Source organism: Periplaneta americana, chromosome 15 (genome assembly GCF_040183065.1).
Source record: "Periplaneta americana isolate PAMFEO1 chromosome 15, P.americana_PAMFEO1_priV1, whole genome shotgun sequence".
NCBI classification, from domain to species: domain Eukaryota; kingdom Metazoa; phylum Arthropoda; class Insecta; order Blattodea; family Blattidae; genus Periplaneta; species Periplaneta americana.
Genome location: NC_091131.1, coordinates 103,594,981 through 103,739,159, shown reverse-complemented (window position 1 = coordinate 103,739,159; position 144,179 = coordinate 103,594,981). Strand labels below are relative to the sequence as shown.

Genomic DNA, 144,179 nt, shown 5'->3' with positions numbered 1-144,179 from the left:
TTGAACAACGTTTATTGATAATATTCGTTTACATGGCAACAAGAATTGTTGTGATCATCATAATTTATATCGATTTAGTGCAAGTAGGCTATATCTTATTCTCTACAATATTGTCTATTGTCTACTAATAATAAAACTGTAACAAAATTTTTTCTGGTAATTTTCGCTTTTTCAAAAATAATTAGTGTTAACATGTATAACTAACTACCCTGAGCGCAAAAATCGAGTTTTTGACATTTTTGTCTGTCTGTCTATCTAAGTTTGTTACCTTTTCATGCGATAATTGCTGAACCGATTTGTATGAAAATTGGTGTCTCACTTAAGATTTAGATTATATGGCATTCAAATACTTTAAGAGGGAGTTATAAGGGGGCATGAATTATATAAATCGAAATATCTCAATTATTATTGATTTTAGTAAAATGTTACATAACAAAAGTAGATTTAAAAATGTTTCAAACAAGTTGTGTTCTGTGCAAAATTATGATGGGGCTGATATTTAACGAAAAGTATGAGTTTTAAAATGACTTTGTTTTTTGTGTCAATGCCGCCTGTCAGTATAATATTCGAATAATAAAGATACAAAAAAATGACTCTGCATTTATTGAAAAGGTCTATAATATTCTTCATACATCCCCAGAGAAACAAGTAGCATGGTGTCAAGTTTGGTGACCTGGAAGTCCAAGGGCGATAGATCAGATCAGTGACGGTAGCACATCCGATCTAACGATGTAGTGGATGGTCAATTCGGAAATGTCTACGAAGCAACCTTTGTACCATTATTATTGATTTTTTTTCTCAAGCTGCAGAATTCGAAACTGTTTATGTAGTGGAGTTACCATTTTTCAACAATGTTTTCCATAGTAGCATAAATAATGCATTTTTCGATACTTATAACTAGAGTCCTGCTTTTGGTTACTTTGAATAGAAGTTAGGTGCACGTCGAACATACTATGTAGATTCTCATGGTACGCAGAGCAAGTTTGCGGGTCAACAGTTCACTCTCCGATCTCTCCCCGTACGCTGCGGTATCGTGTGTTTACATCTATTCGTGTATTACTCGACCGAGGCCAGTGGAGTCTTGCAGCTCGAAGCGCCACCTTTAGCCTACTTCTCCTGCGTTCGTATAGCGTTATCGCGATAGTTCACATCACGCCCTCGTCTCCACTCACCTCGGTCGAGTTATACCTGTGTATATAAAGCCTGGTTCAGACGGTGCTAGTTTTTGTGATGGATTCCAAGGTGGCTGCGCTGATGGGTGCCCTGCGTGCTCACTTGCTGACTCCCGTGTTGCCTACGGTGATGGTAGTTGTTCACAAGGAGCTGGCTATTTTCACAGTTCAAATTAGAAAATCATCTGCTGTTTCATCTGTTGCCAACACTCATGGTCAAAAAGAAACTAAACCGTGAGTGGAAAACAACTGAAGTCCTACATTAACAGTAGTAAATTTCGCAATAAAGTAATTAAGCCATAAGTACAAAACAGCTATATTCTGATATTTAATTGTTATTTCTTAGAAACTAAAGAATATAGGAAAAAAAAAAAACAGGTTTAGTTGGAAAACAACGAACATGGCGACATGGTTTCAGTGGTGATATTATATGATCATCTTTGGATCCAGCCTGCAAACCATCACGAAAAATAGCAAGGAACCTACCCTCGAAATCCAGCAAGCTAGCCATCCAAGGAGCCACCAGAGCGCATTACATCCGGCAAGTGAGCACGCAGGCTACCCATCAGCGCAGCCACCTTGGAATCCATCACAGAAACACGCACCGTCTGAACGGGGCTTAAGTCTGTGAATAACGGGAATAGTAACTTACATTTGTACAAAATACCTCTTGGATTTAATAACAGTATTAACGAAGTATTCATTTAAAGGCAGCTTATATGCAATAAAAATAATTTTACCAGGGATAGAAAAAACTAAAAGATTTTCAAGAAGCAGCACCTTTATTTTCGGAAGCCATCACATTTTGCCCACACATGCAATGAGAAAACCATTCGAGCTAAGCTAAAGATACATTTACTGAAATATATTAAACAGAGTTAAATATCTGTGCAATACAAAAACACGCTCACAAAAACGCTCTGAAGTTATGAGGAAAATATCTTGAGATGCACAACAAATGTAACGATATTAACAAAGAAGTACATTCGAATTTCTTCCTATAACCGCTTTTGTTAACATTATGTAGGCCTATTAGTCGTAGTGACATAAAAGACATCGTCCACACCTGTGGAGTAACGGTCAGCGCGTCTGGCCACGAAACCAGGTGGCCCGGGTTCGAATCCCTGTCGGGGCAAGTTACCTGGTTGAGGTTTTTTTCCGGGGTTTTCCCTCAACCCAATACGAGCAAATACTGGGTAACTTTCGGTGCTGGACCCCGGACTCATTTCACCGGCATTATCACCTTCATTTCATTCAGACGCTAAATAACCTAGATGTTGATACAGCGTCGTAAAATAACCCAATAAAAAAAAGACATCGAAGTCTTTAACAAATTTGAATTCTATAAACAATTCAGGCACCACAAAAAAGTTTTAGTCGCCATGACTACATGCTGCCCAGAATTTGTCTATCCATTATTTTTACAATAAGTAAAACACATTAAGATAATTTAGATTTAATTAATAAATGAAAAATCATAAATGTCACACAAACTTGAACTAAAACAAATTATGAGTGCGTGTTTTACGAGTCTGTACACAATACAATCAATGGCTATAAACCTTTTAAGTGTTTAAAATGAAACATTTCTCCTTCGTTTCGATGAAATGAAACATTTCTCCTTCGTTTCGATAAAATACATGTTTTTCTTTCGTAATGAAGTGTTGGATATCAAATTCTTTTATTACAGCGCTAATATCTAACCCCTAGCTTTGCTTTGTTTTAGTATGTTCACTGAAGAGCAGATCTGAACTATGCAGTAGGCCGCGATCTATACTCCATACATACCTACGCTATTGCGGGTCGTTTTTAGGCTTTAGGTAACCAAACGCAGTACTCTACTCATAACTTTAAACTTTTGAGATTTTGACTATGTATCAAATGACGTAAACAATGTTAATTCATCATTAATTCTTACTTAATAATCATCACGGTGATTTTCATCCTTGTAAATACTAAGTAACTTGGTTAAATTATTATTCACTTGTTTAAAATGCGTCAATTGATAAGTTATATAAAAAATTACAGTTTATCTCTTTAGCATTGTTTCAGATTTAGTGCTCTCGAAAGTGTCTGTCAAGAGTGCCCGCTTATACAGGGACATCATTTTATTTTTACTTCAATTTTTATTGTACCGAAGTTTTTGAATGTACTTCACTCCCACCCCACTCCTATTCAGTTCCAATATTTAGCTTAAGAATTGCATGCAAAACAAAATGCTCACCTTTTTTTTTTTAAGATCAACTGTTGCAATGAGTTACCATGTAGTTCCCAGGTTCTGAAGTTCCCAGGTTCGATTCCCAAGTTGGGTTCTCGGAGAATTTTTCTTGAGAAAGAAAAGTTCCCTGGATGTCTAGAGTCTGGAAATTTATGTGATTGCGAGCGTATCGAATTATTAATTAAACAGTTTTAAAATGAAGTTATCAGGACTGTTACTAGACAGAGCCTGAACACATGTTTCAAGGTCACATTGTTGACAAAGCAACATCTGTGAACTGAACCAGAAAGCACTAAGAGATGCAAGAGAGTTAACAATGAAATAAAAAAAATACTTTATACAGAGTGAATCTTAATACATGGGACCTACGTCACCAGGGTGGAAGCCCTGATCACATATATAAGAGATTGCTCATCGTAATGTTAAAAACGTTAGCGTATGGAACAACCACCAGGATCACCACCGTCGATATAGAGCAATCGCTAGATGGAAGTACAGTTGCTTCTTGCAATTCAAATGGGAGTTATGACGTGACTCTCCTACTGTCGCTAGATGGCAGTATAGTAAACTTGATAAAAGTTGTTGCCGTCAAACCTATAAAGCTGAACAATCTGTTACATAGTGATCAAGGGTGGAGGACACACCAAAACGATGAAGGAAATGCTATATGAACATGTGTCCATTTGTACCACGTTTCAAAGTTATCGGTACAGTTACGTTGCAGTAATTATAGAAGAGCTTAACATTTAAGAAAATGATCAAAATGACCGTCTGTGGCTTGAATGCAAGCATGCAGTTGTCGTCGTGTAGAATCCTTTCAAATGTACCAGGTGTCGGTCGAATTTTTTGGCAGCCGTCTTGTATACAGTGACGAAGTATTTCACGGTGGGAATGGGTTCTGAGCGCACAAGTTCATTCAGATGACCCCACAAATAAAAATTCAGAAATGTGTTGAATGAACTACATATTTCCTAACAAATGGATAATATATACGTTACTGTAGGCACGTTAACAGAAAACCACAATTCTAAGTCACACAGAGATTGTGTGCACTCGATGTGGGTCTCTGGCGTCTCTCAGGCCACGCGAGTTTCATGTATTTATTTATTTATTTATTTATTTATTTATTTATTTATTTATTTATTTATTTATTTATTTAACCTGGTAGAGATAAGGCCATCAGACCTTCTCTTCCCCTCTGCCAGAGGATTACAACTACAATATTAAGAATGCAATTAAAATTATAATTACAATTAATATTAAATTTACAAATGCAATAAAAATCAAAGTAGTAAAAGATTAACTGATTAATAAAGGCTAGACAGTTTATTGTAGAAGTTAAGAAGAAAGCAATTTTTTTATTAAGTAAAAATTAAACCTACTCTACGAGAAATAAAATGCTTAATAAGTTTGTTTTTGAACACTGCTAAATTCCGACAGTCTCTGATGTCACTGGGTACGGTATTCCACAAGCGCGATAGCGAGATTGTGTATGATGATGAATACGATGATGTCTTATGTGTTGGTATGGCTAGTATGCGACTATTTTGAATGCGTGTGAAGAGATTATGATATGATGACAGGTAACTGAAATGGGAGGCAAGGTAGGTAGGTGTAGAGGTGTGAAGAACTTGGAAAAGGAGAACAAGGGAATGAACATTTCTACGTTCGTTAAGCCGTAGCCAGTTTAGAGTTTGGAAGGATGGGGTAATGTGGTCAGCGCGACGGATATCGCAGACGAAGCGAACACAAGAATTATGAACACGTTGTAATCTTTGCGACTGGTTGACATTGAGGTCAGTCAGTAGAAAATCACAATAATCAAAGTGGGGCATTACTAGTGTTTCCACTAGTATTTTTTTGAGTGATAGCGGGAGAAATTTTCAAATGCTGTTTAAGGAATGTAGTATGAAAAGTTGTGTGGATATAAAGGAAAAATTGAGACGGTGTCGGGTGTAGTTCCTGGGTAGCTCAGTTGGTATAGCGCTGGTACGTTCAACAAAAGGTCCCGGGATCGATACCCGGCCCCGGAACAATTTCTCCCTTGAAATTATTCAAATGGATAGGATACGCAGGTCACACTCGATGGTCTGGTCGTCCCCCAGACTTAAATCCATTGGACTTTTATTTGAAGGAGTGCGACGACGACATCCTGCATAATAACTCGGAAACGCGGTACAAATGGATACATGTTCATATAGTATTTTGCATTGTTTTGGTGTGTCCTTCCCCCTGGTGACGTGGGTCCCATATAGGCCTATTAAGATTCATCATCATCATCATCATCATCATCATTGGCGCTACAGCCCTTGGTGGGCCGTGGCCTCCCTGAGTAATTGTCGCCATCCGTCTCTATCTTGTGTAGCAGCCTTCCAATTCTTGCACCCCAACATTCTGGCATCCTCTTCCACTCCATCAGTCCACCGCAAGTGCGGTCGACCTCGTCTTCTCTGACCTCCCGGATTTGTTATTACAATTTTTTTGCAAGGTTCACTTGGGTCCATGCGTATTACATTATAGAGGCTTACAAATAACTTCTTCAACACCCATCCTCCATCGGAATAATGCACCGAAACTGTAGATCACTTGACAGTCACTGATGTCTCTTCTGTGCCACGACGGGAGGTAATACGTTAGGTACAGTAGGAAGATACTGATGACAGTTGTAAAGAAATGGAGAAATTACTACAGGAGCATGGAAGATCCCATAAAAACATCATCGTATTAACACCGTGCCTGTCTACACAAATTTCACCTGATCCCCTCCAGAATTCTAAACCGGATCTCCGTCCTGGAAAACCAACGATCAGATTGTGCGTTAATAGAGAATAATGCCAAAATACTAAATCCTTGAAGCAAGAAAATGTTATTTCAATAGTTTATTCTCTCATACCATGCTAGATTTTTAAACAGTGTTTTCATGCTCTCAGTAGGTAAATGGCTGGTATTAGTTGCGCGTCCTCCTTGTAGCGACATCCCCTGTGCTTCATCCTGTGGAACTCCAAATGACTTCGTTTATGTTTCCTTTCACAAAGTCCGGCTGGTATAAATATGGAGGACGCAAGGGAATTAGTTGTCTGTATTTGTATGATTTCCATTTAAGAACTTCCTAGTTCTTTGCATAGCAACGGTGTTTATTATTCACGACTTAAGCATTATTACGCTGTAAGTCCTTATTTTGAGTGTTGTAAGAATTTTTAAAGTTGTTTCCAACAAGATAAAATGGAACCTAAGGGACGTACTGCGTAGAACGCAGTAATGCAGTCAAGAGTTACTGAGTCTGGGCTCTCATTCCAAAACAGAAATAACCCTAATTATACAGTCACGTATAATTGCTTAGTTATGGCTTTCTCTCCAGCTTTGTGGAACCGTCTACGTGTCGCTTTTATAGGGATTACCAACTTGAATACGCATAGAGTAAAGATTAGTCGGTTACTATCAACTTGTAGGCATAATCGGGTAAGGCCTTCCAGAATTGTGGCATAGCCTACTTAAGTCTCTGCGGTGGCTGCGAGATTGTTGGACTATTGGCCTGTCACGCAGGCTGACGGGATACTAGCCACTGTTTAGAGGTGTCAGGGTTGCGGTAAGATACACATATTTCACAACACGTGGCAATTTTCCTAATAAATCTATCATACATTGGATTAGCGATAAGCTGATGGCAGTTATCCAATCTGCGTTGAGCCTGTTCAACTGTCAAATCATGAAGTACACATCTAAAACTTCTATATGGTTTTCTAAAATGTGACGATGTTTTGTATCTTTTGAAGCTCAAAGTTCTTCTGATAATTCCAAGCGAGCGCCATACAGCCAGTCAACCAGCTCTTTGACACTCGATTGACCTATGAGAATCTGATTAGGCTTATATTGATAATATGTAGCATGATGCTCTAAAATTAATAACCGAAAATTTTTTCCCTTACGTCCATTTTTATCATCTCTGCTTCGTTATTAAGACTGTACTCATACATATTTCTGTTCATTATTGAACAGTTATTAATTATAAACAATTTGCCATTAATTATTACAAATAATAGTTTTGAAAAGAGTTAATAAAATTATTAGGCCTATAACCTTAAGTTTAATGTTTAAAAACTATACTCATACAAATGTATATAACCTCAAATGTTTAGTTTTCTTCTCCAATTCATTTGCTTTATTCCTACAATCTCTGGTTCATTCAATTACGGTAAAACACATGCATTCTGCTATTGATTAATGGCGGTTCATTATGTTACTTACTTACTTACTGGCTTTTAAGAAACCCGGAGACTCATTGCCGCCCTCACATAAGCCCACCATTGTTCCCCATCCTGAGCAAGATTAATCCATTCTCTATCATCATATCCCACCTCCCTCAAATCCATTTTAATAATATCTTCTCATCTACGTCTCGGCCCCCCCCCAAAGGTCTTTTTCCCTCCGGCCTCCCAACGAACACTCTATATACATTTCTGGATTTGCCCATACGTGCTACATGCCCTGCCCATCTCAAACGTCTAGATTTAATGTTCCTAATTATGTCAGATGAAGAATACAATTCGTGCAGTTCTGTGTTGTGTAATTTTCTCCATTCTCCTGTAACTTCATCCCGCTTAGCCCCAAATATTTTCCTGATCACCTTATTCTCAAACACCCTTAACCTATGTTCCTCTCTCAAAGTGAGAGTCCAAGTTTCACAACCATAAAGAACAACCGGTTATATAACTGTTTTATAAATTCTAACTTTCAGATTTTGTGACAGCAGACTGGGCGATAAAAGCTCATTATGTTACTATAACCTGAAATTTTCAGTTGTTTTTAAATAAATTAAATTTAAGATATCCGCGTTGTTCTCCTTGCAATAAAGGTAATAAAATTTGTATGTTTTGCGAAGAAGAAAGAGGTAAGTCACTGCCATGAACATGAACATCATGATTATGTTATAAAAATTCCAATCAAAACTGTATCTTTCTCTCATTGGAATTATCTTACTGAATACAATTCGTGCTTGATATTTTCTCTGTGATAATTTAATTGAGCTTCTAAACTCACGTATGTTGTCATAAGACATTTTCTTCTTGACCTTCGGTGTCGAAAAAAATATCATGACAACATACATTCGTTAAGCTCAATTAAATTATCGAGAAACTATCTGCAATCGTTGTATTATAGAAGAAAATATACGCGTACTTTTAAGGATTTTCTTCCAAAACTGTGCGTGTATTTTCACTATTCCATAACTTAGGTTTTCCACGACGTTGTAAATCTTTACTGTCTCATCCATTATTAAAGCACTGGAACCTTCAACGTTCACTAACGGCACATTCACCCTCGAATTTACATATTTTTTTTTAGACATGGTAGGAACTTGAAATTTTTTTCTTTTTCTTTTTTCTTTTTAGGAGGATACTACTCTCAAATTTTATCACCTTTATTTTATATTCTTTATATATTAGGAATTGACGACTGTCACATGCTCAGGATACGCAGTAATAGTCATAGCGTCCTATAAATTGCAATGCCTAACTAAAGAAAACCATTAAAATCCTACAAAACGCCAAACTTAAAAAACTCGACATTACTTATGACTAGAGTCCTGCATTATCCTAGCAGTCCACAACAATACAGGTATATATGGAGTATAGATTGACGTCATCCGACGCTACTTAGTTCCTGTTTGCTGCTCAGTGAACATACGAAAACAAACACAACTAGGCGGTTGGAAATGAGTGCTACAATAGGATAATTTGGTAGCGAGCAAGTTAATAGGAAAGAAGAACATGTATTTTATCAGAAAGAAGGAGAAAATTTTCATTTGAAAGATTTAAAATGTTTAGTCATTAATCGTAGTATGTAGAGACTCGTAAAGCACGCACTCATAATATGTATATTATTTTAAATTTGTGCTGAAATTTATATTTTTTCATTAAAGTAACTAGATGTCTTTTACTTATTGCAAAATTCAGAGGTAGACAAATTCTGGGCGCCAGTTAGCCATGACGACTAAAAATTATGTGGCGCCTGAATTGCTTTGAGTTCAAAATTTTTCAAGACTTCGTTTTCTTTTATGTCACTACCACTAAAACATAATGTTAACAAAACCGGTTGTAGGAAGGAATTCGAATGTTTTTAAAATTAATATCGTTACATTTATTACGCCTGTAAAGATATTGTCTTCCATAGCTTCAGTGCGTCTCTGAGAGCGTGTGTTTGCTATGCATAGATATTTAATATTATTTAATATATTTTAGTAAATGTATCTTTATCTTAGCTCGAATTGTTTCCTCATTGTATGTCTGTACGAATTGTAAAGTGAGTAAGCTCCTGAAAGTAAAGGGGCTGGCTCCTGTTTTTTTGTCTCAAGTTTTGTCCATCCCTAGTAAAAATTATCTTTATTGCATATAAGCTGCCTTTAAATATATAGGCTACTTAGTTATTGATGTTACTAAATCCAAGTGGTATTCCTGTTGTTCGCCGACTTACACACACACAGGTACACGAATGAAGAGATGTAGACACACTGTAATGGTGCATGAGAGATGATTCCCTGGTTCACTAAGGCGTGATCTGTTGACTTGCAACTACCTCTCAATACGAATCTGAATCTGCATGATCGATGTACACCTAACTTACATTCCAAGTAACCAAACGCAGAACTCTACTTATGATTGTGAGACGACTTAAGCCAGGCCTAGACAACTCAACCTAGTTGTGACGTATGTGCAGCGAGTGCGAGGCTCGTACAGCTAGAGTCGACGGCAATTCGGAAGGCGGTTGTCTGCTAGCGTTTGCGTCGAGAGAGACAGATAGAGACAGCAAGGCAGCGTACAACGTTGCCACATCGTACTTCACGAGCACGTGCAATACAAATAGCTCAGGAGAGAATTTAAATTATCAAAAGACAATAATGACCTTAGCCGTTGATTACTGTAAGCATGACACCAAACAAACCCTGTTTCCTTCACTAACAATATTCTTTGCACGGTTCTCAATCCCACACCACATGCTTCTGCAGTCGTTTCTTGTGCGTTGGCAACGTTGCAGCAAGCATCAAGATGGCCGGCAGCGTTCTGCTCGTTAACGTTTTTAAAATAATTATACACCTTAAACACTATTTTCCGCGCCTGCCTGTGCAATACTTGTCTTTTTACAGTCTCTTCTTCCATTTATTTATGTTACATACACACAGTAAATGTTAGTTTTACTTATTCAATATACTGAAACACTCGCACGTGAACAAACGAACTCGGGAAGTGCTTGTTGTAGACTGATTCTGATTGGTTCTACTGTAGAAGCTTGTGACGTCACATACCAGAAATGCTACGGCGCATATAGAAGCTAACCGCCTTCCGAACTGCCGTCTAGTCTAGTGACGCCTTCTGAGTACACGTGTACGGTGTGGGGAATTCAGTTTAAAGCTTTGCGAGTGTTCAGTCATTGTAAGCTTCGAAAATAAACATCTTTGTAATGGCTTCTAATCAATCGGTGCCTAGTTTCTTGTCAGTATGGGAGAACGTTTCCTTTTTGTGTCGTGTGGTGAAGAGGCAAGGAAATACACTGAGTTAAAGTTTAATCTACAATGGCACTATTTTTCGTGCCTCGCAAGTGAATATGGCAAATATCAGGGAAATGAACGTGATGAGATGATAAAACAGTTAAAGGAGACTGCTGATCATCAAATTATCAAATATTCTGTTCGCTTGACCTTCAAAATTACGATACTCTATGTATAGCGAAAAATCTAAGGTAATTTACTGATGGAGATTTTGCTAAAGCTGTTATTGTGATGGCTGCAGAGAAAAATGTTCAAATCTTCTAGAAGAATTTGAAAGTGTAAGCTTGCCTTCAAAGACAAAAATGAGAATTTAAAAAAAATTCAGAAAATCATCGTAATAAAGTTCATCTGGTGTAAACTTATTAATGTTTAATGGTCACACTTTCTTGAAACAGGAAAGCAAAGAAAAATTTGTTTCAATATTGCAGTGAATATCATCATGTACTCTAATATAGTATATAGATGATTAGATTTACCTTAATAAAAGTGTTCTTCAGTTCATTTTTAAAAAGATAATTATTATAATTTAATCCTAATTAATTATTATTTATCCGTTACACAACTCCAAATAGTTTCTATACAATTAATTTTTCCAAGAAAAAGTAGAAATCTAGAATGCAGTACAGTATTTAGTTTCATTCAGCTTTCAATTCATCCCTAACTTATCAACCAATTGGCTTCATACATGTAAATACCAGTATTAGGCATTCACATTACTTTAAATTTAATTTGATCAGTATGAGAAACATTTATTATCGTGAAAAAGCAGTCACCATCGCAAGCCTCCGCTGTGCCCGCGGCAGCGAAACACGAGCGCAGCGGGCTTCAGAGCTGCCTGAGATGACGTCACAGGGCATCGAGTAGACGACCACTGACTTAAGCTTTAGCTTTCGCATAGTACCGGACATTGAGTGCAGGGGTATATATTATAAGCGCAAATCCGATCATTTTGCAGTGTTTTGAAAGGGTACATTTGAAATTAATTAAAAACGCACTTCTAAATGAATGATTTTAATTCCACATAGGCCCATTGCCATCGTAAGACTCTTTCCGAACACAAATTTAAAATGTTACCAATTTCAACTTAGCCAAAGTTTACAAAGGAAATTTCTGAATTGGGATTATAACCCCTCTAGTACGTAGATGAAGCAATGTTTTGGACTTTACTTCTGAAACATGATGCAGTCGGGAAAGCATGCATTTACTGAATTAATATCAGATGCCCTAGATAACTACTTACTAAAGAATTTTGTTGATTATTACATTTTAAATAAGTATCCAGAAAACGACGTTGCATTTCCGCCGAAATTATGTGGTAGACACATCATCTATTAGCGAATACTTCGTACCACTAACACCGTCGAAAGTTTTCATCGTCATTTTAAGACAAATTTATATGCATGAGAAACATAAAATCATTTAGTAATAGACGTACTGCAAAAGTACACGTTGAAACGCACCTGAAACTGAATAAATATGGTAGCCGAAGAGAAATGTCTATCAGTGCAAAAAATTTAACGGAATGTTCAATAAAATAGGCCTACAGAGAAAATAAAATCACATACTTAAGAAAGTCTAAACAATAAATATTATGTGCACTTTTTAGCTCAGGGATGGAGAACTTGTATTGTGAACAGAACATTCAGCATGAGTAACTACGTACAACAGCAACTGTAGCGGGAGAAGCTGAGCTCTCTGAGAGAGGCTGTTCCCCGTCGCTGTTTTAGCATAACTATTCAGTTTAGAACATTATGGTAAATTATACACATACAATATTTTTAAACGTACGTTGATATACAAGGTGCAATAAAAATATTTCCGAACTGCACTTGTATTTATTGTACCATTAAACATACATGTCCATGTCACTGAAAATCATTGTTTCTATGCCTGTTGAGTCAGTTTATCAAACAGCGTCAGATTGTCTTTAAGAACTGAGCTTCTGTATGTTGTGATTTTGTGCAAACTTGTCAAGGATCTATTACGATTTTTCCTGGAATCTCTGCATACACGCCTTATGGCTAGTCTTCTTCTCTGCCTTTCAAGTGATGCATTTAGTGTAGATTCCAGGCGTTTCTCTGGTTCTAGATAACTTCTTCGTTTCCTATGTCCTTTGTGTTGCCTACATTCAGGATAGTTCAGAAACTTATTGATTTCCCTTTATATTTCACACCCAGTCCTAAATCTGGTGACGCGGGAAGGAAAATATTGTGCACTTCTGACTGAGTTTACTGTGTACTTTTGTCTTGTTTATGGGTGTGCTTCTAGTTGATTTAATTGTGCGCTTTCGAATCATAAAAGCAGTAGTCGGCATAGATTGTCATGTAAAATGTAGCCCGTAATACATAGGAAAGGGGAAGGTAGGAGGGAAGAATACCCAAACTGTTTAACATTGAATGAACAAGTGATAGCAAAGGATAGGGAGATCAAGTCTTACTCCACCGACTTGCTTGTGTATTAAGAGATTGACTCGCGAGTCAAGAAATACCGACCACTGCATAAAAGGTTAAGATGTGCGCTTATGATGATCACCGAAGTGCAGAAACGTAACGGAAATTCTATACTTGCGCGCCATAATGGCGTTCGGAAGACGAGGAACTCTGTGCTTTTTAGGTTCTTGCATTAGAAAGAAGGGATTTCTTCAATGCCAAATTCGGTTCGCTTTTGTTTTTGGAACATACCTTTCATATAATTTTACAAGATCTTAGTGGACTATAGAAGCTTTTCTTGAAGTTGGGACAGAAAATTCCATTCTTCATCTAGGATTGAATGCGGACCATCCAGTCCACAATCTCTGACATAATATTGGTTTTGCATGCTACAAATTCATCGCATTGAAAACTCCCTTACTTGACTTTCTCTTCGAAGAGAGCCATGTTCAATATATTTATTGCCCTTCGAAATGCATTATGTTAATAGGCTTTCAACCCACAAATCTCAGATCCACCATTGACGGCTAGGTAAAACCTTAACATCTAATCAAGTGAAGAGTGAGATCCCAAAATGCGTGAAGTCAATTTTTGTGAAAGGACTGGGCTAGCTTTTTAATCAACTGATCAACCGACTGAGCGAATTTTCAAGTGACATGCCCAGCGACACAATCTTTTAGACAATAATTGGCGTTGTTTTGGAAGAAAACAAGCTTAAAATAGAATTATAGAGGTCTCAAAATAATCATATATATGAATCAGGGATTGCAAAAACAGCACATGTCACTATTTGTGGCGAAATGAGTTTATTCGAATTTCATGGACTGTTGATACAGGGCTATCATTCCATGCGGAAACCACATATGTCAGTATAGCCGTCTCACATTTGGAGACCTGTGAAATTCTGGAAGCGCGTAGAAAAAACTCCTGTCAAAGACATGTGCCGACACATTGGTTCCGATTCCAGACGGCAGACGACACAAGGATACAAAAATTGATCCCACTGAATGACAACCGTCTCAATTCTGGTGGGGAATATGTTGAAAAATAACTCAACAATTGCTATATCTGTTCCAATAAAACTTTCCATTAAATTTTGTTCTTTTTCTGTAAACGGCTCCAGGGTAACTTGCTTTTTTTTACGGCCCTCGTAATTGCGCTCCAGTGGCCAACATTTGTGTAAGCATTTCTTTTGACATTATTAAAATGATAGAAGAAAAAAGATTATTTTTTTTATCTGCCCCCCATGGGAATGTTTGCTTGTACGTACAAAGGAGAATACCATATTTACATTCTTCATTGGCATATCCAGGCAAAATCGTGCCAATTCAAAGAGAGAAGCTAGACGATATATGCAAACTAATGCGTTACATACCACATGAATATCTAGAATTTTACAATATTTTTCAGTGGCCTATTGTGGAAAAATAAGTTCATTTATATGCTGTATAAGTACACAGTAGGCCTATGCATATATTATGTCCCTAACTTGACAAATAAACTTTAATTGAACTATAGTACATTATACAACGAGCCTATAATGGTAGTAATTAAGACACGAGTATGTTTATGAAACGAGCGCAAGCTAGTTTCATAATTTTCATACGAGCGTCTTAATTACCATTATAGGCAAGTTTCATACGACTTTTTATGCTCGACCATATTTCTAACTTGAAATTATTCGTAAGTATTCATGTTATTCTTATCTGACTGGGGAGCGGAACTGGCCTTGTGCAATATCTCGTAAATTGTGAGATGTGCGCAGACGCGAAAGTATTGATATTTTCCGAGAAACAAATGTCATTGACCTTGATATAATCTAGAGAGTAAAATAAACATTAATCTTGATATAATCTTGAAATTGATTTAGACATTGAAAAACGAGATGATAAATTGAATTTATTTGAATATTATTTACAATTAACGCTAATTATTATAGTAACAGAACATAACCTTCTGCGACACTATTGGATTTCCAGCCTCCGTGACATTTCGCTAGTTGTCTTTCGATTGCATATCCGAGAATAATCGATACTTGCGCTTTCATATTGCTACAATGGCGTTTTCTGATTGGTGGAACACCTGAACTTTAATGAATAGGTGTACTTTAATGAGGTCCAATAAAGGGCTGCTACCAGGTGTATAATTACTACATTCCGGCACGGTCGAGCATACAAATTATTATGCTACAATTTTGATTTCTTGCAGAAACAGCATATGTGAAGCTAATATAGCCTATATTGATTTATTTCATTAACAATTCATTAGATTCCAATAAATTTGGTATAAAACGACACATTTATTAGGCTTCTGCCACAAGAAGCCAGTACTATAACCAATGATGTGGTCTACCACCAGTAATACCGTTTTTTGTGTATACTGAAAAATTTAGTTTTAATGACGTGTTGTTTCTGCATATATATATATATATATATATATATATATATATATATATATATATATATATACATATATATCATAAACATAGCCAAAATGGACTGAACGAATTTTGGGATCACACTCTTCTATTCCTAAGCTAAAGAGTCGAATGTGTTCGGATCTAGCGTGTAGATCTGAGTGTCAAGTTGAAAATCTCGGAAGTGGGTAAGCTTCGGTCGGCCGAGAGAGAAGAAAAAATAATTTCCATATACGGAATTTTAAGTGTTTCTAACTTCTTGCTTTCCGAAGAGTCCACTGACGGCCGCTCAATTAACTCTGATGAGAGGTTAACATACCTCCAGTTATGTTTTCTTTCTTAAACGGTATATGCTGAATAAGAATCAGAACTTGTGACAAATTATCTAATTAGTAAGCATAATAATTCACTTTCACTTTCCTTCGGTAGGGAAATCACTTGATCTCTAATTCTCCCTCTTCAACATATATGAATTGTAACAATTGGTTCGGTCATTTTCTGCGTTTTCCAGAGTCTGGGGATAATACGGGTTTCCGATGTTGATCTAGGTTCTAAGGACTTGAAGCTCCGACTCCGAGTTCGGACACATCAGTAGATAATGAGAACTTACTTACAAAATCGAAGTGTCGATAGCTTTTTCGACGTCCAGGAAGATACAGACTACGTGTTGACCACTAGTTACGGGCCTAGTTTATGTAATTACATCTAATTACATCAGCGGTGACCAAAGCGGGTGTAATGACAGACATTCAAACGGATACGAGGAGTTTCCTGTGCATTGCTATGTGTTTCATTCACGTACTGAAGGCAAGCAGTGGCGGTATGATGTCGCGCTACAAACTCTGTCTGTCTGTCTGTCTGTCTCTACAAGCAGTAAGAGGTGGTTTCGTAAAGAATGAGAAGGAGAACTTTTTTTGTTGTTCTGTCTGACAAAATGTAATATGTTTACTTTGCTCAACGGTTCAATTAGGAGTATTTAGAAACATTAATTGCCACGCTGAATAATGTATTATTATTATTATTATTATTATTATTAGTATTATTATTATTATTATTATTATTATTATTATTACTATTACTGACCACTAAGTATGTATGTTTTTCTATCATTCTTCTGTACGTGCATGAATATTGATATTTTTAGATCTTCTCCCTAGAAGGGTAAAATTATTAGGTTTTATCTCAGTTTTAATCTTCTTAATCTTTAGATGAGGGTAACTGTTTATTAGTTATTCATTTAATAATAATATTCTAGAAAAATTTATTCAGTATTATGTGCCAACGAACTGTTAAACGCCAGGAATTGACATGTCTTAAATCATAGCCAGGAAGAGAAAGATGAGATAAATAAATGTAAGGAAGCCAGCTACCTAATGTGGTTTGAAGTATCTCGTGCTCTAAAGCCTTTTAATAGAACAGAATTTCTCAAAAGGGTAATGATTGAAATAGCTTAAATAACTTGTCCATAAGAAATTTTTAATTTTGAAAAACTATGAATTTCTCGTCCAAATATCGAGAGAAGAATTTATAAAATTCCTGATTAAGTTATATTCAAGAGGAAGGTCAAAAAAAGAAACAACAAAAATCATATATTATTTATTGGCTCTTGATGACAGCAGTAACTTTACTGATACAGCAAAGATTGAGATTTTTATCCGCTCAAGATGTCGACCTTGTTGTCGAGTTGGTATAGCGCTGGCCTTCTATGCCCAAGGTTGCGGGTTCGATCCCGGGCCAGGTCGATGGCATTTAAATGTGCTTAAATGCGACAGGGTCATTTCAGTAGATTTACTGGCATGTAAAAGAACTCCTGCGGGACAAAATTCTGTCACATCCGGCGACGCTTATATAACCTCTGCAGTTGCGAGCGTCGTTAAATAAAACATAACATTAAAAAAACATAACATTAACCTTGATCAAGATGTCAGTACAGGAACCACCACTGGTTGTAGTTTTCATGCCAAGTACCTTTCCTGGTCTCCTTACTTCATAGGCTGTCTGTCTGTCGCATGTAGTAACTGCATTTCGAGTTTTGGTCACCGCTGAATTACATAAACGATAGAGTTGATAATGAATTGTATTGTGATGTTTTATGAAACAAAACTTCTTTAGATCTAATATTTTTTGTGTGAAATAAATTTAAAATTACTTTTTCAGGATTTTATTTGTATTTAATAAAGTGATTAGTTTTCAAATTTTCAGATATATATATTAGGCTATTTCTTGGTTTTGCAAAGCAATAACAAGTTCAGTCATCGATTCATAGCCGAAACAATTGAATCTTAGGCTGCTGTCATAATTGAGTAATACTGTATTGCTATTGCTACGTAAAAATGAGGCAATAGACGAAAAAAAATTGATCTATATTTGTTTCGGAATGTAATTTTTATGTCTTTATTTGTAGTTTTATTTGTTTAGGTCTCTTTTTGTTTTCATGAAAGTAAACTTACATGAAATACAAAATCATATGAACCTAACTACTGTGCAAGAAAATATTTCTGAATATAATTTTTGTTTCTTTTCCTTAGTTTTATTTGTTTCTTTATTTCTAATTTCTATTTATATCAAAATAAACTTGCAGGAAAAAAAAAACAAATCTAACTAAAAAAATATTTCAGAATGCAATGTTATTACTATATTTAGTTTTATTTAATTGGTTTATTATTTTTATTAATAGTGTCAGGATCATCACGTAAGTTTCCAGTGTTACTTTGTTAGATAAAACACACTTATTAGAAAATAAATAAACTGCACCGACAGAAGATTTTCTATAAATACTATTAATACGTAAATCGGACACACACTTCCAAATATATATTATAACAACTTGACTAAGTGTGTAAGTTGTAACCTGCTGTCATGACTGCTAGTTAGCAGACAGATTGAGGCATAGCTAGAAAAAGGAGCTCGCTTGACGGGAAAAGTATGAGGACGAATTGTTTACCCAATATACATCAAACTTACGTAGGCCTACGATAGCATTCTAGGGTTAACCGAAGATAATAGTTTAACATTTTAGTGGGATATGATAAAGCTGATAAAGCATATAATATTTGATTCTGAACACAGTTACGGCACAGTCTACTATATACAGTCGCGAAGCTTGAGGTGTTTTTTTTTTTTTTCAAATCTCGTAATAAAGCGCTCCAAGCGGTTAGCAACTAGAAACAATAGACTGTCCATGGTCGACTTTGGACTGTGTCGTATTTCTATCGAGTGCTAGCTCGTTGCGTATTTCACATTGATGCTTGTGAAATGTTCGTTATTGGTTGTAATGAAAATGTTAATGGCTAAAATATAATAATTTGAATAATAATATGGGTCAAGGAGGAGACGTTTGTAGTGCTATAAATTGTAGCAACAGTAAGAGAAAGAGGCCAGAGTTATCCTTTTTCCGATTTCCGAAAGATTCAGAAAGGTTCCTGGGTTTCCACAAGAATGCTGTGCAGAAACAAAACTCTTAACTTTGAAGTTCTTTGTGACTGTTAGAATACATTATATCCTTAAATTTCACAATGAAATGTTTGTCTAACCGAAAGGACATTAGATACCGGTTAAACTTCTGTCACTTGGGCTGCTAAATTTCCAGAGAAATAAAGGTTAGGTCTACTTTTTTTTCAGAGGATATGTTTTTAATTGTAGCTATTAATTTTGTTATTATTTTTATGTGTTATTTTACTAAAGACGTAGAAAAATTAAGTTTGTTTTAATGAAATTTATTGATCACGTTTTATTTTCAATTCTGGTGGGATTATTATTGCTTAGCCTACTTTTTTTTTTTCAAAGGACATGTTTTTAATTATAGCTGTTAATTTTGTTGTTATTTTTATTTTTGCTTTACTAGAGACGTAGAAAAAGTCTGTTACAATAAAATTTATTGATCACGTTTTATTTCCAATTCTGGTGTGATTATTATTGCTTAACCTCATCCCACTTTGTTAACTACGTAAGCCTACACTACAAGTACCGGTACGCGTAAGTTACTCCATTAATTCATATTTCCATTATTATTGTTGTAAAGGGAAATGCAAATTAACATTTATTGGTTTCATTGTTAATTATCGCTAATCTTGAATGAGTGAAGCTATTATAGTAAATTTCAGTTCGTTTTGCACAAACAAAAATTATATTACTTATTTCTTGCAGGTATCTTCGAGCTTATGGTGGAATTTAATATACTTCATTAAAATAATAAATTAACTTTATGCATTTAATATTTCAATAATGGAAGGAAGGTGTTAATTTTTCCAAAAGAACACAACGAAAGTGTAACATATTTTGTCGTCTGCTAGGAGAGAGATCTGCAATGATAAGGCGATAGTAGCGATCCTAGTGGTGGGCAACTACCCATGTTTGCATTTTTACTACATATTGAGCTTCGCGACTGTATATAGCAGACTGTGGTTACGGCATGAAGTTTGAAAGCTTTTCTAAGCCAGTGCTGTACGTTGCGCCCTCTATTACGAGATTCTATAACTTCTGTATTAAAGGCCAGAGTACGGCATCTCACTCAGAAACTGTTACGACCGAACTCTTTGGCTCTGTCTTGTGCTGCAGTCAGTGCTCTGGCTACAGTTAAATTTTTACGCCATCTTTCCTCAGACAGAGGAAACTGGTTTTCGTCGTTGACTCAGGCTTCTCTTTCTAAAATTAAAGGCAAGCGTTTAGGCTGCTGATCACTTTGCATGATAATATATTCCCGTTGTATGCTATCGAGTATGATCGTTGTTTTATCCAGATGGTAATGATAAATGCAGAAATGATGGGACAGACAGAGTAAATCGAAGTATCTCGGTACAGTCTGTTGCTAACAGCTTTTATCCGTTTATAATTTGGACTGGCCAATACAAGTCGCCAATAAAATAGCCGACTGTCTGTCTAGACGTTCAAACTATGCACCGTTGGACGATTTACGTTTCTTAAGTTAATTTTTCGTTTCTACTTTTACGAATTATTGAGATGATATTTTTGTGATGCCGCACTAATATTTTCCAGATGTTCCTGGAAACACTCATTTTCACCATTCCATTTGGTAGAAAAGTATATGTTTTTTTTTCCATGGTGTCTTTCCGTGTATTTGTTTGCAGAAATTGTGATACAGTTTTACACGTATTTTGTTCATATGCAGTGTCTACAAGTCAATTCAATGAGAAAGATATACTGTACATGTAATAAAATAATCAATTATTATAGACAGACAAACGGGTCTTTATTCTAAAGGCTCAAAATGCAGGGTCAAACAAGTGTAATTAATTTTTTTATTTAAAGTTTATAAAGTCAGTGATATGTAAGTGATACTACCTACATCCCGTTTTCGGAGAAATTAATTCATTACTTAATTACATCTTCTATCTAAAACCACTTACAACTAATACAATACAATTAAAGCTTAAAATGTCTTTCAAAATTTATGCAACGTTAGTCGTTACGGAAATACGGTAGGAATGTATCTTCATTCCTTGTAAAAGAATTAATATGTAGGCCTACAGATTTATGCCAACAAATATAGAAATTCAGAAAGAAATTAATAAACCGGTATATACATTCGTCCTTTAAAATTAATATAAACTTATCCATGATGAAAATACAATTTTTTTCTCTGCGTCACAATATATTCAGTTGTAATTTGCTCCTCGCCACAAATATTTATAATAAATGTAAAATTGTAACACCGGAACGATTAATGTTATGAAGGTTACCTGCCTTCACAGATAAACTAAAACTTGTGTAAGGTGGAACGCGAATAAGGTACAGTTTTGTGCAATGTGAACAAATTGTCTACTCCCGACGGATAGAATAGGTATTATGTTATTTATTTTGAATACGGTATTTTTGCGGAATCTGTTCAATGAAGACATGAAAAGCAATGTTTCAGATATTATCAGAAGCTACTTATGTAATGCGTAAAAACATTAATATCTTGTGTACTGTACTTTTATACTTTCATGGAGGCTGTAAAAGTTGTTGTATGTGCTATGCTAGCAGGATTTTTCCAAATTTCCATGCTGTCATCTCGCTCAAAGGAAAGAGACCATAAAAATGTATTACTTGAATCGGTACTAATAACTGGTCCGTTGACATGTTCGTTCATAAGCCATTAACATATTTTTTTACGTTGTGCACATTACAAACAATACAGCAGAACACACCCCCATGACACAACAGTGCACGATGCCATATGTCTGCTAATTCCCACCCTATAGGCTACATACTGCCATCACCTCTGCAAGCTAATGGAACCGGTGCGACACTGTTGGCGCATCAGAGACATCATTGAAATTTGGAACACCGTGATGCCATCAGATTGCTCAGCGCTGAGATTCGGAACACGCTGTTAGTTCGGAACACCATTTATTATAGGCTTAGTTCCAAGAAAAGATTGAGATTAACGGAAGATGAGTTACAGAAAAATAATGAACAGATTGGGAGTTCCAAAAAAGAAAACTTGGTTTGTAAAATAAAATGCGATAGACATACAGTTATAATATGTAACTTAAAAATTTGACGAAAAATCGGAAGAAAAAAAAATCTGATTAACGAAAATCTGCGTGGAATAATTGGAAACAGCAACTTGTTTTGAGATCTGATCGTTGATTCAATAAAGAGAGCTACAATACTTATCCAATAATCATAATAAAAATACAATAATTTTATTACTACTATTGTAATGTAACAGTGGTAGCATATATACATAATATACACACAGGACTTTTTTCAGCAGGAACGATCCGCAACGCGTTCTGATAAACTTTCAGAATTTTAATTGTTTCTAAACACATGTATTATAAGTATTTCAAAACTATGACTGCCTACATTTTAAATTCTCAGTTATGGCCCTGATCATATATGCGTACGAGTATGTGATAAGGGTTACAGGGTTATGCTCATTGACAACGTAAATCAAGGTTCATCTTTGGTTCATCCATCTGGTGCTGCCACCTTGTGTTAATGACACTTAGTCTCGAAGATCGAAGTTTTCTATTAGAATCGATAGTAGGTCAGAAGTTACGGTAACCACCGCAAGTGGAGTTTCTATGTGAACCGTTGCTTGCGATGTGAACGAGCATACAAGGAAATGTTCTCACGTTCTCTACCCAAGTATTCGCACTTTTAAAAATGAGCGAGGTTAATATGTTTCATGGGCGTTTCACCAGTTTTACACGATGAATAGTAAAATAACACTATTTCTCTCTTTCGCTCTTAAAAATAAAAAGTTAAAGGAAATATCGGTAATTGTGATGGGGGCAAAAACAGATCCTGTGGACAAGTGATACAAAAACTGGGGGATAAAACACGTGGCTGCTACGGTTGCCGCAACGACTGCAATGACAACTACGACGAGCAAAGACGCGCAAGATCTGCCCGACTGTCGGATCTTAGACGAAACAACTGATTTTTGCAGGCTGGCTGTTGGTAGAGAATAAAGATATTGGCTGTGAATTATGCAAGGAAGTTGCAAGTTTGGGAGTTGGAAGGAATAAGCAAGGTATATGAATATTTCAAAGCCATGGGCAAATGTTCAAATTTCAATATGGTAGGACTAAAGAACAGCAGATGTTTTCAGGTACTTAAAAGAAAATCACGATCATAAGAACAGTTCATCTCGCATTGCTGACGCTGAAATTATAGAATCTGCAAAAGAACGAAAACTGAAGGTAGCTTATTCAAAAGCACTTTGAACATGAGAAAGCAGTCACTTCCAGAACCTTCAACAGCATATAAAGTTGAAAATAAATCTGAGACTATCAACGACTTTGAATCAGAAACTGACCTCCAAGAATTGAATGATAATGACACAAGTCAAATTGTACAGCAGTGGCAAAAAAACCGGACCGATCCTTGTAGCTGATTTCAGAGCCTTGTTCACAGTGACAGCACGACAGACTGGTAACTAAGACTTTCGTGGTTCGAATCCTGCCCGGGAAGGAAACTTTTTTTGTTCCCTATTTAAATTCATTCCCAATAATTTTCGATTGCAGCAATATTTTACTACTTAATTAATTTATTATTCCCGGAACATGAATTTTACCAGCTTATTTTGTAATGGCTTTCGAAATGGGCTACGTCAGCAGTCGAAACTACAACAATTTCAATAGATTACTCGCTATCTTGTGAATGCGGGCGTGGCATGCGCAGTGGCTCATTTCGGGGACTTTGATTATTCCGTCGGTCTGGTTTTTTTTTGCCACTACTAGGCCTATACATTCTGCAAATACTTGTATCAACATAACAAATCATATTGGAACTGAAATGAAAAAATCGTTTTAAAGAAATAATAGAGTCAAACTGTGAGATTTCTCTTTTTATTGACAAAAACACTACTATTAGCCAGTTCTCATCATTAATAATATATGTACTATGCACAATGCAACCTGATATAGAGCAGCACTTGCATTTTTTTGACATTGTAGAGTTAGAAAAAGTATTTCTGCACAAGGTATTTTCTATAGCTTGACGAATTGGGTTTTCTTAGGAGTATTTTGAGAAAAATCTTGTTGCTATTGTCTGTGCTGGAGCAGGTGTCGTGTTGGGAATGAAGAAAATGAATAGTGTCTTTGATTAAGCAGCGTTATCCTCACGTTTGGGGTTGGCATTATGCCAACCATAGACTCAAGCTGTCTGTTGGTGACGTAAAAAATCTTTCAGGAACAAATTAAACACTTCCAGTTACTTCTTGACAAACTTTACATTCTCTAACATCAGTCACCCAAAAATGTCAGATGACTAGGCAAAGTAGCTGAAGTTCTTGACAAGGAAATCTTCAAAATGGAAAGAGTTTTAAGTATACACATTGAATGGCTTCTAGTTTTAGAACTGTTTTCGCATTGTGGAAAGTTTACGAAGTACTATTGACAGCAGCAAAGCGAGAAAAAAAAAGAGAATTCTGAAAGACTAATATATGAAAGTCTTTTGAATAAAATAACAAGCGTTGATTTTGTTTTGGATCTTAGATTGATGTGTGATGATTTGCAAGATTTGTCGGAGCTTAAAGGAAACATTCAACACTGGAAAATTGGATAGAACCTTCAAATTTTGTACACTGAAGGATCGCATTAATAACAAAATTTTCTACAAAAAAAAAAAAAAAAAAATTCGAGTGATTGCTGTATAAATAATTTTTTAAAGATACAGTACAACAAATTTATAAATTATACATATGTAGCAGCAGAATTTCTGGAACTCTTCATTTAGCGGAATGCTGTTCTGCTCGGTATTTCAGCCCACATGTGTTTTTAATTCATGTCTCTTAATTTAAAAAATGGGGTAGTAGAACAGAAGTTTTACAGTGTGGAAGACTTCACAACAGGAACGCGCTGGTTCGATGTTTGTTGGGATTTATACATTAACGTAAAAATGATTTCAAATGTTATAAAAATGAAAGCGATCGATATCGAAAGAATGAAATACTATTTTTATTAAAATCAGTGATCATACACATTTTAGAAACTTTTATATCGTCGTTGTTCCTGCAATAACTCCTATGTGAAATATTTATCGACTATCAGATTTTTGCTCTATTAAATAACTTAAATAGTGATACAGCAAATAATAAAATCTCCTATATGTAATTATATTTCTTTGTTTCGAAAATGTAAGAATTCAAAATCTCCTATGTACGGCTGCCATAGGATGAATAAATATGTTTTTTCTTCATACTGAAAAATAGTATACTTTGCACATAAGAGTTATTGCAGGAACAACGACGATATAAATGCCACAAATTATCTAAATGATTATGATTGAGCACAAGTTGTTGCAATTGGTTATTTAACAGTTATATTTAATGTTGAATTTTCAGTTCTGTAACGTCCTGATAACCTTTTCCGAAACAATTTATTGTTTTTCAATAAGTACGAGTGTGTAATTCGCCAATGCAATATTATCTTTTGTCAAAAGCTCAATACTAAATCCTGTGTAAGTACAAAAAGGGAAATAGGTCTACGATTACTAATTACAGATCCATATCACTTCTCAGAAGATGTTATGTATAGGCTTAACGAATTACATCGGGACAGAAGAGGATATCAGATAACAGACAACATTAAGATACTGTACATGAATCGTATACGGAGACGAAGAGGAGTGCGGAAAAGAGGGAAAATTGGAGAATGCTGCGTTTACAGTGAAGGATCTGTCATTGGGGAGAAAACTATGAATGAATTAATAACTGTATTCCAATAAGAAGATTACTACTTTTAAATCAGAATTTATAAAAAAAATCAATAGAGAATTCATCTTTTGAGTAAGTGGATGAAATACTGAAGACTTTAAATTCGAAATAATAAGTTGAAAAAAAAGTCATGATTTGACTGAAGCATTTGGATGTTTTTGTAGTATTGGAGATGAGAACTTTGTTAGGTTTACATCTTATGAAATAGAAAACAGAAAATATACATCAATATATGAAATAGTTAAAAATTCACGTTGAATCTTTCGTACACTACTTTTAACACTTGAATATAAATAATTTATTAAATGGCGATCTTACTAATGTTAATTGTGTAAGCATGTGCGGCTTACAGCTGTTTCGGTGCTTCTTCACACCATCCTCAGAGCCTACTAGATCTCGGCGTCATCTCGAACTTCGCTGCCTGTTGTGTGGGTGCGTTCGATTGTTGAAAAGTGTTGAAATGTGGTGTCAAATTGATCTGTGTGTTGAGAATTTGATCAGGGTGTGTTTTAGTGTGTTTGTATATTTCACATTGTTCTAGTGTATTGAGTTTTTGGTTTTTGGATTGTATGTGTAGGATTTCCATGTCTGTATTTATGTTATTGTATGTGTGGTTAGCATTAGCATTTTCAACAATCGAACGCACCCACACAACAGGCAGCGGAGTTCGAGATGACACCGAGATCTAGTAGGCTCTAAGGATGGTGTGAAGAAGCACTGAAACAGCTGTAAGCCGCACATGCTTACACAATTAACACTAGTAAGATCGCCATTTAATCAATTAGTTAAAAATTATTCGCTCAGGATTTAGGAATGGTAAACAAAATCAACTTGATGTTCTTTGTTCTTTTTGATTTATACTAATGTTGTAGCCTCAACCATAAATTATTTATTTCGCTTAATCTCCCAGTATTTGTATGCTTCATGATACAGATGTGATTATTAACCCAACTAACATTATGATAACTTTAGTAATACTTCTAAATAATGCTAAAGCTAATGTCTAGTGGCCATGTTGATAAAGCCATTGTAATCATTTTTAATACACACAATAGTGCTTAACTTTGGTTTGCATCCTGTGAAAGAGAAAACAGAAAATATACATGAATATGTGAAAGTACTCACTCAGAATTTAGAAATAATAAACAAAGTGTTCCCCAAAATCAACTTGAGGTCCTTTATTCTTTTTCATTGATATTAATGATTTAGCCTCAACCATAAATTATTTATTTCAGTTAATCTCACAGTAGGCTATTAACTTTATTAACACTTCTAATATAATTCTAAAGCTAATGTAAATCTAGTGGCCATGTTGATAAAGCCATTGTAATCATTTTTAATACACATAATAGTGCTCAACTTTCCTTCACTGTTAAATTAAATGGAATCGATATCAGATGTGCAACCACAAAGTTTCTTAGTTTGGAACTGTACTTAAGTCCCTTGAAATGGAAAAAAACATAAAATAGAATGTTACTCCCAAATAAAGCTCTGCCTGATATGCTTTAACATTCCTCATCCTCTAGTTGCTTTATAAATACACTTGTAATTGTATATTTTGTGTACCAGTACCATCATTCTATAATGAAACGTGGATTACTATTCTGGGTGAACTCAACAGAATCAAAACATTACGTAAAAAGGTTTTCCAGAGTTTATAAGTTTGACTTCACATTCTTTCTCTGGTGATATTTTATGCAAAAAAAAAAAAAAAAAATCAACATACATTTAGTACTAATCAGAACATTAACAATTCTAATACAAGACACAAATAAGATCTCCGTCTACACTCTAGTTTCAGCTGTACTCTACGCAGTACATTAAACAGAAATACAATTGTTTCAATGGAATGTATAGTTAATAAGATGAAATTTAAAATGAGGAGATAGCAACACTTTATTTATAAAGTCATATTTATGGCTATGTCTGCTGGAAACATTGACCACATGTTTATCACACATACCGTAATCATGGTATAAATATACTTATATTTTAATTATCATAAGATATATGAATATATACTGTCTTTGTAATTTTATATACAAACGTTTATATACTACTTATTGTAATATATTTTAGATAAAACATTTTCAGACAATACAAAGAAAATTTTCTCAGCAATAATTGGACGTTTTCATCATTCTAATAAAAGTAGACGCCTGAAAAACGATGAAGAATGATTTTTCCCGACATTTTCTTCGTTGTTCGAAGATACACATACCACACATGCCGTGTCATTGTACAAATATAATTATCTTTTCCTTTATCATACATGTATCAATACATTTGTAAATTTATATACTAGTATACATATTTATACACACTACACAATAGTATATTGCGATACAAATGTAGTATGTACATTATAACAGAATCGAGGAAACAGATTTATAACTGAATAAACCCCACTCTTTGAAGAGAGAAACAGTTTTCCAGTTTCCGAGATTCTATTACGCACTTAACGCATGTGTATTCCACACCATTTTTTTGAACGATCGTCATTTAAATAAACTTGTTTTTAATTTTGAATATTGCATAAATTTGTTTGATAAATGAAAATGTATCCTATAAGAAAGTTTGAACGTCGTTGCCAAGGCTGTAAGTAGGTTATAACAGCACTGTGATTTCTTTTGTTTGTATAGCAACAAAACAATGTTTGGTATTGTCAAAGTTACGAGACATGTATACAGCATCAGTAAGTACGACAAAAGAATACGGTCGTCCAAAAATACTGTACAATTTACATACATTTTCTTGCAATACAAGGAAAATTCCTTCAGTAACTGGACAGTGTTCTCTGTTTTCATAATTTTAATAAAAATAGACGTAAGTAGAACTGACTATATCGAAATTATATTTGGAGAGAAGAGATGAAACTGGGGATTCGTCAGGAAAACACTTGATCTTTCCTTCATTGCCACAGAAAACTCAACCATGTTATCAATGCAAGCGTGATTAGAAGCCATATCTGAGGGCAGCCTCTGTTCACGAGTCTAGCTCATTATTAAGGCTCGGATAGCTATGCAAACTATGTGTGTAATTATGAGGTTTCAAACAGGAATATATCCAAAACCTCACGAAAACTATGAAATAATGAAAGGTCGGAATTATGTTCTGTTTCGTCCATTATTTTTGTAACACATTGCCTACCAGAGCAATAAAAATATTGTAAAATTCACTTGAGTTATTGGATTGGAACTGCTGCTGAAGTGAACTGAATTCCTCCCATTACAGTGTATAACAGTCATAATTTTAAGATTTGAAAACGCAAACGATTCTCTGTTGCTTCTAAAAATTGATTTGTACTGAGGAAAACAATGCTCAGCTACAACTGACGTTCTTGGCGCATATTAAAGTGTGCTATTTATTCCAGCGACAATGTTTCTTCAGTGTTGGTCTTCAGGCTTTCCCGGCGTTGTATAATTATGGAGTAATTCTTCTCGAGTTCTCAGCCAAGTGGGTTCTCATCCAACTCGAGAAGAATTATTCCACGTTTCTTCTATGTCCGACAATTTGCTTTCCCTTTTTCCAGACAAGATATTGGAAATAATGTTGTAATGTATGGTAAAATGGATTTTTTTGTAGTGAGTAGTTAAATTGTTCTGGTCTTTGCAAATTTCGGCTCACATAGATTCAAGTTCTATATAGTAAGAGATTTTCTATTAGATTTATATTTGTGACAAGTTGTGCATCATTTTGTTTGTGCGCTGTGATGACTGTAGAAATATAGTTGAAATGTGACTTACTGTAAATTAACTCCTCCATTATTCCAACTCTACTTATAGGCTTAGCACCCTTCTCTTCAACAATACTTTCTGCTATATTTTCATCTAGCTCTTTTAGTATGCTTTCAATAATGTCAAAATTTTTACAGTGATATATGGCGGCCTCTAACTGCGTCGCCCATCTCGTAATGATCGGTTCAGGAGGAAGTGGAATTTTCGGAGCAAATTGAATGGTGAATTTGCAAAACGACTTAAGTCCACATTTTGGAGGTTATGAGTTGAGAGCATGATTATGTTAATGTGTGCAAGGGGCATCGTTTAGTAACAGAATGACTTTAATCCACGACTTTTGTATCGTTTTTTTAGCAGCAGAATGTTAGGTTAAGGAGTAAAACGACTTTAGTCCTGGACTTAAGTTGTTTTTCCAGTCAGGTACTGAAGAAACTTACATAATATATATTTTTAATCACACCACACAATCAGCTGACAAAATGTTTCTTGTCTGTTGTCATTGGTAATTCTTTACCTGTGAAAATTTAATACGTTTGAAGAACAGAGCATAAAAATGAAAAGCAATATGCACAGTAATAGTGCTAAACTTGAAGCTGAAGTAAAAAGTATTACAAAATGAGCCAAGATAAGCATCGAGAGAGAGGATTTTCTCGCTGTCACATTTGACTACATGAAAAATGTATGCTTGCCTAACACCAGTTCAGGATACGTACTACAATCGCCAACTTACCGTCCCAGCTTTCTCTGTGCATAGCATGAAAACTAGTGAAATGTCCTTTTGTGTCTACCATGAAGCACAGGCCAAGAAAAGTCTTAATGAGGTATGAAATTTTCTCCTGGGCACTACTTCAATAACTGTGTCCCATGCAGTATACTAAGAACTGTGGTTGTTTTGCGACAGTTGTCCGGGACAAAATAAGAACAACACTCTAATCAAATTATTAATGGTAAAAAGTGCTCAAAAACATTTTCCAACATCATACTTTTCTCCATCAGAGGTCTGTGCTTTTGTGATTAAAAAATTGTTCAAAATAATGTTGTTCAACAATTGCAATAAGGTCATTTTATGATGTTGGTGTAAATACATTTAGTTAAATATGTGTGTCAGTAACCTAATAATTATGATGCAGGATTGAAGTTAATCTGCAGAACAACTTAAGTCCTGAAGATAATTAATTTTTTACGACCTGAAGAAGAGTACAAAAGTATTAATTTTTGTACAAAAACTATTTCTCTTACATATCTCTTACCGGTACTTATAAAGGAATATATTGTAACAATGTATGGTTCAGGGAGGCCAAAAACAGTCTTCTTTAATTTTCTCAAACTACTTCAAGGGACTTAAGTCGTTCTGCAAATTCACCATTCAGTTGTTTAAATTGATTCTGCTTGGAGATTTAAGGCGAACCTTTTTTGCACTTGATATTAAAGAAGAGTAGCAAAATTTAAGTGCACAGTATCACTCAGACGTTGAACTGCATGCTCCAAGCATATTACATAAATCTTTCTATTGTATACAAGTTTTAGCCCCCGTTTTAAATTCAAATAAACATACGATAGTAGGGGATAATATCACTGAATCCAAAGATGCGCTTTTAAAGGGGTGAAATGAAACGTGACGAAGAATAATACATTGCTAAGAATTTGATATTTGTATACCACGCTGCTATACATAAATTTACTGTGAAGTCATATGACTTTTTTTTTTTCCTAAGTTAAATAAATTTTGTAATCCAAAATCTTCGTCTGCTAAGGCAGAAACAGAAGCATTAATTTTGAATGTAATAATTGAAACTTTCACATTTCAGGTAACAATAAAACAGATTTTTGAAGTTTCATTTACTTACGTTTCTATAGATTGCTCTAATTGAAACTTGCTTCAATTAAAATTAGGTATTTCATAACAGAAACTGGAAGTTAAATTAAATTGAGTTTGTTGAAGTCGCTGGTGATAAATCAGATCTCCTTAGCAGGTATGTTCTAGGAGATCTTACGAAATACAACCTGTTGGAAAGGATTTTCTGCTACTATGCAGACAACTCAAACTCAAATTTTGGTGTTATTCATAGAAGGAGAAGAAATCATATACTACAAAATTGTAAGCACATCTAGGGAGAGAACTTCCCGGAGTTTTTTTGTAGAGCTCACATTTCAGATAGGTTTCAAATTGATTTTGAATTAATATTAGTCACATTGTTTAAATAGTTCCACATCTACATTGTAAAGGTGTTAACAGTTGAAAGAATGTTATGAATTCAATGCTCCAGAGCATAAAAAAGTTCTTTCCCAAAGAAAAGCCAGATTTCTGTGTGTGCAGAATGCAGCCAGCATTACAGTGAGTTTTGGATGTTATTTATGGATTTAAGTTTAAATTTTTTTCTTAGGAATAATGCTCTATAGTTCTGAAAACTTTCTTTAAAATGCAATTGCACCAACATAGGCCTATATGTCGTTTCTGTATGCATCCACCCGGTTATTCCAGTCGGCAGTTTTGAAAATAGAAGGAAATGATATCTGCGCAGCTGAGGTAGTTTGTCACAAAGTTTAGCTAAAAGATAAATTAAATGAAATGCTATATTCCAGTATCTACTTGGAGGATTTAGTAAAGAACTGTTTTCAGAACACGGAAGGAGTGATAGTAAGATGAAGAAAAATAGAATGCATAAGATTTGCTGATGACATGGCGTTGTTGGCAGGAGAGGAAATGATACTAAAGGATATGCTACTGGAGCTAAATGACAGCTGTGAACAGTATGGAATGAAGATATAAGCAAATAAGACGAAGAACATGGTCATAGGATGAAAAATACAGAAGATAAACTTGGAAATTCTAAATGAGGCAGTAGAGCAAGTGGACAGCTTCAAATACTTGGGGTGCACTAAAAGCAGTAACATGAGCTGCTGCCAGGAAGTCAAAAGGAGAATAGCAATGGCCAAGGAATCTTTTAATAGAAAAAAGAGAATTTTCTGCGGACCTCTGGAAAAAGGACTAAGGAAGAAACTAGTGAAGTGCTTTGTATGGAGTGTGGGATTGTATGGGGCAGAAGCATGGACATTACGACGAAGTGAAGAGAAGCGAATAGAAGCATTTGAAATGTGGATATGGAGAAGAATTGAATGTGTGAAGTGAACAGAGAGAGTAAGAAATAAAGCTGTGTTGGAAAGAGTGGGTGAAGAAAGAATGATACTGAAACTGATCAAGAAGAGGAAAAGGAATTGGTTGGGTCATTGGCTGAGAAGAAACTGCCTACTGAAGGATGCATTGGAAGGAATGGTGAAGGGTAGAAGGGTTCGCGGTAGAAGAAGATATCATATCATAGACGACATGAAAATATATGGATCATATGAGGAAACGAAAAGGAAGAAAACAGGAAAGATTGGAGAAAGCTGGGTTTTGCAGTGAAAGACATGCCCTTGGGCAGAACGCTAAATGAAATGAATTAATATTCCAGTAAAAGTGAGGTCAGTGATGAATAATTGATACGTGCCAATTTGATGTAAACAAATTTAAGAATTAAGCACTGTCATTCTACACCGGTAGTATTATATATTGAGCTTTGGTTACACAATATCTTTGCAGGTTGTTTCCACCTTAAATGGATAATTCCAGTAAACAACAAATTGTTGTGATCAGAAGTTGAATGTGCTGCCGATTTTATGAGCTCAAAAGTGAACTCCAGTTTTGAAGTAAATGTAGATTTGTTGTTTGATTATAAATGTTTAGTAAACATTTTAAATTCAAAATCTGAAGAACTGAATGAATTAAAAATATTATAATTATCTCAAAATGGGTCAAAATCTTCCACTTTCTGAAAACTTGTGATGCGAGTACTCTAAATCTACTGAAGAATATCTTCATTAGATTGCACTTTATGTTTGTCTAGTACATCAGCAAATGTAGAGAAAGAGGAAGAATGATTGTACACATTGAAATGTGTCTTTGACAATAAAATTCAACTGCGAATACAGTTGCTGTGATTTTAACTAATAAATAGACAGTTGAATTTAAGCAAAAGCTAATTTTTTCTTGATAGATTCAGGCTCGAGAATTAATATATAGGTTTTTCATGGATGATATGTGTAAAGAAAGGAGTTTTAAAGTGCCTAAAATGCCTATTTCAACATTAGGTAGATATTAATTTAGCACAATTTATTACAATATTAAACGTTCAGTTTAGCTCTGCCGCCGAGTTAGCTCTGTGGTAGCGCGTTTGCCTGTAGACTAGCCGGCCCGAGTTCGATTCCCGACGGGGTCAGAAATTTTAATGTAAAATTTCTACTTCGGGACTAGGAGAGATGACGGTGCACAACTTCTAATCACTAGATTGTGCACCAATATGCCTCGGTTAAATCCCAAATCTCTCCGCAGTGTATTTGAAGAGATGATAGTTGATAGTGATTCGTCCTTCGGATGGAGACATTAATCCTGGCTGCCTCCTTGGTGCATTCGACAGGAGTAGGCTACGTGACTTCACAGGGTTTCCCCTTCTTCCTTCCTCACCTTTATCATCATTCTCACCCATTCCCTACATTACACTTACACGAACACTTACACATACTGTACACTTACACACGGCATAACTCTCCACAGATACACATCATGTATGTTACCCGCCGAAGTAGTATGCAATATGAAAATATGTCACAGTCCGGCCATCTATCCACAATATGAGGCATCTAGAATCAAAATCCTCCAAGTCCATAAAACAAAATTTGTGGGAAAATGGAAAAAACTGTTTCCATATAAATAAACATTCTTGGAATATAAACAATGCTTTTATCAAGTATTTTATTACCATTAGATACATTCAAACACATTACAGGATTGTCCCTTCATTGAAACTAACAAATTCGTGAGGTTAAATTAGCACCTAACTGATTTTGAAACTGAAAAGTGTATTTGGAGGCTTTTGAAAGTAAGAGAATTAGTTCTAAGCATAAAAATTAGTCAAAAAGGAAAACATTTTAACTTAAACCTTACAAATTATGTAGGCAATGAAAACCAGACATGAATTATGATTATGCACATGCTTTAAACATAACAGCAGTATAAAATTGAATACATGTTACATTTTTTAAGTTCATACAAATTTTACACAATATTGTCACATTCCTCTTCCTCCAGATTAACAGTTTCTTCTTCTTCTTCTTTTTCTTCTTCACGTTCAATGGTATTTCTTGAATTTATAATCTCCAAATAAAATTTCAATGCTCTTGCCAATCAGGCCCAAACTGCTTCTCCAAAAGTTTGTTCACGTCTTTTACCTTAAGTGAGTTCAAAGGTACTCCAAGGCTTCACTCCAAGGCTTAGAATATCAGGATCAATCATTTTGAAATTCTATTGTTTTTTCTTGTTACTACCTTTGCAACAACGGTGTCAGTTCTATAGTTAAACTCATCTTGCACTGTTATCTGTTCTTTCATTGCAGGGCGTTTTAAATTAAATATTTTACAGGGACTGAACTTAAAATAGCAGGAGATTTTAAAATTATGTCTGCCTCTTTCTTCCAGTCTTGAAGAGGTAGGCCTACATCTTCACTTCCAAGATTGAAGACTGTTCCATGTTTGCCAATAATATCTTTATACCTATTCATTAGAATCTAAAATCACTTCCTTATTTCTTTTTCGATTACTCCAAATATGCGATCGGGAGGGAGAAATGAATGCCCAACCACAGGAAATGTAATTTACACTTTTTTAATAGTTAGAGGTGCTTCAGTGAGTAACCATTTAGAGCACATTCCAATCATTGTTGTATTTTTATTTTGTGCAGTAATAAAATTGTCTTATAGCTGTTTATCTGATGAAGAATAGAAAACGGAATGGAACATCTTTATGTCCAACAAACTTAAACTGTTGGATTTCCATTTACTGCCAGCAGCATGATTACAAGCTGGTATAGCATGAGGGCCACAAGAGGAGTACCGACAATATTATGTAATTAATTATTAATGGGTAAGAATAGGCGTACAGTATGTTATAATAATTTAATACTGTACGTAATATTTATATTCTCATATTGTTTTTTCTATGTAATGAAAACATAATTTCAACCACACATACCTTTCTTTCTTTTTCATTTCTCCATTCCATTTCTTCCTATTTAGTGTTTTTACACGAGCTTTTCTTTGTGAACATTTTTGTAACTCACTGCTCACTCTATCCACCACTTCACTGAATATTATTAGAGTAGAAATTAAACTTACTAATAAGATTTAACAAGAGCTTAATCACACAAATAATAAATCAATATCGCAAAGCTGAGGAATGCTGGGTAAAGCAGTCCCACTACGTGATTGGCAGAAAGGGCTTGGAGGTTTTTGAAATTAACAATGGCCAAAATTCAGTTGGATCTAGCGGATATTGAAACTAACCCTAACTTTTGTTCAGCATTTTCAGAGGAATCCAGCGGATATTACAGAAAAATAATACCAGCATCGGATTGGCCTTGCGAAGATACACAGAAAAATAGCTTTATCTCATTTTTTTTCTTCGATGGACTTGGCGGATTTTGATTCTAGACGCCTCATATGTGGAACACGAATCACGTAAGTGAAGTGAGTAGGCATTGGATACACACACATACATATTCAGTTTCAGGGAATTCCCTGTGCGGATTTAATGTAAAAGAAATGGAAGAACATCAAAACAGAAACTGTATATTGTCTTTTTCACTTTTTTGTTTCTTGCAAGTAAGTTGTATTTCCCCTGAACATTTTACCAGATTAGGGAATAAAATTTCGGATTACAGTACAGACATGGAAATGAAACTACAAAATACAATAAATTAAAAGGAATGATAAAAAAATTTGAATAAAAAAGCAAAAATTGAATCGATGTCTGATAGAGTTCCTGGGTAGCTCAATCGGTAGAGCGTTGGTGAGTTTAGTCAAAGGTCCCGCGTTCGATACCCGGTCCCGGAACAATTTTTCCCTTGAAATTATTAAATCAGCTTCACCTGAAAGCTAGATTTGCAAAAAAGAATTTGTTCTACAGATCACAAATGACTTAAAATTAAGATTACAGCATGTAATTTCAAAGGCCACCGTAACTTTAGGATGAAAACTTGTATTCGGCACAAAGAAAAAAAGAGGATATTCAAATTACTTAAAAAGCCGAAACATCGTTGAGAAAACAAAGGAATGTCAACAACAATAACAACTACGAGAGTGCTTCAAAAAGTAAGATGATAAAAGCTTTTCATTGACAAACTTGAATCCACAGGCACATATACCGATACACAATAGCAGGAAACTGGTACGCATTACTTTTCAACATAGTCACCGTGCTTATGGAAGCACTTGTTCCAACGGTAGACCAAGACATCGAAGAAATCTGTGTTAAGTCCCTAAAGCCACATCATGTCGGCTTGCTCAACGGACGTATCGGTATTAAATCGCTTATCACCCAGGTGGTTTTCAACTGTCCGAAGAGATGAATAGCACTGGGAACAGATCGAGCTGTAGGAAGATTGGTCCAGTACCGGAAGCACCAAATCCACACCTTACACCTAAACAAGTTGACGATAAATTTCTGTTGGCGAAGTGCCCTTAAGATGCAAACACCGGATCACACTATACTCACTTCCACATTTGACCATGTTTCCGTCCGCGCAGCCATCTTACAACTGTTATTGAGAGGGTCTGATGCAACATACGCGCTATCTAATGGCTGCGTGATAAAGCTGTGGTCTGCTGTTGCGACTCTGGCTGAAAATTCGAACAAGAGGGGAATATGTCACCCGCAAGAGCTCTTCTTGCTATACTTTTTAAATAACATTCGTATTAACAATTCGAGAGGGTGGACAACAACAAATTTCCATAGCTTTTATCATGTAAAACTAAGGGAAACGGGATTGAGTTATCCAAAGTAGATTTGCATTGCTGAATTTTGCAGGACAGGGCATTAAGGCTTTTAAACCTGATGTATTTATGATGATGATGATGATGATGATGATGACGACGACGACGACGACGTGTCCTTTTAATTTTCTTTAAAGTTTTGTTCGGAATTCAGTTTCAGGTTTACTTCATGAATGAATATATTATTTTTAACTTTCATACATTGTTATTCCTTGTATCATATACTTCAAACAGTTTTCGGTTTGTTGTAGAGTTTTCTTCTATTTTAGTTACCCTGTCTTAAAATTCTCTTTTTTTTTTTTTTTGTTAATCTTCTATTTCTTTTCTTGAGATTTTTATTTATTCATTTTTTGGTTTCCCTCTACTTCTTTTCTTGAGTGAATCTACCACATTTTGATCAAGATTGAGCCCCATTCTAAACTCTTCCATGGAGAAATTTACTTTCTTCTCTTCTCCAATTTCGAATTCTTTATTCTTAATAGTAATACTGAGTCTGTCGACGGATAAATTGCCGGAAAACAGACATAATTGTGGCAGTACACTTATTCCAATTATTGCTTCGCAACAGGAGGAAACTATGAAACTGCCCAGATAACTTGCAATGCTGGTCTCAATATTGTGGATGCACTCGACTCTAGTCTCATAAGTGACAAGTTCAGCTTCATCCTTAATGACTTGAATATCGCTCACAGCCAGACCACTGAGAAGATTCATCAGAACAATTGTGATCACGAAGACGAACAACAAAAAGACAAAATAATATCCGATTTCGAAAGACATGGTAGATGCATCAAATTCTCCAGTCATCATGAGAACAGTTTTTAGTAGAGCCAAAAATATGTTGCTATAGAAATCTACTATTTTATTCTCCTCTGAAGAATTGTTGTTGTTTTGGATTGAAAACTCATCTGGCCTTTCACTTTCATTCGAAAATTGTTTGTGACGTAGCTCATAAAAACCGCAGGTAAAGGAAATAATAAGTGGAGTATACAGTATCAGAAATGACATGTAGCTGTTTGCGACTCTTTTAAACATTTCATTGTAGATTGCAAAAGTACTGAAATAGTCACACTGAAGAGTAATTTCAGTCCACGCAAAAAACAAACATATTGCAACTATTATTTTTGTGCGCACTCCAATTATTATTAAAACTGTGGTAAGAAGAATAGCTATTTTTAACAAATTTTTCAATTTCCAGAAAAAAGTTATTTTTTGAACCATCATGAAGAATTTGACAGTTTCCCAAACTATTAGTATGAGAAACAGAACCAATACTATAACAAATATAATTCCATAAAGCTCGTATGAAAGACTTTGGGTGTTACAGGTGTTTTGATCAAATGTTTCACAGAGACTGTTTTCGATGAGGATGTATACTGTTAGGAAAACGACAAATAGTAGGTATAACAAAATGTTCAAGTATAACAACATACATATTCGATTCCATTTAAGTTCGAGAAATAAAAGCAGAACAGGATGTTTGAGAAGGTGTCTCAAATGTTTTGACCGACTGATATAATACAAAGAATGCATCTCGAGTAGCGTTTCATTTAGTCTCTCTCCACCTTCTGCAGGCCTATCTAATCGAGATTTAGCAGATGGTTTCAGAAAATTAAAGTTCACTTCTACCTGAATTTCATTTTTTTCGTTGTCTTTCTTATTAGGTTTTATAATTTCTATACACTCATTCAATGCAGCTTCCAGCGCCGTAGGATCTATGTCATGTACAGGAGATATGTTAAATGTATTGATCGAACCTATGTATGCTCCAGAGAGAAGTAGTTCCTTTGCATAATATGTGTCATTTTCAAGAACAGCTGCATGAAGTGCTGTATGCTCATACTTTTCACAACCTTGATTTATATCAATACCTAATGTTGTGCGTTTCTGCAGAACGAAATCAAAACATTTATGGTATTGGTCTTTATTTGTATCATTCCCATATGCCCCGTTGCCTTTGATAACAGCATGAAGTAATAGTTGCCCTTTTTCAATTTTATTTACTGTTTGATCTTCAATTAGACACTCGAGAACATCAGATTGACCAAAATAGCACGCCAGATATATTGGAGATCTTGATTCTTCTTCTCCAGTTTCATTTACATCTGCTCCAAACTCAATTAGAAGCCGAACAATATCGAGCTGACCTCTATGGCAAGCTATTTGTAACAAAGTTTCTTCAGTACCAGTATCAGTTGCATTGATGAATTTTCCCAACTCTTCAACATTCTTTCCCAAAAATAACTCTTTGACTTTTTCGGTTCTGGAGTTACGAAGATCTTTACATGCATTTGAATATACGTAAGAAGCTGCATTATCCGAGTCTGGTGATTCAACTCTTAATGCAGGATACTTTTCCATGATCGCGTTTCTGTCTTCTGGGCTAACATCACGTCGTTTGAGTATCCCTGATAAAATTTTCTCATTGCACGTGTCGATGGCCTTCTGGATTGCAGTCTGAGAGTTTGAGTTTGTTTTACTGATGTCAATGTTTTCTAATTTAAGAAGATAAGAAAAACATTCTTCTGATTTATCAACTGCAATATGTAACGCAGTGTCTCCGTTTTCATTGACGGCATTTATATCTGCACCGCCGTCTTCAACTAATGCTTTCAGAGCTGTAAGTTTTCCGTTTTCCGTCGCAAAATGAATAGCAGCATTATTGTTAAATTGTTCACATGCTTCATCAGCGTTTGCTTCATTATCCAGCAAGACTTTTATAAATTCAACAAGACCTCTTTCAGCAGCGATTGCAAGACAGTTTTTGAATCCATCGCCTTCATATCCTTTGTTTGGATCGATGCCATATTTTCCTTTATCTTTTAGCAAGAGAGTGAAACCTGTAAGCTTTTCCGCTTTGAGATATTCAATTAAATTCTTCTGATGGCTATTTACCCCGTTTTGATGTGTCATTCTGAAACAAAACAAAACGTATGATTAGATAATTAAGTTCACGTTTGATGTATTTGTGTGTTGCATGCTTCTGCTTTAGTCATCATAAATTATTTCATGAATACATACTATATCACTATCTTAGTTCCTGTTACACATAATAAAAATAATATTCTCATAACATTTATAGTTTTCTAGAAGAGCAAATACACGCAAGTATCCAGGGGAACATTTTACTATGTTACAGAATTCGGAAGGTGATATTCAAAAGCAGACAGATGGATTCGAGTACAGTGAAGCAACAGTATGTGTGTAGGTTGGCACGTAGAAAAGCAGAAAGTAAAATCTCTCACGGATTTAGTGACATAGGCATCATGTGTTCTATAATGTGTTCTATAAAATGTTAGATAGAATTACATTTATTGTTTGGATTTTTATTTCTTATAGTACGCAGCGTAAAAGAAGATACTGTGATACTGCAAAAATCCATTGAGATTTGCACGTAAGTGCATGTTTATAGCATCTATGAGATCGAACTCTGTTCCTTGGCTTTTAATGTGTGAGTGCGTGTTCACGTGCATGCGTGTGTGTGAGAGCGTCTGCGCGCGTGTACGAACAGTGATTCTCCCTACTTAATTTGACTATTTTGTTCATATTCAGTTTGACTGATTTTGTTCATATTCACAAGCTTTCACAATGACTACAAACATTGCAGAGTTCTTACTTCAGTTCATTTAGAGTTCTGACTCTTCCCACTGACCTGGAACTATCTCTATTTATATTCATAGTAACACTGAATAAGGCCTGTTATTGGCGTTTGTAGAGGCAAAAGCATTATTTTCTGGCATGACTTTGCAAAAGATAAATAAATCATACATTAACTCGTTCAAGAATAGCTTGAGTTGCTGTTTATTTATTTCATTTGCCATATCAACAACACCAATAGTTAATTAATTGAAACAGATTTTTTGTGGAAATAAAGCACAGCCTTTTATGAACAAAACGTTATAGGTAAATTTTCTGTAAACTTACTGTATGGTACTTCTTAACGTTAGGCCACTTTCAAATCTTTTGTAACTCTTGAATAACTGTAAATGATATTATATTTTACATGAGATAGTCATAAATGACCATAAAATTTACTTAGTCTCACGTTAAAAAGTGTTAAAATTGTAAAAAAAAAAAAAAAAAAAAAAAAAGGTATATACCTTCGACAGACGGCCCGTTTCGACTCTATGTCGCGTCATCTTCAGTGTCTCTTGAACCACTGGTGATCTTGCCTCTATGATGTGCATTTGTCGATGGTAGGGGTGGGGGTGTGTTGTTCATATGGTGGGGGCTGGCTGTTTGTGTGTTATGATGTATTATGATGTCGAATAATGTGTGTGTATTGAATTGCAATTGTGTGTTTAGTATATATTGTGGGTATGCTGTTGTATTCTTATATATTTCGTACTGTTCTAAGATGTTTAATTGTGAACTTTTTGGTGTGATGTGTAAAATTTCCATATCTGTTTCTATATTATTGCAGTCATGATTATTGTTGATAATGTGATCTGCATAATTTGATGTGATGTAGGGTTTGGTTATAGCTTTAATATGTTCATTATATCTTGTGTGAAAGGATCTTCCTGTCTGTCCTATGTAAAAATGTGGGCAACTATTGCATTTAAATTTGTAAACTCCAGTTGAATTATATTTATTTGAATGTTTAATGTGATTATTTAGGCGAAATATGTAGACAACATTATAAGAAATAGTATACAATTTGAAAACCCAACAACAATAATCAACATCATAGACCTAGTTAACAAAATAAAACACAAACACATTCCACACAACACAACATTAGCATCATTTGACATCGAAAACCTATATACAAACATACCAGTAACAGAAACACTTGAAATACTTCGAAAAATGCTTATCAAAAATAACATACCACAGACTCACATTAACGAAATTATACACATTACAGAGATTATTACTAAACAAAATTATTTCACACATAACAATAAATATTATACACAAACTGAAGGATTACCAATGGGTTCACCTATATCAAGTATATTAGCTGAAATCTTTATTCACAACATAGAAAAAACATACATACTAAACACCGACAACAACAAACACGCAGAGAAAATAATGTACTGGCATCGATATGTAGATGACATAATAGTCCTATATAATGGAAACAAAAGACAAATAGAAAACCTACATCAACAACTCAACAAAATACATCCCAAATTAAAGTATACAATAGAAACGGAACATAACCAAGCTATAAACTTCTTAGACATCACCATAACCAAAACAAATAACAGACACGAATTCAAAATATACAGGAAACCCACTACAACCACAACACATATACACTATTCATCAAATCATCCCATACAACATAAACATGCAGCTTTCCGTACAATACACACAGATTAATTAATATACCAATGAACAATGACAACTACACTGAAGAATTAAACACAATAAAATATACAGCACTAGACATTGGATACAACCCTAACATAATAGACACACTAATAAAAAAGGCAAAACAAAAACAGAACAAACCAACACAAACACCACGCGAGAATAAATACATAACATTAACATATCACAATACCAATACTCACAAAATTGCAACTTCATTCAGAGAACTAAAATACAAGATAGCATACAAAACAAATAATACAACACAAAAATAACTAAATAATCACATTAAACATTAAAAAAAAAAATAATTCAACTGGAGTTTACAAATTAAAATGCAATAGTTGCCCACATTTTTACATAGGACAGACAGGAAGATCCTTTCACACAAGATATAATGAACATATTAAAGCTATAACCAAACTCTGCATCACATCAAATTATGCAGATCACATTACCAACAATAATCATGACTACAATAATATAGAAACAGATATGGAAATTTTACACATCACACCAAAAAGTTCACAATTAAACATCCTAGAACAGTACGAAATATGTAAGAATACCAATACAATAGCATACCCACAATATATACTTAACACACAATTGCAGTTCAATACACACACATTATTCGACGTCATAATACATGACACACAAACAGCCAGCCCCCACCACAGGAACAACACACCCCCACCCCTACCATCGATAAATGCACATCATAGAGGCAAGATCACCAGTAGTTCAAGAGACACTGAAGATGACGCGACATAGCGTCGAAACGGGTCGTCTGTCGAAGGTATATACCTTTTTTTTTTTTTTTTTTTTAACAATTTTAACACTTTTTTAACGTGAGACTAAGTAAATTTTATGGTTTTAACAAAGTGTTAACGAGAACTTTAATCAATGTCATAAATGACATTGCGTAGGCAGTATGTCTCAGAAAAATCATCGTGCAGGAGAAATTAATTATTACTTATTTAAATAATAAAATTATACATCCAGTCCAGTACTTATTGAGTGTAAATAACTTGGGACTTAAAACTATCTCTACAGTAATGTCACAAGTGCTGAAAGTTTTTTGATAATTTCATTACTGGACGAAGAATCTACGTTAAGATTAATTTTTTAGTCCTACAGAATTTATCTCTTATAGCAACAATGGTTATTAGAGGGGGAAAAATTCGCTCCGGCGTCGGGGATCGAACCCAGGTCCTTGGTTCTACGTACCAAGCGTTCTAACCACTGAACTACGCCGAAGTTCAATCCACAGCATCCGATCGAATCCCACTCCTCTAGTTTTTTTCTCTTTATGACCTTACTCCATGTTTGACATATATGTTGACATATAGCCACCAAGTCACCCAATTCTTCCGTGAAAGCAGAGGTTATAGACATATACCTAAATCTTCGGGAATGTGAAATTCGTTGATAAATATTTGAGAATATAAAACAAGTGAACATACGAGATTAATACAGTAATTATTTGTACTGCTTTCGACTTATATTTTAAGATGTTTTTCTTTTTATCCATATTACTTATTTACTTACTTACTTACGGCTTTTAAGGAACCCGGAGGTTCATTGTAGCCCTCACATAAGCCCGCCATCGGTCATTATCCTAAGCAAGATTAATCCAGTCTCTACCATCATATCCCACCTCCCTCAAATCCATTTTAATATTATTCTCCCAGCTACATCTCGGCCTCCCCAAAGGTCTTTTTCCCTCCGGCCTACCAACTAACACTCTATATACATTTCTAGATTCGCCTATACGTGCTACGTACCCTACCCATCTCAAACGTCTGGATTTAATGGTCCCAATTATGTTAGGTGAAGTATACAATGCGTGCATTCTGCGTTGTGTAACTTTCTCCATTCTCCTGTAACTTCATCCCTCTTAGCCCCAAATATTTTCCTAAGCACCTTATTCTCAAACACCGTTAATCTCTGTTCCTCTCTCAAAGTGAGAGTCCAAGTTCCACAACTATACAGAACACCGGTAATGAAATGTTTTATAAATTCTAACTTTCAGAATTTTTGACAGCAGACTAGATGTTAAAAGTTTCTCAACCGAATAATAACAGGCATTTCCCATATTTATTCTGCGTTTAGGCTAATTTCCTCCCGAGTGTCATTAATATTTGTTACTGTTGCTCCAAAATATTTGAATTTTTCCCCTCTTCGAAGGATAGATCTCCAATTTTTATATTTCCATTTCGTACAATATTCTGGTCACGAGACATAATCATATACTTAGTCTTTTAGGGATTTAATTCCTAACCTATCACTTTGCTTGCTTCAAGCACAATTTCCGTGTTTTCCCTAATCGTTTGTGAATTTTCTCCTAACATATTCACGTCATCCGCAAAGACAAGCAGCTGATGTAACTCGTTCAGTTCCAAACCCTGTCTGTCATCCTGAACTTTCCTAATGGCATATTCTGGAGCGAAGTTAAAAAGCAAAGGTGATAGTGCATCTCCTTCTTTTAGCCCGCAGTGAATTGGAAACGCATCAGATAGAAACTGACCTATACGGACTATGCTGTAAGTTTCACTAAGACACATTTTAATTAATCGAACTAGTTTCTTGGGAATATCTAATTCAATAAGAATATTATATAAAACTTCTCTCCTAACCGTGTCATATGCCTTTTTGAAATCTATGAATTACTGATGTACCGTACCCTTATACTCCCATTTTTTTCTCTAATACCTGTCGAATACAAAAATCTTATCAATAGTCGATCTATTACGCCTAAAACCACATTGATGATCCCCAATAATTTCATCTACATATGGAGTTAATCTTCTCAAAAGGTTATTCGACAAAATTTTGTAGGACGTCAACAAAAATGATATTCCTCGAAAGTTACTACAGTTAGTCTTGTCCCCCTTTTTAAAAATAGGTACGATTATGGACTCCTTCCATAGTTCTGGTACAATTTCCTTTTCCCAAATAGCAAGTACAAGCTTATAAATTTCGTTAGATAATGAGCTTCCACCCTCTTGTATTAATGCTGCTGGAATTTGATCGATACCTGGAGACTTATAATTTTTCTGATTTTCTATCGCAATTTCGACTTCAGATATTGTGGGTTCGGGTATAAATGGCTCAGCAGTTTGTATTTCAATTTCGTCCCGATCATTTCTATTTGGCCTATGTATATTTAGTAGTTGTCCAAAATAGTTTTTCCATCTGTTCAGGATTGAATGAGCGTCTGCAAGCAAGTCACCATTTTCATCCTTGATCACGTTTACCCTTGCCTGATATCCATCCTTGAATTCCTTTATGCCCTTATATAAATCTCTAATGTTTTTATTCTTACTATTTGTTTCTACCTCATTCAGTTTTTCCTTCAAGTAATCTCTCTTTTTATTCCTAAGTGTACGACTTGCTTCCCGTCTTTCATTGAAATAATTATCTCTATTCTCCTCAATTGGATCCTGTTAGAATTTCAATGTTTCCTGTATCCTTCTATCTGCTACAATGGAACAATCTTCATAAAACCATGATTCCTTTTTCTTAGTTTCATTATAACCTATGCTCTGCTCAGCTGCAATTTTGATATTATTTCGGATATTCTCCCACACGCTATTAACATCTAACTCTTCTTCAACTTCGTCGGAAGTTGCTAAAGCAGCAAACCTATTTGAAATTTCGACCTGATAAAGTTGCTTAGTTTCCTCGTCCTTTAATTTCAGAATATTGAATTTACTAAGATTAGCTTGTTGCTCTATTCGCATGGCTACTGATAGTCTTTCTCTCAATTTTCCAATTACTAAATAATGGTCAGAATTACAGTCTGCCCCCCCCCCTGAAAGTTCGAATGTCTACTATACTAGTATGTCTCCGTTTATCTATCAAGATATGAGCTCTGTATATGGTTGTGTGTCAATCCATCTGGAGAAGTCCAAGTACATTTATATAGCCTATATCCTTATGGGGGAATGTTGTACTCTTGACAATTAAATTTTTTGATGTGGCAAAGTTGACTAACCTAACTCCATTGTCATTACTACTTATGTGTAGGCTCTCTTTTCCAATAGTTGGTTTAAAAATATCTTCCCGTCCTACTTTAGCATTGAAATCCTCCAATAAAATTTGCATGTGATATCTGGATAATTGATCAGAAGTGTGTTCCAGTTCCTCATAGAAGCTATCCTTTATATGGTCGTCTTTCTCTTCTGTAGGGACGTGAGCATTTAATAACTACGATATTGCACCATATACCCTTAAGTACTAAATACGATAACCTCTCACTGATAAATTCGACCTTTTTACTGCTGATTTTATTTTTTATTAACAAAGGATCCTGTTCCTAATTGGTGATTATTGTTTCCTTCCCCATAATACAACAAGTAATCTCCTATTTGTGATATGCCATTCCCATCTAACCTAACCTCTTGTACTCCCACGAAGTCTATTCTATGTCTAGCTAGTTCTTTTGCTACTAATGTTACCCCTCCTGTTCTATAAAGACTAGTTACGTTCCATGTACCAAATCTCATAACCTTATTCCTTTGCTGTGGTCGTGCCTGGGAATCAGTCCCATTCCGAGGCTTATTATTAGGTTCTTAGATACTGGACTATTGCAAAATGATCTATGGCCCATTTCACAATGTTTACAATCTTTGTAAATTGTAAACTTCTGTTTCACAATCTTTGTTTGTAATGTTGAACTTTACAAAGGAAATAAAATCTTTAAATGAAATTTTGCACACATTACAAGTGTTTTGTTAACAATCAAGACTTAATTTTACTAATGTGTAGACTTTATAGATAAAGATATTGAATGTATGCCTAATAAAAGAAGACATAGTTATACATAATATTTTCCGGCCAAGAATTAATGACACGTTCGTAACATTGTATGAATTTAATGAAAGGTTTCGAATGAGTCCCGCACTATACTTCAGAATACCGCGTAAGTACTTTTATACGAAGACTGTATAACCTATGTTTTTTATTGATGGTACAAGAGTATTTAATAAATACTTAAAAAAGAAGTTGCCTGCACCAAAATAAATAAACAATAATAAAGTGGTGCTCTAACCTCAAAGGTAAAACTGTATTGCTCTGTATTGGTTGCATAATAGCTGTCAGTTTCATGCGTTAGCAGTTAAGCACGGAATTTCTAAGATTTCAGTGTGCAGAAATGCCTACAGGATATTTTATGTTAAGAATTAGATTCGAGGCAGGTTATTGCTCAACAAATGTACTTATGTACTGTGGCACAGCATTTTTATGCTGTTGCTGGGGATTCGCTAATGAATACTGATGGACCAACAGAAAATGAAGCTGATTTTGTGGATAGACATGTTAACTATTCTATCAATTGCATATTTGTACGTGGACCTAATCCGTTATCTACTTATTTCATTGAATTTGGCTCTAACTTTGGTCATTTAAGTCGTAGACCAATCAACGCATTGGTATACTCGACCAATCACATCACATGAAACTCAATTGAAAGGTCCAATGAAAAAAAAACAGGTGTCACTTTTTTATGAAATCCAGGAAACGAATGTTTAATTATAAAATGTAATAACTGCTTCTCATACAAAGTAATTCTTTCAAACAAAGTGAAATATTGAAGTCTCGGGTGTAGTAAACCAAATAAAATGTTGCTTAATGTCTGGAATATCAATAATATAAAACAAAACCAAACATTTCACTCATAGACCAAGTTTTTCAGGGAAAAATCCAGGTGTCACCTGAAACAGAAAGAAAACCAGGCATGTCAGCTTCCCGATATTTTGTTTGTATGACTGTAATATGGTAATTACTATCATTTGTAATGTTATTCATTATTATTAAAGCCAAACTCATAGGTTATCAGTCCATCTCGACAAAAAAGTGACTTGTCTGGTTTTTCCTTGGACCCTTCAATTGTCGCCAATTAGCAAAATCTAGATAGACAATTCAAAATTTTTCTTAATAATTTTATTTTGGTGATATATGATTCATAAAGCTTATAATAATCTATTTTAGAATAAAATATACACATGTCTATCGATAATGATAAAAATACATAAACTTTGGGCTCTGTTTCTTAGCGATTTTTGTAAACTGTCGTTGACGATATTGTTTAATCAATAATGCCTATTTTTTTAATTTCTTTAGATGATTTTGTAAAGTTAGTTAACTTTACAAATTAATAAGATTGTATTGTGAAACACAGTTTAAAAGCATTTGTAATCTTTCACTTGTAATTTGTAAATTGTTAATTTATAATTTCTTAGCTTTGTGAAACGGACCCCTGATCATATATAAAAGTTACGATATGCTCTTGTGTCTCTGACCAATGGATCAAGTTTACTATTAACAATAACGTAGTCTATAATAGAGCTTCGCACTGCGCCTGGAAAAATATAACTCACTTCTCGAAGTTCTATAGGAGAGCAAAAGCAAAGTTTGGAGACTCGTAGAAAATCATAATTTTATCAACTTTTTAAGCTTAAGAATTATTTATTTCAACATTAATTGTGGCACTCATTTTTTTAATTACGACATCTCTCCACGTTTTGCTGATTACCGTAACCAGCAACTAATTTTACTCTTATTTTAAAAATTGTAAATGTAGTGTATAAATTCAGGTTTTAATACAATTTTCGTCATAATATCAAGGATATGTGTTTGAATAACAGTATTATGCTGAACCTCAGTAAAATTTAAGAAAGATGCAAACATAATAAACTTAGCGGATTTAAAGAAAGATACAATAATTACAGTGTCTTAATAATTGAACTTCAATAAACATTAAGACAGAGATGTGCATTATGTTACCGCGCTGCACTGCTTACACCACCCCTTCATTTCCCCCTCCACAAGTATTTTACATTTCCTGCTATAATAACTGTTCTAATCAGAGTCGTGTGAAATGTTGGAATAGGCATATGGCGAATTATGTATCGTTTTAATTTCAAAGAAGCATAGAAGCAAGAGTATTTTGTTTCTATGAATAAAGGGAAAGGTGAATACCTCACCTGTTCAGTTGAAATTTATGTAAAACATTATATCAGACGGCACTTCGATCTTGCATATAAAAATGATTTTGGTAGACATAAATTAACAGGTATGAATTTAATATAGGACTGTTAAAATGGTTTACAATAAAATAATTCTTATATGCCATTAATAATATAATTTAATTTGTTGTGCACTGTCAAATCGAAAGAAAGTTTTCAAAGATCTACAAAAAAATGCGTTAATGAAAAATCCAACCCAGAATCACTGCCAGTTCAAAATGCAGTACGATCAAGTTATCACATTTCAAAACACATAGTCGATTCACTTGGACCTTTACCAGAGAGAGAAAGTTAATAAATGAATTTTAACCTTGGCTTATGAAGATGTTTCTAATATCTTGGAAGATTCTTTCAAAGCTATGTGTTCGTCATTTATGACAGTAACAAATAGAGTTGTAGAAATGAGTTGTGATATAGAGGAGCAACTATTAAATAAAATTGAAGTCTTCAAATGGTTCTCTTTAGCCATCGATGAGTGCACGGATAATAATGACACGCCACAGTTGACACTATTTATGATGGAAATTAATTGTAATTTTACTGTGAATGAAGAACTTTTAGACTTAGTCTCTTTGAAAGACAAAACTTGTGGATGCAACATATTTGAGGCTATAGTAATGGGAGCATCAAAATTTCAATTGGAATGGGAGAAGTCTGTATCCATATCAACAGACGGAGACCCTTCAATGATCGGGAAAGATGATGTATTTACATCACTTATGAGACAATTTTTAGAAGCACAGGAAATCAGTCCTAGTAGTCTAAGAACATGCCGCTGTACAATTCATAGAGAGGCACTGTGTGCACACTCAGTGAATCTAAAACATGTGATGGAGATTGTGGTGAAGACAGTCAGTATGATTAAATCACAATAACTTCAGCACCGACAGTTTCAAGAATTTATTGAGGAAATAAGATCACAATTAACATATCTCCATTACTATTGTAAAGTAAGATGACTAAGCAGTGGGCAATACTGAACAGATTTTACATCTTACGTAAAGAGATATGGAATTTCTTATGATCACAAGTTAGTCCTGGAACTTTTTTTGTTTGTTACAAGACATACTTAATGCTATGCTTAATACACGTGCATTTAATTCACAGGGAAATCAACATGGAGGAATTAGACTACAAGATTCATAATAGATCGACGTGATCTTGCATTTCTAACATTTGTCAGCTCACCTTGATTTGAGCACTAAACTGCAGGGGGAAAAAAATCAAACAATTGTAACAATGTTCGACTCCAAAATGGAATTTATGGCAAGATAAGATTTGCGGAAAACTCGATTAGAAAACAGAAATACAGGGCTTAAACAAGCCCTGTAGCATATTTTCTATTTGGACATTGATTTTGAAACAATCTTGGAAATACAAAGCATCTCTAGCTTTTGAAGAATTTGCGTACGTAGCTATTCTCCACTGGGTGTGTACGGACGCTGATGGAAATAGCTGACAAGATGTCTGCCATGCGAAGGCCTTCTATCACTGCCTTCGATAAAAGTATCCTTGCGCCATAAATCACAGCGGGACTAATTACATTGGTCCAATGAAATTAATCATGCATTGTAATTGGGTAAATTAAATTAAAACATTGTTCGGACTCTTTTCTTATGCGGAATCCCAACAAAGCGACTTATTCTTGTATTGCAGAATACATTTAGTTGTAATAGTTATGGCACTATGATTCATTGAGATGATGTCTTAAATGTTATGTAAACAAAAAGATCCTAAAACCTACCTCACCTACTAAGTAGCGTATAGGTGACGTCAAAGCCGAAAAGCGGGTAATAGAACATAAAAAGCGCTTTGTTGATAGATTAGGGAAGAATCGGGACAGAATTGAGGCAGAGTCCAGACAGTTGAGAGAAGAGTCGTGTTGTCAAGATGGCCTCAGGTTTTCAGCAGCCATTCGATGTAAGTAATAAAAATAACATCTTCATTTTGAAAATAAATCAAGTTTAGTTTTGTTTGTAATTAATTAAGCCTTGAATTTAATTTACCTCAGCTTAATAAACCAATTAGATCCCTATGTACCCTGAGTAGAACCAGCTCATTGAGTGAAGCCAGCATTCGTCTAATATAAGATATTATAATGGTGGTGTCAGAAAATCCTGATGAATTTCAGTATGGTCATTGTTGAGAGTCGAACGCAGTAGTCAACCGTTCTAAAAGTCGTCCGACATAAGTTAAAATAAAACTTAACTTGTGTGCGGTAAAAGCGCACACATTTACATTCGTCAGGAAATGTAAAGCAGCTGTCATTAGCACAGTGCACCCTCGAGCTGGCGCCTCTTACCCGCGGGTAAGATATACACTAGCGTGAATCCGTGGCTGCTGGAGGATATGCTTTCTCCCTCTCTCATCTGCATGACGGCGCATATTCCGATACACTACTTACCCGTTACCCATTTCAGCGAGTGCTGCACTAAAGGGATATGTGTATGAATGCTATGCACATACTATTGAGAATCTTCAAAATAAATTTCAGATTAGATATTCTGATTTACTGGCAAGTAATAAAGAAGTGAGCATGTTCACTGGTCCCTTGTCATTTAACGCTAGCGAACTGCAGTTAGAGCTATTTGATATCCAGATTAACATCCCTCTTAAATGTCAGGCAAAACTGGCAAGGAATTCTACGAAGTATTATTACCAAAGAAAAAGTTTTCTAACTTACGTTCTTTCGCACCTAAGATGTTGGCAATATTTGGATCCACATATCTCCGAGAAATGTTTCTCTAAAATGAACCAGATTAAAAATACTGCACGTACAGACGATCATCTTGTGTCTGCTTTACGTTTATGTCGTAATAATATTGATCCTAATATAGACAGACTTCTCCCGAGCAAACAGTGTAGGCGATCTAGAGCAGTACACAGTGATCCGAAAGAGCAGAAAAACCGGAAAAATTCGTATAGTAAATATTTTTTTTTTATAAATTCTTGTAAATAACAATATAAGTGACTACTTCATTGCTTTTAGAGCTTATTAAGCAGAAAGTACTTATTTCTTTTGTCCCATGTATAGCTATCAGTAACTGTATTACTGCCATATCAATTACGTATTTATTTAGTTGGAAATTTAAAATGTAATAAAACTTTATCTCTATTAAAATAAATACTTTAATACATCAATAATGTTCTTAAATACTTCAGCACGCCTTAAAACTCATTCCATGTCGCTGCTTTCGCCTTCCTCGTCCTCTTCGGAAGTAATGTTAATGTCAGTTGTGAAAAAAAAAAATCTAGGGATACCTCAACCGACGATCCATTAAGAAGGTGAACTACAACAGATGGAAGACATTTTTCAGGTTTTCATGTTAGTTTTCAAAGTGATGTGATGATTGGATCGGAAGTCAACATCAGTCTTAAAAAATGTATAAATTGGAATTTTAAAACATACAAATTCAAGTTGTTCTTACCGGCGTATTTATTACATTAGGGTGCTATTCATAGACATTTCGCTAGCCCGCGCTAAGAGCGTGCTAAACTAGCACCGGCTATCGACTGGTTACTTGTACAGGATTCATATCATATCATATCATATCATATCATATCATATATCATATCATATCATATCATATCATATCATATCATATCATATCATATCATATCATATCATATCATATCATATCATATCATATCATATCATATATCATATCATATCATATCATATCATATCATATCATATCATATCATATCATATCATATCATATCATATCATATCATATCATATCATATCATATCATATCATATCATATCATATCATATCGCTAACACTGGTTTATGAATACGAAAAATATTAGTTCGCTGGTCATCCACCGGAAGCCCCCGCTATGAATGTCTATGAATACTGCCCTTAGAGTCCACACCTGTGGAATAACGGCTAGCGCGTCTGGCCGCATAACTAGTGGCCCGGGTTTGATTCCCGGTTGGGGCAAGTTACCTGGTTGAGGTTTTTTTCCGGAATTTTCCCTCAACCCAATATGAGCAAATGCTGGATAGCTTTCGGTGCTGGACCCCGAACTCATTTCACTGGCATTATCACCTTCATCTCATTCAGATGCTAAATAACCAAAGATGTTGATAACGCGTCGTAAAATAACGTACTAAAAAATTAAATTAGAAATGTTTTTATATCCAATTTAAATGGTCCAATATGTTGTTAATCAAGTGCCATAAGCAAAAGTCGTCGGTGAAATAGTTGAAAATATGAATTTTGGCGGGGTCTTACGAGTTTCGGATCACTGTGCAGTGTCGACAAAGATTACGTCATATAAAATACAGCCCGCAAAACACACCAAAGGGAGGCATTCCACATCATATTGAACAGGCTTGTGATTTTGGGATTTCGAGACAGTGAGAAAATTTTGTGATTTTATGTGGTTAAAAAAGGGAAATTCCGTATGTTTTTATTTCAGCAAAAAAATTGGAATATAAATCAAAATTTAAAAAATGAAAAACTCTTATAACGTTTGTTCTGTGTGTAGTACAGAACTCATCTAGGGCTCAATTGAAAGCTTAAGAATTGTAGTTTTATTTCACATCATTAATATCATGTTTCGGAATAATGACTGTAAATACAACACTAATAGCTACATTTTAAAATTTGAATTTTCAACATGTTCGCGAGAATAAAAAAAAAAACAAAAAAGATAATCAATTTATTCCCCACCTAATTTTCTCAGTGTGTGTGTGTGTGTGTGTGTGTGTGTGTGTGTGTGTGTGTGTGTGTGTGTGTGTGTGTGTGTGTGTGTGTGTGTATAATTTGAAAATGGAAATGCGGAAACTGAATTGTAAGGAAATATTTTAGAAAGTGTGTGTGCTGCTATACTCGTAAGATGCATAGCTCCGCTCAGCTATATGGATCTAACAGGAGATATATTTTGATCGTCACGAAATAATTCATCAATGCGGTTGAGTAAACACTTCTTTGCGGAAAATTACATTAATCCTCATTCCATACGCAAAGACTTCTCATATCAACAAACATACCGCAAAATTCTTCCTCGCCCTAACCCATGATCGGTTCTGTGTTCGCGACTGATGAGGCATGCATCGGCAGATGACAGCAATGACAGATGACGTGACATAACAGATAATTATTTTAAACTAACAATCTGACCTAAAACGCCGAATGCATGCGCGATTTTTACAAGACTGTACTTACATTATTAAGTGCCTGCGTCAAGTAACGGACTGTATCTAAAGGGTTTCTCCTTATGATCCTATGATGTTTTACGCCTGAATTACTGGTAACTGACTAGCCATTAAAGCATGTATTATTACTGTACATAAGTCGCAGTTCGTTAACAACACGCAATTTAACACTGAACAGGACCTATAAAGTACGCATATTATACAGGAACATCATTTTATTTTTACTTCAATTTTCATTGTACCTGAGTTTTTGAGTTCACTCCCACCCCTTCTGCTAATGAAGTTTAACCGTCCTCCACACAGATCCAAGACCGCATATACAGTCATAGTAGCCTTACGGTCATAGTAAACAGTACGTTCCAAAAATATGTTCGCGTTTTCCAGTGACGAAAGAGCTTTCAATATTGCATCATTTTCCATTTGACTACGTCGCATCCCGGTCCCCCCCTACCTGCTGTCTTAGCTCTTTTCTGAGAACATTAATTTCTGTTAGGAATTGGACGTCTACGTAATATTATACCCATACAATTGCTTAAAATAACTTAAATAAAAGGGCCTCGTTAAGTAATTAATTGTCACGTGATTTCCTCCCTTTCTACGACGCTGCGACTTAACCACTTGGACGGACAGTAGATAGCATGTCTGAGTAATTTTATCTTTTCGGATGGGGCAGAAGTGAAGACTGAATTTACAGTACGTAAGGTACTCTTTTATAAAGTAGGTACAGAATTATTTGAACATGAGTTACTAGTACGAAAGACGAAACTGGTAATTGGAATTAGATACATAGTCTATAGTGCAATAATATGCACATTAGAACTGAAGCCTGTATCGAAATGAACGTCCACCATTTAAAAAAATGTGTTTAAATATCCATATTATGATTATTTTTCAATTTAACTTCATTCTCTATAGTTTACGCTAATGTGTTGTAGACAGTATAATATACACTGCGTAATGGATACGTCCGCATGGAAAGCTCAGTTCGTGAGTAAAAACACTCATTGTTAATACTGTACTGTATTTTGATTAAACAAAAACCTAATGAAAACTATCAAACTCACAATTGCGATATTTCCTAGTTTACGTAAATGGATGAACTACTTTTCTATACCTAGTAAAGTGATTTGTTTGTATTTTACGCCAGTATCATCGAACTCCAGTCGTGCAAGGGGGTAGCAAACGGTGTTTCCGGTTCTTAATCGTTGATCCAAAGGTACAGCTAGGTTAATATTAGAAATGTTAGTAAAAATAAAATGATGTCCCTGTAGTACAGATCAAAGAGCTAGCGAAATGTCTATGCATAGCACCCATTATTTCGTGACAAGCTTAATTAGTTTTCCAGCTGCTTCAAGTATCGTATTGCCTCCGCGTGTTTAGAAAACAGCAAGTCTGTCATTAAAACTTCGAAAATGTATAATATGTCCTTCCGGAAAGTGGTCTTATTTAACAACTTGCAAGATTTTTATGAAGAAAGCAATATTGAGGAAATTACTTACAAGCAACGGGTGGCAGTTGATAGAACAAATTTAGAAATTATACAGTCACAAGATTAGGATTTTTTTTAGAAACGTTGCCCACAAAATTATAAGTTCTTGCACCCCATGCATTTATTTGACAGCCGCAAACTAAATTTCTCAGAGAACGAAAATTTACAGGAAGGAGAATGCTTAGTCATATGTGATTTTTCTGAAAATTATGCCTTCGTCATTCAAAATTCTGTGCAGGATGTTCACTGAATAACGATCAGGTTACAGACCACTGCGCATCCTTTTCTATCTATTTCACACAAGAATTTAAAGTGAAACACAGGAATGCAGTTGTAATATCTGAGTGCCTTAAACATGAAACCAAAACAGTGCATCTTTTTCAACGTTATTTAATAAGTTTCTAAAGGAGGTAGTAGGGATTGTTAATAAAATTATTTTTCTGAGTGCACAATGTAAGAATAGAAAGAATTTTGTAAACACATGCTACCATGAAAGGGATTTTGGAATATCCACTTTTTTTTTTTTAAACATCGCACGTTAAAGACCTTTGTGATGACATTGGCTTGCTACGAAAGCGAGTTCAGTCACTTCAACATCTCATCACTGTCAATAATAGGAATAATCATGTAGGCCTAAGTATAACGATACTGGTATGAAATAATACCCATGACTAATATAATGTTATTAGCTAGTCAACAAAATGTTATTATATCCATTGTTGACGTCGTAACTTCATCGAAACTAATGTCATGATCTATGTAGCTAAAGGTTCAATATTACGTTACCAACATAAGCATTTACCAGTGACTTAAAAATTAACGTCAATTAGTGAATATTTTCATGATGTTTACGTATGGAAGTAATTATTATGATTCTGTTGCCATTCCTTTGCCTCATGTCTTTCAAATTGTTAAGCGATGAGTAATAAATCTTTTCAGTTAATATTAAATTATGCCAGCCCTGTCGTAGATGGAGAACCATCTGGTGGAGGTTCCAGATAATACACCCGGTTTCGTGACATGCGCACTGTCAGAATTTGATCCCACGAAATAGGCTATTTGTCTCTACTGAATCTTCTTTATACTGTGTACGGTCTGTCTTAAGTCTGGAACACCAATGTACTCGTATGTTATGTTACAATTTAATAATATTGTTGGTTCTTTGGAGAGTAACATCGTATCTCAACATAAGATTATTTTCTAGATAAAAACAGTGACTTTTGAGATAAGATAAAAAACAATTGTTTTAACGCGTGAAATGTAACTGAACAAGGATTGGCTCTATCAACCATGCGCAAAAAGTGAAATTCAGGGCAAAGATCAAGTTGCTATTCTCAGTGTACTCTGCAAGTAGAAGCTGGAGTTGAAGTTTCCGATCGGTAACTAACTACGCACGACTTACAGATCTACATGATCATGCACATCTAACAACAGTTTAAACTTGTCTAATCTTAACACCCAAGCAATAGATACAGGTTACACAAACTGTCAGAAACAGCGTGTTCTTTAAAACGAATATCGTCATCGCCTACACTGAACTTTAACGTTCAGTGAGAACAAATGTATTTATTTGTCAAGTATTTAGTTTGTGCAAAAGAAAGCATAAAATATAATTTATAAAGTTATTACTAAAGCCCGGATGTTAGGCAAAATTCCTTTTTTAAACTGAGTATATGTATGACAGACCTATTAGAGATAAACGCGTTTCCACACATTTGGGGACGATGGACCAAATTTTTATTTTACCTTTTTCGCCTGTTTTAGCTTCCGTTGCGTATTTTAAGGTTAAATGCATTTTTTTAGCCTTTTTACGTTTATATTTTAATGCATTTAAAATAAACCGCACATAAATTATATCAAAAAACAAAAAAGAACGGTTGTACAAATTAAAAATATATATTCACCTCGCAAAAATATTTGCTGAGAATCTTATTCTCCAGCAATACATATGTTTCCAAGAAGTCGTAAACTTTTCTCCTCTACCAATTCCATATTTTATGTCACTTAACAAAGATGTTTGAACAGTATAACCCTCAGTGCTCAGATCACTTCGGGGTTTACCAGAGAAATAAAGGGGATGAGGGAAGTATTAAAAGCAAGTCTCCAGGTCCCGTTACTGTTGTCGCGTGCACGCACAAGCCACGCGTACTTTGAAGTCTCTAATCCCTTCTCACACCCCTCTTTTTGAGACTACACAGTCGGTTTTTCCCGATCTCTGAAAGGAAGTAGAGACAACCCTTCTGAAATAAGTTGTTTTAAGTTTGCTCACAATCACTTCAGTAGAAGTAGAAAGATCTTTTTCCATCATGAAAAACGTTCTCTCTGACAGGCGGCTTACTATGACAGTTAACAACTTAAAAAAGCATCTTGTTGTGGCATGTAACCAAGGAAAGTGAATATCGCATGGGATAGTTTATTAAGTATTTGTCTATTTTTGTCTGTTTCCACGAATAATAAATGCATATTTCACTGCCTATTTTTACTATTTTAGTGCCTATATGCCTGCTTATTTTAACCAAAAAAATGCCTAAACATCCGGGCTCTAGTTATTACTCTTCAGTCCATAGCGCAGAATATGATAAATACCAAAACCAGGAACTTGCAGGTATTATTGATATGTTCAAGAATAAGTTGGAGATAATAACTGTATTATTATTATTATTATTATTATTATTATTATTATTATTATTATTAGTGTGTCACTTCCTATTTTTGGTATAAAGAGAGATCATCATCATCATCATCATCATCATCATAATAATATTCCAGGCACGAAATAGGCCATTGCTGGCCTGTTTCGGTTCCAGCTATACAGGATCCAATAGACGTTTCTGTGGACGTCCAGGTCGTCGTCGTCCTTGAGGGTGGTATTTTAGCATTTGTTGGGGTGTCCGGCCAGCTTCCATACGAGAAATGTGTTCAAGCCATCTGTTTCTGTATTCTGTAATTTTTTCTTCTAATGGTTGCATGTAGAGTTCCTGCAGTATATCGTCGTTCCTCTTGTCCAGAAGTGTGTATCCCGCAGTTCGTCGCAGATATTTCATTTCAGCTGCTCATAATCTGCTGATATCTCTTTGTTTCAGAACCCAAATTTCGCTTCCATAGAGGAGAGTTGGTAGTGCAAGGTTTTTATATTGCTTTATTCTGGAATGTTTCTGTACTAAACTTGGTTTTAGGATAAGGTTTAGCAGTCCTAATATTTGTGAAAAATTTGTTAATTTTTCTACTTACATCATTCTCTCCTTCGTATGATATATTACATCCTAAGTATGAGAAGGAATTTATCTGTTCTAAAATCACATTTTCAATAGCAATTTTGCTTTGGATTGGGTTTGTACCTTCAAATGCCATTATTTTGTTTTTTTTTTTTTTTTTCTGGTGAAATCTACAAAATAATTTTAGAAGTCTAAGAAGAACTTTTACAGTTCCCATTTCTGAAATACTCTTAGAAACATGTTATCATATAAAAATTTAAGTTATTTTAAATATATTGTTAACAGACAGAATGACAGAGACAGAATTAATAATACTAATAATTTCTGATAATAAAAATGAAAAAAAAATAAATAACACTGTCGTTACTTCTCTTATTAAAAGAGGCTAGGCATGGGCAGTAGAAGAGAGAAAGATATGAAAAAAAAATGCTTAACTTCAGTCATGATGCAGCATGCATCCAACAAACTCATGAGTCGAACAATAATGTATAAGTGTAAAAAAAAAAAAGTCGATTTCTTCATCCTGTTTGTCACCTGCCAGCCACATGCCTTTCTCCTAGGAAAACCTATAATTCACTCGCAAGATTTACGTATTTTTATTGATAGCCATTATAAGTGAAACAGAGATTATTCTGTTTTAGTTTATCGTTAATCGAATAATAAATAAGCTAGACACTTGCTCACATTCTGCGAGCCTGTCCTCATGGAGAACTACTGAGAAATAGTCGTCACCACGAGATTCGATCCCTCCTAACATCGGCCCTACGAGGAAAAGACTATCAAGTAGAAGAGGAGGTCCATGATTTGTCCACAAATGGATCTACAAGGCGCATTGACATCATCGCTATCCCGACAAGATCAACAAGCGGATTCATAATTGATCCAACTGTAAGGATGGAAACGTATAAAAATCAACCTGCTGAGGTACATCAGGAAAAATACGACGTATACGACCCCACTATACCATATTATAAGGAAAAATATCATGTAACGTCGATCGAAGTTATTGGATTACTGATTGGGGCTAGAGGGACCATCACAAAAAGATTCGCGCATTTTTGCAAGTAGTTTGGTCTAGGACAAACTCTTGTGACAGAAGTATCTCTGTCTGCAGTGAAGGGATCTATAAACATCCTAAGAAACCATCTCTACACGTAAATAGATTGATCTCTTTCCTAAGGCGATCTGTTCCCTTAAGTTGGGTCTTGCAACTAGTGCTAAATAGTCGACTGTGATCACCTAATAGCAAATAGATACCGTACTAGAAGATTTTTTTTTCTGGAATTAATGATCTTTTGTTATTCGTCTTCAATTATTTATAATTGTGTTATTTCTTTTTCTTTTCCTTCTCCATTGTTTTTTTTTTTTCATTATAATTGTGTACCTACCATTTACTCAAAACAACAAAAAAATTTTGGTAAGCTTTGTCTTCTAGGCAGCCTTCACTTGGAAGAAGCTGAATCAAATTCAAAATAATCTAGAAATATCCACGCAACATTCAATAATTCAGTTGAGTCGAGTTAGAAAAAGTGTCAATCATCGCACTACTCGAAGTGTATTTTGTTATGTACAGACTAATCTTTTTAATTGGCTTAATATTATTGCCTTGAAAAGAGTTGTTAATAATATTCATTCATTCATTCATTCATTCATTCATTCATTCATTCATTCATTCATTCATTCATTCATTCATAGTGTTCTGCCCAAGAGCAGGTCTTTCACTACAAAGCCAGCTTTCTCCAGTCTAAATAATAATAGTCTATAATAATAATTAGGTAAAATCCCAATTATTTAATATGTGAGTAAAATATAAATATTAACAATGTTTAAGCTTAGTATGGAACATTATAATTATTATGGATTTATTAATTTGTCCTACAGAATAATATTTGTAATATTGACAATTAATATTATAGGAGAAAAATTCGCTCCGGCGCCGGGGATCGAACCCGGGTCCTTGGTTCTACGTACCAACCGCTCTGACCACTGAAATACGCCGAATTCAATTCACAGCACCGGATCGAATTCCTCTTCTTCAATGTTTCCCTTTGTGGCCTTACTCCAAGTTAGGCATATATGTTGACGTTTATGTCCAATGTCAACTGCCATTATACTAGGGACGCACTCAGCTTGGTACGTAGAACCAAGGACGCGGGTTCGATCCCCGGCGTCGGAGCGAATTTTTCTCCTCTAATATTAATTATAATTATTATTATATTATTTTCTGGCAATATTCATTAACTTATTTAATTTATTTAACAGTTCACAGTTTCCATTACTTAGCATGATTGAACTTCAGTTCAAGAAGATTGGATCACTCTGCAAGACTAATTTATTACTATTCTGTAAGTTTAAAAAGAAGAGTAGTTTATTTCATGTAGGCGTATACTGTACATAAAGAATGTATTTGGAAATAAATAATTGTAATTAAGTGGTATAAATGATATAATTATATGATAATTATTATTTTAATAAAATGTCATGTTTCTCCACGTTCTGAGTTCATTGTTACAATCCATGCTAAATCGTAACCTGTGCGGAATTAGATTTATCCCCCTCCAGCTGGTACACCTACCCGCTACCGCTTATCTGGGGAACGGAACACACTAAAGGCTGTTTCACAATAAATCGGGAACTGAAACACAACGCGAACAAGAACGGAAATATTCTTAAAGTAAGTGTATTTAAATGTGAGCGTTCACAATAGTTAATTATGAATGCTCACATTTAAATACATTTATTTTTAACAATATTTCCGTTCTCGTTCTCGTTTCCGTTCCCGGTTTATTGTGATCCAGCCTTTAGCGTTCCCCATGGTATAATTTCCTGGGCATGCCTGGGCTGCATGATGTTTGATATTCTGTATTTACCTCAAAACATAACTCAAAATGCCCCAAAAGTGTCTGCCCAAGTGAACGTTTGGATATCTTTTTGGCGGAAAAAAGAATTTGGGGTCTTTCACCCGTTGAATGTTGCAAAATAAAACAACTTTTTTTTATTAATGACTATTTCTCCATTTTACAAAGGAATATTTGGAATAGGCTGATAGCCTACACGAACATTATAGTCTCCTCCCAATATTAAGTAATCATTTTGGTTTATACTGTTTATTTGATTCTGCAAGGTACCGAAATCAAAAAGCAAAAATGGCGGTGTACTGTAAATACATAGTCAAGGCTATGTAGATGTATTAATAATAACGGAAGCAACTCAGACTAATAAGAAAGATGCTAGTATGATGCAATAAAGAGCCAATTACGTACGATTTTGATCTTCCTAACAACCTGTAGGATTGCGTAAAATAACTTGTTTACATAGTGTCGTTTATTATTGGAATACTTACTCTAATTTATTAAGGTGGCTGTACTTTATTTTAGGAACTCGGTTACTGGAAAGATCCTCCGCGTGGCTCTGAGGTAGCGTGAACGCTACCCATCCAAGAGTTCCGTGGTTAGATTTCCGGTGTAGGCAGTGGAAGAAATGTGTCTTGCGCCTACGGGACTATATGGTTCTCCGTTGTCTTGTGATTGCCCTGTGATGTCTCTCAGCAGTAGTCCTGTTTCATGCCAATCACAAACTTAGGAAGATCTGCAATGTGTAGATGTTTAGTGTTGATTCAGAGACAGTAATATCAACTGCACCGCAATAGTCTGTAAGTCGGTACTACAGAGGAGGTAAAACGGATAAAGAGGGAAAGAAATGCTGCTGGAAAAATTCATAACAGTTTTTTTAAATATTTTTTTACATAAATTTGATAACCTTTATGTTCATTTCTTCAATATTTGGGGTCTGGTAAATTTTGTTTCTCATAAAGAATATTTTTACGGGGCGTTGTAAATTTCCTCCAAAGGTGCTGTTTACCTTTTTATAAGTATGTAACTTGCCTTCTGTTTATTAGAGATGCTGTGCGTAAATTGCCTTCCATTTGCCTAGGATGTCGAATCTTCAAATCCACCACTAAATATATCTTGCACAGTACTAATTCTTCATTTTGAACAAATACAAAGCTTAGAAGTCTGGGCAAAAGAGAGAAATGTTTTTTTGCTTAAAGAATTATTTTAACAAAATAAAATACTTGCATTTCTCGATTAGAGTTTGTAAGGGCTGTTTGTTTTAAATGACTGCCTCTTTAAAGAAGTCTGTATTTAATGTTTTAAAAACGTTTTAAGTTTTATGACGAAGTTTTCTAACTAAACGCGACCATTATTTAACCATATTGAACCACATTTTAACCATACCAGCAATTTGTGTGAATTATTCACGTAAGCCTATATTACTGATAGTCCTAAGTCTGCAAATGGGAAGGAAAATGTTGGTTACAGAGGCGTATTTACAAACGGGAAGCACGTTCACTCTCTCAATTTACGTACCGTAAGGATATATAAATAGGAGACAATTTAAGTAATATTTTTACCATGGGGAGGCAATTTACCGTATCCGAGTTTCACTATATGAAATTAAGATGCCCGGTATTGCAGTAGCAAAGGACAAAATAAATCATTTAGCATGTTGCCTAACCTATGATAATGTGCATACGGAAAGATACCAGTTTCTGGAACAAAGTTTTCGAGATAATTGCTAATAAAGAAGAAGTGGGTAAAATTTTGCTATTTTATTATTTTACGGTTTCGTATTATTCTATCTGTAAATTAACCACTGTATAAGTTATAACGTCATAGGTAAAGGCTGGTTCACAATAAACCGGGAACGGAAACGACAACGAGTACGGAAATAATGTTAAAACAAATGTATTGAAATGTGAGCGTTCACAATAGTTAAGTTTTATACGTAAGGCGAGAAGGGACCAGTTGCCGGTGCGTAATCTTATCCTCGTTATTACAAAGAATAAAAACAATCTATACAATAAATGAATAATTTTATTATCAACAGACTGACTGACTCACCACCTTAAATCTTCTAAACCCTTGTGTGTAGTTTCCGAAAATCCTTTGTCAAGAGATAAGACGGAGTTTTGCGAAAAACGAACATTAATTGGATGGAAAATGGGGGGGGGGTAGTAATGATCAGAATTCTCTTATTTTTTTCTTTTGAACCAGCAGATATACAGTTTTGAAATTTGAAACGTAGCCTCCTTTCTGCAATGGGCTTTTAAATGTTTTTTTTTTTTTTTTTTTTTATTGTAACCCCTATGGGAGTGGAGAAGAAAGAAAAAGGAAGGGTTGAATATTTTCAAAATTCACTAACTTAGAAAGTTACATTAAAAATTCAAAACAAAGGTAAGTTTCTACAATTTGGATTAAACATTTTTAGAACATTTTAAATATCATCCTCTGAGTTTCCGAAGTATTACTGGAGAGGTAAAGGAAATGGGGTACGTTAATTGTACAAATATTACTCATTCGTTCTTTGAAAACATTTTTAACTGCATTGAACAACAGTTTCTGTGCATGGTAAAATTGTAGTAATACACTGTAATTCAACATTTAAATCTTAAGAACTGTTAAAATAGTTACTCTAAGTATTATGTTGAATGCTTTAATGTTAAAGTTGACAGTGGAATCATAATACAAAAAGATTAAAGTTTCTTTACACTGCGAACATGATTCAAAACGATAACATAGGAAATTTTATGTGAACACTATGAGGCGTTACGAATTTAAGAAAGAAACTAAACCAAGTTTGTAGATGTAACGAACACTTACTTTGAAATTTGTGTGTCCTGTTGTGGGCAGACGTATGAAAAACCGACGAGTTTGGATTTGCAACTTTCTTGTGTTGCGTTATCTTGTCTCTGTGTCTTTGGTTGTTTGAGAAGAAATTTATATCACGATGTTGTGAGATGTGGCAGACTTCACCGGATTTTCCTTGATTGATTATACCCGTGAAGATACGTAATCCATGATAATAATTATACATTTTTCAATTAACCCTTCAGTACTCGCGTGGATTACAATAGTAATCCACTGATATTTAATCCTGTATTACGTCACCGCCTGCAGCACTGCGTAGCTGAGCGTCAATGCAATTTCTCGTCACAGTCTAAGTGAGGCATTACTGGTGTTTAGACGTATTTGTCGCAACGCTTTGGAAAGTTATACGGAGTTTTATCAAGTTATACGCAGTTTTTCCGAGTGGATTACCATTGTAATCCAAGCGAGTACTGACGTCAGTTTCTTGCTCAGGTAAGTGAAATAGTTTTTATATGGTTATGAGTGATGCAATGCAGGAACTTTATGAAAAAAGTGTGTGATATCGTTCCATCCTCTTTGGCTCCAATGGGTATGGAAAATACAAGCAATATTTGCAAGTGGCTAGATGAAGATCTGGATGTTGGCATTGAAAATGAAAGTGATGATGAAAGCAACAAAGAAGATCTTTTGAATGAAGTTCACGATTCTAATTCAGAACAAGACAATGAGGAGGAGGATGATGATTATGGTGATGGTGATGAAAGACTAATGTCTATAAATGATGGAAACTGCTATACGGGAAGAGACAACACTACAATTTGGCAGGAAGAACCAGTATCTCTACGAGGGAGAAGAAGAGCACAAAATATAGTGATTCATTTACCGGGCCCTAAAGAGCTGCAAAAAATGCGCGGACACACACAGAGTGTTTTGACTGCTTTATTGATCAGACAATAATCAATGTAATAGTAAGGTGTACTAATATTTATATTGAAAAAGTGAAGCGTAATTACGGACGTGACAGAGATTGCAAATTAACAAATGACGTTGAAATTCGAGCACTCTTAGGTATTTTGTATCTTGCCGGTGCTTTGAAATCGGGAAGACTGAACGTAAGAGAACTATGGGATAAAAATGGAACAGGTATAGAGTCAATTTACCTGACTATGACCTACAATAGATTCCAATTTTTGTTACGATGTCTACGCTTTGATAACATTCATGACAGGCAGGAAAGGAAAGAAATTGATAAACTGGCTGCTGTACGTGAAGTGTTCGAGTTATTTGTTCAGAATTCACAAAGGTGCTACATTCCAAGCGAATATGTAACTATAGACGAGCAGTTGGTTGCATTCAGAGGACGATGTCCCATGAAAGTGTATATACCTACTAAACCAGCAAAATATGGGATCAAAATTTTTGCTATGGTGGATGTGAAAACATATTACACTCATAACTTGGAAATTTATGCTGGTATTCAACCAGATGGTCCATTTCACCAGAGTAACAGTGCACATGCAGTGGTGAAGAGGCTGGTTCATCCCATCAAAGGAACAGGAAGAAATGTGACCACCGATAACTGGTTCACGAGCATACCTCTGTGTTTAGATCTTCTAGAAAATGACAAAATTACACTTGTAGGAACCTTGAAAAAAAACAAAAGAGAAATCCCTCCTCATTTCACAACTACTCAAGACAGGGAAGTTAACAGTACATTGTTTGGATTCAATGAAAACTGCACAATTATTTCGTATGTACCAAAGAAAAACAAAACAGTGTTAGCATTATCAACCATGCATTATGATAAGGCAATGGATGAGGAAACAGGAGGAAGCCAGAAGCCTGAAATAATATCTTTTTATAATAGAACTAAATGTGCTGTGGATGTCCTGGACCAGTTATGCTCAGCCTATGATGTAAGCAGAAATTCACGCCGCTGGCCTCTGACTATTTTCTTTGACTTACTAAACATAGCAGGTGTCAATGCTCTTGTTGTTTATTCTGCAAACAAACAAAAAATTCTACGGAAAAACTTCCTAAAAACCCTTGCTCTGGACCTAATGAAGCCACTAATTTCCGAGCGTATCACCCAACAGACAATTCCAAGAGAAATAAAGAGAAGAGGAGAGCAACTGTTAGGCATTCCACAAACAGGTCAAGAAGAAGGAACACGGCCAGAAGGTATTGGTAGGTGCTACATGTGTGGTAGAACAAGAAACAAGAGCACAAGACAATCTTGTTCCCAGTGCTTGAAGAGAATTTGTCCTACTCATTCAGATGTAATTTGTACTCAGATAATTGAATCAGGTGTAGATTAGACTCACGTGTGTAAAGTGTGAAATGCAAACATAAACATGAAAGTGCATCAATATCCTTCTTACAATACACAAAAACATCTGTAAAATATTACAAGTGAAGTGAGAATGATTGTTACATCCCTGAATTTTTTCATTGCTACACCCCTGAGTGAGGTATTCGGTTATCAAATATGACGTAAGTAAGGTCAGCAGTAGTGAACTTGCGTTTCCCGTGGGAGAGATTAAGAGAGATCAAGAGTTCAGATGACCTTCAAACATCGAGTGAGCAACAATGCTAGATAACCTACATAATTATGATGATAGTGAACAAACTCATAACTATGATGCAACAATAAATTATGACTCAAAGACACGACCAGTGTTGAAATATTATGCAAACATGTCACTTGAATGCAATTTGTGTACTATCCATTTCATTATTAATATTTATATTTAATACGTTCCGTTATGCGTACCATATCTATTCTTATTACTGTAATAACTGAAAACAATATATTTCTTAACATTTAAATCTAATTCCAATGTTTAAACCTTGTCTGTAAACAAAAACAAATGTGGATTACCATTGTAATCCAGGTGAGTACTGGCGTTACGGAATTTAACGCGAGTAACGAAGGGTTAAGATTAGATTAGAGCAGTGGTTCTCAACGGGTGTGCCGCTAAACTTCTGAGACTACTGAAACTTTGTGATATTGTTGGTAAAAGTAATTAAAATAATTTCATGCAATACTTATTTTAAAAACGAAGAAGAAAATAATATTTAAACACTTAAAACTTATTTTACAGGGAATTTATTGGCTTAGGGCCTATGCCTTACAACAAAAGTAATGAGTTATTAATGAGAAACTTGAGCTTGTCGCTTCTTACACAAAAGTTCAATTGAATCCTATAGATTCAAAATCCCCTATATCCACTTTCACAAATTGAAGAATTTTAACAGTAAGTGGTGACAAATAGAGGAAATGTTCAACCTAACAGTGACTTTTAATAAACCTTGTCCTTCAAATTTAATGCATTTTTGAATTCAAACTATATAAATCATTCGAATTCATTCTTAGCAAGCAATATGTGGGCGTAAATCAATTACGAACAAAATGGTCTTTAGAGGGTTTTGAATCTAGAGGATTCAATTCATAGTGGTGGAATTGAAGACAAACACACACAAATTTCTTCTTGTTCAACTGAGAGAAGTCACTCTCGCTTCTTGTTCTTTTTTAAGTTTGTTAGGGCCCTATTCATAGACATTCTTAGCACGGGCTTTCGGTGGATGATCAGCGTACTAACGTTTTTCGTATTCATAAACCAGTGTTAGCGATATATGATAGGAATCCTGTTTAGCACGCTCGTAGCGCGGGCTAGCGAAATGTCTATGAATAGCACCCTAAGTGTCTGAAGCCCACCACATTTTGTTCCAATTGGATATGGAATTATACACATCTGCTCCGGTTGACGTTGAGGGTAATTCAGTACATGAAAGGAATTATTCAATAATAGAGTCCTCATCAACAAATCTGATGTAACTCAGTCATTGGCATTTCATACTTAACATCACTTGACTCATCGAACTGTAGTGAAAATATTCGATCGTCGCTTAGCTTTTCATGCAGGATGGCACTGGATATCTGAAGACATGTCATCAATCCGCCGGGAAATAGTATCGTTTGACAATGCAACCAAGGATATTTCCTTCTTGGCACCGTCACCTAACATCGATTTCACTACTTCCTTGCAGAAAGGTAAAATTAGTGTGAGGCTGAATTTTTTTCGCTACTATTTCGGCAACTTTATAACTGCCCAATTGTGTCTTTTCAGAAATAGTTTCTCTCCGTTCCATAGCTTTTCTTACTTTTCTTCCAATTACAACAATTGGATAAAATAGTTCTTATCCTTCCCAGATAAGTTATTATATTTAGTATTCAAATGTCTCCTCAATTTACTTAGAACCGTGGATTCGTTGTTTAGTTTTTCTCTACACACGACAGTTTTCAGGTCCACTGAACGTAAATCCAAAGTTTAAATAATTACTGTATCTTGGTAGTTACGAACTGTTCCAGTAGGTTCTACGCCCCCCTGTACTGCTTTCACAACATTTGGAATTGGTTCGTTTTCACTTCTGTTGCTGTTAAATTATTGTCACTGACCATAGGCGAAGAGAGAACCGTTTCCTTGGGGGGCGGGGCAAAGCAAAACCATAGAATACCGATATAACGAGATTATGGGGGGCATCATTTATCTCCTCCCCCCGTTATAGCTTGACCTTGGTATAGTATATATAAATATGATCATTTAATAACGGCACTGTAAAATAAAGTAAAATTATAACAAAATATGCAAACAATTTTATTTTTCTTTTCCTCTTGTATGGAAGAGGAACCAAAAGGCTTGCACTGCAGCCTGAGGCTTATTGTGCGTACCACTCCTATTCTGTGAATGATTGGATAGTCGAACGGCGCGCTCTTGTACAAGTAGCCTACAGCACGCCACACCGTGAACTTAAGGGGAGGTGGTACACCCTATCTTCGCAAAGTTAAATTTGCTATCTTCATTCTGGATTTTCTCTAAAACTACCAATCCTAAGGCGATGAAATTTGGTATACTTATATATTGATGGTTTCTGTATTGATTGACATTTTTGTAAATGGATCAGGACACATACACATTATATTTTAACCTGCCATGGTGCACCACCTCCCCTTAACCCGGGCTATTGTATGGATAATATGTGAGTGTCCACACCTGTGGAGTAACGGTCAGTGAGTCTGGCCGCGAAACCAGGTGGGTTCGGATCCCGGTTGGGGCAAGTTACCTGGTTGAGGTTTTTTTCCGGGGTTTTACCTCAACCCAATATGAGCAAATGCTGGGTAACTTTCGGTGCTGGACCCCGGACTCATTTCACCGGCATTATTACCTTCATTTCATTCAGACGCTAAATAACCTAGATCAGGGTTGGGCAGAATTATGCACTCTGTGCTTGCACGGTGTACTACGAGAGAAGTGTGCTTTTAGAGTGCACGAAAACCGGTTTATTCAAGTCGCGGTACGTACTGTATGTTTCAAAAGAAAATGTTATTCTACCAAACTAAATAACAACACAAAGTAATGAAACACTTTCTTAAACACAAAACAAAACATGTCTGTTGCACATTAATTCATATTACTCGATTTCTCAAGATTTGGAGAAACTGTATTAGCACAAGCTATGCGAAGAACTGCCGTTAAAAGTCCATCGTTCCTTGTTTGAGATTTATTTTCGTAATAGAAAATAACTGTTCACATCTATAAGTGGAACCAAATAAACACAAAACTTTCTCACACAGCTTATGCAGATTGAGAAAGCGTCCTCTCGGGAATCCGTTATAAAACTGCATAAGACTCGACCTTGAATCATATTTCGCTCGCATCTCTCGATCACATCGCAGGTCAATCAATTCACACTATAATGAAGGGGGACGTTATCAATAATCAGTTGGAATCGGAACATATAGCAAAAATACACAAATCCATTTCCAGGCAATCTAAATCGTGGAACCTTGATGTAAATTCCTCTAATAGACCGGATAGAATACATGCGTACATTTCGAAATTTTCACTGTTCAAAATTCTATTCGCTTAGATAAGGATGGGAAATTACATATTTCGCCCTTTTGCATTTGACGTATCCATAACAGCAATTTCTCCTTAAACGCTGCAATTCTATCAGCAAACTGTGTATTAAGAACTTCTTTTCCCTGAAGTCCTAAATTTAGCTCTTTTAAAAGCTGTGTAAGATCTGTGTTAGCAGCTGCACACTACAGCGCGCTGTAGCGCTCGCACTTGGAATACCCCGTGCGCACGGAGGGCAAATGCACTCAAACGCCCATCGCTGACCTAGATGTTGATACAGTGTCGTAAAATAACCTAACAAAATAAAAAAATAAAGATATGTGAATTAATGATGGCGAAATGAGTCCGAGGTCCAACACCAAAAATTGCCCAGCAATTCTGCTTCAATTGAGGAAAAACCCCAACCAAGTAACTTGTCCCAACCAGGATTTGAATTTGGGCCCGTTCGTTTCATGGCCAGACGTGCTAACCATTACTCCACAGCGGTGGACCAATTTTACATTTACTTTATCTGTTTATTTAAAAGAGCAAGATGTCATATGAAATGTAAATTCTAATTATTTTATTTAATCTCGTCTTTAAGTTTACACATTATACCGGGATCACTTTTCTTTTTTCTGCATTGTTGTGCAGTATGTTCTTCATATTTCTCCAAGTGGCTGCTTGAATACTTGCAGAGTTCTAACACATCAGTACAGACTGTTACAAAAAACATTAAACATTACAGTGCTTTCATTCCTCAAATGAGGTACAGAAATTCTTATTCTCCTACATTCAGAAATTTAAAATAAATATTATAGTCCAGACACATGGTCTGAAGACATTAATTCCTCAATTTAAGGACAGAAACTTAATCATAAACAAAAGCAAGAAAAATCTTTTGAATTCAATATTTTCTAATGTTAATAAAAAAAGAGCTCGGCCAAGTTTGGGGAGGGGGGGGGACAGTGTCCCCCCATAACTCCGCCTATGTCACTGAGTGTCAACTTTTCTCCTGTTAACTAAAAAAAACTTATCCATAGTGAAGTTAGATTAACACAATAACGCAAATAACACGTGTAAAATCAACCTCAAAATATGCCAGAACACGGACAAAATGGCATTACGACTGCAAGTCTACAAACAACTGACTGGTAAAGGCAAGCTGTGAGCGAGCTATAACTAGGCTCTTGCATTATTGCCAACTCGTACGTTATCCCCCTCTCGCATTGTTGCTAACTCGTACGTTAGTGTGCCGCGGGAACTCACTTCATGGGATAGTGTGCCGTGAATAAATAAAGGTTGAGAACCAATGGATTAGACTTAAAGATGGTATCAGTGGATCTCAACATGGGGTAAGCATACTACCAACGAAACCTTCGTTCACACTTGTGGAGTAACGGTCAGCGCGTCTGGCCGCGAAACCAGGTGGCACGGGTTCGATTCCTTGTCGGGGAAGTTACTTGGTTGAGATTTTTTCCGGGGTTTTCCCTCAACCCAAGATGAGCAAATGCTGGGTAACTTTCGGTACTGGACCCCGGACTCATTTCACCGGCATTATAACCTTCATCTCATTCAGAAGCTAAATAACATAAGCTGCTGATAAAGCGTCGTAGAATAACCTACTAAATTAAATTAAAAAACGAAACCTTCCAGAACATTAATACACTGACTTTTAATCCCGTTATTAGACCCTTTATACTCGTATACAGTTACAACATATACATTTGAAATAACGGTAACTATTATTACAAATCAGGGTAAAATTTACGAAAATGGGCTACGAAGTAGCGAATATGTGAGAAAGAATTGAGGACCACTGCATTAGGTTATTACATTCTATGAATTCATGCACACATGTGTCCAAGGACAACTGAATAAACAGGAAATTAAAGCTGAAACTTAAGTACATGGCAGATATTTCTCTTGTTCTTCAGTGTGCTGCCATGGATGAATAATAAGATGCCAAACGCATTGACTTTCCCGTTTCAAACGCTCGAGGCGCTAATGTAGAAATTTATCTTGCTGCCACCTGTTTTTCTCCGGATAACTAATTACTCCATGCATCTAGGAGCGCACCAAGTGGCGAAGTTTTACACTATCTTGCAACACAACTTATTAAAATACAAACAAACAAAAAATGGACAGAAAAGAAAGAAAAATGTTGAATAATTAAAAATGTATTCTCTGGGCATTTAGTATACAGTGCATTGGAAAAGTCTGCAAAAACTAGTTAATTTAAATAAACACAATATAATATTTGTTACTCAGTCAAATGATAAATCAATGTAAAATAATGACTTATATTATATGGTCATTAAGTTTTATATACATGAGCTACAAATTGCAAACGTTTTCGCCCATTCAGGCATCTTCAGGCACAATTATACAATATCTCAATATCAAACTATGTAGCTATTACATTGGTGGTAGATAAACTGTTTAAGATTAATGGTGTACAAAACATCTCCATAATTAAAATGTAATATTACAAGTCATAAATTAAAATAATGTTAAAAACCATGTAGTGTTGTAATTAAACTTCATAATATTCTGTGAAACTCTTGTTCAGTAGAGTCCAATGGGTGATGAATTATGTCTGAAATATATAAATAAATACAAAATAGAAATAGGAAATTATCAAATGTGAAAGTGTAATCGAATTGGATAATTAAAAGTACTCACGTCGTTTGAACGTGGCAACTGTATAGATCACTATAAAACATCCTATGTTTGAAGCAGTTATGTGTAATAAAATAATAAATAAATTTTGAAGAATTTGAAAAACTAATTGGAAGACACAAATTATGGACGTACTTACGTAGACGTGAGACGACCTGCTACTGTTGGAACTGTAGCTAGTATGACGCGGAGGAAGTATGTATTCGTGTGAGCAACCAACGCGGAAGGATATTGCGTAGTGATGGGGTTAGAGGTTGTACAGGGGATTCCGGATTTGAGTCAAATTTTCATTAAGAATGCAGTTGTCTATTTGAATCTGTTTTGCAATATAATATTCCTCTGTAGAATTTATCAATTTAGTATCTATTCCTGATTTTAATATTTTCAAAGTTTTATGTGTTGGGCCTAATTCATGTCCAGTATTTATTAGATGGGATGCGTATGTGGATTTCTTACGGTTATGTTTGAAATCAGAAATGTGCTCATTGTATCTAATTTTGAAATTTCTTTTGGTTTGTCCTATATATTTTTCCTTACATGTAAAACATTCCAATCCGTAAATACCATTATTGTGGAGTTGATTAACTTTTTGAAGTTTGTTTAAATTGTTATTAAGTTTATTATTTGGTTTATGTGTTACGTAAATATTTTCTTTTTTAAAAAAGTTGGCTAATTTGCTAGATATATATATTTATTATATGAAGGTCGTCTCACGTCTACGTAAGTACGTCCATAATTTGTGTCTTCCAATTAGTTTTTCAAATTCTTCAAAATTTTGATTTATTTATTTATTTATTTATTATTTTATTACAGATAACTGCTTCAAACATAGGATGTTTTATAGTGATCTATACAGTTGCCACGTTCAAACGACGTGAGTACTTTTACTTATCCAATCCGATTACACTTTCACATTTGATAATTTCCTATTTCTATTTTGTATTTATTTATATATTTCAGACATAATTCATCACCCATTGGACTCTACTGAACAAGAGTTTCACAGAATATTATGAAGTTTAATTACAACACTACGTAGTTTTTAACATATTGTTTTATAGTGATCTATACAGTTGCCACGTTCAAACGACGTGAGTACTTTTACTTATCCCATCCAATTCCGATTACACTTTTACGTTTGATAATTTCCTATTTCTATTTCGTATTTATCTATATATTTCAGACATAATTCATCACTTATTGGACTCTACTGAACAAGAGTTTCACAGAATATTATGAAGTTTAATTACAACACTACATGGTTTTTAACATTATTTTAATTTATGACTTGTAATATTACATTTTAATTATGGAGATGTTTTGTACACCATTAATCTTAAACAGTTTATCTACCACCAATGTAATAGCTATATAGTTTGATATTGAGATATTGTATAATTGTGCCTGAAGATGGCTGAATGGGCGAAAACGTTTGCAATTTGTAGCTCATGTATATAAAACTTAATGACCATATAATGTAAGTCATTATTTTACATTGATTTATCATTTGACTGAGTAACAAATATTATATTGTGTTTATCTATATTAATTGACAATCTGAATATTTCCATCATGCTTTCTAAGTTAGTTAATTTAAATTATTATACACATTATTATCTACTATTTTACAAAATATTCAGCGACTCAATTTTTGCAAGGTTCATAACCATCACTGTTTAAGGTACACTGCATGGATTAATATATAATAGCGTGCGTAACTTACTGAGTTTCCCGTCTCCCACTTTAAAGGCACTAATGTAGAAATTGATCTCGCTGCCATCTCTTATCCGGGGGCGAACTTATTACATTTAGCAGCACACCAAATGGCGAAAAGAAAAACTAATTACTCCATGCATTTAGTAGCGCACCTGATGGCGAAAAAGTTAAACTATGCAGAAAGTATTCCCTCCCTCCCTCCCTCCCTCCCTCCTCATTCACAAACCAGCCCAATTTAAAATGAAACATTTACATTTTTATTCCTGACATCTTTTACTAAAAATTCTTACTGGAGCCAACAGGAAGGTAAAAGAGACGATCTATTTTACACTACCCAATTAAAAATATAACCAAACAGAGACAGAAAAGAAGGTAGAAGGTTAGATAATTGGGATTATATTCTTTGGGTATTTAGTGTACAGCGCAGTGGAAAAGTCTGCAAAAACTACTTAGGTAGTTCAATTTATTATATTACTATCTATTACTTTACAATACATTCAACAACACTATTTTCACAACGTCCATAAACATTTCTGTTTAACATACACTGCTTATACACATACGTAGTATCACTTTATCCACTTCTTTCCAAATTTCTGGCGGCCGACTCGATGACTGCGATATTCTACATGCACAAGTCGTCTATCTTGTTGATTGGTTAGAGTTTCAGTTGATATAAACCCTTCCTCTTCAATTATGTAGAATATTATAATCTTTGGTATCCGCATGGTATCTAAATTCCGTCGATACGAATGCGTCCAACGGAATATAAATTTGTTTCAGCTATGGTAGGTGGCTCTGAATGAGTATAGTATAAATCTTGTGGATGTCATTTTGTTGGATTGAGTTTATGAAAATAGTTGTTTGGGTCGTCGATGTTTGTATTTCCTGTTTATATCATATCTGCCAAGAGAATTTATTAGTTTGTTGTTATTGAGTGCTGCCTTGTGATAGAGTTTGTGATTTTTTGTATATATTCGTGAAGATATTCTATTTGGAGGTCATCGTGAAGTTGTCGTGTACTTGTTCCCCATCCACTGCCGTGAATGGTTCTCAGTATTTTGTTTTGGATAACTTGTAGGCTATCTTGTTCATAACGGATTTGCTAGCATATGCCTAAGCTGGTGCTGCGTATGTTATCATACTTCGAATTAAGGCCTTGTAGACATGCAATTTAGTTTTATGTTTTAATTCTGGAGTTTTAAATAGTGGATATAATTGAAGAAATCTACCCATTGGTTTCCCTGTTATTTGAGTGACATGTTGGTTCCATATTAGTGTTTTATCCATAATTATTCCCAGATATCTGATTTTAGGAGTCCTGTTGATGTATTTATTGACTAATTTGAGTCGGGTCCTAGGTTGGGCTTGTCGTTTTTGAAAAATGTTTGCAGAGCTTTTAAGTGGATTTATTTTAATTTTCCAACTGTAGGTCCATGTTTCGTAATTATTTAAGAAGTTTTGTAGTCTATTGATTGCAAATGGTAGGTTTTCTGCGGTTGATAAAAATGCGGTGTCGTCGGCATATTGAAACGTGTGAATATATGGTTGTGCAGGGATATCTGCGGAGTAGAAGTTATAAAGTATAGGTGATAGCTTGGATCCTTGTTTCAAACCTGCGTATATGTTATATTATGTTGATGAGGCACCTTGATGTAAAACTTGGAATTTTCTGTTGGAAAGGTATGGCTTAATAAGGCGTATTAATTTTGGGTTTGTTCCAACTTGAATCAATTTATAGTATAGACCTGTATGCCATACAGTGTCATAAGCTTTGTTAACATCAAGTAACATCATCGCAGCATACTGTTTGTTGTTGAAAGCAGTAGCAATTGTTTCGATACTCTACTTATACTACAGTACATTCACAGACTCTGCTTGAGGCCAAGGTGTCTAGATGTTGCTGTCGAACAATCGACGGATCTTGCTTGAGGCAGACCTCTCTGCTTGAGGCTACATGGAGGTGCCATCTGTGTTTTCAAATAAGAACTATCTCGATTATTATTTATGGTATATTATATCAAAATTCGTACTGGTGACATAGTGGTCGTTCAGAGTGACAATCATTTTTTTAATTGTGTGCAGAGTGAAAATTTTGGGGAAAAAAAGTGATTGAAGCTTTGTTACGATGCATATGAATAACATAAAAATTACATTTCGTTTCCATTTGTTTTCTTTTTTTGCTTACTGTGCTGCAAAGGGGTAAAAGAGGAGTTATAAGCGGGTCCGAAGTAAATAAATCGTAAATTATGTAGCTTATTATTGATGTAGCCTAAGAGAAGGTTACATAACAATAGTTCGTTCTATCATAGGACTTGTAACTACAGTAACGTAACATTAATTCATTCGCTCACTCGATCGCTCGCTCACTCACTACTGATTCATTTATACTGACGGAGTTAAGACTGAAGGGCCTTCGCTTACATTCCACCAGGTCACAAATGCACAAGCGGTAAAATTAAATGAAAATTGGACAGAAAAAAACTACCAACATATTACAAAATAATAACAAAACTGAGACAATACAAAATGAAAATATCACAATACAAGAAAGTAAAATACAGATCTGTAGATTGGAATATAACATAAGTAACTCAACCAGTACATATAGTTGAGAGTGAAAACATAAAGAAAAGTACAAAAAATGGAATATAATAAAATGATAAAAACAAAATTTACAAATAAAAACAAAAACAGAAAAGTTATGATGGTAAATTAATCTGCTTATCAAGTAAGTGTAGTGATGGTAAAATAAACATACATTATTTATTATAAACCCATGACAGAGGAAAGGGCTTATAATTGAAGGGAATCCACATTGAAGAAGCGCAGGTTTAATTTATTTATATTTTATAATGTCCGACAGTCTCTGACATGCTGTGGTACAGACTTCCAGAAATAGGCTGCAGAAACGGTGAAAGATAAAGAATATGGCCCTGGTTCATTCCTTTTCGCACTGTTCACTTCTACTATATTTCTGTCTTTATTGCTATTGTTATTCTCTTCTACTTTGTTACTGATTTTTTCTATCACTATTTTTTCTGCTACTGCACTGACACTTTCTGCACTTTCTTTTTCACTTTTACTTGCCGAATCTTGTTTTCCACTCATCACGCCCTTTCTACCGGCCTTAATCCGCCCTATGACGTGTTCCGACTCATTTAACCTCTACAGTAGGAAAGTACTTGAAGTAGGTATCTCATTCAGATATTACACAGATTAAAAGTCGTCAAACTGACTGATATCACTGCCTCACCTTCTTTAATAACTTCAAGTACTTTCCTTGTTTAATTCAAGCGAACTGCCAATTTGTTTTTTTTTTCTATTGTGCAAACCACACATTTTCAGCTTTATGCTATAATTGTTTTCTGTTTGCTCATAATGATAAGAAAGTAGATTTTTTATATTTTTTAATATCCTTCGAATTTAATACAATACCCAAAAAAAGTTATGCATACTGCAAGTATACATATTATATTATGATAAGCAAACAATGTTTGTTCTTGGTGCAATTTAAGAAAGGAATGTTCCTTTAAACCGAGCAAAGATTCAAAGTCTTGCCTATATGAGGAGTTTAACTTACGTTGTGTACTTACAAAGTATCGTGGATACTGCATACATATGAGGGATTGCTGTTTATGCATCCCCGCGCAGGAATTTGCTGACAGCAGTAAGGGAGTAGTAGTCTAAGAAGATTAACAACTATAGAGGATTCCACTTTAAGAAAATGGCATTGCACTTATGGAGGCTGTTCAATCAACTATTTATAAGTATTTTTCTTGAGAAATGGAAATTAGTAATAATTAGTTTCATTTAATTCAAGAACATAGTTTCATTGAGAACTAGACCGATTTCGTATGCTAAAATTGTGTTACACCTCTAAAATTACCATACATATATTTAATTTACGAATAACGGGGTAACAGTAAATTGATGGAATAGTCTTCCACTCGTTTGCCGAACATATCCGCGGAAAAACTTAACAGACAAGTAAGGGTGGTACAGTTGAGCCTAAGATTTCACACTGTTAAAACAGGTACTATGTCTGCGCTTGTTTGAAGAAGTACACAAAAATTAACTGTCAGCTAAACAATAAAGGCATTAAGTACCTATGAATCTTAGGTTCTTGTTTGATTATAGTGTGAAATTAATAACGGAAAAATTTGCTGCGCATAATTCTAAATTTGTATTATAAGAATTCTTAACATTTTTAATAACGAAAAAAGTGTGCTGCACACAATCTTAATTTTGTATTAGAAGCGCTCCGTAATATTTAATAACGGAATACGTGTGCTGTAAATAATCTTAAATTTGTATTAAAAGCGCTTCTTATCATTTAATAACGGTAAACGTGTGCTGCACAAAATCTTAAGTCTGTATTATAAGCAAAGCTCGGAACTTGGGGACTTGTGTCTTTGAACGTGGTTAAGCGACCGGACTTCAATGTCAACAAACTCCCGCTTCCAGCACAGAGGTACTGCCAGGTGTGCTATAAAAGTGGTTCCTGGCTGGAACAACATAATGATAATATTATGATAGGTTGAAACACGTAATTTTATAGCATATATATAAATAAACATGCAAAATACATCAAATTTACAGTTCTGCTCTGTACATTTAATTACAGTGTATGGCTACATGCATTCGAAGATTTTCGAACCCATAAATTATTCGTCTGTTAGTTAAACATGATTTGAAACGAAGGAAACTTATTTCCACGTCACATGAAGTGACGGGAGCAAACTTTAATTTTTTTATTTTATTTATTTTAACTAGCTACCTAGCGAGTACAAATTGCATTTATAAAATAAAAATGTTTCTAGCCACTACCGTAAGAGCCAGGCTCGTGTACGGTGTGGTCTTAGTGAATAATATAACATCAAATTTACAAGGACAGTTTATTAAATACAGTAAGTAACTTAATTCAAAAAAATAAATACAACACAAGAGCAAGAATAAAGAAGAAAGAAAAAACGAGAGAAAAATACACATTTAATATAAATTGACAATCCGACAGAAGCTAGTGATAATCAATAAAAACATGAATATAGTCGATAGAAATAAATGGTAAAAAGTACATTTGTTACTATTATATATCATGGATAATTTTACAAATTTCTTTTTTAAAAGTTTCAATTTTAAAAAATTTCAAATTTGGAAAATGGTTTGAAATTTTATTATAAAGTCTTGGGCCTAAATAAAATACTGAATATTTTCACTGTTACTGCTTCCTGTTCGATTTTCAGCAGATCTCGTATCTGAGAAAGATAAGTATATCCTAAATTTTTCTCGCAAATAGTTTTCAATTAGTGTATCACTACTAGGGAAGGTCCCTCTACGACTTCTATGGACAAATTTTCCATCAATTTAAAGGACTGCAATGTCTTTCAATGAATGCCCGTTTCCAGCTCTAGTTTATGTGTGGCACAACTTACAAAATATAAACTCTGCATTAGAAGAAAATAATGTATCTCCTCAGAATTCCTCCACGAAATTCTGTACCTAAAATTTAAGAAATGTATTTTCAAACTTCCATAACATCCATTCGAATAACACGTATTTTCTCATTCCTCAGACAGACCGTTTACCTGTAATTCTCTTAATGTCATTGGCTTCGACATGACACGGTTTCTTCGTTCGTCTTCTTGCCATTCGATGTGACCACTTTCTTAGTACACACGACTGTCCCTGAGCACTTGCAGCTTGAGCTTTGTGTTCGCTGTACCTGTAACCTTACTCAAGCGCACGACACACAAGTCCCCAAGTTCCGAGCTTTGATTATAAGCACTTCTTAACCCAATAAAATAACAACTTTATTATTATTATTATTATTATTATTATTATTATTATTATTATTATACTTGGGGTATATTATAAGCAGTAACATGAGCTGCTGTCAAGAAGTCAAAAGGAGAATAGCAGCAATGGCAAAGGAAGCTTTTAATAGAAAAAGGACCGGTTTTTTCTAAAGCTGGGACATGGCATTACCACTACGATCGGGAAAACAACTTAATATAAAAGAGAGACCGTATATATATGGCAATAATTGAGCCGTTCAGAGCACAAGTGATGTAAGTCAAAAATGGGTAATAAGGGTTAAAGTAAACGTTCTGTAAAATACAGGGCAAAGTAGCAATTAATATTAAATTTAGTTAAATCATTAGTAGTCAGTGGATAGCAAGAAGGACATTAATAGCTATTTTGCGCTGTAAGTTACAGAATTTTTACTATAACCTCATTACCCAATTTTGACTTACACCACTTTTGCTCTGAACGGCTCAATTAATACACTTAGGCCTACCAATAATATTAAAGCAGCTGCAAATACGACTTCTCCAATATGTAAGAAGATCAGCAAGGGCACTATGGCAAAGAACAAAATATCCTCTTATAAGCAAAATTATAATAAGACTGCACAAGAACTAAAATTAGCTCTAAAATAATTATGCAGGGGGCAACTGACAATGAGTTAAAATCCTTAGATTCAAAGAATGGCAGTCTATAGCGTAAAACAAGACAAATTACTAAAGTAACTGAAAAGATTCCACCACTAAAATATGACAATTCAATATATTCCAATGTCTAATGAAAATTAAGAAAAACCTTAATACTTATCATCCTAAAACAGAAGTTCATCACATTAAGATATACACCAGTGCACTTTTAACATTTTTCATAAATTTGTTACTTATATCATGTAGTTCTAACGCCCTCAATTGATCGAATTCTCTTTGCTGGAATCCCCAGTGATGACATTTACTTGTTTCTTTAAATGTTTTAAATTATACAAAAATAGTATCTCAAAATATTGACATATGAGAAAAATGTAAAATGTTGTAAGATATCTGCTATGAAGCCTTAAATACCAGAAGGAATGTAGTACACAATATACAATTTTTAAATGAAATATATCACCTTTTTTTTTAAATAATTTTAAATTAAAGGACATAACAAGCTTATAATTAATCTTCTATAGATCATTCGTTATCTAGTGAAAACTACCTGCGCGTGAGGGGAAGTAGAAAGTGTACTGAGAAGCTTGCCTCTCTCGCTACGATTCCACTTGCAGCTAGCTAGCTCACATACCCTCACCGTAAGGTTCTTACAATAAACAAGCACACGCTTCATTTGGTTTCACGAGATAATTGATGACCAATACCTGTCAACATCAGCTGAAATGAGAAAATTTTGTTAAACAACTCCAAATAGTAAATAAATGTTTATTACACGCAGTATAAAGTAATCATTAATACAACTTTTTGTTTTCTTTTACTTACTAGTTCTGCACATTTTATTATAATGTATTTATACAGGGTGAGTCAGGAGGAAAGGTACATGGTTTGAGGTGTGATAATGTTGGTAATTATGAACAAAGAAGTTTATATGAACATATGTCCTGTTCCTAATGGTTTTGGAGAAAACTAAAGGAAACAATGAGGAACGAGGAAAGTGCAGGTGATAGTAAATTAAAATATTGTTACCTTATGTTCTGTTTAATTGTGCACTTTTCTTTACAGAACATGTTAAAAAAAAGTCCACCGTTAACTTCAATGCATTTTGCAGCTCTTGTAGACAGTTACTGTGTTGCTGATCTGAGCTGTTTCGGACATTCCTTTACTTGAGCACAAGCATATAAAATGCAAGGTAGAAGTTCCTCCCTTGTTTCCACTTTGCGCTTGTAGACTTCGCTCTTAAGCCAAGTCCACACACAGTAATCCAATGGAATAAGGTCGGGTGACCTCGGTGGTCAAGAAATGACTCCACCGCGACCGATCCAACGTCCAGGATACGTTTACTTGATCTTATTACAATCTAATGTCGTTTTGGTTGCGTCCGCATGTGAGTGCTGATGAAGGACATGAGACTGACGCCCGTGATTTTCAAACAGCTGTATGTCAGATACTGTTAAGAACAGGGCATATGTTCATATAAACTTTTTTGTTCAGAATCACCAATATTATCACTCCTCACACCATGTACCTTTCCTACTGACTCACTCTGTACACATTTTTAAATTTAAGATTATTCACATCATTCACACAAAACTAATTTAAGTCTTATAACACCTTCACCCTGAAGTTAATAACATGATTTTTCTGACATCTCCTATATTGACCAATTACACGTAATAACTAAGAGATCACAAATTATGTATATCGTCGTTGTTCCTGCAGTAACTCCTATGTGCAAAATACACAATTTTTCAGAAGAAGGAAAAAACACATTAATTCATCTTATGGCAGCCGTACATAGGGGATTGTGAATTCTTACATTTTCGAAAGAAAGAAATATAATTACATTTAGGAGATTTTATTATTTGCTGCATCACTATTTAAGTAATTTAATAGAGCAAAAATCTGAAAATCGATAAATATATCTCATAGGAGTTATTGCAGGAACAACGACGATATACAAAATCATCTTATATTACAAAACAATCAGCAATTCCAGACAAAACTGGAACAATCTCTTTTCTCACTATCTTCACTCTGAAAAATAAGAAAGATTGAAATTTAAACTTTTCCTTATATTGTCATAAGTGTAGTGATTGATTGAGGAATGGAGGATTTGCCTGAAGTCTCAAACATTGTGATTACTGAAAAGTTAATTACTGCACATCTTAATTAAGACACTAAACTTTGAGTTTTAAGCAATACAGTACCTATAATTTAATGTAAGGATCTTCAAAGAAACGTGTAGAAAAGTAGAATATATTATGTTAAGCTCTAGCCCTTGTAATATTCTTCACATTTTATTCTGAGTTTATTGTGTCATTTAATTCAGAAGTGAGAATAGATTATCATTGCATTCAACTTTCATTAATTTCTTTAAAATTACTAGTTTTTTGTATCACTTGCTCCAACAATGTTACGGTTTGTTGTAGAGTATATTCTATTTTAGATATCCTATCTAAAAGTTCCTTGTCTTTATAATCCTGAGTCTCCACTTTTCTATCTAAAATGTCCTTGATTAATTCTATCACTTTCCGGTTAAGTTCGAATCCCATTCTGAACTTTCCAATCGATAAACTTGTGTCAGGTCTAAATTCTATTTCTTCTGTCTTCAACTGTCGATCAATGTAACGTACTCCATGGTTAATGATAATGCTGAGACTGTCTTCTGCTAGCACATCAGGGAACAAACAAATTCGTTTCAATATTCTCTCCCTCCACGAACAGGGAATGACTCCAATTAGCTTGTAACTACAAGAGCAGCAAGACGAAATTTTAGAGAAAGAGCTGACGAGAGGGCAGGCAATGACACTCTCGAAACGGTGTACCAGTTTGACCTTTGACCTATATGTGACAAGTTCAGCGTTATCCCTAATGGCTTGAGTGTCGCTAACAGCCAGACCATTGAGAAGATTGACCAGCACAATTGTCATCACGAACACGAAAAGCAAGAAAATAAAATAACCCCCATTATTGAACGACATGCTAGATGCATCAAATTCTCCGATCATCATAACAACTGTTTTGACCAGAGTTAGTGGTATGTAACTGTAGAAATCCACTTCATTCTCCCCTGAAGAATTGCTGCAGTTTTGAAGGGAAGACATAAATTCTTTCTGTCCTTCATTTGGAGTTTCATTGTGATAAAGAACAAAAAAACTGAAGGTAAATGCAATGATAAGTGGTCCATACCATGCTAGAAATTTCATGTAGTTCAATGTGACCCTTTTCATCATTTCATTGTAGATTGCTAAGGTATATATACAGCCAAATTGAAGAATAACTTCAGCCCATGCCAGAAGCAGCAATATTGCAACTGTTAATTTTGTGCAGTGCCCAGATATTATTAAACTTATGGTAACAATGATACCTAGTTCCAACCAATTTTCCAAGTTAAGAAAGAAAGTTCTTCTCTGTGGTGCCATGAAGAATTGGACAGTCTCCCTTATTATGAGTATAAGGAACAGAACAAATATTACAAATCTAATTCCAGAGAGTTTGTATAGAGAACTTTCAGAGTTACAGCTGTTTTCTTCACATGTACTGCAGAGGCTGTGATCGTTAAGAATGTCTACTGTTAAGAGAACGACGAATATTAAGTAGTATAAAATGTTTAAATAGAATACCAAGCATATTCGATTCCATTTAAGATGGAGAAATAAGAGCAGAACAGGATGTTTCAGAAGATGTCCTAATTTGTATGACTGACTGATGTAATACAAGGGATACATTTCTGGTAACGTTTCACGTTCTGCGTTTCCTAATTCTTCGTCACTATTTTGCTCACTTGAGTCACTGTTAACATATGGTTTCAGAATACTAAAATTCACTTTTATGTGATGTTCGTTGCCTTTACTTTCTTTTTCATATTCTATGCAGTCATCCAGTGAATCTTCCAGTATTGCAGGCTCCATATCATTCAGGGGAGAGATGCCAAATTCATTGAGCGCTCCTATGTAAGCTCCCCGGGCAAGCAAAGCTTTTGTGTAATATGTATTCTTTTCTTGGACAGCGAAATGAAGTGCCGTATGCCCAGAATTTTCACCTTGATTTATGGGAATTTCTAAGCATTCAAGATTCTGCAGCAAATAGTCAAAGCACAAGCGATATTGGTTTTCATCTTTTCTTCTTGTACTTAGGCCTTGAAGAACAGCATGGAGTAAGTTTTGTCCCTCTACAATGCTGTTTTTTACGCCACTGTTTTCAACTAGATGACGAAGAACATCATGTTTACCAAAATAACATGCCAAATGTACTGGGGGTCTTACTGTGTGCTTTCCCACTGTATTTACTTCTGCTCCACATTTAACTAGAAGCTTAACAATATCGATAAGACCTTTTTCACAAGCTATTTGCAGCAAAGTTCCCACAAAGTCAGTTTTATTGACGAACTCTTTCTTCATGTCATCATCCAGTTGATTAAAATTACTTTTAAACTCTTCGATATAATTATCGGAACCGCAGAGATCCAGGTATGCTTCTGGATGTGTGTATGAAGCTGTAGTGTCTGTGTCAGTTAACTCATTTCTTAGATCAGGGTATTTATTTATGATCTCGATTTTATCTTCTGAGCTAAGATCAGATCGATTGACTAAGTTTGCTAAAGTTTCTTTGCTACAGTTTCGGACGGCTATCTTCGTTGCAGTCTGACGTTGCAGGTTTCTTTGACTGATTCTTATTTCTGGTAGTGTAAGAAGGTAAGAGAAACAATCTTCCGACTTATGAGCTGCAATATGTAAAGCAGTATTTCCTTGTCGATTAACAGCATTTATATTGGAATATTTAACTAATAACTTCAAAACATCAAGTCTTCCTTCTTTCGCAGCAAAGTGAATAGCAGCATTGCCGTCGTGATATTTGCATATTTCATTAGGTTGTGCTCCATTTTGCAGCAAGATATTTACAAATTCAACAAGACCTTTTTGTGCAGCTATTGAGAGGCAGTTCTTGAAATGAGGATCTCCGTATTCAAAGTTCGGGTCAATGTCATAAATATTTCTTCTTTCCAGGACGTGAGCGAAGGATTTAATATCCTTATCTTCGAGATGTTTCAGTAGAATTTGTTGGTAACTATTTTCTTTGTTGTTGCTTGGCATCATTCTGAAATGAAAAAGAAAAATTTACGATTAACTAATATGTTTACAAATTTATTATAATATTTTGGAAAAAGTACCTGTGCTAGGTACTCACTTAAAAATTTAGTGTAAATTGTTATTTAAAATTTCACGTCAGAGGAGAGAAAGTATTCTAAAACTTTTCGAGGGGAGGAGAGGAAAAATGTGCAAATGACAATGGGAAGTTTTTAAATCTATTGTAAACTCCGGAATGTGATCTATATACCTACAGAAATGTAGAGAATAGACGAGGTTACAGGTAAAAACCAAAGCAAAAAGCAGAATTGTACGACGGAATCAGTGATGTTTAAATTCCGTATGTATATCAAAATATGGTCTACATGAGTTGAATCAGGGATTGCAGAAACAGCACATGTCACTATTTGTGGCGAAATGAGTTCGAGTTTCATGGACTGTTGATATGGGTTATCATTCCATGCAGAAACCACATATGTCAGTATAGCCGTCTCACATTTGGAGACCTGTGAAATCCTGGAAGCGCGCAGAAACAACTCATGTCAAAGACATGTGCCGACACATTGGTTCCGATTCCAGACGGCAGACATCTACAAAAACAAGGATACAAAAATTGATCCCACTGAGTGACAAATGTCTCAATTCTGGTAGTGAATACGTTGAAAAATAACTCAACTATTGCTATATGTTCCAATAAAACTTTCCATGAAATTTTGTTCTCTTTCTGTAAACGACCCCAGGGAAACTTATTCTTTTACGGCCCTCTTAATTGCGCTCGAGTGGCCAAAATTTGTGTAAGCACTTCTTTTGACATTATTAATATGATGGAAGAAGGAAGATTAATTTTTTTGTCTGCCACCATGAGAATGTTTGTAAGTACAAAGGAGAATACCATATTTACAATCTTCTTTGGCATATCCGGACAAAATCGTGCCAATTCAAAGAGAGAAGCTTGATGATATACGCAAACTAATGCGTTACATACCACATGAATATCAAGAATTTTACAATAATATTTTTCAGTGGCCTATAGTGGTAAAATAAGTTCATTTAAGTTGTATGCTGTACTTAAGTATTAAGTACACAGTAGATCTATGCATATATTATATTCTTAATTTGACAAATAAACTTTAGTTGAACTGGAATTATTATACTAAAATTTTGATTCCTTGCAGAAACAGCACATGTCAAACTAATACATATATTGATTTATTTCATTAAAAATTCATTAGATTCCAATGAATCTGGTATGAAACAACACATTTATTAGGCTTCTGTCTGAAGAAGCCAGTAGGCCTACTATAACCAATGATGTGGTCTACCACCAGTAGGCCTAATACCGTTTTTTGTATCTACTGAAAAATTTAGTTTTCATGACGTGCTGTTTCTGCAATCCCGATTCAGTTGCTTTGCTGTTTACATTCTTAGTTTCTTCTGAAATATGGATAAGGAAAGCATCGTGGTGCTACAAAAATATATTTCGATATTTTAATATGAATACACATTTTTAGCAATAGTAATACTGAAAAAGGGTGGGGGCGCGTTTTTTTCTGTCGATTCGAATGTCACGTAATTCCATGACGAATATTCGGCCTCATCTCACCAAATATCCACTTGATATCACAGACTTCATGGATGCTAAATAACCTACTAATTAATTCAGCATCGTCAAATAAGGACTAAAAATACTCCGAAAGTGGTTTCTGCCACGGCATCTGTCTATGTACAGTTGATTCTTCGTCTTTTGACGAGTTCTGTTGTTATCCAATATCAACGAGTTACTGTAATTCAATTGGGAATTAAGCGCAAGAAATAAAAGGTATTGAAAGTTAATGGTGCTTCATTTAAAATAAATATGCATATTGAACTTCATCGTAATAATACCTTAGGAACCCTATCGTATTAACTTTTAACTAGAGTTGGATTCTTGATACTTTCAGTAGTACCGGTACCTCGATAATTTCTGTACTCGGAAGTATCGAGAACTAATGATACTTTTGGAAAAGGACTCGTTACGGTTTAACTTTCTTTCTTTCTTTCTTTCTTTCTTTCTTTCTTTCTTTCTTTCTTTCTTTCTTTCTTTCTTTCTTTCTTCCTTCCTTCCTTCCTTCCTTCCTTCCTTCCTTTCTTCAGTGATGAATTGGACTTTTAGTATTTCAAAGTTTATGTAATAAATGTATGTTCCTCGATTTACAGAAATGTATACTGTATTTTCCACCATTCAAAAATATTTTAAAAGAATAGCTTCTAAAGCAGGGGCGGACGCAGGATTTTTTTCGGGGAGGGATTTGAGGAGATAATAAAAATGGAGTAATGAGAAATAAGTTTATATACTCACAATTTGTTTCCGAGTCACAAACATTTACAAGTTGGCCTGAGTAGGGTAGTCGGTATAGCCTTCTGTGCTCGAAGTTGCGGGTTCTACCCCAACCCAGCTCGATGGCATTTAAGTGTGCTTAAATGTGACAGGCCTCATATCGGTAAATTTATTGGCATGTAAAAGAAGTCCTGCGGGAAAAAATTCTGGCACACCAGTGACACTGATATAACCTCGGCAATTGCGAGCGTTGTTAAATAAACCACATTTTTTTTAATTTTAATATTTACAATGACTGAATACAAAAACCATAACAGAGTGATATTTACATTAGAAGGTGACGAGGCTTCTTAGACATTTCATCCAGTACTTCATAAGCTTTTATTTCCACATTTTTATGTATCATCATCAAGACCTGTCCATTTAATCTGTCTGCTCCTCAAGTAAGTCTTCAAATACCGCAATGTTGAGAACGACCGTTCTGGTGTTGCTGTAGTTACAGGCAACATACAGAAAAGTTTTAGCGCCTTGTGAGTGCAGGGAAAAATAATTTCATTGCACCTGTTCAAAGATGATATAAAATCAGTAGGCATTAAGTGAAGATTTTTCTGATCAAGGAAATTTCTTTTCCACATCTTCAGATCATTGAAGAAAGACTCTGGTGATGCATCAACATCATTGGGCCACTGATTTACTATAGCCTCAACAGCAGTTTCTAAATCTTCATTTGATGCTCGCACTATGTCTTTAGGCAGCAAAGTTTGTATGGACTTTAGGATTCCCTTATGATTTAAAAACCTGTCCTTGAGCTGACTAATAAAATAGCCTAAGAAGGAAATGAGAATTGAAAGCCTAAAATACTCTTCAGGACTCTCTGTCTTGAAGTTAGAATGGTGTGTTTGTCTCCCTGCAGTTCTTGGAATTTCCAGTTTAATTCCAGTAAGTTCAGCAACACTTTGTGCCTCTAGGTTCACTGGCTGAAAATTTAAACGAAAATCTTCCAGTTCTCTTTCTAGATTCTTACATAGTTCAATGCATGTCTCAAGGTCCATCTGTTCTGACTGTAATAGACATGGCTAAACCATGTGACAGGCTAAAAACATGGCTAGCTACATTCATAGATACCAAAAATGTTGGTTTCTGTATGGCATATATTACGATGTACCGAAGTACATATGATAATATTTCAGTGCAGAAATTCTGCGTCATCATATGATGATGGAAGAGTGGAACAGAGAAAAATTCTCTCCGGCACCGGGATTTGAACCCGGGTTTTCAGCTCTAAGTGCTGACGCTTTATCCACTAAGTCACACCGGATTCCCATCCCGATGTCTGATCGAATCTTCTCAGTTTAAGTTCCACATCTTGGATTCCCTCTAGTGGCCTACCCTCATGCACTGCGTCATAGAGATGAATGATAATGGCACAATGTCCATACATGTGTAGAGGTGCATATCATGATATGCGAAAAATAATCACTTTTTGATTTAAGATGGTGCTTATTCCGTCGGATCCTGGCCACTTAGTCACTCATAACGAGTTATATTATTAATCCTCTTGTGCTGGATCTCTTGCAGTAAGTGTCAGAGAACAGTGCTACTCTCCAGTGGGCAGCGGATCAGAGTTGCGAAGGAGAGGCAAGAAAAATCCCAGATATAGGGATTTCTTTCAATGCGAAGATACATTTATTTAACATTTTAGCAAAGAGAATTTACGTGGAAAACCCTCTAATTCTTATGTACATTCACGAATTAAAGTCAATATTATTTTTGTTTCTTGTTTCGTATTTTTCTAAAAATTTCGGGAGGGGATATGTCCCCTTAATCCCCCCCCCCTTGCGTCCGCCCCTGTTGTAAAGCAATCCTCACTCATGGTTAACCAAAAATTTCAATATCTGTGAGATTTGGAAATCCCTCAGTAGTGCTGAGTAAGAGGAATTCCTGTGGAAATATAGGCCTACATATTCTGAAAGGTTTAGTATTGCTACCATCCAACTAGAATGGTTCCTATCAGGAATAAATCGTGTGAATCAATTCAGATGTATAACTAAAATTGACAATTCTTAAATATGTGTGAGCACTGAAGCTAGGAATAAAATATTTCATTTCGCTTTGGAGAATTTATTTTATATTTATATATTTTTTTGTGCTTTCAGCTTTCACTTTTAAAGTTGTAGCACTGTGTATCGAAGATCTAAAAACAGGTATTGGTATCAAGTATTGATTATGGTTAGTGGGTTATTTATTTTAATGAAGCTATATCAATTAATAAGATAATTGTAACGTCAATGGAAGTAGTGGTAGCGAGGATTCGTCATTCTCCATACAGTTGGAGACAACCTTGGAAAGATCCTAACCTGATAATCAGTCCAAGCGGGAATCGAACCCATGTCCGAACGCAGCTCCTAATCAGGAGGCAAATGCGCTGTCATCTAAACTACGCCGGTGGCAGCTAGCTGTTTGCTACTATCCGTGTGATTTTAAAAGTGACAAATTATATTTCTGCACCTTTTGAAAACATATTAACACAAAGCCTAAGCGCTAAAGACATTTTTGTAGTAATTCTGTCATCAACGAGTCTATCAATGTTTTTTGTTAACAAATTCTGCTTATGTCATTCGTGTGTACGGTTTTTATAAAATTTGACTTCGTTGGAGGTCACTGACATTGCAAAAAACAGAAACAACACTGAATCCCAAAATCTATAGAAATAAAATATTTTAAAATATAGTAGAAGAGAGGAGCCGTTTACCATAAAAACTTCTCTAACACTACGAGTATTATTTTTTCCAAATTATCTAGTGCAATAATTTTCATAATACAGGTAATTGTAAATCACTGGTTTACTGATAATGATTATCTATAACAATAAATAATTCAGTCATATATCGTTAGTATATTAAATTTACAAAAAAAAAATCAACTAATTACTTTCGATACTATTTTTTTACTTGGTTATTTAACGATGCTGTATCGAGGTTATTTAGCGTCGATGTGATTAGTGATAGCGACATGATATTTGGCGAGATGAGGCCGAGGATTTGCCGTAGATTATCTGACATTTGTCTTACGGTTAGGGAAAAAATCCTAAAAAAACCCAACCAGGTAATCAATCCAAACGGGATCGAACCCGCACCCGAGCGTCGCTCCGGGTAAGCAGACAAGCGTCTTTGCCGACTGAGCTAAGCCGGTGTAGAGACTATCTTATGTTTTTATTTGGAACAAGCAAACTTTTACAAAATGTCAAAATAATGCTTCAGTTGTTACATGTTTCATTGTGCATCTTGAAAACAAACCAAAATAATTACATAATATCACTTAAAATTTAATACGAAAAATTGTTTAAAGTAGAAATAATTTAAGTGTTTTTTTTTTTCAATAAGTTGGCAATGAGTAAGACGACAGGGACAACACAACAGAGAACTGTGCTCTGTCCAGCGAAAGAATAAAGTGATGTGGTCCGTTTAAATGACAGAAAATGAAGGCGTCACTGCCAATTCAGAGCTCTGAAATCAGGTGCATGTGTTTACATCACAGAACACCAAATAAATTGTTTTCATCACTTTATTCTTTCGTTGGGCAGATTTTAGGTGGCTCAGTGAACTCGCATTTACAAGGTGCCGTGTTGAAACCCGGAATCGGTGGAACTAATTTCGGTTTTTAGTGATTTTCTTGATCATAAAATAAGTAGGAAACCAAATATGTAATAGGTACATGCCGATTAGTTCTCACTTTCACTACAGAGACACAGAGACAGATGCAGATACTGGTTCGTTAAGACCTGACTAGATGGCAACACGTGTCTGCAGACAGCCTGGTAGATGGCAGAAAAATTGAAATCAAATGTTCCATTCTCAACAGTCAGTCGGTGTTGACTTGATCTCATAGTTAAAGCGACTATAAATATGCCTAAAATAAAAAGACACCACGACGTTGCGAAGGTTGGATCTATCTTTTTCTTCAAGTGAGCAAGAAAGAGAGGTGAGAAGGATATTCTATTTACTGGGTCTTTACAAGCTGATTGGTCAAGTAAGTTAAGCCATTTGTGATGACTGCAACGGATATGGTGCCCTTTTCACCTCCCTTTATTGCTCAATATAAGATGAAGATAGGAGCAACCTTCGGAACTTTGTGATATCTTATTCATCACTAGAAATGTAAAAATACCAAACTTATCACATACAACACACAAATTTAGTTTACCCGATAGTTTTAATGCATTGACTCAAAATGTATATTAATTCTAAAGAACAGGAGTTCTTACAAGAGAGCAACTTATGTTAAACCAAATCACGAATTATTTGCAGGGTGCCTTTTGGTCTGAGCATATCGTCTGAGTCTGGGTTTAATCATTCGTTTATACGTAGTTCATTTTAGTTATCTTGTAACTTAAGTCGTAGACTGTTACGGTTACATAAATGATATACTAGATTTTTATGATGTTATACAGCAATGCTTCTTGTGAGGCATTTTCAATTAAATCTTTAAATGTTGCGGTACTGTCAAAGCCTGAATAGTTGAAATAAAAACTGGGAATCGAACCCGGGCCATCTAATTTTGCGGCCAGACACGCTAACCGTTACTCCACAGGTGTGGACTAATGTATGTATGTATGTATGTATGTATGTATGTATGTATGCACGCACACCTATTATATTTCAATTTGTGAAAATATCATTAATTAAAATGAACTTAAACTGTACAATTCAATACAAATAAATGAAGTAAAATGTCTCTGTTTTCAGTATATAGCAGTTGTGGCTTCTGGCTTGAATGCAGGTTCGCACAAGCACTTCACTACCTTTATTATATTAACTGAATCGAGATTGAATTGTTACTTCTCACACTGTCACTTATATTTATATATTTTGATGAGCGATTTGTTTAAAGCTCTCCGCCAGTGTTACTAGATTGTGTATAATTCCACAAGATGTGTGACATTTTTATTTCTGTGTCGAATGTTGTATGTAGTGACTGGCTGGTGGATTTTGTGTGGAATTCTTACAGTTAGGCTCACTAAATTTTTGCGTCAATTAAAAAATAAATGTGTACATAAAAATACCGGTACAGTTAACTTTCGAAGAGTCCTTAATATGTAGGGGTAGTTTGGGTTTTGTCTTGGGAATAAGACCTTTGGGGCTGCCGAGACGTAGATAGGAAGATAATATTAAAATGGATTTGAGGGAGGTGGGATATAATGGTAGGGACTGGATTAATCTTGCTCAGGATAGGGACCAATTGCGGGCTTATGTGAGGGCTGTAATAAACCTCCGGGTTCCTTAAAATCCATAAGAAATAAGTAAGTAGGTGTGGGTTTTTCTGTTTGAATGTGTTTCTCCCTTTGGGTTTTGTCATTTTGTTTGAAGGTTTTTGACTCTTTCTTAGTAGACTAAACTTTCTCTCGAGGTTTCAAAGTTTTGAGTGACAAGGAAATACTGGACACCAGTCAAGGATGCAGTTGACAGTTGAATGACAGTTAACTTGAGGGAGATGGTGTCGGTTCGGAGAACAAATTTTTACCGCTATGGAAAATGCCTTCTCGATCTCCATTAGATCACGATGTCAGTGCCTATGGGTCATGTTGAGAGGAAAAATTGAATCGGGAATCGGACCCGCGATCTACGACTATGTAGCGTGCCATCTTAATCAGTACGCCACCCTGTGTTCCTGATCAACTTATAAGTTGAATAATTTGTAATACTTTATAATTATCTATTTGAAGGCAGGCCTAATGTCTGCTGAACGAAAGGTTATATTAACAGAGTGCAACTTATTATTTGCCCACACATTTATTACTCTTAACTTTATACACTAGTCGAATGTCATAAAGGAGAGTGACATCACCACTGCTTTTAGTTACTTACTTCAGGTATTTCCTTTAGGATTTAGTACAATATCTGCGTCGCAAGCATTGCTCAACGAAGTAGCAGCTATACAACTGTAACTTAAATAGATAATGGAATATTCAGTGGTTCCCAAAGTGAGGGTCGTGCAAAGAGTTGAGGAGGTCGTGAGATGATTTACAAAATGAAACAAGAAACGCCTTATTAACATAAATTTATATTGCATTTAGAAACGTAAACAACATTGGACGTAAATATAAACTTGTTGAAGTAATTGTTAAGTGAAAAATAATAAGTGCGATATATATATATATATATATATATATATATATATATATTTAGAAAGTAACTTGTCCAAGTCTGAACTCTTTATTCACAAACCGTTATTTTTTAGCTCTTGTATTTGTTTTGATGTCATTCATAGACCAGAAACGTATTTTCCATAAATACGAATTTGCAAGTACTATAACAAGTTTGAGCTTCTTTTGCAAGCTCGAGGTATTCTTACTTCTTTTCATCCAAAACTGGTCTGTGACTTTTGGAATTACAGCCAGATGAACGCAATAAAATTGTTTTAAATGGACGAAGTATCCATCTGTGAATGTCGTAATTGTTTTGCTTTTTTTTTTTTTAGAAAATACTAAAAAGAACTGTTATTTAAAATTGTGCAAATTTAATTTTATGGCCACAAAAATAACTCTGTATCATACGGTAGGCCTACGTAACTAAATTTTTCATGAATTTTTTATAATACACAGGAATGAACCAAATTTCTTTTTGTCAAGTGATGTCGACCAAAAATCAAGTTTCCTTGTGAATCCTTTGATTTTGTCTCTGGCTGTTATTGTTCATATCTTGGCGTTGCAAGCTACTCTTCAAAGTGTTTGAGTGTTCCGAAAATATATCAGCAAGGTAGGTTAATCTAAGAAGCCACGGAGAATTTTATTGGAAATTAGGTTTGCATATTCCGATTTCTGCTCTTGGAAGTACCGGTATATTATAAGTTGGGTGGTAGAAGTTGGGGTGAGTAAAATAATCATTTTTTCGATTTTAGAGGAATTTGTATTTTGCGAATCTAGTTAAGTACCGATATGGTAATGGAGGGTCGCAAACAAATATCTCGCCCAAATTGGGTCCCTCCTTCAACAAGTTTGGGAACCACTGGAATATGGAATGATGAACTTGTTCACGCAGATGAAAAGAGACCGGAGAAGAAATATTCTATTTATTGGGCAGTTAACAAGTGACTAAATACATGCTACTAACCACTTTTTTTTTTCATTAATTTAATCACACCCTTTTTCTTTTAACACTGAAAAAGTCCACACCTGTGGAGTAACGGTCAGCGCGTCTGGCCGCGAAACCAGGTGGCCCGGGTTCGAATCCCGGGGCAAGTTACCTGGGTGAGGTTTTTTCCGGGGTTTTCCCTCAACCCAATACGAGCAAATGCCGGGTAACTTTCGGTGCTGGACCCCGGACTCATTTCACCGGCATTATCACCTTCATTTCATTCAGACGCTAAATAACCAAGATGTTGATACAGCGTCGTAAAATAACCCAATAAAAAATAAAAAAAAGCACTGAAAAGAAGCTCAGCTATAAATTTCTTTAATTAATGAAATAGGTACTATTATTTATTCGTCAATTTAAGTGGATAGTTATAATATATTTTACACGTTAAAGCTTATCCTTATTATAGTATTATTACGTATTTTAAAGACTACTGCAGTTACTTTCCCAGCTTTAAGTAACGATTTACAAGTTAAGATAATGTAATGAAGTACCTAACTATTCATAGACACACCAGTTTTTATATTTCTTTCTATGGTGCACATTGAAATCTATTTCAACATCATAGCACATACAGTAGTACATTTATGACTATTTGTACTGAAGTTTTTACCTTCGTATTCCAAGAAGACATAGTTAAATAAATATTTAACAATGAAAGAATAATGTCATTTCTCTTTATTTCTGTTTGTAATTTGACAGAGTGTGTTTCAAAGAACGACCTTTAGGAAAACATATTTGCATACAGTCAACATTAAATTGTAGACTAGAAGTACAGGTTTGGACTCACAGACTGTTTACCGATCATAGTGACTTTGACTAAGTAATTTGTATTAGTTACTGTCCGCCGACTTAGCTTTGTGGTAGCGCGTCTGCCTCCAGACTAGCCGACACGGATTCGATTCCCAGCGTGGTCAGAAATTTTCGTGTAAAATTTCTACTTCGGGACTAGAAGAGGTGGCGGTGCACAACTTCTAATCACGAGATTGCGCACCAATATGCCTGGGTTAAATCCAAAATCTCTCCGCAGTGCATATGAAGAGAAGGCATATGTCACTCTTGATAATGATTCGTCCGTTGGATGGAGACGTTAAGCCTGGCAACCCTCTTGATGCTATTCAATAGGAGTAGGCTACATGCCGGCACCGGGTTTTCCCTTAATTCTTGGTGATATTTATCATCATCCTCACCAAATCCCTACACTACAGTTACACGAACACTTGAACATATACTCACCCTAATGCACAACATAACTCTACATAGATACACATCATGCACAGCATGGCCCGCCGAATTGTGTACAACTTGAAAACGAGTCACAGTCCTGCCATCTATCCACAAAATGAGGAGCCCGAATCACGTAAGTGAAGTGAATAGGCATTGGACACACACACACCCACACCCACACCCACACACACACACACACACACACACACACACACACACACACACATACAAACACACATACAAACACACATTACTCTTACTTGAGTTCATCTGAAATAGCTAACAAACAATAGCAAACGTTCTGATGGGGGCAGATAAAAATAGTAATATACGTCACAAGAGCGGTATGTTGACGTTTTCATGGTCGAGGAAAAGATTGAAAAAGCGAAACGTAGTTGAGCTTTTTTAATTTCCGAGAACATGAAAACAAACATACCGCTCGTGTATCATACATTATTTTGTGCGAAGATCGTTTATTACATACCTGAAAGACGAATTTCTAATTAGTTGCAATGAAATCTCCATGTTGGTTTCTGTTTAATAACGGCAACTTCGGAAAACCAAAATATATTTCTTCAACATTGTTGCTATAAAATGTTTTCTGTGTTTACTATACTCCAGCAGGCCGTGATATACGTCTGTCTTTTTTTCCCCCCCAGTCTATAAATGCGAACTTAAAACAAACGGTAAGGTTATGTAATGATTTATTTTTCATTTTAATATTTTAACAATATTATTTATATAACATATTGCAGTAATAACATCCGCATCTGGAATCTTGTTGATTTTTTCACGGCTTCCTTAATGTTACTTGTATCAGGAATGCAATAAGTTTCGTGGAGTAGTAGACTTTACTTAATTTTTGCAAATATTTAAAAACAATAATTAACATTGCAATTTAGGTGAAATTGCAGTGGTAGGTTTCCAATTTATAATTATTACTATGTTAAACGTCTCTAAAAATAATATGTTAAAAGCCTAAAGCAGTAAAATGAATGTCGCGCTTAAGCGGTAAGAAGAGGGAAATTGTTATGTGTGTTACGTTGGGAATACTGAATGTGGTATTTCACACTTACCGCGTATTGATTCTGTGCGGAAAACAAGCAAATACGCACGATCTCGCACAAAAGTTTTTTTTTTCTTCCACCATGTTAATAATGTCAAAAGAAATGCTTATACAAATTTTGGTCACTCGACCGCAATTACGAGAGCCGTAAAAAAATAAGTTCGCCTAAGGTCGTTAACAGAAAAAAAAAAATATAATTTCATTGGACAAATTTATTGGAACACACACATCAATTGGAATTGAGACATTTCTCATACTATATGATCGACAGAGAAGGTGCAGACGCAGTCAAACGCTGGTTCCGATCTGAGGCGACTGACTTCGACACAAAAATAGATCCCACGGTATGACAAATGTCTCAATTCCAGTGGGGGATATGTTGACAAATAGCGCAACAATTGCTGTATCTGTTTCAGTAAATATTTCCATGCAATTGTGCTTTTTTTCTATAAACGGCCGCAGAGAAAATAACTTTCTGGACGGCCTCAGTAGAGAAGGTTTGCGCGTGACGTCAAAGCATGGCGGAGTCCCGGATATGGCGTGACCTTGAGTGACCTTGAGGTAGGTCACGTACGCGTAGGTCAGTGACCTTGAGGAAGGTCACGTGCGCGTAGGGGTAGGTCAGTGACCTTGAGGTAGGTCACGTACGCGTTGGTGTAGTTCAGTGACCTTGGGGTAGGTCATGGTCATTGGCCTTGAGCGAGCACGTACCCCGCGCCCGTATGCATGTCAATTAAGACATGTCGCGACATGAGGTAGCACGTACCTCACCGGACGCACGTTCCCCGCCGGAAGCGGACCACCCCGCCTGCATGCATGTCAATGATCAATAAGACGTGTCAGAAACCACGTACCCCGCCGGAAGCCGACCCCCGCCTGCATGCATACCAATGCACAGGACGTACGTGGTGGGAGGCACGTACCCCGCAGGATGCCGACCCCTAGCCAACGACAGGAAGCAGAGACCTACCCATGCATGCTAATGCGTGCAGAACGACAGGTATGAACTTGTACCGTACGTGATGTAGAGAAAATGCGAATTTTGGGTATAAAAACGATTAATTTACCACAAACGAGCATCATTCTGAGGAATACCATGGATCACCTACCGACGTGCAAATGTGATTGCTTTGCTAGGAGGCAGCCATCGCCTCAAGAAATGCAGTGCGAGGACGGCTACACGGAGGTGCCACCACCGGACAAGATGTGTAACATTAAAGTGGGCGATCTAGTGAAAGGGATGGAGTACCCGATTAAGCGACTTCGATTTGCTTACACGAAGTACGGGCGGAAGGTAACAGCCGACCTGAAGAATGGCGAGTCGCTGTTCCTACCATCGAAATTTGATGGATTGACGTATACCGATGTGCAGCTAATGTCCAGGACACCGCACAGCCTATATTACTATGGGCGTCGGAAGATCATGGATAACGAAAGAGAGTACAATATGGTGGAAATTAACCCCTCCCCGATGGGCTGGATGCCAGCGGACTGGGCGCCGCACTACTAAAAGGGAGAAGGGGAGCAACAAGAGCGGTTAGTACGTCAGTAGGAGGCAACATGGAGTCATCATACTTTTATATTGGGAACGCATTGTTTGCGAAGATAAAACTGGTAAACGAAGCGCAGATTGACTCTATCACGGTGGGTGGCACCTCAACAACAGTGAAGATAGTGCGCGATGTGGACTACCCTAGTGACCATATCAAGTTCGCGATTGTAATATACAATCCTACATTATCGAGATCGGTAGCCGTACACATGTCACGACAAGACGGACAGACGATGCGGATGCGACCGACGGGGCTAGAAAAGGAAGAGACTGTGTCGTCACTAGGCGAGCACGGCGATTTCGTTGTGCTACTACCAAGTTTTACCGGGGTTGATACAATTAAAGAAATATACGCGGAGTGCAATCTATCGATCACAACGTATCGTCTAGACCTGGATGTGCTACACGTGCAGGCGCCGAGCAGAACACAATGCGATGGTGTGAGAACCGTGGCAGCGGACACTGGGGCACTACTGGTGGCAACAATGGGGGTTCAACGCAAAATTACAAACACGTCCCATATATTCCTCGGAAGATGAGTACAGAACACAAGACAATCGTTAATTTTGCACTTGTAGAGAAGTGACGGTTACAGCGGATGTGGGGTCCACGTGCCCCATCCTCACAATGGACCAGGGGGGAGATGAAGTCATCTGCAAATTGTATATGAACGGTCACCTATCAGACAGACCATCACCAGTTTTCACAAAGGCAGAATGGCTGTGCACGGTGAACATAAAGGGTATTATGTATCGTATTTTGTCTTCTAGTTGTGGAGTGAGCAAGACGATAGCATCTTGCGGGGGGTGCTCCAGGCGTGGGAGCAACATAGTGCAGAGTTCCACACCCGTCTCTGTGATGGGTCGAACCACACGATTGTGTGTCTCACCCCTGGGAGAGGGAGGCCGAGGCGACGACGTCGACGTGCTACCCGGGCTGCCCTGAATTTTACCGTTGCCTGGGCGAGGTACGTAATGATGATACATGGAGTGATGACATATATATGGTGCCGGCAATCAGTGAGCTAATGCATGTGGTGTCTGCTGTTACAGTACGTGGCGAGGTTTGGACAGCACCGCTGGGTGCTGTTCTGTGGGTCGGAGGCCACAGCAGCCCATCGCACGGCCTTCCACGCGGAGGAGTGCTACGGGTTGGTACACGTTGAGACGTGTTCTGACCCGAGGGAGGGCGGGTGTATGGAACAGCGAAGACCTTGTTCGTACACCTGCTTCACGTTCGCCAGGACGGCTCAAACGGTAAGCAGAAAGAACAACATTGTCTTAAAGGGACCGGATATGTATCACAGAGCGACGATGTATTGATGTACTGTATACATGTTTCAGTTCTTGGAGAACGTACTCGGTGCAAGGGTGAGGGACAGCCAGGCGCTGGACCTCTCGTGCGAGCCGGTCCCTGCAGCAGGCCTCCCACCGACCAATGACCTCGCCGCCCCCTCCACCTCCGGGATGCGACCCCTGGACGAGACACCGCCACGGCAGCCGACGTGGTGCAGGCTGCCGTCAGAGTCGGAGTCCAGGGTTCTCACCCCAACGCCGGACTACAGCCATCCGTGGTCGCGGACGCCGTCGTCTATGCACATCGATTGGGACACGGCGTCCACGATCAGCGCACCGGCCTCGCCATCGCTGTGGGCTGCAGCGGACCTGCCATCGTCCGGTGACGACGTTTTCACCTCTGGTGGAGAGGTGGAAGACGCATCGTCATCGGACGGCTTCGAATACTTCGTGCCGGATGACACCCCGTCCTCTGACGAGGGCGTGGTGTTGTCCGACGCTGACGACAGGTATTCGCTGCGTGAGGAGTAAACTGTGGTGTGTGTGTGTGTGTGTGTGTCGTATACTTTGTAGTAAACTGTGGCGTGTGTGTGTGTGTGTGTGCGTAATGCAAATACACATATGTAAATACTTAATTAATAAATGTAGATGACTCCATGTATCAGTGTTTGGTATTGGAACCCTACAATCACCTGACCGGGGGGTGGGATCGTTTGCGTAGGGGGGAGCTATCCTGTACCTATATCCCGCACATGGGAGTGAGGAAATAAGACTATGGTATCACAAAAAAAGCATATTTATTTTCCTGACATCCAATTGTACAGTACATATATATTCTGTAACGCACATTGAATATTCGCACGTCGACAATGGAAAAGGCAGCTGGCCTTTATCCCCACATGCTGTTTTAATGTCCTCAGCGGTGGGCAGCCACATGAATACAAATCAATGACATCACGTCCCAATATTGATTCCAAGTACGCCTTCTTCTCCTCTCCTTTGGTATACACTTTATCCACTCCTTGGGCGACCATATGCAGTATGCGTCGGAGTTCGGGGTATGGAATGCATCCACTGTCCCACTTGAGCCCGTGGAAGCTGGACTCGAGCCAGGATGCACTTCTCGACGGTGTGCAGTGTGAAGGTGGGCGGAATATGCAATGCACCATCTGGTAGTCATCCGTCACGGCAGCTAATTCTTTGCAGACAAAGTTCCCTGCAGTGGTGTGGAATCCCTGAACATCGAGTATAATGTAGGTTTCCTTGCGAATGAGAGCAATAGTTACGATATGGACAAACCTAGTATTTCGTCCACCTCTAAGTACGACCAATGCACATGAATGTGCGAACTAGTAACGTATATCGATAGCCGACTTACATGTTCACGCAACGTCTCGTACAATGCGGGAGAGCGGTGTATAGTCCACAACCTTCTCGTGCAGAATGAGGCAATATGCATTAGTTTGAGCCGGTATATTTTCCGACTTTGTGAAATCAATGCGCACGTGGACGGAACCGACGTTCAGTTGGTCCTCTTGTTTGGAGCAGTCAATTACAAAGAGGGGGGCGGTGTCCTTGAACTGTGATATCTGAAGGAGAGGATAGCTTTCGCCTCCATAGTAGGAGGCCTTGGAATCTGGCGTAATGCTCATATAGCATTGCGAACTTATCATTTTTAAAATCGAGATTGTAGTTGCTATAGGGAAACCGTTCTCCATTTAGGTACATCTTTAGGTCCGTGATGTTGCAATGGTCGAATTTACTCGCGTACTTAGTCACGCCGTTCTTGTCGGTCTGGAATCCCACAATTATAAATCTCGGCTTTGTCGCCTTAAGAGACGTGCCAACGTCCCAGGAATGCGTAGTGGCCTGGGGGAGCGATGGGCGTTCGTATAGAGTCCAGGACCGAAACGGCACACGTATCGGTTTATCGCCCTCCAAGAGCTTATAGAACATGAGTTTTTCCGTATCCTCCACGGTCACGACGGGCATCCTCCACTCTACGCCCGTTATTTGTATTAGCCCGGGGTCCAGATCCGTACCGATGGTTGCGTTTTTTGTATTTTTGCTTCTGATTAGAATCAGCTCCTGTCTACATTTTAGTAGAACCTGCGTGAAATCCTCAGCGAAGCCTAGTAGCATCCGCAGGGGCACAACAGCACTGAACGCGTTATTGGTAACGATCGCGTTAGCGCCTTCAAGGTCCCACCCCGCATTCTGCAACCGTTTAGCTTCCATGATGTTAAGGGATGCATAATTCTTCATGAGGCTGGCGATACCTACATTGCGTACATCATCGATCCTTACGCCGTTTAGGTCTAGTCGGATTTCATCGAACAGAAATGCCAAGGCATTATTAACTAGCTTCGCGGACGTCTTGTCATTCGAAGCAGCAGTCTTCTTAAATGTACCTTCAATGTACAGACAGCTGTTAGACGGAAGCGTGAGAAGATCCTCAGTCTGAACCGATATCCTGATCTCATCGCTCTCGTTCAGTGCGGTGTTGTTATACGGTTTAAACACAAATTCCTCCACCTTCGTTATTCTATTGTCGGAGGGCTCCGGTGCCGTTATCGCGAGAGGATCCATGTATGGTTACCGCGAACTCAAGTGCTTCGAGAAATTGGCGGTTAGGCGTTGTTATTGACTTGCGTGTCGGTATCGCCAGCCTCATGAAGAGTTATGCATCCCTTAACATCATGGAAGCTAAACGGTTGCAGAATGCGGGGTGGGACCTTGAAGGCGCTAACGCGATCGTTACCAATAACGCGTTCAGTGCTGTTGTGCCCCTGCGGATGCTACTAGGCTTCGCTGAGGATTTCACGCAGGTTCTACTAAAATGTAGACAGGAGCTGATTCTAATCAGAAGCAAAAATACAAAAAACGCAACCATCGGTACGGATCTGGACCCCGGGCTAATACAAATAACGGGCGTAGAGTGGAGGATGCCCGTCGTGACCGTGGAGGATACGGAAAAACTCATGTTCTATAAGCTCTTGGAGGGCGATAAACCGATACGTGTGCCGTTTCGGTCCTGGACTCTATACGAACGCCCATCGCTCCCACAGGCCACTACGCATTCCTGGGACGTTGGCACGTCTCCTAAGGCGACAAAGCCGAGATTTATAATTGTGGGATTCCAGACAGACAGGAACGGCGTGACTAAGGACGCGAGTAAATTCGACCATTGCAACATCACGGACCTAAAGATGTACCTAAATGGAGAACGGTTTCCCTATAGCAACTACAATCTCGATTTTAAAAATGATAAGTTCGCAATGCTATATGAGCATTACGCCAGATTCCAAGGCCTCCTACTATGGAGGCGAAAGCTATCCTCTCCTTCAGATATCACAGTTCAAGGACACCGCCCCCCTCTTTGTAATTGACTGCTCCAAACAAGAGGACCAACTGAACGTCGGTTCCGTCCACGTGCGCATTGATTTCACAAAGTCGGAAAATATACCGGCTCAAACTAATGCATATTGCCTCATTCTGCACGAGAAGGTTGTGGACTATACACCGCTCTCCCGCATTGTACGAGACGTTGCGTGAACATGTAAGTCGGCTATCGATATACGTTACTAGTTCGCACATTCATGTGCATTGGTCGTACTTAGAGGTGGACGAAATACTAGGTTTGTCCATATCGTAACTATTGCTCTCATTCGCAAGGAAACCTACATTATACTCGATGTTCAGGGATTCCACACCACTGCAGGGAACTTTGTCTGCAAAGAATTAGCTGCCGTGACGGATGACTACCAGATGGTGCATTGCATATTCCGCCCACCTTCACACTGCACACCGTCGAGAAGTGCATCCTGGCTCGAGTCCAGCTTCCACGGGCTCAAGTGGGACAGTGGATGCATTCCATACCCCGAACTCCGACGCATACTGCATATGGTCGCCCAAGGAGTGGATAAAGTGTATACCAAAGGAGAGGAGAAGAAGGCGTACTTGGAATCAATATTGGGACGTGATGTCATTGATTTGTATTCATGTGGCTGCCCACCGCTGAGGACATTAAAACAGCATGTGGGGATAAAGGCCAGCTGCCTTTTCCATTGTCGACGTGCGAATATTCAATGTGCGTTACAGAATATATATGTACTGTACAATTGGATGTCAGGAAAATAAATATGCTTTTTTTGTGATACCATAGTCTTATTTCCTCACTCCCATGTGCGGGATATAGGTACAGGATAGCTCCCCCCTACGCAAACGATCCCACCCCCCGGTCAGGTGATTGTAGGGTTCCAATACCAAACACTGATACATGGAGTCATCTACATTTATTAATTAAGTATTTACATATGTGTATTTGCATTACGCACACACACACACACACACGCCACAGTTTACTACAAAGTATACGACACACACACACACACACACACACACACACCACAGTTTACTCCTCACGCAGCGAATACCTGTCGTCAGCGTCGGACAACACCACGCCCTCGTCAGAGGACGGGGTGTCATCCGGCACGAAGTATTCGAAGCCGTCCGATGACGATGCGTCTTCCACCTCTCCACCAGAGGTGAAAACGTCGTCACCGGACGATGGCAGGTCCGCTGCAGCCCACAGCGATGGCGAGGCCGGTGCGCTGATCGTGGACGCCGTGTCCCAATCGATGTGCATAGACGACGGCGTCCGCGACCACGGATGGCTGTAGTCCGGCGTTGGGGTGAGAACCCTGGACTCCGACTCTGACGGCAGCCTGCACCACGTCGGCTGCCGTGGCGGTGTCTCGTCCAGGGGTCGCATCCCGGAGGTGGAGGGGGCGGCGAGGTCATTGGTCGGTGGGAGGCCTGCTGCAGGGACCGGCTCGCACGAGAGGTCCAGCGCCTGGCTGTCCCTCACCCTTGCACCGAGTACGTTCTCCAAGAACTGAAACATGTATACAGTACATCAATACATCGTCGCTCTGTGATACATATCCGGTCCCTTTAAGACAATGTTGTTCTTTCTGCTTACCGTTTGAGCCGTCCTGGCGAACGTGAAGCAGGTGTACGAACAAGGTCTTCGCTGTTCCATACACCCGCCCTCCCTCGGGTCAGAACACGTCTCAACGTGTACCAACCCGTAGCACTCCTCCGCGTGGAAGGCCGTGCGATGGGCTGCTGTGGCCTCCGACCCACAGAACAGCACCCAGCGGTGCTGTCCAAACCTCGCCACGTACTGTAACAGCAGACACCACATGCATTAGCTCACTGATTGCCGGCACCATATATATGTCATCACTCCATGTATCATCATTACGTACCTCGCCCAGGCAACGGTAAAATTCAGGGCAGCCCGGGTAGCACGTCGACGTCGTCGCCTCGGCCTCCCTCTCCCAGGGGTGAGACACACAATCGTGTGGTTCGACCCATCACAGAGACGGGTGTGGAACTCTGCACTATGTTGCTCCCACGCCTGGAGCACCCCCCGCAAGATGCTATCGTCTTGCTCACTCCACAACTAGAAGACAAAATACGATACATAATACCCTTTATGTTCACCGTGCACAGCCATTCTGCCTTTGTGAAAACTGGTGATGGTCTGTCTGATAGGTGACCGTTTATATACAATTTGCAGATGACTTCATCTCCCCCCTGGTCCATTGTGAGGATGGAGCACGTGGACCCCACATCCGCTGTAACCGTCACTTCTCTACAAGTGCAAAATTAACGATTGTCTTGTGTTCTGTACTCATCTTCCGAGGAATATATGGGACGTGTTTGTAATTTTGCGTTGAGACCCCCATTGTTGCCACCAGTAGTGCCCCAGTGTCCGCTGCCACGGTTCTCACACCATCGCATTGTGTTCTGTTCGGCGCCTGCACGTGTAGCACATCCAGGTCTAGACGATACGTTGTGATCGATAGATTGCACTCCGCGTATATTTCTTTAATTGTATCAACCCCGGTAAAACTTGGTAGTAGCACAACGAAATCGCCGTGCTCGCCTAGTGACGACACAGTCTCTTCCTTTTCTAGCCCCGTCGGTCGCATCCGCATCGTCTGTCCGTCTTGTCGTGACATGTGTACGGCTACCGATCTCGATAATGTAGGATTGTATATTACAATCGCGAACTTGATATGGTCACTAGGGTAGTCCACATCGCGCACTATCTTCACTGTTGTTGAGGTGCCACCCACCGTGATAGAGTCAATCTGCGCTTCGTTTACCAGTTTTATCTTCGCAAACAATGCGTTCCCAATATAAAAGTATGATGACTCCATGTTGCCTCCTACTGACGTACTAACCGCTCTTGTTGCTCCCCTTCTCCCTTTTAGTAGTGCGGCGCCCAGTCCGCTGGCATCCAGCCCATCGGGGAGGGGTTAATTTCCACCATATTGTACTCTCTTTCGTTATCCATGGTCTTCCGACGCCCATAGTAATATAGGCTGTGCGGTGTCCTGGACATTAGCTGCACATCGGTATACGTCAATCCATCAAATTTCGATGGTAGGAACAGCGACTCGCCATTCTTCAGGTCGGCTGTTACCTTCCGCCCGTACTTCGTGTAAGCAAATCGAAGTCGCTTAATCGGGTACTCCATCCCTTTCACTAGATCGCCCACTTTAATGTTACACATCTTGTCCGGTGGTGGCCCCTCCGTGTAGCCGTCCTCGCACTGCATTTCTTGAGGCGATGGCTGCCTCCTAGCAAAGCAATCACATTTGCACGTCGGTAGGTGATCCATGGTATTCCTCAGAATGATGCTCGTTTGTGGTAAATTAATCGTTTTTATACCCAAAATTCGCATTTTCTCTACATCACGTACGGTACAAGTTCATACCTGTCGTTCTGCACGCATTAGCATGCATGGGTAGGTCTCTGCTTCCTGTCGTTGGCTAGGGGTCGGCATCCTGCGGGGTACGTGCCTCCCACCACGTACGTCCTGTGCATTGGTATGCATGCAGGCGGGGGTCGGCTTCCGGCGGGGTACGTGGTTTCTGACACGTCTTTTTGATCATTGACATGCATGCAGGCGGGGTGGTCCGCTTCCGGCGGGGAACGTGCGTCCGGTGAGGTACGTGCTACCTCATGTCGCGACATGTCTTAATTGACATGCATACGGGCGCGGGGTACGTGCTCGCTCAAGGCCAATGACCATGACCTACCCCAAGGTCACTGAACTACACCAACGCGTACGTGACCTACCTCAAGGTCACTGACCTACCCCTACGCGCACGTGACCTTCCTCAAGGTCACTGACCTACGCGTACGTGACCTACCTCAAGGTCACTCAAGGTCACGCCATATCCGGGACTCCGCCATGCTTTGACGTCACGCGCAAACCTTCTCTACTGGCCTCGTAATTGCGGTCGAGTGGCCAAGATTTGTACGAGGCGCATCCAGAAAGTAAGTTTCCCTATTTAAAAAAAAAGAACACACTTTCAGGAAAACATTTATTGGCAACAGGTACAGAAATGTTTCAGCTATTTTTCAACATAGCCACCATCAGAATTGAGACAATTGTCGTATCGTGGGATAAACTTTTGTATCCCTCTGTCGTAGAACTCTGCCGCCTGTGAATGGAACCAGCGTGTGACAGACGTCTTCAGCTCTTCGTCGTTGCCAAAACGCTCACAGGAGGACAGGAATTTCTTGAGAGAGAGAGAGATGTTCGGCCCATAGACCTGACAGAGCTGCCGATGAATTTCAATTGGCGCAATGCTTTGTGCATTAAAGAACTTTATCACCGACCGAACCTCGCAGGCGGCGGGAGAAGGAATAAGAGCTTCCATTTCGGGCCACTGCTGCCATGCTACTGGTACCAGGTGGGACCTGTCCGGCTGACATATGATTGATACGTCATATATCTGTTACGCATGCGCAATTGACACGGCTAATTACGTTTACTTTCAAGGGGGGAAAATCGGGAAACTTACTTTCTGGATGCGCCTCGTATAAACACTTCTTTTGATATTATTAATATGGTGGAAGAAAAAAAAAGTAACTTTTTTATCTGCCCCATCAGAACGTTTGCTTGTAAGCCATACGAAGCTCGCAGTATATTGTTAAAATGAGTGTAAGTAGTAGTTGCAGTAGTATTTTATTTAAGGACGCTATTAACTGCAGAATTTATTCAGCGTCGAAATTCAACGTGAGCGAAAATAGAAAAATTTTTCCTAAGGTCCTGTATTAGGTTCAGGATTATTTTACCTACCGTAAACCAGTTTCTTTCACCTCCCAGAGGAAGTCAAGCTAACGATTTTGTCGCCCATTAAAATCCAACACCCTCGGTCTGAATCCTACAACTAGCTCGGTAACCGTTAGACCACTGAGTACGAGTTAAAAATATAAGCCTACTATTCTTGTTTCTTACTGATTCAAAATACAGACATTTTAAAAACGTGCTATGCGTATAATATTTTAAAACGTGCTTGACAGATTTTTTTTTATTTTCAGATTATGCACGTTGAATGACTTTGCACGTTTTCATTAAAGCAGATATGTGGAAACATATTACATATACATACTATTCTATTGAAAATATTTACTTCTAATGGTAGCCTATGCATGATTTTTTATAGCTCTAGTTCAGGAGGGAAATAAACCTTTGAGCCTCTCCTTGATGGAGAACTCTAGACAAAATCTGTGTATTTTACAATTCATTTTGTCTTCAGATAAATCTAATTTAATGTAATAAAATGTTTCAAGTTCAATCTATAAGATTTATCTATTTTGCAAAATAGATAAATCTTATAGATTGAACTTGAAACATTTTATTATATTAAATTAGATTTATCTGAAGACAAAATGAATTGTAAAATACTTAATGTTAATCAGACAGTATTATACAAACGTTATCTAAACTTGAAAATCAAATTACATAATGCATATTACAATGTACATGTTTAATTTGATCAAGATTTAGATTACGTGTTTCTTAACAATAAACATTTGCAAATAGATAAATCTTATAGATTGAACTTGAAACATTTTATTATATTAAATTAGATTTATCTGAAGACAAAATGAATTGTAAAATACTTAATGTTAATCAGACAGTATTATACAAACGTTATCTAAACTTGAAAATCAAATTACATAATGCATATTACAATGTACATGTTTAATTTGATCAAGATTTAGATTACGTGTTTCTTAACAATAAACATTTGCAAATAGATAAATCTTATAGATTGAACTTGAAACATTTTATTATATTAAATTAGATTTATCTGAAGACAAAATGAATTGTAAAATACTTAATGTTAATCAGACAGTATTATACAAACGTTATCTAAACTTGAAAATCAAATTACATAATGCATATTACAATGTACATGTTTAATTTGATCAAGATTTAGATTACGTGTTTCTTAACAATAAACATTTGCAAATAGATAAATCTTATAGAATGAACTTGAAACATTTTATTATATTAAATTAGATTTATCTGAAGACAAAATGAATTGTAAAATACTTAATGTCAATCAGACAGTATTATACAAACGTTATCTAAACTTGAAAATCAAATTACATAATGCATATTACAATGTACATGTTTAATTTGATCAAGGTTTAGATTACGTGTTTCTTAACAATAAACATTTGCAAAATAGATAAATCTTATAGATTGAACTTGAAACATTTTATTATATTATAAAAATCTGTGTACCAAATCTGGCCCATGTTGAATTTCGACGACGAATACTGCCGCCGCCGCTACCACTACCACTAATTTTAACCATATAATGTTTTCGTTGTCATCATCATCATCATCATCAACAACACGATAAGTCGGTTGACCTTAGAAAATTTTAGCTATCCCATTTGCTAGTACTCAGCAGTTCAGAAAAATGTAAATCCAAGAAAAAGCCAATACACTCTGCGAATACTTTCATTTGTATACCAGTTACTGAGCTTCAACAATTTGTAAGTTTTCGAAGTGTGAAGAGGAACTGAAATTTTGAACTTTCATTTGTTAATGAACTGGCACTTGCTAATGGTGTTTCGAACTTGAGAATATTAGTCTACTACAAATCTATTTTACTCTTCGGATGAAAAGAGAAACATCTGAGTGATTATACTGCAAGCAGAAAGTTGCCCAAGCAATGCCTTAGTAGCACTATGTCACAGATAACGTTGGATTCTTTGGCAGTACTTAAGTTCGACAGAAATCAAGTTCGACATCCTATAGTTCGACCGCTTACGTAAGAGAATTAGACACGCCCTTATACGGGCATAAGAAATGGGTTTGCCATTTGAATGGGAATTTGTTCTGTGTTTTGTAGTGATATTTTTGTTAAAGGAAAACAGAATATTTTATAGATTAGGACATCCATATTGATCACTGACTTTAAATTAATGAATTCTTCTTTTTCTATTTGAGAATTGTGTCGTTTGTGAGACGGAACTGTCGAAACTATTGTCTCGGGGCGGGCAGGAAATGCAAGTACAGTACTGTATTCGTTGATGGATAACCAATAAGAATTTGTATTCATTTCACCTGCCACACCCACTACCCATATTGCCGGACTTAGGAGAGTCCACTGTACGCAGAATTGAAAGTGAAAGTAGTCGGCACATTGATGTACACAAAATAGTCAACGAGTCCTTGTCCCATAAAACATCACCATTGCGGAAAGTTGTTACTTCTGTGATGAATTTTAATTTATTAGCGTAGACACACACAATTTTATTTATAAAAGTCCTCAAGTTACAAGAACGCATTTACACAAGAACAGTTTAATAAATTACGATGTTTACGAACTCATGGCAAAGACGTGACTCTTAATGAGGAATTTCCTTTTACACACAGGTGGTTGCAAAATACAAAAATTCACCGTTGTAGAGTACGGGTAGCATACCTGACCGTGAAACGAGCGGGCCCGGGTTAAAATCCTGGTCAGGACAAGTTATCTGGTTGAGTTTTTTCCTCGAGGTTTTCCCTCAACACGTTAAGAACAACTGCTGGGTAACTTTCGGCGCTGGACCCTGGACTCATTTCGCTGGAATTATCAATTTCATTTCATTTAGACGCTAGATAACCATAGCAGTTGATAAAGCGTCGTAAAATGACCAATTAAAATATAAAAAGGATTAAGTAGTACTGGAAGGCTAACCGCTGTAAAACTACAAGGTAATGTTGCTCTGGTTAGTTCACTCTATGAACATAGTCAGGATGGAACCCACTGCAGTGTGAAAGAAATTTCGGCCAATGTCTCCGACTATTGTCCAAGTGGTGAACTTCCGCGCAATATACGACACCACCGCAGCAAGATTGCAGCCGCTGTCTGGTAAGAATTACGATTATGTTTTTGAAGAAATGCATTGCCTTGATACTTATGGGAGCACGCAGAGAGCCGATATAATCGTCTTTGACAAGATGAGTAAAAGAGGTTTCATCAAAAACTCAACGGTGAGATTTGAAATAGCCGGAAGACGTCGACTTTGAGGAAAATAAACATATATGAATCAACGATACCATACTTCCAACAAAAATATAACATTGACAATTTCTCCGTCATTGAGTTAATGACTGAGAGCCGTGGCACGATTCTAAGGCACTTCTTAAATTTTAGTAAAGAATTTTCCATTCCGAAGCAAATTTGTTTAAATGTAGTCGTTCTTGCTTTGAGAGGTTCTTTAAAAATATTGAGCAACAATTTATACATTATGAACTGAAGATCAATTTACATATTTATCATAATTTTATTGTTTTTCATTCTACCATGTATCAGCAAATTTAACAGTTGCTACTGTTACAACCACCGTATCAAGAAATGTAAATTTTGTATTGTATTCTTTGTCATTTAAATTTTTGCCATATCAAAAAGAGTGTTCAATAATAAATATAATTATAATTATGCTAACAAGATTACAATGCTTATGCATCTTCCAGTATTAAAAGATTATGACACTTAAATTTTCCCTTTTCCATTCCATCCTGTCTTTCCAATATATTTCTTCCAATTCTTTCTCTCACATTCATCTTCTGACCTCATCTAATCATGTGAACTTAGGTCGATCCCTCTTTTTTCCCGGATGCTAACAATTTTAAAACTTTCTAGTCTTATCATTGCTGTGGCATTCATCTTACGCGTCTAAACCATTCCAGTCGTTTGTATGTTATAAAATCTAATGAAGAATCCTGAACATCTGTTCTTGTCTAATTATATCGTTTCTGATTCTATATAAACTGAAATGTCTCGCCGATGATCTTCTCAAATAATAAATTTTTGTTGATAACAATTTCAATCTTGTACTGTCAGTTATGGTTATGTCGCAGAGTCGCCGGAACAGGGGAAATAACGTGATAGTTACTAAACGGGCCCTTTTCTTTAAATTATTTTATTAAATAGTTGTATAATATTAGGTAGACTTCCAATTCCAAACAGAAAATATTTTAAGGAAAGAGTATTAACAGCCCAGCCACTAGCCTTTACAGAGGAACCATCAGAAACAAGTTGGGGTGGGGAAAGCGGGATACGACATAACCACTGAGACGAACAGTAGGCCTACTGTTATTTAATTGCCAAAATTTCAGATCTGTGTGTTATAGTGCTTCGAACTACAAATTTATACATTTTAATTTTGGTGTACTTTATTATATTTTTATTTCATAATATTCCATTTAACATTGCTATTATTGCCACCGGCGTGGCTCAGTCGCTTAAGGCGCTTGCCTGCCGGTCTGAAGTTGCGTTCGGGCGTGGGTTCGATCCCCGCTTGGGCTGATTACCTGGTTAGGTTTTTTTCCAAGGTTTTCCTCAACCGTAAGGTGAATCTATGGCGACTCCTCTGCCTCATCTCGCCAAATACCATCTCGCTATCACCAATCTCATCGACGCTAAATAACCTCGTAGTTGATACAGCGTCGTTAAATAACCAACCAAAAAATTGCTATTGCTAATCTTTCTTTCTGTATTCTGATTAATGTAATTTCCTTGTCCACTATCTTTATTAATAGCACCCAAACACATACATTTATTAAACCTTTGATATAAGTAACCCTTTCCATTCTCCAAAATGAAATCACATTAGAACAAAATGAGAGAACCCATGACGTGACTGAGTGGCAGATCTTCAACCTGTCACGCAAGTTGCCCGGGTTCGACTCCCGGTCATCCATAGTGACACTTGTGGCGGACAAGGTCGCAGTTGGGTTTTTCTCGGGGTTCTCCCGTCTCCCCATATTAGACATCTACATCTTTCCATCAACATTTCGCCATCATTCCATAGCGCCGGCTGGCGACGCACGGAAAGGCTGGCCTAGGGATGAGTAGGGTTGCCTGCTCGAAACCTGAGTACACAGCGAACCTTAGTGTAATCAGCCGGTGTGGGCTTGGGAATGCGCCTAGCTTGAGGGTTAGTGCAATGAATCTTAAAAGGTCACAATGCTGGATCGTAGTCCCCCCTCTCGAAATTCTATTGCATTTCAAGGTACCATGGATGTAGGGACTGTAAGATAGGCGCGGCATTCTAGCTCGGGGTGGGGGAACCTAGCGTCCATACTTATATCATTCATCATAACTCGATTCTGCTAATTCGAGAAGAGAGAAGCATAGACCAAGACGCGACCGTTGCAGTACGACGCTGTGAAGAAACTGCAATAGGCAACAAGAACCTGGAGGTGGCACAGCAGGATTTTCGCTCAAGTGAAGCAGTGTATTAATAAAAATTGTGATGTGGATAAGAGGGAAGACGAAAGTTACAAAATAATAGCAGTTGTATATTTGGACGAAGAATTACAGTAAGTTCTTTGTGAACGAATAAGTCTGCAAATTGCGGTGCCGTGAATAAAAATAAAGAGACAGACCAATAAAATATTTGATAAAGTGGCTACCTGAAAGAAATACAACAATTTAAATTTAACTACTTCAGATAGCAGACATTGGGAAACAAAACCATCTTACTGAAGACAAATGGTTAAGTAAATCTTAAAATAATGTTAACAACACAAAAATATTAGATACTAAAAATACTTGTGTGTTGAGCCCATCTCTGAAATGGTGTTTGAATTTTATTAACCTGACCAAAATTATAATGTACAAGTATATTTTTAGAAATCATCATATAAATATGTATTTTCGGCATTGATAATACCGAGAAAGTGGTGCTGGCATGCCATTTTTCTGCCGGTAGACTTTTCTTCGTAATTATTGTACGAACTCTATTCATCTTCAAAACAGAAATATATTCTGCACAGAGTTTAATCATATCTTTATTAATATAAATAATAGGTCTAGCATACATTCAAATGTCACGATATGACAATTTGTCGAAATAAGGGTAGGCGTAATTATTTTCTTCTTAAGTTATTAGGGCAATTATGATTTATAAATATAATGGCGTAGGCTAAATATGTTTTTCTACTATAGTGCATTTTACCCACTGTTATCAGTGCCTAAAGTGAATATTTAAAACATTTGTGCGTAAAAAAGTAAGTAATCACTTTAAGCACTGCTATTCATTTACGCACTGCCAAAGAAACTGTAACGTTCAATGTACAAACTTCATTCAGTAAGAAATTAATGCATTATCTCGATCTTTCATTCTTATTACACTAATACAAATAAGTGACAAATTTAAAATTCATACGCTATCTACATTTTAGCTCTTATTATTTTCAAGTTACATGTTGTACTGATTGTAATAAGATTTTATCCTTCTACCATTCCAGGGATACTTATTTCTTATTGATTCTGAGTTTAGACGGCCGTGACATTGTGATTTTATATCCTCTCCAACTTGAAATATTTATTTACTGTAAATTTGTGCTATCATAGAAAAAACGTTGTATGTCACACGTTCGTAAGGTTATCTTTTTGGCCTCGTGTGTTTGTGAAATTCGGCCTTGCCTCCTTTCACAAACTTTACACTCTTGCCAAAAAGAGAACCTTTGCTAACTTTTCTCATAAATAACTGTTAAATCACAGGTATAAATGTATATATTTTTTTAATTACAAAAGTGCTGTCGTATAATCAAAATAGTGAAGAGTGATATTAATACAGGGTATTTTCCCGCGCTGTAGTGTCGTGGTCTAAGGCAACATGCTTGAACTTGCGTCACAGAATGAGTGCTGGTTCGAGTCTTGTTGAGAAAGTATTTTTCTCATGAAATTTCGGCGAGTGTAAGGGACCGGTGTCCACTCAGCATAGTCATGAATTTGGGGAACTAGAGTGAGTAGCGAAACCCTGTTTCGAAAACTAGCTATAACATCTAGAGTGACCATTATGCTGATACACGTTACCCCTGCACATGTTGGAATATCGTTCACCTTTGCTGGGGCATATGGACTTGAGGCCAGCAATCGATTGGTCGGCGTTGGCTCTTAATGCGATAGATTACGGATACGAGTATTTTATTCAAAGACAGGAAATTGTCTTATATTGTGGAATTGAGACAGGTTTGGAAGATGAAAGAGTAATGGAACGGAGAAAAATTCTCTCCGGCGCCGGGATTTGAACCCGGGTTTTCAGCTCTACGTGCTGACGCTTTATCCACTAAGCCACACCGGATTCCACCCCGGCGTCGGAAGAATCGTCTCACTTTTAAGTTCCAACTCTTGGGTTCCCTCTAGTGGCCGCCCTCTGCACTACGTCATAGATATCTATGAACCTAGGACCGAAGTCCACACATGTGCTGAGGTGCACTCGTAATGAGTGACTAATTGGCCGGGATCCGACGGAAGTGAGACGATTCTTCCGACGCCGGGGTGGAATCCGGTGTGGCTTAGTGGATAAAGCGTCAGCACGTAGAGCTGAAAACCCGGGTTCAAATCCCGGCGCCGAAGAGAATTTTTCTCCGTTCCATTACTCTTTCATCGTATGATGACGCAGAATATCTGCATGGAAATATCATATGTACTTCGGTACATTATAATAATATATAGGTTTGGAAGAGTTTCCCGCACTTGTTCAGTACAAAAAATTGTGTAGAAGATAACATACGTTTGTCGACTTATTTTAACTTCAGTAGTTATTTACTAAATTGTAGTGTTATGGTGAAATGTCAGTGACTTATGACAAAATTTCTTTAGAATAATTCCAGCAAACATAACATTTGATATAACTTGACGTAAAAGCAACCGTTATAATTGTTTACTGTGTAAAAAAATACGCTATTCAAGTGATACAGTTTCTTAAATTGCTTTCATGCCTAAACAAGATGAAAACAGTTTTGTGTTGCGCTTCCAGTAATATGCAATGCGTTGTGCACTTTTTACAAACACTTCGTTACTGAAAATCAGGCCGACGACATTTTGAATAAAACTTTTACTTACTTACTTACTTACTTACTTACTTACTTACTTACTTACTTACTTACTTACTTACTTACTTACTTACTTACTTACTTACTTACTTACTTACTTACTTACTTACTTACTTACTGGCTTTTAAGGAGCCCGGAGGTTCATTGCCGCCCTCACATAAGCCCGCCATTGGTCCCTATCCTGAGCAAGATTAATCCAGTCTCTATCATCATATCCCACCTCCCTCAAATCCATTTTAACATTATCTTCCCATCTACGTCTCGGCCTCCCTAAAGGTCTTTTCCCCTCCGGCCTCCCAACTAACACTCTATATGCATTTCTGGATTCACCCATACGTGCTACATGCCCTGCCCATCTCAAACGTCTGGATTTAGTGTTCCTAATTATGTCAGGTGAAGAATACAATGCGTGCAGTTCTGACTTTTACCTACTAAATAAATGAAATGTGCAATTTTCGCATTTTGATTAATCTACTACGATATTATACACTATCTACCAAAACGTAACTGGACACCCAGGATTTTACGTGCTAGATGCCATGTTTCGGCGGCTACTATGCAGTGGTATGCAGACAATAATGTTCACCGGTTGGACTGGCCTGCACAGAGTCCTGATCTCAATCCCATTGAGCACATTTGAGACGAATTGGACCGGCGATTGAGGTTTCGGAAAATGCGGCCAACTTCCATTACCCAACTGAGAGCCATATTGCAAGAGGAATGGCGACGCATTCCAGTGGATATCCTACACAAACTAGTGGAGAACATGCCTGATGGGGTGGCTGCTGTTATAGCAACAAGAGGTGGTACCACGAGGTTCTAAAGGGGAAAAAACAGTGCCCAATTACTTCTTGGTAGATAGTGTACGTACAATGTCACATTTTAATCTATCGCATCGACATAATATATGTAGGCCTACTTATGGTCAATTTTGTGTAAACGAAAAAATCGTTTCGCATTACAGAAATAAATCCGTTGCGCGACAGCCCATAGAGGGCCAAAGGCTATTAGCCGACTGCTGGTCTCATGTCCACATGCTTCAGCTGAGGTGAACGATTATCCAACGTAACGTGTGGTTAACACGATAATCCTTTCAGGCATTATAATTGCCTTGAGAAACTGAATTTCTCTTCACTGTAGTGGGTTTTATTAGTTCTGAATAACGTTAAAATGGAGTTTTATAGTTTTGGGACTGATATTTCAGTTTGCCTAACGAAAATGAAATAATTACTGCCCATCTCCTTACGTGCCATTATTAGTTTGTGAGATGGTGGTAGAAACGGCGAATGTATACATAGTAATGCGGAGGGGTGTTCAATTGAGAGGCGGATATATACATCGTAAGACAATATTCTGATGTGACCTTTGGTTCCTACCTGCTTTCTTGGCCGGACTGACTTGATGTGCGATCCTATCAGTGCCACCGGAAATGACACTGAGTTAAAATGCAGTCTTTTAATTAGCATTGCCTTGAAGTTTAGCAAAAAACGCCCCCTGAGCTTTGCCCCACTTGTGCTTTCATTTGACCTTCAAAGACAGTCTGAACCCATTGGAATGTCATGGTGAGTAAAAATTTCCTTCTGTATAGATCATACCAAAGAATATAATATATAATTTATTTAATTTATATTCGAGGATTTTTCACCTTTGAGCGCTGTACGCCCGCTTACATAACACCCAGTTTTTCAAATACGACTTGAAAAATTACATCTCTCAAATTCAGAAAATATTAATTATGTGAATATTTTGTTTTATTTTATTTTATAAACTGGATACAGATACAGTAACTTATAGGGTGCGGCAGTGGGATATGACGGTTTTTATAGCCTGTTGTGGGACATTCAGGGCGAATTAAAAGAAAACACATATATTGGAAGTAATCTTGTCTGATTATTTTTTAAAAGCTACATTTCGTAAGTAGCATCCAGGGAAACGAAAACATTCTGCAATCCGCTATGAAAGTTCTGCATAACTCGCCCCCAACAAAACAGGTTCGATGGCACTAATTTCGTTCCTTATGTTTTGTTTCAGCTGGATGATGGTGCGAGGCATGTTGCGATACATCCTATTTTTTAGATAACCCCAAAGGAAATAATCAGCACACACTGCTCATGGTTCAATGAACTGTCTGCGAAACATGTGTCCAGGACGAATAATTTCACGATTTGGAGAAATTGCCTGACCTGGCTGCAGCAGATTACTTCTTATGGAGTTATCTCAAAAGTAGAGTGTGTTGCAACAAGCCTCGCACCATCATCCAGCTGAAACAAAACTGTTTTGGTGGGGAGAGTTATGCAGAACTTCCATAGCAGATTGCAGGAATGTATTCGTTGCCGTGGAGGCTACTTACGAAATGTAGTTTTTAAAAAGTAATCGTACATTAATAAATTGCATTGTACCAGGTTACTTGCAGTATAATATACAATATACAATATTTGATATTTTGCTTGTTTCTCTACTTTTCTGCATCTCCGTACCTCTGACTTGGAGTGGTGCCATTACTCATCGTCTTCCTGACGCAGAGAGTTCGTTATCTCCTGAAAGGAATTTGCTGACATTGATGATTTCTTCCAACATCCTTCCACCGTAATTTTCTGTGTCACTGCCTTCCGAAACTTCACCTTTTCTATTCATTACACTGTTATTTACAATCTCTCTTACTCTCTCCTTTATCTCTGTTCTTTTTCTTTCAATTATATTCTCTCCATTTGTCGATCCATTCAAATTTTCTAAACAAAATTCGACATCGAATAACTCCCTGTCAGGGGAGGTTGTAAGCCCTATCCTTGCCATGTTAATTTTAGCAACTTCAGGTACACTTATCTCAGAAACTATTCAATTTACATCTATGAAAATTTGCACACCTGTAGTTGTAATCTTCCTTAATTTTCAGTTTCTTCTTCATTAATTTAGCATAATGTCCATTTTTCCTAGCTCTTTTCATAAACGGCACTAGCACCTTTCTTCTGCACCTTACCTCATTCAAAATCTTCTTCTAGACTAATAATCGAATCTTTCAATGCTTTCTTATTATTCATGATATTCTCCTTAATCATCCGTTTTGCCAGTGTGACCAAAATGGGCCTATTATTTCAGTTTTCCATTCTATGCACTTATTTCACTTCTCCACTTACAATGTCAATACCTAACTACGCCCAGTATAGAGCAAAATAGTATTGTGACTATTTAATTTACATCTGTAAATTCTCAGAATATAATATTCACCTGAGCTTGTTTCGTAAAGGAATATGGTGCATGCAAAATTTGCCTGAAGTCAGATTGTCGTAGATTTGATCCTAATAGTCTCAATACAATATGCAATATATGTAATATTCAGTATAATATAATACAATAGTGGGATATCTTGCACAAATCATATTTTAAATAATGAGGATAAAAATTGCTATTGAACATCGAGTGCAATATGTAAACAAACTTTTGATTTAATATGAAGCTAAAACAACAAGAAACTGACAAGCACCACTGATCTACAAAATGAAGCTAACTTAAAACTTAGTTTATCTCGAAACCACAATTTGTCAAGATAATCCACTGTAGTTCTGATGTAACGATATGTTTTTTTCTTTTAATTCGTCCTGAGTGTCCCACAACAGGATTATAAAAATTGTCATATTCCACTGCTGCAATCTATATAATCTCGCAGTAAGTATTTTTGACCTAAAGAATAACATTTTAAGAGTCAAGTATTTTAGAAATTGAAAGATTGTTCTTTCCAGTAAGCTTTACATGCTACAAATCTCTAGAATTGGATACTTTGGAGCTTCCAAGTTATTTGCGTGTCCGGTGCTTCAGGCATCAGAGAGTTACGGCTCGCAAGGCCACCGGCCGCAAGTATACTAAAACACTCGACGCTTATCTAAGCAAGAAATGAAGAGAGCATAAAGCTCACATACTACATTGACAACATGATTTATATAGATATAATTTCGCAATAAAATATTTTCGGACATGAACAACAATATTTTGAGAGGCATACTCTATATTTTAGAATTAATACACTGTTATTTTCGTTGGGCTTACATACATTCACTTGCTATATTAGCAGTATGGCAGAAGTATCATTAAATTGCTTTTTTATATGCGTACAATATGCTGTGTTTTTACTCTTCTGTTGCATAAATATGTTATGTTAGGAGTGCCCACTCGAGACATAGTTAACAATGTGAAAAACACGGAGTCTCTAAATTAATGCCTGCAATTTTGAGCGACTATCCTTGAGATTTACTTTAATATGATCATTACGAATGCTAGTCTCACTTGAAATTATAGTGGCTTAAAATCGAAAAGCATGTTACTGGGCATCATAGGAATAAGTGAGATAAGAATATCTACTTTTTTCGCTTTGCCAATTATGTTTTTCATGATTTCTTTTCACACCAACTCTTGCTCCATTGCATAAATTTGATGGTTCAGTATTTCACAATAGATAAATATAGCCTGTCCCACATTGATGCAATAGGTCTGATGGTGGGAGCACGAGGTACAATACCCTCCTTCTTTGCCAACAAATGTAAAAACCTGGGGCTAACACATTGTGAAGGCATTGTGAAGGGAATAGCCATTAGTGCCCTCAAAGGATCGGTTCAGATAATGACAAATCACTGTATGGAAGTGATATTGGAAATTTCAAGTTATCTTAACCGTTGGCTATTGATTGGTATAGATATCAATGCCAATAAATCCGTACTATTATTTCTCTCGCGATATATGGCATTCAAATCATTCTAACATATCTGATGATACTACTGTCCCTTTCTTAAGTGCAAATCATTTTAACTTTTAGGTGTGTTTCTAAATTATATGTAATACGCTTTGTCAAATCTGGCAACCTTTTCATAAGGGAAGCTTAATTTATTATTATTATTATTATTATTATTATTATTATTATTATTATTATTATTATTATTATTATTATTATTATTATTGGTGATTTCAGTATTAAATTATTAAATATTATGTTAAATTAGATGCGTTTTTCAGATCGTTATTGAGTTTAACGACATTGGACCATAAAGAAATATAGACATTCGAAAAACATTACAAGTTCCTTGTATAACCGAAGAAATTCAACAATATCAGCAACAGTAGAAGAACCATGTACGTACAAGGAATGGAAGGAAGAGGCTTCAAAGATTAGTCTCGGTATAGTCTACAGACCAAGAGGACACAGAGATCAAGGAAGACCAAGTCATCCATGAAGGGATCAAGGTCATCTTTCTTAGATTATCGTTACAGATCACATGATCTAAAACGAAGAAGTTCATGATGATGATATTAAATTATGTAGTGTCATTTCTTATGATTTCAAAGAATTCAAGAATTCAGTTGGATAAAACACAACCTGCTCACTATCTGTAATTGTATCGAGGAACTTGGGTATAATTAGAGCCCGGATTTTATATAATATGAAAATGAGAAATTTGTACATAAATATGTAGCTAAAAGTGGCAAAATATGTAGATAAATATGCAATAAATGAAAGATATGTAATTTAAAATCTCAGCTTTAATAGATATATTTTTGCAGACTTATAAGAAAATAGAAGTGAAAAAATTACAGTTTTACATGTGATTCAACCTCATTTAATTATTGTTTGCAGACGCAATTAATAATTAAATATTTTTCCACATTTTCTGCTGTCATCGATTACCTTCCGTCTGTTACAATGTTCTTATAAATGGAAAACGATCTCTCAGCTTCACACGAAGTAACTAGCGCGTACTTCAGATGAGGTTCACACCTGTGGAGTAATGGTTAGCGCGTCTGACCGCGAAAGCAGGTGGCCCCGGTTCGATTCGCTGTCGGGGCAAGTTACCTGGTTGAGGTTTTTCCGGGGTTTTCCCTCAACCCAATATGAGCAAATGCTGGGTAACTTTCGTTGCTGGACCCCGGACTCTTTCACAGGCATTATCACGATCTCATTCAGACGCTAAATAACCTAAGATGTTGATAAAGCGACGTAAAATAACCTACTAAAAAAATAAAATTTCAGATGAGAAATGATACTCGGAACAATGTTCTCAGGAAGCTGCGCACAGTCACCTTTAAGTATTTTGCATGCAGCGGAAAAAGTTGTTTATCCTGGGTTCTTTTTCAATGCATCATTAAATTTTACTGAAACACACTCACCGATTGCTCCAGACACAACGATCAGTTTATTGGTTACATCTTTCATTATCGACACACACACACTTTGCACAGCACGACTTTACCATCACTAGTAAAGGCACCGTCAATTGAAATTCAGTCTTATGACTTGGATGCAACTGACGCCATAGCAGTAGACTAACTAGCTGTATAACCTGATGTCACAATAAACTTATCAAGAAAACTGAAAGAAATACAGTACTGTTTTCTTTCAGAGCAACTGATTGAGAGTGTTTGTGCCAAACGGTCATACCCATAGGGTAATTTTCACTCTATCCTTCACCGCGGTAGCAGTACAGTGAGTCAATGACCCACCCTTCGCATTGATATTTGTTTTTACTTAACCGTTACTTCTTAAGGGATATACAAACTGTTGGCATCGCAAAGCGGTGTCTATTTTTTGACAGAATACATTATTTTTAATTATTAATTTATTTGCATGCATTAGAGACGAAGGGACAAGCTTTATAAATAATTTTCAAACATATAACTACTTCCGAATTAAGTCGAGGGAAAATTGGTGAAAAAAAGTGTACCCATTCAAAATACACAATATCTTTCATAATTATTATGTATCAAAATATGTAAAAATATGTAACCTAAAACTTCGGAATAATGATCCCTTTGGCGTGATTCGGCGTGATTCGGCGTGATTCGCCGTGATTTTAGCTTTTCTTATAGCTACAAATATAGGGGCAGAATTCTGTAATTGCATGAAATTCGGGCTCTACTCATAATATCAATGGCCCGACTGTGTAATAGCTACAGCTGCTTACTATATTGCATGAATTTTCTAAATTTGCCTTTCACGTATCAACAATGTTATTTAATTTTGTGTTACCTTTCCCACAGCCCCATGAAAGTCTATCTGGAATATAACAGAAAAAAAAAACAAGAACTGACTGTGGTTAACTTTATTTGTTAAGTTTATTTATACACGCTTTAACATGTATAACTATATAGCGTATGTAGGCTCGTTAAGTATATCAATAGGCTGTTTTTACTATTCCCGTTTCTATTGTCGTGTGTTATAATATATATTCATGTAACTGATTTTCGATTTCGATTAATGTTTATGATATTGGTGATTGAGGAGGTGATGAATCATGATATCTAAATTTCCAAATTCAGCATTTGCCTTTGTGACGGAGGGAAATCATGAAAATTCCCAGTCAGATTGGCCGGCCACGAGGTTTGAACTCGAAACCTCCCGAATGCGAGTCTCATACTTAACCGTCTGAGCCAACTCGCTCGTTTATTTTAATATTATATATGCATGTTTGATAAAATTTATTTTTATTTTTTGAATAATTTAACGTCCATTTGTCCAATTTTAATGTAGCCTATGTTTTTCTCCTGGTTGAGAAGGCTAAATGTGCAAACTTTGGCAAATATAGATCAAAGCGTGTAGATCTGTATAGAGTACATACATACATACATACATACATACATACATACATACATACATACATACACACATACACACATACACACATACACACATACACACATACACACATACACACATACATACATACATACATACATACATGCATGCATGCATACATACATACATACATACACTCTCTCTTTCTCTCCCTCTCTCTCTCTCTCTCTCTCTCTCTCACTTTTATATATCGATATATGCAAACGACAGACATACAATATACCAAAAATTATATTTTCAAGATCATTAGCATTGAAAACAACATATGTCAATGAAGATATAGAAATTATTTTAATCAGTATTTTTTTCTTTATAATTAGTATGAGAAGTAATTTAAGAATTGGAAAAGCAAAGATAGTTTGAATAGTTATCTGTTGACATCTTTAAGCGAACTGAAGATAAGAAAGTAGTTTATACAGAAGTTAATTGTGAACAATTTTTGAATACGATTTTTTTCTATGACACAAATGTTATAGTAAAATATTATAAATCACAATCCCGAATCGAGTATTCTGTTAAATACATCTTTATACCTGTGAAATATTTAAAAATGGAGCAGCTGAAAAGCGATTCTCAATCAAATAAGCTCTTAAATTGAGAAATTATGCTCTTGAATCCATTACTGTTACATTTTATTGAATTTCATGTTTGTTTTGTAAAGCCTACTACTTAAAACTCCTAAATTATACTTTTTGTTCGTATTTAATGAATTATATCTTCATTTGGTGAAATTATTTGTTTGTTTGTTTGTTTGTTTTGTTTGTTTGTTTCTTTGTTTATTTGTTTGTTTGTTGTTTGTTTGTTTGTTTATTTACTTTTGTGTAGATTTAAGGGACTGGGCGAAAGTTTTGTTGCAATTATTTCACACTTATATCAAAATTAAGGAAGATTATAGTTAATCTAAATAATGTAAGGTTTATTATCTAAAAATTACAATAATATCAGTAAAATGAAAATATATTTAAATTTAAAACTTGCAACAAATGTAATATATATATGTATATGTATATATATGTATATATATATGTATATATATATATATATATATAAAAGAATATTTTATACTAACTTGTATAATATGCTTTTTAGTGTACAATAGTTAAGTTCTGCTATTGAAATTCGTTTAAAAAGCATGCATAATAATGTTAAGAACTGAGTAGGTATATCTATATATGAGGGAGTCAGAAGCAAAAGGGTATAAATGCACTTAAGTTATTTGTGAGAAAATGTGGTTGAAAGTACTTAAGATTTCGTAAATTCCGTTAAATTTTTTATTTAAATTTTAGTGTGTGATGTGGTTAAAAGTTGTATCTCTTTGTCACTAAAATTGTAAATGTTTTAGGTTGCCCTAGATGCACGTAACTCATATTCTTAGAAATGTCACCTTTACCCCTTTGCTTCTGACCCACTTATATGTGATGATAAACTATGTATTCCATACGATAGAAATTCGAATGCCTTTTATTTATATTTGGAAATAAGATAATTAAATATTCACATTCATCATAAGTGTTCTAGACATAAGTGGACTATATATTTTTTTTTTCTCCACGCACCTTGAAAAAAAAATATTCTTAACCATATATGGTCTCAGTTTTAGTATGTTGGTCGGTTAAGTATTATGCCCTATATTTGCAATTATGCATTGTCATGGAACAATTATAGCATCTAAAAACTGAAAGAAAAACAGTTCTTTGAAATATACTGAATGCTTAGCGAAGTTGTTCATGTTGACCATGAACGAATATTACAAAATGAAGGAAGTTCCGTTACACTACGAAATTAACACAAAAGTAATGATGATAAAATACGAAATTATACGTGCATATATGAAACGATAAGAGAAATTAACTAGAAAAGGAATTTGTGGACAAAATTAACACTTACTTTGCAATTGATGTGTCTGGTTATGGCCACATGTATGAAAACTCGACGAGCGTGAAATTGCGACTCTGCTGTGTTGTGCTTGTCTTCTCCCTCTGTCCTACTGGTTGTCGGGGAGGAAGTTTTACGTGATAGTGTTATCACAATTGGCGGAGGGGATTGGCTCCCGACTTTACCTTGAATAATTATTGAGTTGTATAATTAGTAATTAATAATGATGCAAACTCACATCTGCACACAATTCTCGCACATGTTCACACACTTCTCGAGGACCAATATGTCGGAGTTTCCAGAAATTACCAGCCGATGACATAAAGAGCCGGCCGGATGTGCGTGGGATTCTGTTGAAAGGATAAATAGAGGACTCATTTGACATCACGTAGTCTCGCATTGTTTTGTTTTATTATTTTTATGTGGCTATATTTCTGAACTAGCAAAAGTGAATTAAAGCATTTGAAGTGAGAATTTTCTAGGGTTTTGATAGCAGCTAATGTGACATAAGAAAATAATTAATTATAACATGTAGGCCTGTTGTGGAAAATAGATATTATAACAAAAAGCATGACATTTTTCAAAGGATGTCCTATAAACGTCAGCAATGACAAACGAATATTTAGTCTTCAACAGGAAATACAGCAAAAGATAAAAGACAGCAATTTATATAGCCATCTTTGACCTCGAAATGGATTGAAACACATCAAACAGGGAAAAGAAAAAGACACTTCCGAATCAGTGTTGAAGTGTGAAGTGTGATGTCATTGGGAATGAATGTATTAATTATATAATAAATCTGACACGGAAAACAGAAGTTGTCTGCCCTCACAGTAATTTAAAAAACAGACCTGTGAAAAGATTTTCTGAGTTGTGTTGAGATTCTAATCAAAATGATGCTTCTTACATTTAAATATTAATATAAACATAATTTTATTGTCAGAATAAAGATACATATTGATTTTTTAAATATAAAAACACTCTAGCACCCCCAGAAAGAGTAAGTTACATACTCGTGCTCAGGGGGCATTCCACATAATGTTAAAACATTTTATTAAATAATAGAGTAAAAAGTAAAAAAAAAAGAAAAGAAGAAGAAGAAGAAGAAGAAAAAAAAACAGATATCACAATAACTGAACTTCACATTTTCTCTTTAAACAGCAATTTTTAATTTAATTTTTTAAATAAGGAGCATTAGCTCTTCTATTTTTTCACATCCTAAAAGAGAAATTAAAACGTAACTTTGCAGGCTCTTTATTAGTCTACAGGGTTTTAAAAAAGACGCTCCGAATTTCACTGCATTTTATTTCAAACTGGATAATAAGTCTTACATTTTTGTATGTATTTTTTAGTTCAGTAAACTTGGAAAAATTGTAATAATAATGAAAAAAATATAACAATAATAATAAATAGGTGTAAATATTACTACAGCCTGTGTATGTTGTGAAATTATAAAACAAAGAGTCTTAGCACAGTTCAGGGTGAATTTAGAGTGCAATTGCAATAAAAAGAATCTCCTAGTAGATTATGAAGAAGTTCGAACATACAGGGAACGTAATGGGTAACAAGAAGTGTATCGTCGATAAGAAGAGGTCAGTTAGAAGCTGTAAAACATTGTCTTATTCAACTTTTGTACATGGTCTCAAAAAGCCTGTAAACGTATAGCTCAACAATTCTACTTGTCAGAACCAACAACATGCAAATGGTTCTTCCCGTACGAAATTCAAATGCATCAAGTCCTTCATGCAGCCGATAAAGCTACAATTTATTTCTGCAGTATCTCTAAAATGTTTGTAGAAACCAGTTTCTGAGAAGGTACTGTAGAATATAATATGTTTCAGTGACGAGATTCGTTTACTTGTGAATGAGTACATCAACAAGGAGCATGTGCATATTTGGACCAGTGAATATCCGTATGCCGTCACACTCACTATCAGCAATATCAGTATATGGTGCTGTTGAACCAATATTGTTTTATGATAGTGATAACCATTCATTATAACCGTTTATTTAAACTTGACTTTATTCCTTTTCTCCAGGAAATGCGTGTTAATGTTGGAGAAACATCTGTTAACAGGACGGGATTCGATCCCATACCACAGATGTAATCCCAGATATTCTTAATGACTTAGTAATGAGCATTTTGAGAACAAAATGTTATCAGTTTCCGGAACAATTAGGTTATGGATCTCAATCCCTTTGGTTACTTCCTGAAGTATGCCTTATATCGGAATAATTCACATACTACTGAAGAATTCAAAATTGCAATTCCGACAGCAGTGATCCGCATCACAAGACAAGTTCTTTCTGGACTTTTGAGAACCTCAGATGACAGTGGAGCACATAGTTACTTACTTGAAAATAGCTTTTAAGAAATCCGGAGATTCATTTTCGCCCTCACATCAGCTCGCCATCGGTCCCTATCCTGAGCAAGATTAATCCAGTCTCTACCATCCTATCTCACGTCCCTCAAATCCATTTTTATATTAGCCTTCCATCTACGTCTCGGCCTCCCCAAAGGTCTTTTTCCCCACCGGCATCCCAACTAACAGCCAATGGAACACATACTGAAAATATTTTCATATGATTACCAAATTCACTTCCAGAAATCAGGGTCAGACTTATGTGTAATTTTATATAGCTACTAAAATTCAATGGAAACTGAAGCGTCTTATGACTCTGTATATTTTCTTGATACAGTATATGTTCATTGTTCACTAATCTGTTTAAAACTTCACAGGTCCTAGTGCAGAGATGGGAAAAAGAAGAATAAATACATAAAGAAATATGTAAATAAAATGAAATAAAATTATAGAACGAAGGAAGGAAGCTAGTAAAATAAATAAGTTATATCAGAAAAAAGAAATCGGAAGAAAGAAAATAGAAACGAACAAGCTAACGAATAAAATAACAATAAGGAAATATAGGCCTAGACAGACGGAGGAGGAAAGAAAGAAGAAATGATAGGACAAACCAACAATGAAAGAATCAAGGGAAGAAAGAAAGAAAGAAAGAAGAAGGGAAATAATGAAAAAGAAATAAAAAAGGAATAATGAAATGAATAAAATGAAGAAATATAAACACCAAACATGAGAAACGAACAAATGAAAATTAATTAAAGACAGAGAGAGAATCACAGTGAAAGGAAGGAATGAAACAGTAAGAAGAGAAATAGGCTTATACAAACAAAAATATAGAGAGAAGGTTAGAAAGAAAACTATAGAAATAGAAACGGAACAAAAAGAAGGATGATAAAGAATAAATAATCAAAGAAAGAAAAAAATATATAGAAACTTAAGAAACAATAGAATAATGAAAAAGAGATGGATAAAATGTAAACAAACAAAGACAAAGAAACAGACAAGTGAAGGAGGAAGATGCATATGGAAAGAGAAAGAAAATAAAAAATGATATATCAAATAAGAAAATAATCGAAAAGATACAATGAAATAAAGCAAACAAGTAACATGTAAAAAGTGGCACAGAAGAAGAGAAAGAATAAGAAGAGAATACAAAAATAAACATAAAGAAATAGTTACATAAAGAAACAAATGAAAATAAAGGAATAAGCTAACTAACAATAGCGTGTATGTGTGTATGTGTAATATATATGGAAGCGAATGAATTAATGAAAGAAAGTAAATTAATGAAAGCGGATTAATTAATAAAAGATAATGAATTAATGGAAGCGAACAAATTAATAAAAGCGGATGAATTAATGAAAGCCGATAAATTAATGGAAGCAAGTGAATTCGTAGAAGCGAATGACTTAATGAAAGAGATAAATTAATGAAAGCAAATGAACTGACGGAAAGGAATGAATTAATGAAAGTGAATAAATTGATTGAAGTGAATGGATTAATGGAATTAATTATCCCAATCTTGTCAATTCTGTTAGTTCTAGTATTAAATTTAAAAAAGTTATGTATGGATTTTATAAAAACTGAAAAATTGTAAATTTAAATTTATATATCCTTATTGCGTAATAGACATAAGGCAAATTGTATTATATATTTCTTAATTTCAATTCAAGAATCCGCCCCTGAGCACGAGTTGTACTCTTTCAGGGGCGAGCTAAAGTTTTTCTGTTTATATTATATTTTATGTTACAATTATTAGCAAAATAAATAAATAAATTATTGAAAGCGAATGAATTATTAAAAGCGAATGAATTAATGAAGGGAATAAATTAATGAAATCTAGTGAATTAATAAAAACAATTGAATTAATGAAAATGAATGAATTAATGAAAGCGAATGAATTAATAGAAAGGAATTAATTAATGAAAGCGAATAAATTAATGAAAGCAAATGAAATAATGGAAGCGAATATATTAATGGAAGTAAATAAATTAATGCAAGTGACTGAATTAATAGAAACAAATGAATTCATTATTAATAGAAACGAATGGATGCGAAAAAATTAATGGAAGGGAACGAGTTAATAGAAGTGGATGCATTAATGACAGACGATGAATTAACGAAATATGATAGATTAATGGAATAAAATTGAATCAATTAAACCTATTGCATTAATGAAAGCTAATGTATTAATGGAAGGGAATGAATTGATGGAAACGAATGAATTAATGGGAGCGGATGAACTGATAAAAGGAATTAAATTAATAAAAACAATTGAATTAATTATAACAAATTAATTGACGGGGAATTAATAGCTTATTGAAAGACTGATTTAGCCTATTGTAAAAAGAGAACTTGTGAAATATATTCATGCAATGGAAAGAGATTGATTTAATGACAGGAAATAAGTTTATAAAAGTTTATTATTTAAAAATTTGTAGAAGACAACGAATTAGTGGAACGGATTTAATTACTGGACAAGAATTAATAAGTGGAAGATAGTTAAGTAGATAGCGTGAATGAATTATTATGAATTAAATAGAAAGGATCGATAATGGGCAAGAAAAGTAAGTAAAGCACTATAATACATAAGTTATGAAAAGGAACATGAGAAGAAACAAAAAGAAAGAAGGTAAAAAGAAAAATTGAAGAAAAGGAGGAAAAATAGGGAAAGGAGCAAAAAGAAGAAGAAAGAGAATCTGGAAGGATAACATATTAACAAGGAAGATACCAACACAACAAAAGTCGTATAAAAATATTTTATGATGGAAGAAGTTACTTTATTTGAATATAAAACTAAGGGACAGTCCTCTACTAAGGTCAAATTTTTCGTTAATAATATTTAATAATATAATAGAAGTAGGCTATAATTTATTATTGTGTTATTATTGGAAATATTATGTAAATACATAAATAAATATACATATATTTATATGATATATATATATATATATGCGTATTCACTCTCATATTACATTTTATATCTCAGACAATGAACATGTAATCTATCAGCCATACTACTTTGAAATGGAAATAATGTCACGCTGAAAGCTACAAACGTAATACAATCTGTATATGAGCTTACCGTATAAATTGAAAATACTGCCGTTTATCCACTTTCCGTAAGGAATTGTGAGAACACGGTGAAGATTCAAGCTATCTGGAAAGACAATGGCGGATGTCTTTTTTATTACACGCAGTTGTGTATAGAACCAAGCGCATGACGTTGCCATCGGAAGCGCTGCGTTCTGCATATCAAATATCCACTTAACGTGAATCAATTACTTCCAGATTCTCACGTAGAAATACAAATGGATTTCTACAAGATATCCATTGCATCCCGGTGTTATGTTCGCCAGAGTTGAGAAACATAATAGAAATTGTGTTATTTGTATAGGCTGAATGGTAAATAAATTAGAGGAAAGTAGAAAAATAAGGAAAATGAACAATTCTCTTGATCAAGTCCCATCCCAAGCTTAGCTTATGCCATAATCTTCCTGATGTTCTCCCCCAAAGTGAACTTTATTCCGAACTATTAATCACAGACAAAGTTTCTTATCCATCGTCCTACATATCCCGTAAATCTGGGATTTATTGACTGGGTTAAGGCTGGTTCACAATAAACCGGAAACGAGAACGAAAACGAGAACGGAAATAATGTTAAAATATGTATTTTTGAATATGGGCATTCACAATAGTTATTTGTGAATTATCTCATTTAAATACATTTATTTTAACATTATTTCCGTTTTCGTTCTCGTTGTCGTTTCCGTTCCCGGTTTATTGTGAACCAGCCATTAGACTCGGCCGCCTGGCTAGTCCTAGTCCGGCATCCAGCGAGACGGATGTCGCTATCAGCAACTAAATCATTTACATACCATACTTGTATCGGACCAAAACATTACTGTCTCAGCAGGAAAAGGTGTAGTGGGAAGTTAAAGATTAGTCGGCAGTGACTCAATGAGTGATATTAATAATATTTTGAGTTGTTACTCATCACCCGACAATTTCGAGTTCTAATTCGTATGTGTATTAATAAACATACTTATCTCTCCCTCAGACTGGCACTGACCTTTGAGCCTTGAGTAACAACTCTACACGACGTAACAAACGAGTGACATGTCACGATTTGATATTAATAAATGTTACTACTCACTCATAAAATTGAGTTTATACTAGGGGCACCTCATAGGTGACTCAAAGTGGATGAGTGAAGTTCAAAATCGTAATGGCGAGGTATATTATTATTGTATAACGCAGAAGGAAAGGTAAGAACCTCACAGAGAAACTTGTAAACATAGTTACTGTACTCCAACCACGAGAAAGTCTCCAGGGAATGAAACGAAGCGGGGTGATGCTGTGAATGAATGTTGATGTCATAAGATCATGTCATGGCTATCTCTCAAAGCACAAACCATAACACACTGATATACACATTTTTATACTACCCTAGTTACAAAATTAGATCACTGTTAATCTCCTGGTCTTTTAATCCCTCCATACAGGCAATAACATATGCAGGAGAGCGCATAATTTTTAAACTGACGTTACAACTCTAACATTATCTATCTACTTCGCTCCAATAGATGACGCAATAGTAAGCACATTCCTTTCACGGTTTATCACCTGGTTGGAGAACAGTATAAGGATTTGTAAAAATTTAAGGAGAACATACAGTGGCTAGCATAGCATTTCTTGCAAGATTAAAATGGGAAAATAGGAAGAGCTCTCGATAATGATATGAAAATGAGAATTTCCCTGCAATTTGTTGGCGAGCCAAGCTTTCAAATAGGCGTTCCAAGTGATATGAGTGTTTCCCGAGGCACTGCGTCACTTTTCATTTCATTTCAATTCATTTCATTTATTGTATTCCATGGATCTTACTTACTTACTTACTTACTTACTTACTTTTAAGGAACCCGGAGGTTCATTGCCGCCCTCACATAAGCCCGCCATTGGTCCCTATCCTGAGCAAGATTAATCCATTCTCTATCATCATATCCCACCTCCCTCAAATCCATTTTAATATTATCTTCCCATCTACGTCTCGACCTCCCTAAAGGTCTTACAATATCATTAAAGCTTTAAGATATGAAACAAGTCAAGAGTTGCACACTTTTTTGGTACGATGAAATGAGGCCTAGGATACGCCATAGATTACCTGGAATTTGCTTTACAGTTGAGAAAATCTCAGAAAAAAACTCAACTGGGTAATCAGTCAAGCAGGAATCTAACCCAAGCCCGAGAGCAGTTCCTGATGTCGACTAATGTTAAGTTACGCTTATGACTCTACAAAGCAAGCATAGCAAACAGTTTCATCAGTTGATCTACACAAAAATATAAAATACACAGAAAGCAGATTAATTAAATTACAAAACATGTAGTAAGCAGGCCCATTACAGGTAAGTTGGTATCAATGGAAATGCTTACAGCTTATTGTTGTGAATAGTAATGAATTTTATTGTAGTTGTGTCTCATTCTGTATATAGTGAAATTAAATTAAATTATGGTTTATTTAACGACGCTCACAACTGCCGAGGTTATATCAGCGTTAGAGCTGGGGACGGAGCGAGTAGAACTGCTGAGTTACTCGGTTCTGTGCTTGGCAGCGGAGCACCGAAGTTAAGGCCTCCCCACACCGACGCGAAATATTCGCACCGGTGGCGAATGTTTCGCTTCGCAAAGTTGCTACTGTCTCAGCGTACATTGCGGTATATGAGTGTGCCCACACCGACGTGAATGTATCGCCGGACGTCTGCGAATCTGCAGCTTTGAAATTTAGATTCGCCGCCTGCGCGGTTTTTTCCGCTGCCGCCGCGAATTGTTTTATAGTGTTCTGTGAGAAATTGTAAGGAAACATCCAGTTTTATACTATTTATACTATTTATTCTAGAGGATTACAAGTAAGTAAGGAAAAAGGGCAATATGAGATGCAATCCAATTGGAATTTAATGAAAGTGGTAAGTTATTCACATCTTTAACATATCTTAAGAGAAAAATTCTAGCCTACATATGGCCTGTCTATAAGGAATGATTTCATATTCACATCTTTGTTGACTTTTATCAGTCCTTCAGAATATCATAGCATTGCTTAGTACAGAAATATATTTCTAGAGAACATAGCGTCATTTAACATCTTACTAAGGTTTAATAGTTCAAAGTTAATAATTTTCTTAGTTGAGGAAAGGTTTCATTCTTAAAAGCAAACATATACGCCTATATTTAATAGCAATTTTTTGTCAAAACTAATCTCATTCATATTTTATTCCTATGAAATACTCTAGGAACTTTTGTATTAGCTAGTACAGAAGAGTTGTTTCAATAAACATAAATAGGCATTGTTTTCGTTAAACCTTATGGATTCGCGCTGTATCTCCTAACATTAGTACTAGCGTTTGATGTCACTACAACTCAATCAATAATAATCAATGTTTTGGACTTAAGCTAAAATTTTTATTTTATTATGCGATATTTGTCTACATAATGTTAAAATAACCGACTTGCAATTAATTTTTAAATATTAAATACAGTATTATAGGATTTTTGTTTAGTCAATTTTCCGAAGAAAAGTCTGAACCTCACAAATGATACCAACAAGGCACCCTTATGAGGCAACTAGGCCAGGAGATAATGGAGTAGGGTGGCCAGTTCCTTTCCCCCTCCATTTCATACATAGCCGAAAAAATTAGCAAAAATCTACACCTAGCAGATACTGCTTCACACTAGACTTACACTTACACATAAACAGGATAATTTTATTAATTATACGCGAATATCACTACTTGTGAGACAACCCCCCCCCCTCAGATTTTAGACTTGGCATCATCTCTTATCTTCCTTCTCTTGAAGGACGCATTATAACAGAATCAAAGAAAAGTTAGAAAAGACGAGACGAAGTAGAGTGTCTTCTGTTTTCGAGATTTTGTTACGCACTTAACACACGCATATTGTAAACTATTTTTGCACGATCATATATTTAGAACTGCAAATACTGTATGAATTTTATGATACTTTCTGCGTTGAGAGCGAATTTTATTGAATGTAACCATTATACATTCAAGGGAGTATTAGTTTGTTAAAAAGTTTAATAAAAGTCAGCATGGTTTTATTTTTGTATCTAATGATGAAAAAACATTAAAAATATGTTAATGAAGGGGTTAGACGTATTACATTACATTTTAATAGAAACGCGGACAATTAAAGTATAATAATTGTTTCCAAATGTGAATGTATTGATTTCACGGCACTAAAATGATTTATATCGTTTTAGAAGTTTGTTGAACGTACTCTCATCAATTCCTAGAAAATTGCTAAATGACCGAGAATCTTCCAATGTCATTTCTCTGAGTAGGAATAAAAAAATATATTACCAATAAAGGATCATTTATTTCATTTCACTATTTTCAATTATTTATATGTCCTGGAATGGTAATTCATGTTACGAGGGATTCTCTGAATATTCGTTTCATAGGTAATTTATCTTTTCAGATATCTTTAACTTCTTATTTCTGATGCACTTCTGTATTTTTCTACATGGACTTCATTTTCTCACCCACACTTCTTTCTTTTTTCTATGTGTTCTCTCCTCCAGAGCTATAAGTTCTTTGACAACGTTTGCAACCGCAAGCATAACATCTAAGGCTAAATACTAGATATCATCGTTCGCCATTTTGATTCTTTTCTTTTAATAATTTAGTGAAATGTATTCTAATATTTCAGTTAGATTTATTTTAATATTGTAACTACATTTATTTTAATATTGTGATTACATTTATTTTAATTGCATTATTTATATTTTAATTACATTTATTTTAATATTTATTATTACATTTCAAAACATATACGAGTAATTAAAACAATTTAAGCGATGGAAGTATTTTGTAAGCGAATTTGAAATCAGAGCAAAGATTTCTGTATTAGCAGAGAAGAGGTTGTCTTGAGTTCTTCGCCAAGTAAAAAATACTCTTTTCTTTAACTCGCTGTAACTTGAAAACCAGTAAAGATTTTGAATAGCGGCAACTTTTAAAAGTAATTTCCATTCTTTCTCAACATTTCATTCGCTTTGACCCCCCCATCTAACGTGAAAAATAAAAAAGTTTACCGCTAACCACTTCTGAAGGTCTAAATGTCTATTTTGAACAGATCACTTCCAATTAGTATCTTCCCCCCCCCCCCCGCGTTTTAAAAGCAATTTTGATTTCAAAATTTGTTCCATGCTTTCCTCAGACATTGATCTGCCAATCATAAAAATAACAGTGCGATTGATTGACTATCATAGGAGCTACGACATATTCCTCTGCATACGCGAAATTTGGTCTGTCAGAGCTGCGAATATTTCGCGTCGGTGTGGGGTAACGTGCGAATTTCGTTGCCGCTGTATACGCGAAATATTCGTCGCCGCCACGGCTGCGAATATTTCGCGTTGGTGTGGGGAAGCCTTTACTCGGTTAACCGTAGCCGTTACCGGTCAGTTCAAACGTTCAAACAGAGTTCACGTGTTTTACTTAATTCTAACAGACAACAACGTTGGTACTGTTGTATTTAAATATTTTCTGCTGCAGGACAAATTATTTCCTTATTCCCAAGGCGGGCTGAAAAGCTTCTAGCATTGAAGAGGAGTTCATCCTATTATATGACCTATCAAGTGGGCCTAATAAACACTGACAGTCGGAACATATTACTGTAAATAATAATAATAATAATAATAATAATAATAATAATAATAATAATAATAATAATAATAATATTATTATTATTATTATTATTATTATTATTATTATTATTATTATTATTATTATTATCAGCTCCTTGTTTATGCGGATGACGTGACTATATTAGAAGAAAATCCACAAAAAATTTCACTTCAAGTAAGTAAAGAGATAGGTGTGAAAGTAAATCCCGAAAAGACAAAGTATATGATTATATCTCGGGACCAGAATAATGTACGAAATGGAAATATAAAAGTTGGAAATGTATCCTTTGAAGAGCTGGAAAAATTAAAATATCTTGGAGCAACAATAACAAATATAAATGACACTCGGGAGAAAATTAAACGCAGAATAAATATGGGAAATGCATTTTATTATTCGGTTGAAAAACTTTTATCATCCAATCTGCTCTCAGAAAAGCTGAAAGTGAGAATTTATATATGGTTGTAAAACTTGGACTCACTTTGAGGGAGGAACAGAGGTGAAAGGTGTTGAGAATAAGATGCTTAGGATAATATTTGGGGCTAAGAGGAATGAAGTTACAGGAGAATGGAGAAAGTTACAAAACGCAGAACTGCATGCATTTTATTCTTCACCTGACATAATTAGGTGACCTCATCAGTCATAATTTTATTTGTATTTATTTCTACGAATTATGTTATCTGATTACTTTAATTAATCAATAATATTACTCTTCACGAAAGAGAACATGGTTGTATTGAAGGCTAGTAATGTTATAAAATAAATAAAAATTATGTTCTTCAGTTTAAGATTCCACGTTTTATTGATTATTTTATCCACTTTCCGTAATAGTAAATAATTCTGTGTGTTATTTTTAAGTGTTTTAGGCAGCGCTTCATGGAGCCTGTTTCTATCTTCTTTTTTTTTACTTAGCTGCAGCGTTTAACGTTTACATAACATGTTAATTTATCAGCTGTTAGTATTATAAATTATTTTATCAATTTTATTTCGTCTGTCATATATTATAACAACACTGAAAGTTAAATAGGCCTTTCATACAAAATAACTACGCAAATAGTTGTAATCACGCAAATGAAATTTGCAACCGCCATTTTTTAATGAAGAGAAGCACTTTTTCTCGTCAATTGGCAAAGCGAAAGCGCTTTACTACAACGCTTTTAAAACACGTTTGGTTCCACTTTCAAAGTACGTTCTAAAATCGACTCAGTCTATCTAAATTTTAAATCTGCCGCCACAAATTTGTACTCTACTGTACTCGGTTCAAGCGAGTAATGACGTCACAGTAACTGCTCCGAACCGAACCGCTCCGTCCCCAGCCCTAATCAGCGTCGTCGGTGTGCCGGAATTCTGTCCCGCAGTTCTTTTACAGGCTAGTAAATTTACTGACATGAACCAGTCGCATTTAAGCACACTTGAATGCCATCGACCTAGGCCGAGATCGAACCCGCAACCTCGAGCACAGAAAGCCAGCGCTATACCAACTGCGATACCTAGGCAAACTGTATGCAGTGAATCAGATAGAAGGTGGTGTTTCGTTATTTCTTCCTGTTAAAGGTGAAATTATTTTCCTCTGCGATTTAAAGTATGTTTGTTGGTACAATGAATAACGCAGAGAAAGGACAGTGTTCCATGAGGAAAAGAAACTCGGCCACATTCAGATGTAATTTCAAAAAAGCAACGAGGCTTAAAGATGAAGCTTATGTGAACCATACAAGAAAAGCTGTGAAAAAAAAAAAAAAAAAGGCAAGATTTTCTTGAGGGTAAGCTATGTTACATATCATATTATTTAGCACTGACGTAATTAGGGTGTCCAATTTTGTTTCTAGGATTTTTTTAAATTCAGATGCCAGAAGAAATGTTTAGAGTTCATTGGGAAAGATAATTGTCTCGACATTTCACAAAAGTTTATAATATCGAGAAAGAAGATAAACAAAATATCTTTCTATACAAAGACGTCCAAGAAAAGAATCCAACAGAGTGAACTCTGCAAGTTTTAAGTATGATGTTCTTGTTGGTGCAACACGTCAAGAAGTATGTGTGAAAGGATTCTATTCTGTTTTTGCTATAAATGAGGTGAGGGTGCGTAGGATAAGGCATCTCAAGTTAGATGGAAAAGTCTCGGCATCACTTTAAGTCTTCCTTCGAAAGTAGCAGAAATGGTCAGGAAGCATATTCATTCATTCTTTCTCAAAGAATCCACTATTCAGGCGGTCGGGACCAAAGACGTTATATAACTTAGTATACGTCGGGACTAGGAACTAGCTCCTGATTGGTCCGCAGCGGGAAGCCCTACTAACGTTTATATACCGGCTAGACATGGTCCCACGACACTTCAATGCCTGAAGAAAATGGCAGAGCTAGTCATCGAAAGCTTGGAGCAACAACTGAACTCACCTGGCTGAGAATCCGAGAAAAGTTATGGTAGAGATGATGTTTCAAATAGGCTACTTGATTGTTTATAAATATATGACAGTTGTCAATACAGATAAAAGTTCAGTCTCGTATAAACAACTGTGACGATTCAAGGCTGCTTGACGTTCGAGAGTTGACCACTCCCGAAGTCCCGATGTCTTGAACATTTTGCTTACAAGCAGTCAATGACGAGGCAGTACTGCCGTGCGGGTTTTCGGCTTTGCGGACGCTTTAGTCTTGCTTTCTCGATCATTGTTCAACTCAAATACTCATATACTATAGTGTAAGGTTTCACGGCTGGCGTCTATAAATAGATACAGGATTCTTCGGGTTTAGAGGCCGTGGTCTACTGGCGGTGTTGCATCCAGACGTTTCGTCTAAGCTACAGTAAACAAATCTTCAGTGGCCACAGTTGCCCAGGGTAAATTAAGGAAATCACTTCGCCCACGTGTACCTCGCCACTTAAGTTGTCTACCGCAGCTGTAGACGAAACGTCTGGATGCAACATCGCCAGTAGACCACGGCGTCTCAGCCCGAAGAGCCCTTTATTTGTTCTCATATAAGTTTATTAGCATTCCCAATAGCCGAATAAATTGAATAGATCCATATTTATGTTTATTGAATGAATGCTTAACAGCAGTCAGGTCAGCATCATCTCGCCGCAAGTATTGTCGGACCATCGGATCTGTGCCCCATCAGCACTGTCGTCATTCTTGAAAAAGTTAACGCCTGTACTCACTCCATTCCATCCGCTTTTCTCCCACGACGTCAAGCAGCAGGCCACGAACCTAGCCGAATAAGGATGTTGCCAAACTTCCGTCAAACGGTGTCATAAATAACTGGTCCTCCATGCTACAATATCATTTCTTTCAATGAAAATAAATCTTGTATTTCTACAATTTTTAAACCTAAATCCCACTTTCCGTAGCGTTTCTCTCCAACCTTGGAAATTATTGCTTCTCTTGCAACCTTCAGTAATTTCTTCAATGTCGGAACTTCTTTCTGCACGGTATAAAATTCTTGTATCTTTTTTCGTAAAAAATACATCGGTTCATATCATCTACAAGAATTAAAGGTTCCCTTGGTCTGTTCTTCCCTGGTGATTTTAGCTTTACATCTCCTGCACACACTCCCTCTCTCCTGATTTTCTTTATTAGGCGCTCTGACCTGCCTATATAAATTACATAAAATGTTGTATTATATCAGTATTAGTTAAGTAAGTAATTTTAATACGTAATCAATTGAAATAAAATAAGCCTCACCAGTGATCGCAGTTGCTATTTTCGTTGCCTGATTTATAGGAAACAGATATTGACCTGTTTGTTTCTCTTCATCGCAAAATGCTACTATGTACTTGCTTAATAATATTTATTTCACCACTCCTTGCTACAGTTTTATGTTGAATTGACAACACTGGACTGCAAGTGCAAATAAACTGTCCTGCAAGAATGCTCAAAATTGTGAGTAGTGGGGGAGAGAAAGGGGGAGAGACAGAAAAGAGAGAGTTAGGAATGCAGGGAGAGAAATGAATTACCGAGGCTGAGTAGGAATTAGGGTTCAGTTCGTATATCTTATGGGGGCACAGATCCGATGGGCCGACAAATTTTCACAACTATTTATTGGAAGTTAAGGGTTCAATTTACAGCGGATATATATGTATTGCTTTTATTTAGTCGATCGATCGACAGCTCAAACGTCCGGATCGGTTCAGATCTCACGGAATTATACACATAAAATGGCTGCCGGAACGCAGTTTTCGAGGCATGTTTTGCCCCATCCGTCTCGTCGCGACCTTGAGGGTCAGACCAGTTTGTCGCGGATGTTCACGGTTATGGGACTCCTTTGTCTACACGGTTATATACTTTTCGTTTCGTTATATTGCCATGTTAGTAAAGTTAGAATATCGTACCAATATTGAATTGAACGAATTTTTAATTTTAGCGAGGGGACACTTACATCCATCACTACGACATTATTGCGCTGACCCTCAAACTAGCGTATTCTCAATTCACACTACTGTTCGTTGCGTAGGCATGGATGAATATATAATAGGATGCGAAACTTACTGAGTTTCCCGTAACACATACTAGAGGCGCTGTTGTAGAAATTGATCTTGCTGCCACCTGTTGGGAGGAGGGGCGTTATTACATCTAGCAGCGCAACAAGTAGCGAAAAGAATAATTACTCCATGCATTTAGCAGCGCACCTGGTGACGAAAATGTTAAACTGTGCAGAAAGTATTCCCTCCCTCCCTCCCTCCCTCCCTCCCTCCCTCATCGATATTCAAAACTAACCCAATTTAAAATAAAACATTTACATTTTTATTCCTCACAGCATCTTCTACTGAAAATTCATACCGGAGCCAACAGGAAGATAAAAGAGACGATCTATTTTACACTACCCAATTAAAATATAACCAGACAGAGACAAAAAAAATAAAGCAAAAGGTTAGATAATTGGGATTGTATTCTTTGGGTATTTATTGTACAGCGCAATGGAAAAGTCTGCAAGAACTACTTAGATAGTTCAATTTATTATATTACTATTACTTTACAATACATTGAACAACACTATTTTTACAACGTCCATAAACATCACTGTTTAACATACATTGCTTATACACACGTAGTATCATTTTATGTTCACTTATTAGCAAGTTTCTGTCTGCCATCTTATCTCTTCGAGCAATATCTCGAACAGATAAATAGAGAACTCTGGGTAATGTACCCAACACGTAGTTCTAATGTTCACCACCTACGACGTTGGGCGCTGATCATATTATTTGAGCCCCCTGCCGCCAGATGGTGCTGACCGCAGTTTCGCATCCTATTATATATTTATCCATGCCGTAGGCTACTCATGTTTCGAGCAGGAAACCCCACTCGTCCCTCAATGCGTCACCAACTGGCATTCGGGTGGATGGAGAAATGTTGAAGGAATAATGTGGATGCCTAACATGGGGAAATGGGAGAACCCCGAAAAAACTTGTTGCAGCCTTATCCGTCACAAGTGTCACTATGGACAAAAGTAAAAAAATGTCGTATTTTACATGTTTTTATGAAAACTCCCCCCTAGTTAGGAACCACTCGTTCTGATTATATGTGTGCCGCAGGATGTTAAATTGCAACTTTAACGTGCCATAAGTTGGAG

At 36.1% G+C, this 144,179-nt stretch overlaps 4 protein-coding genes and 1 long non-coding RNA gene across 9 annotated transcripts; 2 read left to right on the top strand and 3 right to left on the bottom strand.

Moving 5' to 3' along the window:
• Positions 1 to 37,778: 37,778 nt before the first annotated feature.
• LOC138715240 (transient receptor potential cation channel protein painless-like) lies at positions 37,779 to 65,591 on the bottom strand. Of its 4 annotated transcripts, XM_069847944.1 has the most exons (4): positions 65,435 to 65,591; positions 63,656 to 63,787; positions 63,115 to 63,359; positions 37,779 to 40,459 (listed from the first exon to the last, which is right to left on the bottom strand). In XM_069847944.1, exon 4 carries the CDS (start codon positions 40,456 to 40,458, stop codon positions 37,885 to 37,887), a length of 2,574 nt encoding a protein of 857 aa, XP_069704045.1. In that variant the 5' UTR covers position 40,459; positions 63,115 to 63,359; positions 63,656 to 63,787; positions 65,435 to 65,591; the 3' UTR covers positions 37,779 to 37,884. The 4 variants fall into 4 exon arrangements, 3 of the variants coding, with proteins under 3 accessions (XP_069704045.1, XP_069704044.1, XP_069704047.1); XM_069847943.1 differs by lacking the exon at positions 63,656 to 63,787; XM_069847946.1 differs by lacking the exon at positions 63,656 to 63,787 and having other exon boundaries at positions 63,115 to 63,327.
• Positions 65,592 to 82,924: 17,333 nt separating this feature from the next.
• Positions 82,925 to 133,352, bottom strand: LOC138715238 (transient receptor potential cation channel protein painless-like). Of its 2 annotated transcripts, none has more exons than XM_069847941.1 (2): positions 133,013 to 133,352; positions 82,925 to 87,272 (listed from the first exon to the last, which is right to left on the bottom strand). In XM_069847941.1, exon 2 carries the CDS (start codon positions 87,269 to 87,271, stop codon positions 84,530 to 84,532), a length of 2,742 nt encoding a protein of 913 aa, XP_069704042.1. In that variant the 5' UTR covers position 87,272; positions 133,013 to 133,352; the 3' UTR covers positions 82,925 to 84,529. The 2 variants fall into 2 exon arrangements, with proteins under 2 accessions (XP_069704042.1, XP_069704041.1); XM_069847940.1 differs by lacking the exon at positions 133,013 to 133,352 and adding an exon at positions 127,806 to 128,586.
• Positions 101,057 to 102,511, top strand: LOC138715237 (uncharacterized). The gene is made up of 3 exons (XM_069847939.1): positions 101,057 to 101,524; positions 101,610 to 101,813; positions 101,901 to 102,511. The coding sequence occupies exons 2-3, from the start codon at positions 101,754 to 101,756 to the stop codon at positions 102,381 to 102,383; spliced, it is 543 nt and encodes a 180-aa protein (XP_069704040.1). The 5' UTR covers positions 101,057 to 101,524; positions 101,610 to 101,753; the 3' UTR covers positions 102,384 to 102,511.
• On the bottom strand, positions 106,252 to 127,869 carry LOC138715239 (uncharacterized). The gene is made up of 4 exons (XM_069847942.1): positions 127,580 to 127,869; positions 107,126 to 107,322; positions 106,837 to 107,040; positions 106,252 to 106,749 (listed from the first exon to the last, which is right to left on the bottom strand). The coding sequence occupies exons 3-4, from the start codon at positions 106,894 to 106,896 to the stop codon at positions 106,267 to 106,269; spliced, it is 543 nt and encodes a 180-aa protein (XP_069704043.1). The 5' UTR covers positions 106,897 to 107,040; positions 107,126 to 107,322; positions 127,580 to 127,869; the 3' UTR covers positions 106,252 to 106,266.
• LOC138715236 (uncharacterized) lies at positions 115,330 to 123,595 on the top strand. Its single transcript, XR_011336192.1, has 2 exons — positions 115,330 to 115,729; positions 123,079 to 123,595. It is a non-coding gene; the product is annotated as an uncharacterized lncRNA (long non-coding RNA).
• Positions 133,353 to 144,179: the final 10,827 nt, after the last annotated feature.

Coding starts and splice junctions, on each gene's coding strand:
- LOC138715237 (XM_069847939.1), top strand. CDS start 101,754: ATGGAACAGCGAAGACCTTGTTCGTACACCTGCTTCACGTTCGCCAGG. Junction 101,814..101,900: donor TCGCCAGGACGGCTCAAACG/GTAAGCAGAAAG, acceptor TACATGTTTCAG/TTCTTGGAGAACGTACTCGG.
- LOC138715240 (XM_069847944.1), bottom strand. CDS start 40,458: ATGACACATCAAAACGGGGTAAATAGCCATCAGAAGAATTTAATTGAA.
- LOC138715238 (XM_069847940.1), bottom strand. CDS start 127,945: ATGAGTCCTCTATTTATCCTTTCAACAGAATCCCACGCACATCCGGCC. Junction 87,273..127,805: donor TGCGAGAATTGTGTGCAGAT/GTGAGTTTGCAT, acceptor TTTTCATTTCAG/AATGATGCCAAGCAACAACA.
- LOC138715239 (XM_069847942.1), bottom strand. CDS start 106,896: ATGGAACAGCGAAGACCTTGTTCGTACACCTGCTTCACGTTCGCCAGG. Junction 106,750..106,836: donor TCGCCAGGACGGCTCAAACG/GTAAGCAGAAAG, acceptor TACATGTTTCAG/TTCTTGGAGAACGTACTCGG.